At 54.3% G+C, this 140,526-nt stretch overlaps 2 protein-coding genes, 1 long non-coding RNA gene, 1 other non-coding gene and 1 pseudogene across 7 annotated transcripts; 2 read left to right on the forward strand and 3 right to left on the reverse strand.

Annotated features, from left to right (window-relative positions):
• Nucleotides 1-893: 893 nt before the first annotated feature.
• LOC132349857 (tigger transposable element-derived protein 1-like) lies at nt 894-13,802 on the reverse strand (annotated as a pseudogene).
• On the forward strand, nt 3,188-3,260 carry TRNAD-GUC (transfer RNA aspartic acid (anticodon GUC)). The gene has a single exon. It is a non-coding gene; the product is annotated as a tRNA-Asp (tRNA).
• Nucleotides 13,803-14,476: 674 nt separating the features above from the next.
• LMF1 (lipase maturation factor 1) lies at nt 14,477-96,303 on the reverse strand. 3 transcript variants are annotated; one of them, XM_059898807.1, is made up of 9 exons: nt 85,060-85,176; nt 50,304-50,452; nt 32,060-32,125; nt 29,090-29,257; nt 16,659-16,842; nt 16,219-16,372; nt 15,884-16,067; nt 15,087-15,199; nt 14,477-14,696 (listed from the first exon to the last, which is right to left on the reverse strand). In XM_059898807.1, exons 2-9 carry the CDS (start codon nt 50,313-50,315, stop codon nt 14,522-14,524), a joined length of 1,056 nt encoding a protein of 351 aa, XP_059754790.1. In that variant the 5' UTR covers nt 50,316-50,452; nt 85,060-85,176; the 3' UTR covers nt 14,477-14,521. The 3 variants fall into 3 exon arrangements, with proteins under 3 accessions (XP_059754790.1, XP_059754788.1, XP_059754789.1); XM_059898805.1 differs by lacking the exons at nt 14,477-14,696; nt 15,087-15,199; nt 15,884-16,067; nt 16,219-16,372 and adding an exon at nt 96,086-96,303 and having other exon boundaries at nt 16,665-16,842; nt 85,060-85,369; XM_059898806.1 differs by lacking the exons at nt 14,477-14,696; nt 15,087-15,199; nt 15,884-16,067; nt 16,219-16,372; nt 16,659-16,842 and adding exons at nt 18,491-18,621; nt 96,086-96,303 and having other exon boundaries at nt 85,060-85,369.
• Nucleotides 96,304-98,951: 2,648 nt separating this feature from the next.
• On the reverse strand, nt 98,952-107,744 carry LOC132349449 (uncharacterized). 2 transcript variants are annotated; one of them, XR_009497678.1, is made up of 4 exons: nt 107,419-107,744; nt 103,811-103,922; nt 101,311-101,448; nt 98,952-100,821 (listed from the first exon to the last, which is right to left on the reverse strand). It is a non-coding gene; the product is annotated as an uncharacterized LOC132349449 (long non-coding RNA). The 2 variants fall into 2 exon arrangements; XR_009497679.1 differs by lacking the exon at nt 103,811-103,922.
• Nucleotides 107,745-108,052: 308 nt separating this feature from the next.
• SOX8 (SRY-box transcription factor 8) lies at nt 108,053-113,082 on the forward strand. The gene is made up of 3 exons (XM_059897831.1): nt 108,053-108,635; nt 109,958-110,187; nt 110,895-113,082. The coding sequence occupies exons 1-3, from the start codon at nt 108,214-108,216 to the stop codon at nt 111,632-111,634; spliced, it is 1,392 nt and encodes a 463-aa protein (XP_059753814.1). The 5' UTR covers nt 108,053-108,213; the 3' UTR covers nt 111,635-113,082.
• The last annotated feature ends 27,444 nt before the right edge of the window (nt 113,083-140,526 follow it).

Below are 140,526 nucleotides of genomic sequence, written 5' to 3' on the forward strand. Positions count from 1 at the left end.
GGGACAGCCCAGCCGGCGGCTTGCTCGGCGCCAGCCCTGCAGCTGCACGACGGCCACAATGGACTGAGGGGCATTGATGGGGACACAGTTGGCCCCTGATAACTCGCTCGCTAATGGTGCTTCGTATTTTTTTCGTCTAGAAGAATTGTGTGAGTGTGAAGACCAGCGGGGAGATGGAGGCCACTTGATGAAGAGCCTTGAGCCCACCCCTTAAAGGAACAAGGCGCGTTTCTCCCTAGGCTCCGACAGCTGGCTCCTTCAGCTTCAGCCCCGGTTATTGAGATGCAAATGTGTGCCCGCGGGGAGCGCAGCTGCTGGCTGGCGCTGAGGCCCTCGCCCCAGGTGCAGCCCTACCGAGCCAGCGCCAGCGGGGGCAGTGACGCAGATGACCCTCCCAGGACAAATGGAACCGTGGACCCCGTGCAGGAGGAAAGGCAGGTAAGAGGCGTCATCTGGTTCTGCCGGCTTCACGTCACTGCTTTCCTGACTTTCAGCCCCAGAGCAAGGTGTCCTTGAAGGTAGACGTGGGCCAACCGGGCGCCGCCAGCTCTTATCTCGGGAGGCTTTGTGAACTTGCTCTGGTCCCTCAGGGTTCAAGTGTTGACTTTAGAAAAGAACCAAACCGCCCTGGGCGGGAGGGAGGACTGTCTGGGGCTTTTGAGTCTCACCCAGCAGGTTTACAAACTCAGGGAACAGAAAGCCCTTCCACGATGGGCAGCCAGCAAAGGGAAAGTGTGTTAGTCACAGCGCAAGACAAGATGCGCAGGAACTCCACCCGGAGTCAAGTGGGCACAGCACCTTCTTACGCGTGTCTATGAAAAGACAAACACCCAGCTCTGGGTTCATATAATAAATACAGTGTAAAGGGTCTGACACTCAACGATGAAAACAGATTTTTCTGTCAAAAACGTTTTAATTGTGGATTGGAACACATACAGAAGTCCACAAAATGTGAGCTCAGAAAATGTTCAGAGATTGAATGTCGGTGTCCCCCAATGTGACCACAACCCTCCACTTAGCACCGCTTGCCTGTGAGCGTCGTATTGTAAGTGAAGTCACGAGGCATGTATCCAAGTGCAGTAAAGTGTCCCGTCCTGTGAGTGCACGACCCCCGTCCACCTCTTCACTCCTGATGGGTGTTTGGTCTTTAGTGAACAGTGCTGCTGTGACCTGTAGTGCACGCTTCTGTTGTGGACGCCCCAGGCATGGCGCAGCTGGGTCCTGGGTGTGTACAGCGTCAACTTTTAATACATATCGCCAATCTATGCTTTTACCAGCATTTCCACTGCTCTGTGCCTTCATCAACACTTGGCATTGAAAGTCTTATTTTAGCCTGCCGTAATGATATTTCAGGGTTTCTTTGTTTTCTTTTCAAGACCAACTTGACTGAGGGACAAGTGGTATTGTGCCGGAGCTGGCTTGTACCGCCGCACGAGACTGACCATGCACACCCCTTCCCAGCTCTGTGCTGAGTCATGTGGTGGGAGTGTTTAGATCATGGAAATTAAAAAATACTACAAATCAGGGCTTTATGCAGAGAGTCAGTCATAATTTACATGAAACAAAATGCACCTATTTTAAGTGTACAGCTTGATGGTTTTTGACAAATGTGTACACTGAGGTACCTACCACACAATTAAGATATAGAACATTTCCAGCCCCCGCAGATATTCCCTTGTTCCACTTCCCAGGGACAGAGAACAGGTCAATGGTTAGCCGGGGCAGAGTTGGGGAGGGATTGACTGGGACTTTTTTCCTCCCTAGAGTCCTATATAAATGGAATCATATGGTGTATATTCTTTTGTTTCTGGGTTCGTTAGAGTCCTATATAAATGGAATCATATGGTATATATTCTTTTGTTTCTGGATTCGTTAGCTCAGCATGTTTTTGAGGTTCAAATGTGTAGCAATAATTTGATCTGTTTATTGCTAAGAATTATTTGCATGTTTACATGCATGTTTACAACACAATGGGTTCATCCACTCGCCTACTGATGGACCCCTGGGCTGCTCCCAGCTCTTTGGTTATTATGAATAAGTCTGCTAAGAACAGTGCTTAAAGGTCTCTGTGTTTTCATACCTAGGAGAGGAATGGCTGGGTCATATGGTAGTACATGTTTAATGTTTTCAAAATGCCAAACTGTTTTTCATGTGATTGTACCTTTTTATAGTCTTTCTTTCTTTGGTTGCGCTAGCTCCTTAGTTGCGGGACGTGGGCTCCTTAGTTGCAGCTCGCTGGCTCCTTAGTTGCGGCATGTGAACTCTTAGTTGCGGCACGCATGTGGGATCTAGCTCCCTGACCAGGGATTGAACCCGGCCCCCCTGCATTGGGAGCACGGAGTCTTATCCACTGAGCCACCAGGGAAGTCCCATACCTTTTTATATTCTGATCAGTAGTGTGCGTTTCCTCCTCCTCTATTTTCTGAAAGTTTGATAGAATGACATCATTTCTTCATTAAACGTTGATAGAACTTACCAATCAGGCCATCTCGGTCTGAAGTTTTCTTTGTGAGATTTTAAATTATGAATTCAATTTCTTTAATTGTGATAGGGCTGTTTGGGTTTTCTCTTTCTTTGTGAGTCACTTTTAGTAATGTGTCTATTTCATGGAATTCTTTTCACTTCAACTAGGATGTCAAGTCTATTAGAATAATGTTCACAATATTCTCTTATTGTCCTTTCAGTGTCTATAGGATCTGTAGTGATGTCCCCTTTTTCCTTCTTGATGTTGTAATTTGTGTTCTGTCTTCTTTTTGCTTGATCATTGTAGCTAGAAGTTTATCCCTTTTACTGATATTTTCAAAGAACCAAATTGGGTTTCACTGATTTTGTTGTCTAATGTTTTGGCCCTGAAAGGGTTCTAGTTTAATGGAAAGGCCTTTGTTGGGAGTCCCCATGTCATCAGGACAAGGTGCCTCTTCCCTGCAGCCTGCGGTGCACTGTTCTGGCTTTCAGCTTCTCTTCTTGCACTACATTATATATTTTTTGTGAGTTCAGAAACAAAATTTAATTATTTTTTTCCCCAGCATTTTTACATGGTTTCAGCCAAAGCGTTTTTGCAGTAGACTAGCTCACTGTGGTGAGATTTTTTAAAGGGACAACTTCTAGGTTAGAAAGAAGACAAGAGGTCATGAGAGAGATGGTGGGCCTCAACCTGGAAGCTAGCACAAGACAAGAAAGAGGGAATTCCTTGGTAGTCCAGTGGTTAGGACTCTGTGCTGTCACTGCTGAGGGCCCAGGTTCGATCCCTGGTCAGGGAACTAAAATCCTGCAAGCCATGTGGTGTGGCCGAATAAAAAACTCCCCCAAACCCCCCAAAAAACCAAAAAGGCAAAGAGCCTCGGGTGGGAAGAAGAGAAACAATACCATCCACTATTTGCACATAAACTACAGGCACAATTCGGAGATGCCATGGGTTTTGGTTCCAGAACATCGCAATAAAGCAAATCACATGATTTTTTGGTTTCCCAGAGCATATAAAAGTTACCTTTACACTATACTGTTGTCTATTAAGTGTGCAACAGCATTATGTCTAAAAGAGTAATGTACATACATACCTTAATTTAAAAATGCTAATCATCATCTGAGCCTTAGTGAGTTGTAGTCTTTTTCCTGGTGGAGAGTTTTGCCTTGATGTTGATATCTGCTAACTGATCAGGGTGGTGGTTACTGATGGTTGAGGTGGCTGTGACAATTTCTTAAAATAAGATAATGAAGTTCGCCACATTGATTGACTCTTCCTTTCATGAATGATTTCTCTGTAGCATGCAATGCTGTTTGATAGCATTGTATCCATAGTAGAACTTCTTTCAAAATTGGAGTCAATCCTCTCAAACCCTGCTGCTGCTTTATCAACTAAGTTCATGTAATATTTAAAATTCTTTGTTGCCATTTCAACAGTCTTCACAGCATCTTCACTGGAGTTGATTCCATCTCAAGAAACCACTTTATTGCTCATCCGTGAGAGGCAACTCCTCATTCATTAAAAGTTTTGTCATGAGATTGAAGCAACTCAGTTACATCTTTAGGCTCCACTTCTAATTCTAGTTCTCTTGCTATTTCTACCACATCTGCAATTACTTCCTCCACTGAAGTCTTGAACCCCTCAAAGTCATCCATGAGGGTTTGAGTCAACTTCTTCCAAACTCCTGTTAGTGTTGATAATTTGACCTCTTCCCATGAATCATAAAAGTTCATAATGGCATCCAGGATGGTGAATCCTTTTCAGAAGATTTTCAGTTGACATTGCCCAGATCCATCAGAGGAATCACTATATATGGCAGCTATAGCCTTATGATATGCACTTCTTAAATAATAAGACTTCAAAATCAAAAATTACTCTTTGATCCATGGGCTACAGAATGGATGCTGTGCTAGCAGACAGGGAAATAACATTAATCTCATTGTACACCTCCACCAGAGCTCTTGGGTGACCACGTGCATTGTCAATGAGTAGTGATATTTTGAATCTTTTTTTTTCTGAGCAGTAGGTGTCAACAGTGGGCTTATAATATTCAGTAAGCCATGTTGTAAACAGATGTGTCATCCAGGTTTTGTGGTTCCATTTATTGAGCATAGGAGAGTAGATTTAACATAATTCTTAAGGACTCTAGGATTTTCAGAATGGTAAATAAGCATTGGCTTCAACTTAAAGTCACCAGCTGCATTAGCCCCTAACAAGAGTCAGCTTGTCCTTTGATGCTTTGAAGCCAGGCACTGACTTCTCTCTAGCTGTGAAAGTCCTAGATGGCTTCTTGTTCCAATAGAAGGCTGTCTCGTCTACATTGAATATCTATTGTTTGGTGCAGCCACCTTCATTGATGATCTCAGCTAGATCTTTTGGATAACTTGCTGCAGCTTCTACATGAGCATTTGCTGCTTCACCTTGCACTTTTATTTTATGGAGACGGGTTCTTTCCTTCAGCCTCACGAACCAACCTCTGCCAGCTTCAGGCTTTTCTTCTGCAGCTTCCTTGTCTCTCTCAGCCTTCATAGAATTGAAGAGAGTTAGCCTTGTTCTGAATTAGATTTTGGTTTAAGGGAATGTTGTGGCTAGTTAGATCTTCAATCTAGACTAAAACTTTCTCCATATCAGCAATAAGGCTGTTTCACTTTATCATTCATGTGTTCACTGGAGTGGCACTTTTAATTTTCTTCAAGAACTTTTCCTTTGCATTCACAACTTGGCTGTTTGGTGCAACAGGGCTAGCTTTTGGATTACCTTGACTTTTGACATGCCTTTCTCACTAAATTTAATCATCTTCAGCTTTTGATTTAAAGTGAGAGACATGCAACTCTTCCTTTCACTTGAACACTTAGAGGCCACTGTAGGGTTATTAATTGGCTTAATTTCAATCTTGCTGTGTCTCAGGGAACAGGGAGGCCTGAGGAGAGGGAGACAGATGGGGGGAACAGCTGGTTGGTAGAGCAGTCAGAACACACACATTTATCCATTCAGTTCATGATCTTACATGGGTACAGTTCATGGTGCCCAAAACAATTACAATAGTGACATCAAAGATCACTGATCACATAGCACCATCACAAATGCAATATTTCAAACATTTTCATTATTTTTAAGAGAATTACTAAAATGTGACACAGAGACCTGAAGTTAGAAAATGCTGTTGAAAAATGGCGCCCACAGACTCGATGCAGGGTTGCTTCAATTTGTAAAAAACACTGATTTCTGTGAAGTGCAATAAAATGAGGTCTGCCTGTATTAGAACTAACAAGAAACTTCAGCTTGTTGTTGAGCAATGGGCCAGAGACAGTCAAGGCAGTTTTGAGAAGTTGGGGCTGAGACCGTGAGGTACCGGGATCGATGATAAAGCTGTAACAGGTGGACCATGCAGAACACCTAGACAGGTATGACCCCTAGAACAGTGAACCACACTGCCCAGAGGCAGGGTCAGCTGCTCTCCACCCAGTCAGGTCAGTCCTGGTGGATGAGGTGGTCGCACACCTGTGGGGAGAGGGGTCAGGACCCCCAGCTATGTCCCAAGGCCTTGCTAAGAAGCTGATCTGGGTGAGGGTGGGGCAGGCGGCCTCAGCAGAAAGCCCTCCAGACGTAGGTTTAAGAATCACCAACATCACATAGCCACGGCTGCCCTTTCAATTGCTCAGGTTTTCCTCGTCTAATTGGTAGTTCCATGTGTGACTGTCTTTCCAAGACCATCAGTTAAAAGAGTGCCCATGTGTCACATGCTGGCTGTGGAAGCCCACCTTCCATCCCACTGGCTAATCACAGCCTCATGTTTTGGCCTTAAGTGAATCCAGCCCTATGCGCTTAGCAAAAAAGGGATGAAGCACTTTATCTGTCTCACCGCCCCGCCCCCGCCCCCGACTGTTCTCACTAGATCTTGGCAGTGTGAGGTCTCCCAGCCCCCTGGGGCAGGGTCTCAGGACACTCAGAAGGCTTATTTTTAAAAATTGAGAAGAAATTGACATTAACCATTTTACAGTAAACAGTCAGTAGCATTTAATATATCAGTGTTGTGCAATTATCACCTCTATCTAGTTCCAAAATATTTTATCATCTGAAAAGGAAACCCTGTACCATTAGCAGTCACTCCCCATTCTCCCCTCCCCCCAGCCTCTGGCAACCACTAGTCAGCTATTTTTATAGATTTACCTGTTTTAGATATTTCTATAAATGGAATCATATTACAGGTGACCTTCTGTGTCTGGCTTATTTTACTGGGCATACTGTTTTCAAGATTTATCCACACTGTAGTGTGTGCTGATACTTTATTCCTTTTTGTGGCTGAATAGTATCCCCTTGTATGCTTTGTTTATCCATTCACCTGTTGGTGGACATTTGTGTTGTTTCCACCTTTTGGCTATTGTGAATAATGATGCTGTGAACATTGGCATACAAGTATCTGTTTGAGTCCCTGATTTCAGTTCTTTTGGATATATACCTAGAAGTAGAATTGCTGGTTCATATGGTAATTGACCCAATGTTTAACTTTTTGAGGAACTGCTAGACTTTTCCATAGCAGCTGCACCATTTTGTTACCAATTGCAATGTATGAAGTTTCCAATTTTTCTACATCCTTGCCAACACTTGTTTTTTTCCATTAAAAGAAATTATAGCCATCCTCATGGGTGTGAAGTGGTATCTCATTGTGTGCATTTTCATGTGCATTTCTATGATTAAGGATTTTGAGCATCTTTTCATGTGCTTGTTGGCCATTTGTATGTCTTCCTTGGAGAAATGTCCATTCAAATAATTTTGAATTGGGATGTTTGCCTTTTTGTTGCTTAGTTGTAAGAGTTATTTATATATTCTGGATACTAGAATCTTATGAGATACATGACTTGCAAATATTTTCTCTCATTCTGTGTGTCATCTTTTCACTCTATGGCATCTTTGTTTTTATTTTTTTAAATTGAAGTATAGTTGATTTACAATGCTGTGTTTCTGCTGTACAGCAAAGTGATTCATTTATACATATATATGTTCTTTTTTAATATTCTTTTCCATTATGGTTTATCTCAGGATATTGAAAATAGTTCCCTGTGCTATACAGTAGGACTTTATTGTTTATCCATTCTATATGTAATAGTTTGCATCTGCTAACCCCAAACTTGATAGTGTCTTTTATTTATTTATTTCTAAAACATCTTTATTGGAGTATAATTGCTTTACAATGGTGTGTTAGTTTCTGCTTTATAACAAAGTGAATCAGCTATACATATACATATATCCCCAGATCTCTTCCCTCTTGCGTCTCCTTCCCTCCCACCCTCCGTATCCCACCCCTCTAGGTGGTCACAAAGCACCGAGCTGATCTCCCTGTGCTATGAGGCTGCTTCCCACTAGCTATCTATTTTACATTTGGTAGTATATATAAGTCCATGCCACTCTCTTTGTCCCAGCTTACCCTTCCCCCTCCCTGTGTCCTCAAGTCCATTCTCTAGTAGGTCTGTGTCTTTATTACCGTCCTGCCCCTAGGTTCTTCATAACTTTTTTTTTTTTTAAGATTCCATATATATGTGGTAGCATAAGGTATTTGTTTTTCTCTTTCTGACTTACTTCACTCTGTATGACAGACTCTAGGTCCATCCACCTCACTACAAAAGCTCAATTTTGTTTCTTTTTATGGCTAATATTCCATTGTATATATGTACCACATCTTGATAGTGTCTTTAGATGCATAAAAGTTTTAAATTTGATGAAGTCCAATTTATCTTGGGTTATTGTTGCTCTTGCTTTTGGCATCATACCTCAGAATCCACTGCCAAATCCAAGGTCATGAAGAGTAACCATGTTTTCTTTCAAGAGTTGTAATAATGTTAGCTCTTACATTTAGGTATTTCATCCATTTTGAGTTAATTTTTGAATATGGTGTGAGGTAAGGGCCCAAGCTCACTCTTTAGCATGTAGATCCATTTTTCCCAGCATCAGTTGAAAAGACTATCCTTTTTCCATTGAATGGTCTTGGCACCCTTGTCAAAGGCCATTTGGCCATACACGCAAGGGTTTCTCTCTAGGCTCAGCATTCTATTCTGTTGGTCTGTGTGTCTATCCTTGTGCCATGACCAGTTTTGATTACTTTGTACTATTTTAAAATCAGAAGTGTGAGTCCATCAGCTTTATTCTTCTTTTTCAAGAGTATTTTCATTATTTAGGGCCTCTTACAATTCCATATGGATTTGAGGATTGGTCTTTATATTTTTATTAAAAAGGCCATTGGAATTTTGACAGAGATTTCATCAACTCTGTAGATACTTTGTTAGTATTGTCATCTTAACAATATTAAGTCATCAAATCCATGGATATGGATGCCTTTCACTGTATTTTTGTTTTCCTTGATTTCTTTCAGCAATGTTTTGTACTTTTCAGTGTACAAGTCATTTACCTCCTCGGTTAAATTTATTCTTGGCTATTTTATTCTTTTGGATGCTATTATAAGTGGTATTGTTTCCTTAGTTTCTTTTTCAGACTGTTCATTGCAGGTATAGAAACACATCTGATTTTTGTGTGTTGATCTTATACCCTGCAACTTTGCTGAATTAGTTTATTAGCTCCCGTAATATTTTTGTGGATTGCTGGAATTTTCTATATATAGGATTACATCATCTGTTAATATAGTTTTACTTCTTCCTCTCCAATTCAAAGCCTTTTAATTATTTTTCTTGACTAATTGCTCTGGCTAGACCTCCAGTACAGTGTTGAATAGCAGTGGTGAAAAGGGGCATCCTTGTCTTGGTCTTGACCATAGAGGGAAAGTTTTCAGTCTTTCACCATTGAGTATGATATTAGCTGTGGAGTTTTCATACATGCCTTTTATTACATTGAGGAAGTTCCCTTCTATTCCTAGTTTTCTGAGTGGTTTTTATCGTGAGAGTGCGTTGGATTTTTTTCACACATGATTTTTCTGCATCGAGATGATCATGTTTTTCTTTCTGCCCCTGTATTCTGTTAATGTGGTGTATTGCATTGATTTTCTTATGTTGAACCACTCTGGCATTCCTAGGATAAATACCACTTGGTCATGGCATATAATCCTCTTAATATGCTGATAGATTTGTTTTGCTAGTATTTTGTTGAGCATTTTTGTATCTCTATTCATGAAGGATACTGGTGTCTTTTCTTTGTCTGGCCTTGTAACTGGGGTAATACTGGCCTCCACAGGATGAGTTAGGAAGTGTTCCCTCCTCTTTTAAAATTTATTAAATTTTGGCTGTGTTGGGTCTTCGTTGCTGTGCATGGGCTTTCTCTAGTTGCGGTGAGCGGGGTCTACTCTTTGTTGCAGTGCACAGGCTTCTCATTGCAGTGGCTTCTCTTGTTGCGGAGCACAGGCTTCAGTAGTTGTGGCTTCTGGGCTCTGGAGCACAGGCTCAGTAGTTGTGGCGCATAGGCTTAGTTGCTCTGAGGCATGGGGATCTTCCTGGACCAGGGCTCAAACCTGTGTCCCCTGCATTGGCAGGTGGATTCTTAACTACTGCACCACCAGGGAAGTCCTACCTCCTTTTCTAATTCTTTGGAAAAAGTTTTGGAAGGATTGGTGTTAATTTTTCTTTAATTCTTGGGAGAATTCAGTAACAAAGCCATCTGATGCAGTACTTTTCTCTGCTGGAGGTTTTGATTACTGATTCAATCTCCTTACTTGCTATAGATCTCTTCAAATTTCCTACTTCTTCCTGAGTCACTTCTAGCATTTTGTGTGTCTTTAGGAATTTGTCCACTGTCTAGGTTACCTGATTTGTTGGCTACAATTGTTCATACTATTCTCTTGTAATCCTTTTTATGTCTGTAATGTTGGTAGTAATGTCCCCACTTTTTTGATTTTAGTTATTTGTATCTTCTTTTTGTCAGTCAAGCTACAGTTCTGTCAATTTTGCTGATTACTTTAGGAGCTTTAAAGGTCAGTTTGCTGACACGTGTGTTCCACCTTACCCAGTGGCTTTGGAACTGAATCCCTGGGGACAAAGGTCCATGGTATCCTCAGGCTGTGGGATACAGGGCAGGGATGGATCCAGGGGACAGGTTGTCATGATGCTAACTGAACTAGGGAACCCCTCAGCAGAGGAATGCAAGTAGCTGTCTCAAAATTGGAGGTATCCTTTCCACCAGAATTTGTTCACTTCTGAAAGGGGCGTTGATCCAGGGTGCTGGAGGCATGGGGGGGTGAGGGGTGCTGGGAGTGGCAAACATGGTGATAAAATTCAAGGTAAAAGACTGCCTCCCAAATCCATTCATTTGAACATTTAAATCCCCACCTCTATTATTTGATGTGTTAATAGGGCACCACAGTCTCTAGAATTCACAAAGCCCACAGTGGTCAACAGAGTCTGCGGGTGCAGCCACTTGTGTGTGTTGGGGGTCCTTAGCTGTGTTTCCTAGAAATCAGAAGGAGGGATAGAAAGAAATAAAGTCTGCAACTCGAGGAGATGACAGAAGGCAAACCTGAAAAAGGTGCAAGGAAATAACAAAGTATGTATGTGAAACAGAAAGTGGAAGAGGACAGTTGACTGAAGAAGCCAAAGCTGGAGCTGTGAGAAGACTGACGAGGAGACAAGAGAGAAGCCCTGGATGAACATCAGGAGGGAGAAGGGCCTCACTCCACGGTGGGGCCCAGAGGTTGTGGGGGACGCTGGGGACAATGGAGGAATGCAGCGAAGCACTCCACGACAGCTCAGGTTTTCTGTGTCTTCATGGGCCCGTTCTAATAACTGGTAACACGCTTGAACTCAACACGCATTGATGTGGAGATCTTCCCGCTCCCACAAAGCCACCAGGCTGGGAGTTTGCTGACCCTGTCCCTCCAGAGCTGGTGGCCTAAGAGCGCAAAGCGTCAGGCCATGCCCGTGCAGATGCAGAAGCCTAGGGAGAGGAGGGCTTGTGAACCCTGCCCAGGGACGCCCCATGGGAGGGCTCTGATCTGAACTAGGCTGCAAAGAGGGTGGGCTTGGCCTCAGCAGGCACCCAAGATGCACTGATCACCTCTGAGTGAAAACCTCTTGGTGAAGGGGAAGATGCCCAGACCCCCTCTGACAGAGGGAGGCTGGTACACACCCTCCTCGTGGGGACGGGACCTGCGCCCAAGCCCCTCGCCCTGTCCTGGAGCAAGAGGGAGACGGTGGGTCCTCCCTGAGACAGGCCCCTGGCTGAGCCTACAGCTTTGGATGGGCCGACAGCCAGGCTCAGTGGATCACCTGAGCTCAGCCACTGCCCTGTGACTGGAGTCCTGAGTCCCACGTCCCATCCTGGAGCAAGAGGGCTGAGCACAGGGCCCTCCAGTTGGAGAGCTGGTGGGGGTGGGGGGCTGGGCACACTCTGCAGCCTATGGGGTCCCGGCTGGGCCTGGGCGTTGCTGCCGTCACCAGACAGACCCCATTCAGACGTGTGACAGCCATGGGGGCAGAGTGCTCTGCAGGGGAGACACCCTCAGACTGGGTGGGGGTCTCAGCGAGGGCCAGCTTGTCAGGCAGTGGTTTCCAGGGGGCGTCAGCTCAAGAGAGCAGGTGGGAAGAACAGATCTGAAATTCCCAGTCCCTCGGGAAGTCAGGGTGCCCCAGTCATGCCCTGCTCACCCCTCTCCAGGGCAGCCCCTCCCGCGAGCAGGCTGCTCCTCCTGTGGTCTGAGAAGACTCCTGTTGCCCCTTCCCCAGGAGCCTCAGGCTGACTCCTAGTTTTAGAAGGTGAACGTAGAACCCTGGCACAGCGGCCTGAGCCTGACAGAAATTCAGTTTCCAACATGCATCTGAGCCTCTTGTTGAGTAAGGCGGACCCTCACCTGCAAGCACCCCCTGCTGCCAGGTGGACGATTCATGGGGACACAGCTGCCGGGAGGGGCGAGCCAAGGCCCAACCTTGTGTCCCTGCCCTGCACTCGCCGCCCCACCCCCGCCCCCGAAACAGCTGACTGTCCTGAAGCTAGACTGAGGCAGCATCAGGTGGAGCAGACGTAAGTGTTTGGGCCTTTCTCTTTCATCAGGTCAACAGTGTATCCAGCACTGGGGGGCCAGGATGAGCCCCCCGCCAGCCCGTGTGTGACCAGGAGCAGCCTGGAGTCCAGCAGAGGCAGAAGAGGGGGCCCTGAGAGAGGTGAGCACCATGAGCTACCAGTGCAAAGGCCCTGGGGCCCAACAAGGCTGGTGGGCATGCGGGATGGAGAGGATGCAGGGGAGTGGGCGGAGGTGATAGGCAGGGACCCCAGGTTCATGCTTAGTGAGGTGGGGGCCCTGGGAGGGCTCTGAGTGGAGGAGAGGTGCAGTCTGGCTGTCCTTGATGGGAGGGTGTGGTCTCAGGACAGGCTCTGAAGGTGGGGCTGGCACCCTTTCTGGCAGATGGGTGGGCCCTGGGGGACCAGAGCCTCTGGAGGGGTGTGCAGGTCTGGCGGAGTCCTTGGTTTGTTAGAGGGCCATGTGCCCACCCTGACCAGGGATCACCTGGGATATCCCCCGTGACATCCCCCGGGGTGAGAGGATGCTGCCCTGTCCCAGGAGGGGTGGGGCCACTTAGTTCCTGGTCCCCCCTTCGCCCCCCCTGGATGGGCTCAGGGCCTCCTGTGTCACTCCTGCCACCGGCTCCAGCCCCGGCCCTGCCCAGCCCACAGGTCTAAGCACAGCCTCCTATGCATGTCTGGGGGGCTGTCCCAGGAGCCTTGGGGGGCACAGCTGGACCAAGGCTCAGAGAGGAGCCCACACCAAGGAGTGCTGGGGGCCTCCCCTGCCTGAGCCCTGGGTGGCAGCGAGCCCAGAGTGTGGTGGGAAGGGCTGGCGGGGCAGGGACCCACCATGGCTCCTGGCAGGGAGGCCACCTGTGGTTCTGGGGCTGCAGGGCCACCCCGAGCCAAGACACAGCATCTCCTCAGGCCCCCTACCCACCCTGGGCCCCCCAGGGGCACCCCTGGTGCTCCTACCCATTGGCAGGGTCCCAAGGACAGCCCCCCGGTAAGGGCTGCCCATTCCGGCAGGCGGGTGGTAGTTTTACGCGGCTGCCGCAGGCAGACTTGCTGGCTCCAGGCTCCTTGTCTGAGGCCCTGTCTGTCCTGCGACAGACACAGGGCGCCTGTTTGCCTGCGAGCAGGAACACAGCCTCTCTTGTTGGCACCTGGGCTGGCCGGGCCCCCAGGCAGGCGGGGGGGGTGGGGGTGCTCCACACAGATCCACACTTGTGCCCACCTCAGCCTGGCCTCCTAGCCTGAACCACCTCGTTCCCGCCGGGACCCTCCACAGCGCGGCAGGCGCCCCGGATGGTGGGGGGCAGGTGGGTGTCCACTCACCGCTGACATCAGGCCGTAGAGGTTCTGGGCCACAGCCCAGTAGGGTTGCCAAGCAACACACCATTAATCCAGTTCAACCTACAGTGACTGGGCCTCAGAATCGCTGCCCTGGGGACCCCGGCGCCCAGGCTGGGGCTGACTGCTCTGCTGTCCCGTCCTCCCACCCTAGGTCAGGGAGCAGGAGGCTCCAGGTGTGAGACTGGGCAACGTGGTCACAAAGGAGGGGAGGAGGCGCCTCACTCAGGGCTGGGGGGGGGGGGGTGGCCCACCCAAGGAGGACAGAGGCCCTCTGTCCACATCTTCGGGTGCTGGTCACTGTGGAGAAGAGCACGTGTGGGCGCACATGGGTTCTGAGAGGGAGCCCTGACTACTTCCTCGCACAGGACCCTCCTGGACGTGGTGGGGACCCGCTTGGGGGAGCAGAGAGGAGAGGCAGGCTTTCCTCTTGGCTGCACAGGCAGGTGGTCCTGGGATAGACCAGAGCTGGGTGCAACATCGGGATGCTGGTGTCTGGGGGGTGGGCCTGGTGACAAGGGGCGTGATCTGGGTGGAGCAGGGCTGGGGGCTTTCTGGGGATTCCTCTGACGAACCCAGAGCCAAGAGACTTGGGAACCATGGGGACTGACTGTGGGGAGACAGGAAAGCGCAGACAACCACCCAGGACCCTGGCAGCCCCTCCTCTCTGGGTTGGCTTCCCTGGATGTCCTTGTGGAGACCCCACCCAGAGCAGCCAGCCCGCAGTCTTCCCACTTTATTTCTTGGGGCACAAGCCCTGGGCCACCTCTATTCGGGTTTGGGGTACGGCCACTCCCGTGACCTGAAGTAGCCCTTCAGGTCCTGGAAGCTGAGCGGGGGGAAGTAGGGGCCGAGCCTCTTCCGGATCCACCACTTGCCCTCAGCAGCGTGCGTGCCCCCGGGGCGGCTGAACTTGTACCTGTAGTGCTCTCCCCGGACCCACCTGCAGAGCGAGGGCAGCACAGTCAGCCTCCGCCCCCAAGACAGCCCTGGAGTCCTCAGAGGGAGAGGCCACCCAGGGGAAGCCAGAGAGCCCCAAGGAGTCCCCGGCACAACCAGGCCCCTGACCAGATGATGGCGGGGCGGGCGGGGCTCTGGAGCCGGGAGGACTGAGCGCTCAGAGCCAATCGGGCTGAGCCCTGCATCCTTTCACCAGGTGAGTGGTACCTGAGGTTCGCAGACCGTTGTGTCTGGGCATGTTTCCAGGAGGTGGGCCCAGCCCCCAGAGCAGACCCCTGCATTTGGGGAGAAGCCCTGAAAGGCAGCTGAGGCTGCAGTTGGCAGGGGTGGGGTGGGGTGGGGTGTGTGTTCCTTTCTGGGAGGGGAATCTTACCTGGGGGGTGCCCTGCCTGCGAAGGGGTTAAGGGCCAGCAGGGATAGGGCCTGGGCGTCGTTGGCCAGGAGCTTGCCCGCCAGGTGGATGATCCACTCGTTGTGCTCGTAGGTCTGGGGGTGAGAAGAGGACAGGGCGCAGATAGCTAGGTGCCTGCACCGCCACCGGGCCCTTGGAGAGCCCCGTGGATGTGTGCTTTCCACCCCCTCCCTCGTGACGGTCACCCGGCCTTCAGGCTGTTGTCCTGGGGGCATCTGACTCCAGTGTGGCTGGCGGCCAGCCTCTCTTGGGCGGGGGCTGCCCTGGGGGCCTATGCTGCAGTTCTTTTGTTTGGGACCACCTCCTTCCTGTTCTTGCAGGGCCCCCGGTCCTCCTTGCTCTCCTGGGCGCCGTCGCCACTGCTGTCTGCGGGGACCTGGATGGAGCGGGGCTGGGCCTGGCTATCCCAGTTCACCTGTCAGCTTTGTCACCTGCCGGGCCAGGGATTTCGGGCAAGTGACCGAGCCCCCCGGAGGCTATCTTCCTGGGCAAGGTGGGATGGCGACAGTGCTGCAGCCTCGCTCTGGCCTGAGCAAAGATTCTGTGGACACTGGCTGCCCCAGCGTTGGCCACGCATGCCTCGGCCCCTCTGGTGGAAGCGCTCTGAGAAGCTGGCTGTGAGGCCCAGCCCTGGGCACCCACAGATCCTTGTGCAAGGGCCGTGCTGGGAGCCTGGGAAGGTTCCCCACGGGCTGTGCCCCAGCACAGGATTCCCGGGCCTTGCCGTGTCAGCGGGGCCTCCCCACCGAGGGCCTCACCTGGAAGGCGGCGAACCACATAAGCCAGTCCAGGCGGTGGTGGTACGGGGAGATGAGGCATGGCCGCCGCCTCAGGTCACCGGGCTTGCACTTGAACTCGTAGTCCTCCCACTTGGCGTCTGGCGCGCTGGCATTGGGGCTGGCGGTGCCCTGCAGGATGACCTCTGTGCGCTCCTTGGTGATGCTGGGCATGGGGGAGACCAGTCAGGGCTGCACCTCCCCACCCTGACCCCACCCCCCAACCTGAGCAGACCAGGACGAGGCTGGGGGGCTGCAGGTCGGGGCTGGCCTCACCTGCATGTCTCCCCCCTGGGGCCATGGTGGCCCTGAGGTACCTGCCGAAGGCCCCATATGTGTTGACGATCCGGAGAGGGTTGAAGGAGCTGTTCATGACCTGCCGGGGGCTCAGCAAGTTGAGGACCACGGGGACGCTGAGCCAGGCGACCAGGACGCCCAGCGCCAGGTTGACCGTGTGCCGTGCCACGCTGCCTGCCGGGAGGGGGGATAGTGGGTGGGCTCCTGCCCCCAGGCCTGGCCTCTGTTCGGCCCCTTGGGCCCACAGAAGCTCCCTCTTAGGCCCCCCAGCTGAGGTCACCGGGCCTCCCTTCCTGAGGACCAGGACACACCGTCCATACCAAGCAGACAAGAGTGACCCTGACCAGGCATGGAGATGCTGCCTTGTCTCCCAGGCCACTGGTGTGGGCACAGGGCTGGGTGCCATCAATTCGAGACCACCCACGCTGCCCGGCCACATCCGCCTTCAGGTGTCACCCACCGCGTGTCCGTGGGGCCCTGGCCCCTCGAGCTTCCTCTTCCTGCATCCTCAGGACTTGGTCCTTGAGGCAGCCGGGCCCCGAGGGAAACAGGAAGCCCAGAGTGGCGTCATCGAAGCAGGCGAGGCTGGGCACGATGGTCAGCCAGTTCAGGAAGCTCAGATTCCCGCTGATGATGAGGACCATCTGGGGGTGGAGAGAGAGATCCCTCCAGCCACCGCATTTCACGTGCTCCACAGTGATGCATGGAGTCCACACCAGAGCCATGGGGGCTGGGGGTCCTGTCCTTCCCAGCAGCCTGTGCTGACCCCCAGGTGCCCGGAAGGCCGTGGCCCAGGCCCCACGCCCCCCCCAGGCCACTTGCCCGGCCTCCCTCAGACCAACCCCGCAATGTCTACATCCTAAATGATCTCAGAGGCAGACGCTACCCAGTGCCTCTGGTGAGGACCCCACCTGCCGACACTGTGATTCCAGCCTCTAACCCTGCTTGGAGGCCACTGGAGTTACACAACTGGGAGGTGACAAGTTTGTGTTTGTGGCAACCGTCACAGTGACTGTTAATCAACAGGCCCCAGGTAGCCCCAGGACTCCAGCTGACTGCTCAGTGGTCCACCCAGGTGTCGGGGCCAGGACCAGCCCCACGGCACCTGTGGTGTGTGTCCCTCACAGGGGTGGGGGGCGCTTAGGACAGGCATATAAGTTGTTTTAGTGACTTGAAAATGGCACCTTCTGCCTGATTTTGACCCTGTTGTCAAGGATGCGGGCAGGAGTAGGGAGTGGGTGGTCTTCACTTGAGGGGAGGAGAAGCTGCAGGGTTCACATCCCGCCCTCCCCACCAGGCGCCAGGCTCTCCTAGAGCAAAGGTGGAACAGAGCAGCCCCGCTTGCCCCCTAGGCAGACGCCTCTGATTGTGGAGCCCCAGGGACCCCAGTGCCAGCTGCACGCAGAGCTTCCTGTGGGCTGCACAAACGCGGGTGAGGAGATTCCAGGTGACCACAGTGGGAGGGCAGGCTGGAGGTTGCGGAGGGCAAGAGGCAGAGCCGAGGGCTTCTGGGGTGCAGCCCAGGACACCCCCATGCCTTCCTGAGTTGGAAGTCCTAGCAGAACCCGGAGCCAGTCCTCCGTCAGATGTACAACTGCCAGCTGCGGCCTTTTCATTACGCAGTTTTCAAAGAGGTGAAGTTACGTTTTTAGGAAGTCCAAGTTATCAATTTAAAAAAACTTTACAATTCTGCTTTTTGTGTCCCATCTAAGAAATCTTTTCCTCCTCCAAAGATGTAAAGATCTTCTAAAAGTTTTACAGGTCTGGCTATTACGTTTAGGTCTCGGATCCATTTCAAATTAGTTTTTTATGAAAGGTGTGATGTAAGGTTCACACCAGCCGGCTCTGCTCTGGTCCAGGCTCTGCCCCTGGCTGGGGAGGCGGGGGTAAGACTTGGGAGGGAGCAGGGCCTCTGGGATGACCAGGGTGTCGGGTGCTGGGAGGTGAGAGCACACGGGTCCACGGCGGACGTGTCTACAGGGAGACAAACTGCCTCAAGCACGTGCCTCAGAAAAGGCGAAACAAGACACCAGGAGCCACAGGTCAGCAAAGCAGAAGGAAATGGGGACCAGCACCACCAGCAAATAAACCCACAATGAAAATGGTGCAGTCGCCACAGTGACAAGAGAAATAAGGAGATTTTCAACTGTCCAACCAAATGGACACATTTCTGCAAAAAATAAGACCTGAACGAGCAGACAGCCCCCGAGTAGCAGAACGGCCATGTCCCTGTCCAGGTCACTCACGCGCATCTGCCGGGGCCCTGTGGGCCTCCCTGCACAGGAGCCGACGGGTCGGAGCCACGTGGGGGCATCGAGGAAGGACGTGAGACCAAAGGCCCAGGCCGGGGGCCCCATGGCCGGACGAGACTCAGCTGACACCCAGCTCCTCAATTTCTGATTTGTAGGTCTTGATCCTAGTGACTGGGGAGAATGTGAGGTCACAGATGCCGGCCTCAAAAGGGTCTGGAGAGAGAGGAGCTAGGCTTTCAATAGGTCAGTTTTATGGATCACGATAGGGTCTTACAGTGTGTGACGGGAGATGGTGTGGATTCACAGCTCTTCCTGGATTAATTTGGAAAACCAGTTTTCCTGGTTCTGAGCCCTAAAATAATTATTTCTTATTCTTCACTCACTGTCTAGGATGTTAACAAACCCCTGTGCCCAAAATGCACCCGCCCTGGGCTGGTGGTCTCTCCTGCAGCCCTGCCTGGCCTGTCGGGGTCCCTGGGCCTCTGGTCTCGAGCTGCTTTGGGCCGACTGGGCTTCGCCCTGGAGTTTGCTGAAAACTGCTGGCTCCTGACGGTCTGGGTTTGTGGTGCCGCCAGGCCCTCTTCCACTGCGGGGGACAGCGGGGGTCCCGTGGCCTGGGCCCAGCTCCCCCGTGGACAGCACTGGAGGGGCCCGACCTTCAATTCTCATCTCCCAGACCAGCGAGACCTCAGATGCTCCACTAGCTCCTCCACTGCGTCAGCAAGGGGCTTAAGGGGAACGGTCCCTGTGCCCCTCCTGACACCTCCTGACAAATGCGTTTTGCTTTGGGGTGGGCTGGTCAGCTGCATGGGGGGTCCCCTTTTCTCCATGGCTCAGCTGTGCAGCTAAGGCCACCAGGAGTGGTGATCAAGGGTGAGAACAGGCCGCTTCCCCGAGGGCCTGCCATCCTGGTGCAGCTGTCAGGGCCACACGGGTGACAAGAGCCCTCTACTGCCTAATTCTCGGATGAGACGGCGGCCAAAGCTGGGAGAAGCACCCGGCGCATGGCAGCCTCCAGCTAGAAGACACCTCCGCACCTAGCCTGGGGGCTCCTGCCTATGTCCCACGGCCCTAGGGAAGGCATGCGGGGAACAGCCCGCCTTGTTCGCCCATCACACCGCCCCTCAGGGCTGGTCCACACTCAAACCCGGCAGGCAACTGATGGGCAGCCGTGTCCTCTGCAGCCACCAGCCCAAGCCATCAGCACTCACCTCTCCACTGACAAACTGCTGGGAGACATGGCCACCATAACGCTGCAAAGCAGGGCAGCCGGGGGCTTCCTGGGGGGCCCACCTGCCCGAGTTCACCCCAGACGGCCTACTCACCAACCTCTCCAGGTGTAGCTGGTGCAGCGTACACCCTCGCTGAGGCACAGCCTCGCTTTGTGGCCACTAGGGGCTCCCGAGACCCCAGAGGCGTCCAGAGAAACCCAGACAAGACACTGCTAATTTGAAGGACCCCGATCAGTAAACGGCATCTATTCATGTACGCCCTCATGTGTAACACGCACAACGTTAAAACCCTAACAGGTGAAAAGCAGAATGAATGATGCTGAAGTCTGAATCAGTGATTTAGAAGATTGACTTGAGAAATTCTTCCAGAATGTGGTGCAGAAATGGGAGAACCTTTGAGGGCAACAATACAGATTCAGCAGAGTCAACGGCTACACAACTGACCTTCCCAGATGAGAATGATATAAAAATAGACTCGGCACTCTCGAGGTGGAAGGAGGCCTCGGCCTCGGGGGATGAGGGGTGCAGGACTAGTTACCGGAGCAGGACCTGGGCCCACACATGTTCTGGCCATTTCTTGTTTCCAAGGATGAGTCATAAGTAAAACAGTATAAGCATTTAGACTAAAAAATATAAAAAATGAGAAGGAAAGAAAAGTGAGGAAGGTGGCCCAAGGATGTGGGACCCTTGGAGTAGTCACCACTCACCTCCACGAACAAGAGAAGTAGGCGGGCAGCAGCGGGAACATAAAGGACAACCAGAATGGAGCCGCTGGGCCTGGCCCCAACTGAGAGCTGAGCACAAGGCCCGGTGTCACCCTAGGACCCACTGCCCTGACCAAGGACGAGGCCCAGGGACAACCTGCCAGGCGCCCATTTCCTCCTGCGTCTCCCCCTCCCAGGCATGCACTTCCTCTTGCTCCACTGAGCTGAGTTTCCCAAGACCCAACCTGCCCCCACCGCCGCCTCCTTTACCCTGGAGAAACAGGGCTACCCCTCGGGGCCCAGGTCCACGTCCGTCCTGCCTCATCGCTCAGTGGCCTCATGTTGACTTCAAGGCTAAAACTCCACCAGTGACTCCTGCTTCAGGCCAAGAGGGAGGTAGCGGTGCTGGACCCTCAAAACGACTGTCTGAGATGCAGGCCTAGGCACTGAGGGAGGGCAGGGCAGGGGGCAGAGCCTGAAGCCAGGGGAGCTCGAGGGGCTGGCTTGCCACATGCCACATGGGCGCAGCAGCCAGGAGCTGTGGGTCCTGCCTGGGTACCCGCGGCCGCTGAGCTCGCAGGGTGGGGACTCCGTGAGGACAGGGAAAGCACACGACCAAGGCTGTGCCATCGCTGAGCTCACGTGGGTCTAGAGGACCTTCCAGTCCTGCGAACCCGAGCCAGGCCGAGGCCCTGTCCTGTGGAACTAGGCTGGCCCTACAGGGAAGGCACATTCAGACCTGCCCAGGAGGCTCTGAAACTGATTTGCAAGTCAATTAGCTGCTGTCAGGAGAGAATCAACAACACCAGCGTCCAGCACCCAATCAAAAGTTAACAGACTCCAGGTTGGTAGTTACTAGCCTGCAAGGCAAGAGCAGAGACAAAACAGGCTGGGGGCAGAGTCAGAAACCAGAGACGGTCTGAAGCCAGTAGATAAGAATGTGAAAACAGCTACTGTCAAAAATTAAGGGGTTTAAAAGAAAACATAGTCATAAGTAAGAGAAATATGAAAATGCCAAAGAATAACCAGATGATAATTTGAGAGTTTAAAAGGTAATACAGGGACTTCCCTGGTGGTGCAGTGATTAAGAATCTGCCTGCCAATGCAGGGGACACAGGTTCGATCCCCGGTCTGGGAAGATCCCACATGCCACGGAGCAGCTAAGCCTGTGCGCCACAACTACTGAGCCTGCGCTCTAGAGCCCAAGAGCTACAACTACTGAAGCCTGCACACTCTAGGGCCCATATGCCACAACTACTGAGCCCACGTGCTGCAACTACTGAAGCCCGCACACCTAGAGCCCATGCTCCGCAACGAGAAGCCACTGCAATGAGAAGCCCGCGCACCGCAATGAAGAGTGGGCCCCGCTCGCTGCAACTAGAGAAAGCCCGTGCACAGCAACAAAGACCCAACGCAGCCAAAAAAAAAAAAAAAAAAAAAAGGTAATACAGTCAGTCCCCTACATATGAACCTTCAAGTTGTGAACTTTCAAAGATGCGAACATGTGTTCACATGTCCAATCACGTAAGTTAGTTCACGTGTCTGGCGTACATTGTCATGTGCGTGCATCCTCTACAAATGGTGTGCTTCTGTGTACTTTACAGTGCTGTATAGAGTACAGTATTACAGTAGCTTTATTTCAAGCCCAGGATGTCTGGAAGCAAGTGTAAAAGTGGTGATGTAGCTTGTACTGCTAAGAAGCACCAAGCGCCAAGAAAGGATGAAGAGAGACAAGAGGAAGAAAAAGTAACTGAAGAACCGAAGAGATTCACGGACGATGCAGAAAATGGCAAGGGGATTTTGTTTATTTGAGGAGGCACTGTTAGTTTTTGAGGCACAGGACCCGAATGTAGAATGGTACATGAAGGTTGCAGCAGCCGTTCAGAATGCAATCCAGTGCTACCGTGTCATCTATGATGAGAAAAAAAGAGCTACTACCCAGACATCACTTATCGTTTTTTCAAGAGGGTAGGTAGAATTGAATCCAGCCAGGAACCAGAACCTGTGCCATCAACGTCAGGCGAGAGTGAAACTGCAGCTTGCCCTCCATCTCCTATTGCTGACGATCCTTCGGCTCTACCACCTCCCACCTCCTCTCCCTCCTCCAGTCAGTAACTCTTCTTGCCTGTTCACTCGATGCCAGCCCCTGTGTGCCGGCTGTTGTACTGTACTACTGTACTTTTCAAGGTACTGTAAGATTAAAATTGTTTTATTTTTTGTTTGTTTTTTAAGTATTATTTGTGTGAAAAGTATTATAAAGCTATTACAGTACAGTATTATATAGCTGATTGTGGTAGTTGGGTACCTAGGCTAACTTTGTTGGACTTACAAATTGGACTTATGAACGTGCTCTTGAAACGGAACTTGTTCGTATGTAGGGGACTTACTGTATACAAAACAGATAATTTACTGGATAGGCTTTTGACAAAACTGACACTGTAAAGGAAAATGTCAGTGAATATGAGCTCAGAACAACAGGAACTTTGCAAAGTGAAGCACAGGGAGAAGCAAAGCTGAGCAGAGCCTGGGCAGCCCCTCAGGGCCTAGGGGACAGCACCCACTGGCCTGACAGACGTGTGATTTAAGCCCCAGGAAGGGAAGGGGGCAGACACAACATGAAGAAAATTCTCCTCATTGAAGAGAACTATAAATGCACAGGTCACAGAAGCCTAAGAAATCTCAAACAGGATAAACTCAAAGAAAGCCACACCTAAGGCACATCAAACCAAATTGTTGAAAAACTGAAAAAGGGAAAAATCGTAGAAGCAGTCAGAGGGGAAAAGTCGCAGACAGAGGAGCGGGGCTAAGGGTCCCGCAGACTCCCCAGCAGAGACGCTGCGGGCAGAGACCATGGACAGCTGAAGGGAAGACATCCACCAGCAGCCTCTGCTAAGAAATGTTAGAAAACCAAATGAAACATCCCTCAGGCAGAAGGAAAATGACCGGGATGCACACGCAGGAGGGCAGGGGGCTGGAAACTGTAAGCCCGTGGGCGATTGTTAAACACAGAAAACCAGCTGTTTAAATGAAGAGTCACACATCGTGGTTGTAGTTGTTGGAATGATGGCTGCAAAGATTTAACAGTGAGTGAGAACACGTAGTTGTGGCTGGGCACACACTCTCATGGAGGGAAGACCCCACACATGACCAGCAGGGACCCATGGGGGTCCTTTCCTTCCCTTGTTTCTGTTCCAAACCATAGTTACTTTCCATTCAAAATGAGTGCCATCGGGGGCACTCTTGGTGCCTCTGGACCCGTGAGGGCCACACCCCAGGGGTGCAGGTGCAAGGCCTCGGCCAGCATGGCTCCCACAGTGGTGACGCTGCACAGGCTTCCCCTGGCATTGGTTTGGGACCCTGTCGTCCTGCTGGCTGTAGTCCAAGCCCTCCTGCAGGGACAGACGCCCAGGCCACCCCTGGTGGACCACAATCCCGCCTACCCACCCACAGCGAACGGGGCAGCAGACCTGATGGGGCCACTGGGGGCCGAGGAAGAGCCCCAGGGGAGGGGCCCAGCGGCTCAGCACTGTCAGGGCTGGGACCTGCGCAGTCAGCTCGGGGACCTGTGCCTTCCTGAGAGGGCAGCGTCCCCACCTCTGTAAAGGAAAATGGAAAAAGCAGCACCCCGCACCCCCCCGCCCAACCCCGCTGAGTGTGAGCACCGGAGAGAGGCCATCACCCTGTAGCCCTGGGGCCACATGAGCGAGGACACGGCAGAGCCTGAGTCAACCTTCTGAGGTCGGGCGCGATGCTGTCCACTTGGCACAGTGACCTTGGCGGGCGGGGGCTTTGAGTTCTGCTTCCTGAGGAGGCTGTGCTGGTGCGGCCTCAGCCTTTTGCCCAGTGACCCCAGTGACCTTCAGCCCTGGCTGCAGACTCAGGTGCAGGAGCAGCGTGGGGCCAGCCCCAGGGAAGATCATTTCTCCAAACAGCTACAGGAGGGCCAGGCTCACGAGCTGCCCCCACTGCGGGTCAGCGTCTAGCCAGGCTGCCCTTGGCGCTGTCCTCTAGCTCCTGGCTCGGGCTCCCCCACTTTCGAGCTGAGGATGCATCCTCCTGGCACAGCCACCTGAGCGGCCCTGACCCCCTGCATGCGGCAGGAAGAGCTCACGTTGGGATGGGGCTGAGGCCACTGATGCCTGGTCCACACGCCATGACCTGGAATGTTCTGGCACAACAGGATTCTCAAGGCCCAGCAGTTCTATCCCGGTGAGAACTCAGGAGCCTTTGTCTGAAGGCCACCAAGTGGCTGTGGGGCCCTAATGACCTCTGAGTGATGCCCGGCTTCCCTACACCACCCTGGTCCACTGGGGCCCAAAGACACCCCTCCCCAGTCACTCCACCCTGAGACCAGCTAGGGGGCCCTGACTCAGAGACTAGGGTTCACCAGAGCAGTTTCGGAGATGGAACCCTGTTTCTAATAAAGCAGCAGGAGGCCTGAGGATTCATAATGCCGTCTTCGTGCCCTTGTCTGGCACACACTGGCTGTGACCCCACGGTGGGGGCCGGGTGGGAAGACGAGCTGGGAGGTGGGACCCCGGGCCCAGGAGACACCCCTGAAGCAAGGGGCTTGGTGTCTGGGACTCCCCTGTTAGGCTCTGGACTCCCACGGCCTACCAGAGGACATGTGTGCTTGCAGATGATGTTCTGCAGCCAGGAGCCCTGGGACAGTTATGCTGTGACCCCAGCTCCGGGTGGGTCACTCAGGGGCTGGTGGGGGCAGCTCTCTGCGCCCGAAGCCATAGTGATGTTCCCCACAGTGATGTCCCCTGGTCTGTGGCCGACGTTACAGAGATTAGAAAGAGCAGGACATGGTGGGAGGCTGGGGAGGAGTCTGGGATCTGAGACGCGTCTTTGCACTGACTAGGAGCCACTAGCCTGGTGAGTGCCCGCTCCACGCCAGGATGGGAGGTCCAGCCTGGCCCACAGCGGAAGCCAAGCACTGCCCCTCCAGCGTCTCTCCTTGGCATTAGAGTGGGGGTCTGAAGCGGGGGTGGTGCGCCTCTCCAAGTAGACAACAGGCTGCCTCTGGAGGCCTTGCAGAACCTTCCGGAACAGCTGTGCAAACTGAGCGTGGGAGGAGGTGCGTGTGTGCTCACATCCTCAACCCTCTCCCGGGGAACGAACGGAAACAAACAGAACCAGGGACCCTCGGGGTCGCGGGCGCGGAGACGGGAGCAACGTGCAAATCCAGGGGTGGCCAGCGCTGTGGCCTGCAGAGGGCCACGCGCCCCCATGAGACTGCCCTGCGCGCCCCACGCTGCCTGCGAGGCTGGACACGTGCAGCTGGGCCAGGGGGCCATTTGTCCTCTTTTCTCTGGACAGCTGAGGCCTGGCCCCTGGGGGGCATCAGACCAGGCCTCAGAGAAGAGCCACAGCCCTGGGCCATGTCCCACCTTGTCCTGGGCATGGTGTGGGTGGGGGAGAATGACGCTGGGGACACACCTGGACTGAGGCTCCCAAGGCCTTGGGGGACAGAAGGCGAGTGCATGGCCTGCCTTTGGGAATAACGTCCAGGGCCGCAGGTTGGCGGCAAGGCCATTCAAGGTCCCGTTCTGGCCCTCCCCCGCCCAGTGTCCCTGTGCCACCGCTGTCCACCCGGGCACCAGACCCAGAATCAGGTGGAGACCCAGCCATGTGGCCTGAGCTGCTGGGAGCCATCTTATACCTGAGTCCCCCCCGCTCGCCCCCGGTCTGCACAGTCCCCCATGGTGGAGGCGCCGGTGCCCCAGGCTGGGACACAGACTCAGCTGGGCTGCGTCCAGTTAGCGGGTCCTCGTCCTGAAGCACCACGAGACTCATGCCAAGTGAACAAACAAGGGCATTTTGAGGCTGCTGAGTCAAAGGTCAATGTAAATATCTTCCCAAATCCTATTTTCAAGTAGCTGAACCCTTTCACCTGCACAGTAAATCAAACTTCCTTCAAATGTGTTTTTTAAGTGATATGACAATTTGCTTTTCTTTACTGCTTGCCAAAGGTGGGCTTCAGATTATCTGGAGAGAAAGTGGTAGGTGGTCAGTACAGCCTGAGGGATGTCTGGAGGGTCCCTATAGGCCCAGTAGAGTTTACAGCCCTGAAAGGGTCCCAGTGGTCCCAGGCTTGTAAAAGTGGCTGAAGCAGCAACTAATTAACGCCCCACAGCCTTGAGAGTGATTCTTGGTCACCATGGTGACCACACAGCCTAAGCAGACCTGGATTCCTGCTGAGACTGTGTGCCAGGCAGGTCCTCCGAGTTGCCTCGGGGACTGGACCCATGTTCGCCATCAGCAGAGGAAGGTGGGAGCCTATGGCTGGGCATCCTTTGACAATGGAGGAAGGTCCAGCATGAGGCAGTGTCCACGCTCGTGGACACTCACAAGGATGCTTGAGCCTCTGTTTGGAGCCTTGTCCCACAGCTCAGGATGATGGAGCCACTGGGCTGAAGTGTGCACGGGGCAGGGACAGTGCAGAGCACTCCTGACCTCCTGGGGGTGTCCCTCACTGGAGACTGTTGGGAGCAAGGGTCACCCGCCAGCCAGGATTTTGCCCTCCAGCCAAGTCCGGATAGTTTACGGATAAACTGTGGTGCATCCAGACAGTGGAATATCATTCAGCAATAAAAAACGCGCTCTCAACCCACGGAAAGACACGAGGAACCTCAAATGCATATTACTAAGGAAAAAAGCCAGTCTGAAAAGGCTATATCCTGGATGATTCCAACTATATGACGTTCTGGAAAAGGCAAAACTATGGAGACAGTGAAAGGATCAGTGGTTGCCAGGGGTTAGGGGCGGGAGAAGGATGAATCCAGGGAGCACAGAGGATTTTTAGGGCAGTGAAATGAGTCTGTATGATACTATGATGGATACATGTCATTTTACATTTGTCCAAACCCATAGAATGCACAACACCAAGAGTGAACCCCAATGTAAGCTGTGGACTTTAGTTAACAATAAAGTATCAATATTGGTTCCTTAGTTCTAATAAATGTATCACACTAACTAATGCAAGATGTTCCTGATGGGGAAACTGTGGGCGGGGGGATATGGGAACTCTATACTCTCTGCTCAGTTTTTCTGTGAATCTAAAATTGTTCTTTAAAAGTCTATTAATTAAAAACAAAACAAAATACAACTTAAAATACTGGCAGCAAAAGCAGGTGAGCAGGTAGGGGGAGACAATCAAAGCATTTCGAGGCCACAGGGCCGTAAGGGCAGTGAGGACAGGGATTAAATTTAGACTTTCAGTTAGTTAAGTGTGTACTTGCCTGAAAGAAACAGAGTGTATAACTTGCTAATTAGGAAAGGGGGAATAATGGAACGAGAAAAACCTCAAAAGAAAGCTAAAAAGGGCAAAAAGAATACACAAAGATGTGGAAATAAAATAAAATACAAATGTACCAGCTGAGATACACGATACTTAAAGAGAATGAGCCTCGTTGGAAAAAGAATCCTGCTCTGTGCTGTCACAGAGGCAACACCGAAGAAAAGGACACAAATCCAGACTCCGCAAAACAGGAGATTACTATGACTTGATCCTTGGCCAACACATTTGAAAACAGATGAAATGGACAAATTCCCAGGAAAATGTCTGCCATTAAAATTGCCTCCAGGGACTTCTCTGGTGGTCCAGTGGGTATGACTCTGCGCTCCCAATGCATGGGGCCTGGGTTCGATCCCTGGTCGGGGAACTAGATCCTGCATGCATGCCGCAACTAAGTCTGCAAGCTGCAACTAAGAGTCCGCAAGCCGCAACTAAGAGTCTGCAAGCCGCAACTAAGAAGTCCGCGTGCCACAACTAAGAGTCCGCATGCCGCAACTAAGAGTCTGCAAGCCGCAACTAAGAAGTCCGCATGCCGCGACTTAGAAGCCTGCATGCTGCGACTTAGAAGCCTGCATGCCGCAACTAAAAGATCCCGCATGCTGCAACTAAGACCTGGTACAGCCAACATAAATAAATAAGTAAATATTAAACAAAACAAAACACAACTGCCTCCAGAAAAAAACAGACCCTGCCTGTCTGGCAGCCACGAAAGGGTTGTCAGCGGCCACAAAGACCACCCCCCCAGCCCGGGCCAGGCAGTGATGTAGGAGAACCAACTCTGTCTTGTCTACGAGGGTGAGAGTAAAACCTGGAGCAGAATCAGACAAGGCCAGTGTGGATGGAAAACCACAAACTTCACTCACTGACAACATGAAAAACCCAAACAAAATGGTAGCAAGTTATACCCACTAACATGTTACAGTATACACAGCCCGACTGAGTTGATTTATCCTAGGAAGGTAAAATTGGTTCCATTTTAGCAGTGGTAATGTAATTCACGCTAACAAATTAAGGGCAAAAAAGTGATCTTCTCACAACTGGTGGAGAAAAAACCATTTGCTAAACTTCAACACCCATTCATGACTAAAAATACCCCAAACAAAACCTACAGAACTTCCTAGTAAAGAAGAAACAAGAGAACTTGGTAGAAATGGCCACAATAAACAACCAACCAAGCAAGCCACAGGCGGCTCCCCCAGGTGTGGGACGCCCCACTCCTGCTGCTGCCGCACCCATCATCTGGGGCGGCACAGCACATGGGCCCCGGACACCGAGGAACAGAGAGATGGAGGCAAAACTAGCAGAGCAATGAGTATGCTGTAGGTCAAACTTCCATAAACGCGGTGAACAGGACGTGGACATTTCAGGTTTTCCTTGGGAACTGACAAGCGGCTGCTCACCTGGAACAGGATCTGTAGGGCCCCGTGGAGGATGCACATCTGCCGTCCGAGGAAGACGAAGAAGGGCACCACGAGCTCCAGGAAGTGGTTGCTGAGGGTCTCGAAGCGGTGGAACCACCATGGGGAGTGGTGCAGGAAGTAGGCCACGGGGTTGGGCACCGGCTGCGTCTGTGGGATGAAAGGAGGCCCATGAGCTGCGCCTGGAGGTGGGGACCTGCCCTCCCTGGCCCTGCTCTGTGGTGCCCGCTGGTGGCCTTTTGGGGAAGGGGGGTACATGGGGCCGCCCTGGCCGGGAGAGGCGCGGGGAAGACCGGCGGCGTGGCCCACCCTCCAGCAGCTCACACGTCACCAGGATGGGGAATGGTGGGGCCATGGGTCCCAACCTTCTCTATTAGCCTGGCTTCCTGTAATTCTGACACTGACCCCTTCAAGGGGACCCTGAGGGCCCTGGTAACGCAGGAGCTCAGATGCTGGGGAAGAGTCTGTGGTCAGAGCCCTGAGCAGCATGGGCACCGGCAAGCCCCCTGCGAGGGGACAGAGCACAGGCGCAGAGGCGGGACCATGGGACGCTCACACATGGTGGATTTCCTCTTGGAGGACAGTGGAGGCTGGGGGAGCAGGTCCCGGCCCCACGTGTGTGTTCCTGGGAACGGCCTCCACACGTGTGCGGGGTGGGAGGGCACAGCAGGTCCCTGAGGCCCACATGTTGACTCAGCCGTGGTGCTGGCCGCCTAGGGCCCAGCTGATGGGCCCTGCGCCTCCAACCACAGGCCCTGTCTTCCCCGCTCACGCGGCCGTCCATGCTCAAAAGGGCCAGCTGTGCTGACACTGTGTGGGGTTGGGGTGGCCCCGGTGTGGACAGCCAGCATCGGTGACGAGTACTGTGTGCAGGTGGCCCTCCACGCTGAGCTGGCTGGGGCGGGACACCAGGCCGCGGCAGCCCCAGACCCGGTGGACCCGCAGCACCCACCATAAGGCTAACTGTGCCTCTGCCGTCTGTGGAGAGTGAGTCCGTGAAGGGCGCCGTGTCTGCTGTGAGGACAGGGTCGCTCCTCTCCACTCGCACCCACATGGGTGTGGACACGTGGGCTGTCGTACTTGCTGGGCTGTAACCACCCTGAGCGTCTCCCTGTTATCTGGCTCTAAAGATGCTCAGGGTCACCTGAGCCCCTTCCTGCTCCAGCCCAGGGGCAGCCGCTTCTCCAGGAACCTGGTCCCTCTGGTTGGAGACGGGTGTTAGAAACCTGGTATGGGCATTGCTGTCTCCCTGCCCCGCATCCCTGCTGGCCTGGCTCATAAAACTGCGTTTAACTGTGTTCTCACTCTGTCTTGGCTGCAGAGGTTCCCACCTTGTGAATGTGGAGGGCGATCAGACAGAGAGAGGCAGCCCCTTTGGGGAAGGGTGTGCAGGGCTGGGGGGTGGGGGGCTCAGTGGGGGCGGGGCCCTGGGGAGACACGGGGTTGGGGGAGCAGAACTGTCGGGGCCCTTTCCGCTCAAAGGCCTGCGTTTCCTGACGCCAGATTCACCACATGACGGTTAATGCCTGAGTGGAATGAAACCACCACAGTCCTAAAACTGGAGATATTCTGGTGGTTAGCAGCAATTTCACTAACAACACAAAAAGGCAGCATCAAATCAGTTCCAAATGTTTCAGCTTTTTTAAACAAAAGAGCGTTTCCTGGATACGGTGTGTACACGCATGTATATGCGAGTGTACGTGGATGTGTGCACGTGAGAGCGAGGCTGCCAGAAGGCGCCGTGGCCCCTGGACAGGTGCGTGCTGTGGACGGGCCACACCGTGCGCAGCACTGGGAACGGTGATTGAGCACAGGAGCAGCCCCTCTGTCACATCTCAGGACCCAGCTCTGGAGGCGGCCCAGCCTCGGGCGGCAGAGGGATATGTGACCCTGCACGCTCTTCAGGGCTGAAGGCCCCACGTTACCTACAGCCACAGGCAGCTGGGGGGAGCGAGGCCTCGAGGGGAGCCCCCCTCACCCGCCCCCGACGTTGCCGCTCATCAACACAGGTTACGCCCACCAGACAGAGGGAAAGGGGAGCCAGGGATTCCCTGCACTGCCCCCCCGCCAGAGGCAGGCAGGAGCCCACTGCGTACACTGCATGCCAGCGCCCACCAGCCACTCCAGGTGGGAGGCGAGCCGGCTAGACCTTCCTTCTCTGTTCCCACCCCTTCACAGACCAGCCGAGGTTCCCCACCCACCGGGGGACCTTCTTCGCTCCCCGGGGGCTGAGAGGGCCTGGGTGGCAGCCAGCAGGGAACGCAGACTCAGAGCAGAAGCACTCCCGAAGGATCTCCTGTTCGTCCCCCTGCCCCGCACCGACCCCCAGTGCTGGAGACGCCCAGGTGGGAGAGCCAGGCACCAGTGGGTTGGGACCCCGGTGGCCAGGGATGGGTGGGGTCTCCTGCCCATGAGACCTTTGGCCCTTGTTTTGCCCCTCCTGGGATTTCTGCTGGGCTGAGTCCCCAGACCTCCACCCTGGGACCCAGAAGTGGCTGACACAGGCAAGTGGATGAGGCAGGCACGGGGCAGGGCTCCCTGGCACGGTCACTGGCGTGACGGGGCGGCTGAGGCAGTTGTCGGGGTGCAGCGTTGGCCTCCTCGCTCCGGCTCCCAGCGGGTTCAGGACACAGGCAGGAGAGAAGCATCTGCAAGGGGCCCTCCCTCCCGCAGGGCCTCTCCAGGAGCCCAAGTGGGATCCCAGTAGGGAAGAGACTGCTGCCCGCTGTCCCGGGGAAGGAAACGAGGAAGAAGACATCCTGCTTGACAGGTGGCGCCCCAGACCCAGCAGGAACGCAGGGCCCCACGTGAGGAAAACAGGTAGTGACAGGCACGCGGGGCAAATGCAGATGAGCTGACACTACGAAGCCAAACACCCTCAGGGTGATTCACAGGGAAACGATCCCAGCCTGCACCTGTGCCCCCACATCGCTGCACGGCCGCGCCGCTCACCTCGTAGTGGAAGTCCATGCAGGTGAGGTCCCGCCAGCACTGGTCCCCCCGGATCTTGATCAGGCCCTGCCGAGGAGACAGAGAGGAATGTGAGCCACCTCCGGATGGACCTGCGGGAGTGGCAGACCTCATGTGATGCCTGAAGCGACATGAAAGGGAAAATCTGAACAAAGTCCAGGAAAGACATGTTTAGGGTTTCTGAGGACTAAAAGTAGCAAACACAGGGAAAAAGAAACGCTTTTTTTTAAAAAAAATTAATTAATTAATTGATTGATTAATTTATTTATTTTTGGCTGTGTTGGGTCTTCGTTGCTGCGCGCGGGCTTTTTCTAGTTGCGGAGAGCAGGGGCTACTCTTCATTGTGGTGCGCGGGCTTCTCATTGCAGCGGCTTCTCTTCTTGCGGAGAACAGGCTCTAGGCGTGCAGGCTTCAGTAGTTGTGGCATGTGGGCTCAGTAGCTGTGGCTTGTGGGCTCTAGAGCACAGGCTCAGTAGCTGTGGTGCACGGGCTTAGTTGCTCTGTGGCATGTGGGATCTTCCTGGACCAGGGCTCGAACCCGTGTCCCCCTGCGTTGGCAGGCGGATTCTTAACCACTGAGCCACCAGGGAAATCCCACTCTTTCCTTTTTATAAAGTCAGTTCCTCCTGTGTTTCTTTAAAACTCAGTTTTTAGACTCTGAGCATCACCATAGTAATGCACCTGTGAGGCTTTAGAAAAGGGCAAATTCGCAAAGCACACGAGCACAACCTGACTTAGATGCCAAGGAAGACGTGGGAGGGACAATGTCCCAACTGCTAAGGTGACGATGATTCAGGAGCTCTGGTGGCCTCGGTGAGAATATCCGCCCACCACAGCAGGCGGGAGACCCCATGCTTAGGCCACAGTACAAGGGAGAACCCAGTACTCAGGCCACAGCACATAGGAGACCCCAGTGCTCAGACCACAGCACATGGGAGACCCCGGTGCTCAGGCTCAGGAGGGGCTCCAGGGAACTCCCGTGCTGCCCAGTCTGCTGGGAAAGTGGCTGCGGAGAGAGGGCCTCCACCGTGCAGCCTGTGAGCGAGCTTGTCTGCAGCCCTGCCAGTCTCCCTGCCGGGCAGCGGCCAGCATGGCCAGTCCACAGTGGCCAGGAGGACAGTCAGCTCACTGCCTGCTGCACTCCCCCGTTCACTTGCCCTTGGGAATCACAGCTCCACGCGATCCCTTCACGGTCAGAAGCAAACTGCTCACCAACGGGAGTAAAACCGTTGCTGGATGCACAGATTCAGCCCTAACGTCTGTCTCACATGACAGGTGGACTGGAAGGTGAGAAACTGTATCGCCAAGAAAGCAGCCTGGATGGCGGCCTGGCTCTCTTGGCTGGTGGTCTCTGCAGCTGCAGCTGCTTGGGGGCAAGTCCCCTCAGCCCATCCTCGCACCTGCCCAGCCTGTCCCGGGCACCCTTCCTCACTGGAGCCAACCCACCATGGACTTCAATCACGTCTGCAAAACAGCCTGGCAGTCACGTCGAACTGGGGTTTGGTTGAATACCTGGGGTGGCAGCGCAGCCAGACTCGCACATAAAACTGACCTTCCCATAGGGGAAGAACTTCGGGGCAGTTGAGGGCTCTGAGCCAGGGGTAGGACAGTGTGAGTCAACATGTGCTCTGATGGCCACGCTGCCAGCAAGGCAGGATGGCTGCCCAGGGTGTAAGACGTGTCCCACCCTGGACTTGCCTGGACCGTGGAGCCCACAGGATGGACCGAGGGGGCAGCTGACACCTGGCCCGGGCCCCTGTGGGCGGCACAGACGCAGCGACACCCGAAGGAGCAGGGACAAGAAACAACAGGGAAGCTAGAGCCCACGTGGCGGACATGCCGGCAGCTTCCACAGTGAGACCGAGTGACCGTGTCCTGGCCGAGCACATGGGCCAGGCATGAGCTAGCTGTGCAGCCCAGCAGAGAGTTTACAAATATGTCCCACGGAGGCCACAATTCTCAGCTGTCCTGGGCGCCATCCACACCCGGTGGCTGTTCCGCACCCACCTCTCCGGGGCCTGGCGCCCTGCAGTGGGGCCAACCCCACGTCAGGGGAGCTCGTGTAGTGGACGTGGAGCCGCGCTCCGAGGACCCGCCTGCTCTGTCTACAGACTCACAGAACTAGTCACCTTGAGAAGCGGTTAGTCAAGTCTCTAGAAACTGGGTATGCTTAGATCACAGAAGTGCCGGAGACAACTTCCAGTGTGAACTCTGCCATACACGGTCGCATCTGTACAGAAACAGCACTTCAGAAAGCCTATCGTGTCCTGCCGGCGTGGATGAACCGCTGGTTTCTGTGGCAACGTGCCTGCTCGTTCGGCAGGAAAACACAGCCACTGTCACACTTCACTCCCCGTGAGTGCAGGCTCTGCTCCCTACATCCCTTGGAATCCGAGAGGCACTCTTTGGAGATTCAAACCAGGCAAAGAAGAAAAAAAACAAAATAATTAAAATGTCATTCAAATTCTAAGCTGGTATGAGACACTTAAAAATCTGAAACATTCTTTTGGGAGTGGAGGATAATTATATTCCTCCCCATCTATTGATTTCTCTCTACAATGCAGATGTCAGATTTTCCACGGATTTTTTTTTCTTCCAGAGTAAGTGTCAAAGGAACAAAGCCTTCTTTGAGCCTTTTTCAGCCCAAAATTAATTCCAAAAAAATGGCACAGACAGACCAGTAACACACCGAGTGACCTCCAGCTGTCCATACAACCTCTGCTCTCCCTGGGGAAAGGGTGAGTGCCAGGATGCTGGAATATTCTGGGGCGACCGAGGAGACCTCAGGCCTTATGGGCAGCGGGTGGGGCAGGCGCCCGGGGGGATGCACAGGGGCTCCTCTCTAAAGCTCATGGGTCCAAGAACATGCTCCTTAAAATCTCCCATTTGGAAATGGGAAAAAGCAAGGCCTTTTGCCACAGAAAGAACATCAATTTCTGTGATGCTGCACAAGTCCCATCACACCTAACTGGGTGGGGGGCTCCCAGGCCTGCAGCCGGGGGAGGGGAGACGGCCCTCGGGTCCGAGCCAGCACAGAGAGCTCCCTCGGCAGTGCCCCCATTTTGCACGTACACTGCACCCCATTCTCTCACCATCAGAGTCTCTGTCTCTCTGGAAATCCTTTTCTCCATCTGCAGACACGGGCGATCAGTCCTACACCTGCTCCTTTCCCCCAAAGGAGAAGCATCCTCAACCTGGGTTTGCAGGTAGGGGAAGAGGGGCCGTTCCCTCCCTGGAGCAGGCCTGCTGGTCTGGGATGTGCTCACAGCCATGAGGGGTGGGGGTCGGGACGCCTTGGTTCTGCTCAGACCCGGCAGCACTCTGCATCTCCCCTGGGAGCTGAGCTGGACCCACGGGACCCATGTGCTCTGTGAGCAGGTGGACGACCGCAGCGTGTGAGGCTCATGGCTTAGCGCCCAGATCTCACCTGAGTGCGCACAGGCTGGCCTGGGGTCTCTCAGGACTGACCTGTCTCCACATCTGAAGGGGCCCCAGACTACACAGGGTTGCCACCTAGCCCCTTCTCTCCAGGTCTGGGGCAGTGTCTGCACCTTCAGACTCCAGGGTATGATTAGATGGAAATCCACCCTCTGAATTCACCAGTGCAGTGCATCTATGCAGATGGCAGGCACCGCATCAGCTATGGGGGAACCTCTGAGCCGAATGTGCAGGGAGGGAGAGAAATCGTGGATGCTGTTGGTGGGGGGTCTTGTTGTGCCCCCTCCCCAAACCCCGAGAGCTTGTGAAAACTGCCCAGACCTGCAGGGGCCGTGGAGCGGGTGGAGGGGACAGTTTCGGGTCCTCACAGCTATTGCAGGCCTGGGTATGACCGTCCTCCCGCCGAGGCTGGTCAGAGACAAGTGGCCAAGAGACAGCACAAAGAGGGCGCTGAGCCGCTGGGCAGGGGGCAGCCGTGAGGGGTGTGCAGCTGGGCAGAGGTCAGAGCCCGTGGACGGCGCTCCCCAGAGGTTCCCAGGATGCCTCCACCAGCGGCACCATGGGAAGGAGGACAGAGCAGCCCACACTAATGCAATAAAGCAAATTAGAATAACTGCTCTCATTTTGGAGTGGTGATCCCAGGACCCGGCAGGCTTGTCAAGGAAGTGGCAGCGATACCCGCTTGACTTGGTCTTGGGGGTGAGTCACATTCCAATGTTTATTTCATTACGTTAATAAGATTTTACTGTAGGAACTGACTTCCAGAGAGGCCCCGACCTGAAGGCTCTTTCCTACCGAGCTCCTGCTCTTATTTGCTAACGGGTCTGGTGTCTCGTCTCACTCGCTCACCTTTCAGCACTGCTGCTGCCACCGTGGGGCCGGAGCATCTCTGGGACCCCACACGGCAACACGGAAACTGCTTCAGATGACCTGCTTCACCCACTCAGAGCAGTCCTGGGCCTCCAGGGAAAGCACGCAGACCCAAGTGCAGACTCGCTGGGTTCCAGGAATCCTCCTTCCCCAGCCAGCGAGGGAAGTGGGAGCTGTGGGCCCAGCGCAGACGCTACAGCAGCGACGGTGTTGCTCGGAGGCGGACACAGAGGGCCGTCACCACACCTGGACTCGCTGCCAGCAAGCTCAGGCAGAAATGTGTGCCATCTGGACGGAAAGGGGTGTGGCTCACTCTCGACGGCGGGCTCTAGGGCGAGGCCCAAGGGCTGCGGTGAGCTGTGACCCCCTAATCTCCAAGGTCTGTGGCTTTAATGGGGTTGCATCTCACAGGGATCCTTGCGTGAAAAAGCAAACTCACATGGCCTCTTAAGTGAAAGGGTTGAGCTACAATTCACATGAAACAGAACGCACACAGATGAAATGTCCAGTTCAATGTGTCTGACAATTGTACACAATCAGGAATCCACCCAAAACAGGACACAGGTTTCCATCCCACAGAACATTCTTCATGACCACTTTCCAGGCAATTCCACATGCACTGGCCAGGAGGCCGCCTCCGCCTCCGCCTGCCCCCGGGGTTTCACACTTGTAGGGGCTGGTGGCCCGTGGCCCTGGGCTCAGGCTGGCTGTGCTCCTCCAGGGACTTCGGGTCTGTCTGCATCACTGCCCCGGGGGGTTGGTTCCCTCTCCCAGCTGAGCGCTGTCCCTTGTGTGGATGCACCACAGGCTGCCCATCCGTCGATGGACACTGGGCTGGTGCCCAGGTCTGCGGTCATGACGAGCAGGGCTGCTGTAGACACGTGTGGACAGGTTTCCTTTCCTGGCAGCGGAAGGCGGGCTCACAGGCGGGGCCATGTCTTGCCTTGTAGGAAACTGGCCTATGGCTGCTGAGCAAGGCTGCACCACCGCACCCCCTACGAGCCAAGTGACGCTCCCACCAGGAATCCCATGGCCCGCAGACCCTCCGACCTGGGGCGCTGATAGTGCTTTACACCCAGCCCCTCCTGGGTGCAAAATGCCGCCCCACAGTTTTCACGTCCTCATCACCGTTCCCATCCCTTCGAGGGTGAAGTATGTTCAGGTCCTGCACCCACCTTCCTACTGTGATCTGCAGGTTCCGAATGTTAGATTTCAGCTGGACTTGTACACTGCAGGTGTTTCCCAGGCAGGGCTTGCCTATTCATTTTCGTAATGGTGTATTTTGAAGATGCAGAAATTTAATATCAGTGAAGTATAATTTATCAATATTTTTCTTTAATGGTTAGTGCTTTTTGTGCCCTGTCCAAGAAATCTCTGTCTACCCCAAGGTAACTGTCTATGCTATCTTCAAAAAATTTTATGATTCTACCTTTTAGGTGTGTTAAAAAAAATTATTTTTTCTTGCCCCACTGATTTGGCTTATTGCCTTGGTTGAAAATCAATCAACTGCATCTGTGTGGGTCTGTTTCTGGGAGATATTCTTTTATGTTTTCTTCTAAGAACTTTTTGGTTTTGCTTTTATGTTTAGGTCCATGATTTACTTCATTTTACTTTACCAATTTACTTTGGTATAGATGAAAATTTACCAATTTACCAAAATTTACCAATTTACTTCATTTACATCTATACCAATTTACTTCGGTATAGGTGAAAGAGCACTCAAAGCTCATTTTATTCTTCTATACAGATTTCCAATTATTTTAGCACTATTTGTAAAAAATGACTTTCATTTTCCCATTGACTTGACTTGGTACCTTGGTTGAATATCAGTTGACAGCAGAGGTGTGGGTCTATCTCTGGACTCTCTTCTCTTCCACTGATCTATTTTTCCAGTTTAGATCAATACCATACTTCAGTTGTTTTTTTTTAATACTTATTTGGTTGCACTGGGTCTTAGTTGTGGCAGGTGGGCTCCTTAGTTGTGGCTCACCAGCTCCTTGGTTGCGGCACACAGGCTCCTTAGTTGTGGCATGTGGGATCTAGTTCCCTGACCAGGGATTGAACCAGGGCCCCCTGCATTGGGAGCACGGAGTTTTATCCACTGGACCACCAGGGAAGTCCCCATACTTCAGTTTTAAATTAAGCTCTAAAATCAGGAAGTATAAGTCCTCCAACTTTGTTCTTTTTCAAATTTCTTTTTATTTCTATGTAAATTTTAGAATCAACATGTCATTTTCCCCAAAAAGCCCGCTGGGAATTTGACAGGAATTACCTTGAGTCTACATATAAATCTGGGTGAAAAAAAGACATCTTTATTTATTTATTTATTTATGGCTGTGTTGGGTCTTTGTTGCTGTGCATGGGCTTTCTCTAGCTGTGGCGAGCGGGGGCTACTCTTCGTTGCTGCGCAGGCTCTAGGCACGCGGGCTTCAGTAGTTGTGGCTCGCGGGCTCTAGAGAGCAGGCTCAGTAGTTGTGGCATGCGGGCTTAGTTGCTCTGCAGCATGTGGGATCTTCCCGGAACAGGGCTCGAACCCATGTCCCCTGCATTGGCAGGCGGATTCTTAACCACTGTGCCACCAGGGAAGTCCCCTCTAATGACTTTGTAATACTATATGATGTACAGTTTATTTTTCACATTGACCTTGTATCCTGCAACCCTGCTAAATTAATGTATTCACTTTAGTAGTTGCTTTTTAAGATTCCACTGGGTTTTGTACATGTACAATCATGTCTGTGAGTAAGTTTCATTTCTTTTTTGGGAATCTTTATGGCTTTTTCTTCTTTTATTGCACTAGGACTTCCAATATAGTGTTGATGAGCAGCAGCAAAAACAGACAACAGGCCTGTTTCTAATCACAAATGAATGCTCTCGTTCTATCACCACTGAGGAAGCCTCGTCTAACACGCCCTTGAGTGGGTACTGCATTGTATCGTGTACTTTTTACATCTGTTGAGGAGAAAAAATCGTTCTTCAGTTTTATTTTGTTGTATAGTGAATTGCATTAATTGATTTTCAAATATTAAACCAATCTTGCATTCCTGAGATAACCATGCCTCTTTTATTGCTGAGTTTGATTTGCCAATATTTTGCTAAGGGTTTCTATGTCTTTGTTCGTGAGGGACACTGGTTTCTGTTTTCCTTTTTGTCTTGTCCTCATCAGGTTTTGGTATCACTCTTATGCTGGTCACAGAAAACAATTTGGGAAGTGTTCCTGCCTCTGCTATTTTCCAAGAGTTTGTGTAGGATTGCTATTATTTCCTCTTTAAATGTTTGATTTCACTGGTGTTTCAAATGTTTTATTTCAAATGTTTGATTTCACTGGGCCTACACTTTCTTTCTGGAATGGTTTTTGATTACAGATTCAATTTATTTACCAGATATGGAGCCCTTTCGATTTCCTGTTTCCTTCTGTCTCAGTTTTGGTAAGCTGCACTTGTCAAGGAATTTGTCCATTTCACCTATGTTGTCAAATTTATTGGCCCGAAGCTTTCATAATATTCCAGGTGACCTTACGGCAGGATCTCAGACAAAACTGCCAGTTATGTGAAGACAGTGTTTTCTCATGGTATCCCTCAATCACAGCATGGCTGTGGCTCCTGGCCCTGCTGAATTCTGACCCCGAAATGGTAGGTCCTGTGGGCTTCTATTTTCTCCATCTTAGCTATGGCTTTTTTTTGGTGTTAACAAGACAGGGACGGTCTGCACACAAGGAGCATCGGGGCCCCATGGGGTGTGCAGCAGGTGTGAGCACAGAGCTGTGGGCAGCACAGGTGGTTAGCAACCGAGCCCCTTCTGATTAGCGAGAAGGGACTTGAGGCCGCTGTCTGCAGCCTGCAGGTTACATGGCAGTTGCCCAGGTACGGACAGGAAAGCACATCCTCGTGCCGCCTCTGAGGGCCCAGAGGCTCGTCTTCATGCCCAGATTCTCCAGAGCCTCCTTTTATGTTGCATCTCCTCCATTTCACATAAAAATGACCTGCTCCAGGGAATTCCCTGGTGGTCCAGTGGTTAGGACTTGGCGCTTTCACTGCTGAGGGCCTGGGTTCAGTCCCTGGTTGGGGAGCTAAAATCCCACAAGCTGTGCGGCGCAGCCAAAAAAAAAAAAAAAGAAATGAAAATGATCTGCCCCAGCCATAGCAAAGATGCAAATCTCAATGAAAACTGCTGATTTTAGCTGCAATTCTGCTCAATGAAAATTTAGAGTATTAAGTTTTCTTTTTTTTAACATCTTTATTGGAGTATAATTGCTTTACTATGGTGTGTTAGTTTCTGCTCTATAACAAAGTGAATCAGCTATACATATACATATATCCCCATATCTCCTCCCTCTTGCGTCTCCCTCCCACCCTCCCTATCCCACCTCTCTAGGTGGTCACAAAGTACAGAGCTGATCTCCCTGTGCTATGCGGCTGCTTCCCACTAGCTATCTATTTTACATTTGGTAGTGTATATATGTCCATGCCACTCTCTCACTTCGTCCCAGCTTACCCTTCCCCCTCCCCGTGTCCTCAAGTCCATTCTCTACGTCTGTGTCTTTATTCCTGTCCTGCCCCTAGGTTCTTCAGAACCATTTTTTTTTTCTTTAGATTCCATATATGTGTGTTAGCATACGGTATTTGTTTTTCTCTTTCTGACTTACTTCACTCTGTATGACAGACTCTAGGTCCATCCACCTCACTACAAATAACTCAATTTCGTTTCTTTTTATGGCTGAGTAATATTCTGTTGTATATATGTGCCACATCTTCTTTATCCATTCATCTGTGGATGGATGCTTAGGTTGCTTCCATGTCCTGGCTACTGTAAATAGAGCTGCAATGAACATTGTGGTACATGACTCTTTTTGAATTATGGTTTTCTCAGGGTATATGCCCAGTAGCGGGGTTGCTGGGTCGTATGGTAGTTCTATTTTTAGTTTTTTAAGGAACGTCCATACTGTTCTCCATAGTGGCTGTATCAATTTACATTCCCACCAACAGTGCAAGAGGGTTCCCTTTTCTCCACACCCTCTCCAGCATTCATTGTTTGTAGATTTTTTGATGATGGCCATTCTGACTGGCGTGAGGTGATACCTCATTGTAGTTCTGATTTGCATTTCTCTAATGATTAGTGATGTTGAGCATCCTTTCATGTGTTTGTTAGCAATCTGTATATCTTCTTTGGAGAAATGTCTATTTAGGTCTTCTGCCCATTTTTGGATTCGGTTTTTTTTTTTTATATTGAGCTGCGTGAGCTGCTTGTAAATTTTGGAGGTTAATCCTTTGTCTGTTGCTTCATTTGCCAATATTTTCCCCCATTCTGAGGGTTGTCTTTTCGTCTTGTTTATGGTTTCCTTTGCTGTGCAAAAGCTTTTAAGTTTCATTAGGTCCCATTTGTTTACTTTTGTTTTTATTTCCATTTCTCTAGGAGGTGGGTCAAAAAGGATCTTGCTGTGATTTATGTCATAAAGTGTTCCACCTATGTTTTCCTCTAAGAGTTTTATAGTGTCTGGCCTTACATGTAGGTCTTTAATCCATTTTGAGTTTATTTTTGTGTATGGTGTTAGGGAGTGTTCTAATTTCATTCTTTTACATGTAGCTGTCCCGTTTTCCCAGCACCACTTACTGAAGAGGCTATCTTTTCTCAACTGTATATTCTTGCCTCTTTTGTCAAAAATATGGAGACCATATGTGCGTGGGTTTATCTCTGGGCTTTCTATCCTGTTCCATTCATCTATATTTCTGTTTTTGTGCCAGTACCATACTGTCTTGATTACTGCAGCTTTGTAGTATAGTCTGAAGTCAGGGAGCCTGATTCCTCCAGCTCCGTTTTTCTTTCTCAAGATTGCTTTGGCTACTTGGGGTCTTTTGTGTTTCCATACAAATTGTGAAAGTTGTTGTTCTGGTTCTGTGAAAAATGCCATTGGTAGTTTGATACGGATTGCATTGAATCTGTAGATTGCTTTGGGTAGTATAGTCATTTTCACAGTGTTGATTTTTCCAATCCAAGAACGTGGTATATCTCTCCATCTGTTTGTATCATCTTTAATTTCTTTCATCAGTGTCTTACAATTTTCTGCATACAGGTCTTTTGTCTCCTTAGGTAGGTTTATTCCTAGGTATTTTATTCTTTTTGTTGCAATGGTAAATGGGAGTGTTTCCTTAATTTCTCTTTCAGATTTTTCATCATTAGTGTATAGGAATGCAAGAGATTTCTGTGCATTAATTTTGTATCCTGTTACTTTACCATATTCATTGATTAGCTCTAGTAGTTTTCTGGTAGCATCTTTAGGATTCTCTATGTATAGTATCATGTCGTCTTAGGGAATTAAGTTCTTAACTCAAAATGTGAAGCAATAAAATAAAAACAATTTAGTATCAGGAGAAAAGTAGTAAAAGACATTGGAAGAACTGCAGAGAGAATATACAGGAAAATAAAAGCCACGCTAACAACTTAGTTAATGCAAGGGAAAGCAGCCGTCCAGGAGACAGTTACCCCCACCACCCCCAGACATCCAGCAGCAGGACGGGTTCCCCCCCCCCCCAAGACATCCAGTAGCAGGACAGCCTTCCCTACCCACCTAGACATCCAGCAGCCAGACAGGTTCCCCCACTCCAGACATCCAGCAGCAGGATGGGTTCCTCCCGCTGCCAGACATCTAACAGCAGGACAGGTTCCTACTTCCCTTGTTTGATGACTCTGAATGTCCAGGCACCGCCTCTTCTCACTGCCACTCTCCCCGTGGGCCCAGGACACCCCTGTGAGGCAGCCCTCACACCAAGCAAGGCTCCTATGGGAAGAGGGAGATGCCAGCCACTGCCACCTGACGGCCACGTGCACACACCCCCGGGGGGCCAGGCTGAAGGGAGGGAGGTGCAGAAAAGAGAGAGGTTTCGTTCTTCGACTTCCTGGGGGTCAGACTGACCCAGGTGGTATCCCCTTGGCGTTGTCCAGGTCTGAGAACTCCCAGTAGCACGGATACTGGCTCAGTTCCCAGAATGTCAGTCATCAAGTGAGCACAGTTCTCGGGCCCAGCATGGGCTGGAACCATTGAGGACGCCCGTGTGGAACATCCCCGCCCACTCCCCATGGAGGAAGCACAGGGACCAGGAGCCAAGGACTCTGGCTTCCATGACAGGTGTTTAACATGCCCTGGCTGAAAACTTTGGCCAGTATGAACTCAGCTACAAAAACAGATTGAGATAAAAGTGAAAACTTTTTTTTTTAAATAGTTGTTTGTCTACTTACTTATTTTTTGGCTTGTTGGGTCTTCATTGCTGTGCGCGGGCTTTCTCTAGTTGCGGCGAGCGGGGGCTACTCTTCATTGCAGTGCAAGGGCTTCTCATTGCGGTGGCTTCTCTTGTTGTGGAGCACGGGCTCTCTAGGCGCGCGGGCTTCAGTAGTTGTGGCTCTGGGGCTCTAGAGTGCAGGCTCACTAGTTGTGGCGCAGGGGCTTAGTTGCTCTGCGGCATGTGGGATCTTCCCAGACCAGGGCTCGAACCCGTGTCCCCTGCATTGGCAGGTGGATTCTTAACCAGTGCACCACCAGGGAAGTCCAAAAGTGAAAACTTTTATCTTTAAAGCATAATTAAAGGGCTTAACCACAGTGACTTGGACACCTACACCAGCTACCACTTCCTGCAGGTGAGAGAGTCTCCACTCTTTGCTCTGAGGACGGAAAGGGAAGGAGTGCATCTGGGCCTGGTCCGCCCTCTCCTGTGAGGAACTGGCAGCTCCTTGCTGCTTCGGTCTGGCCCCAGGATGCCAACGCACAGAATAGCCGCACAGCTGTGAAGCCCCAGCGTGGGACGGCCTGAATTCCAGTTCCAATCACACCAATGTGGGGTGGCCACCCTGCCCCCTGGCCCGTGTGGCGACAGTTTGGGGCCGTCAAGTCACCTCTGTATCAGCGGGAATGAATAACGAGAACTTACGCCGCACAGGCCAGGCCCGCAGTTGGCTCGGGCAACAGGTAGGAAGCAGCATCTGAGAGCCTGTCTCGAGCTGCAGTGCCTGGCAGGGCTGATGGTCTTTCCAGGGCTTGAAGGCATGTTGTGTCAGCTGGTGCTCAGCCTAGGAAAACCCGGCTCGGTGGGGTGTGCACAACTCTGCTCTTTGTGGGCCCGACTGACCACCTCCCGAGGCTCCCCTTACGGTGACCTCTTGTTAGGTTGCAGGAAATTACTTATGTCCTGTCTTGAAGCTGCGGCTGAGGGGCTTGTGTGGATGTGCATGCCTGTGGACCCTCACCCCATCGCCCCGAGGGTTCCTGCACGCCCATCAATCCCCACCCCACATCCCAGATGTGACAGAGCCTCTGGGTCTGCGGTCGCCTGCTGGCTCCGCCGATTCCAGAACCTTCATAAGGACTCATGCGGGACCCCTTCCTGGCTACTGCTCTCAGCCACACGATGACTGTGGGCTTGGCACTGGGTCCCTGTCCGGCTGGGTGGTTTGCCTTTGGGGGATTTGGGCCAGGCTGCCCCCACCCTCCTGCTGGTGGACTGTGGTTGGTTTCCAGTTCTTGGTGCGTGTGGATAATGCTGCCGCGAGTGTTTGTGTAAAAGGCCTCTGTGACCACGTTTCCACTTCTCCTGGGTTACATATTGAGTAGAAACTCTGGGGGACAGGGTGGGCGTGGGGTCAACTCAGTAAGTAAATGCCAAACTGCCTCAAGCGGCTGCACTGTTTTACACGCCCACAGGCACGCAGGGAGTCCCTCTTGCTCGCGCCCCTCAACATTCATATGTTGAGGCCCTGACCCCCAGTGCGGCTGCATCTGGACCAAGGGAGTCACACAGGGTCAAGGAGGTCATGTGGGGGTGGGGCTGACCCAACAGGTGAGGACACAGTGTGAGGGTGGCATCTGAAAGCCAGGGAGAGTCCTCACCGGGAACAGAATCGGCTGCAACACCGACCCCGGACTTCCAGCCTCTAGAACTGTGAGAAAATGTGGTTTAAGCCACCTGGGCTGTGGTGTTTTGTTATGGCAACTTGAGTGAGCCAGTATTTGGTTTGGTCAGCCGCTAAGTTCTGTCCTCGTGGGCGGGTGGGACCTCAGCGTCCATCCATGTGTGTTTCATGCAAGTGCTGGGACGGCCACGCGCATGCCTGCCGAGACCTCTCCCTTTTTCAGAGTGAACTGTCTGTTAGTGACATGCATGAGTTCTTCACATACTCCACACGGAGGTTCTGCCAGGTGTGTGTTGTGAGTGCTCCCCGCAACCTGTGGCTTGCCGTTTTTCCATGGTGTCTTTTGAAGAATCCAAGATTTTCATCGCTTTGACGTACAGTTTACCCATTTTTTTCTTTTATGGTTAATGGTTTCTATGCTGTAAGCAATCTTTGCCTCTCCGAGACTGTGAACGTTCTAAGTTATCTGTGAGGAGTGTCTCGGTTTTACGTTTGCGTCCACCTCGAACTGACTGTCATGTGTGGTGTGGTGGGGGGTGGGGTCCGTGTGCCCGTGTGGATACCCAGCACCGGCGGGGGAGACACTTTTCTTTCTCAGCTGAACTGACTTGCTGTCTTGTCCAGAGGTCACTTGACCGTGACTTCAGTGTGGGACTATTTCCAGACTGACCCACCCCGTCGATACGGCTCTTGGCCTCTCACCTCCCCTGGCGCCTGGAGGGCCACATCCTCTGGGAAGGCCTGAACCCACAAGCAGTGTGATGCTGACAACTTTACTCTCATTCAAGACTAGGTCCTGGGCATTTCCATGCACACCTAAGACTTGGTTCGTGATTTTCTAAAAAGAAAACCCTTCTAGGATTATGTTTGGGGCTGCATGAAATCTATCGACCAGTTTGGGGACAACTGACCCTTGGCTGGTAACGAGCCTTCTGACCACAAACGTGGAAGATCTACTTGCCCAAGTCTCCTCTCAGTGACGTTTGGTGGTTTTCAGAGCACAAGTGTCACACTTCTGTGAAAACTTCCTAAGTATTTTATGGTTGTGGATGTTAGGGGTATATTTTAAACTTTCATTTTTTTGACAGTTTTTGCCAGGTCATGGAAATACTGGCTCTGAGTCCTGCACGCTGGTCGACTTCACTCCCTAGTTCTATGGCCCTTGTGATCTTCCACATACGAGATGAACAGAGATAATTTTACTTCCTCTGTTCCAATCTTCAGGGCCTTCACCACTTTTTCTTGCTTTAATGCACAAGCTAAGATCTTCAACACACTGTTGACTAGCCATGAGGAGGTTGGCCACCACTGCCCTGTTCCCAGTCTTAGAGGAAAAATGTTCAGTCTTTCACCATTTAGTATGATGTTAGCTGTAGGTAATTTGTATAGTTATCTTTTATCAGGTTGAAGAAGTTTCCTTCTATTTCTAGTTTGCTGAGAATTTTTTTTGTTAATTGTGAATAAGTGTTTAACATTGTCTAATGCTTTTTCTACCTAGAATGAGATGAACATATCATTTGATCTCTTTCTTCCTTATATCTGGTAACTTGGTGAATTACATCTATTTATTCATGTCCTACCAGCCTGGCATTCTGGGGAAAATCCCACGTGGACTTAACACCTTTACGTACCCTGGATTCATTTGCTAATAATTCCTTGATAATTTTTGTTTGTGCTCTTGAAGAACAGTATTCTGTAACTTCCCTTTTTTGAAATGTCCTTGTCTTCACTGGCCTCAGGAGAGTGAGCTGGGAAGGGTCCCCTCTCCCGTTTTCTGAATGAGTGTGTGTAGATTTGTTATCACTTCTTCCTTAAATATTTGATAAATCTCATCAGTGGAGTCATCTGGGCCTGGAGTTTTCTGTGGGAGGTACCTTTTGTATGTTTTTTTTTTTTATAATTACTGTTTATTTATGTATTTTTGAATTTTTTTTTTTTGGCTGTGTTGTGTCTTCATTTCTGTGAGAGGGCTTTCTCTAGTTGCGGCAAGCAGGGGCCACTCTTCATCGCGGTGCGCGGGCCTCTCACTATCACGGCCTCTCTTGTTGCGGAGCACAGGCTCCAGACGCGCAGGCTCAGTAGTTGTGGCTCACGGGCCTAGTTGCTCCGCAGCATGTGGGATCTTCCCAGACCAGGGCTCGAACCCGTGTCCCCTGCATTAGCAGGCAGACTCTCAACCACTGCGCCACCAGGGAAGCCCACCTTTTGTATGTTTAATGACTCAGTTTATAAAATGATTCAGCTGCGTTGACCCTCGTGTCAGTGTCAGAAACCTACCTACCTCTATGTCCTCTAACTGCTCACTTCACGTGCATTAAGTTGCCCATACTACTTCTTTTTAACCTTTTATTTTGAAGAAAATCTTAGATTTCAGAAAAGCTGTAAAAATGACAAGGAGACCCTGTACACGTGTCACTACTACTTCAACCCTACTTGGGCTTCACCAGTTTCCCACTAACGTCCTGGCTGACGGCTCCTTAGGCTTTAACTAAGGTATGACTTGGATACTTGAGATGCTGGTCAGAAGCTGTGCAGAACGTCCCGCAGTTGGGGCATGTCTGATGCTTCCTCATGGGTTAGATCAGAGGATGCATTTTGGACAGAAGTGATGCTTTGTCTTTGGAGCTGCATCCTCTGCACAGATTCCTCCCCTCTGTGCCCTGGCCGCTGCCTCCAGCAGGAAGCCCTCTGGCCATCACTGCCTCCCCGCGGAAAGGACCCCGGCCTCCCTGAAGAGCCAGGCAGTCAAGGGCTCAGTCAGCTCGAGAGTTTCCCTCTGGACCCCGGCCCACCTGGCTGTCGTTGGGTGTGAAAACAGTTGTGTCACCATGTGTCCAGTTTCCAGCTGCTTCCAGAGAAGGGTAGCCTGGTGCCACCTCTCCAGACACCTGAGGATGGAGTGGCCGCACCGACTGCACCCTGGGCACCTGGGGGGCCTGGGCCATCAGTGGGCAGAGAGGTTTCCTTCCTTCTGCTCGGGCACCCCCACCCACACGACCTGGGGTCCCCTCTGAGGCTGAGCTCTGAAAGGACCAATCTGTCCTCTGGGGCATGTGAAGCATGGCCAGACTACAGAACCACAAGCAGGTCTGAGCGTCCGGGACAGTCGCCAGTTCTGATCGAGCAGCAGACAATCGGGGCCGGGCTCATCCCGGGCAGCGTCTGCTCAGTTCCTACGGACTGGACAACTTGCTGCCATCACTTCTTTTTATCAAGTCAACTCTGTCGTTCTGCTTTCCTACGAAGGGAGGTTAATAATATCCAACGTACAGACGGAATCAAGTAATTACACCTTTTAGTGCACCTGATAATTTTTTATCCAGCTGGTGCTAACAGTCAATCAAAATGCCATAAAAGGTGCTTTACAACATGCTAATGACTCGCCGCCCCTGTGAGGCATCGTGGGAGTTTATGCAGCCGCGAACTGTGCTCAGAGCAACCTGACAGCTCTGCCACCCAGGGCTCTGCAGCTGAAGCTACCGTCCCAGGAGGGTCCTGATAAAGTCCTTAGAAACAATGCATATGTTTTTATGCTTTTTAAAGACAGCTGAGAGAGAATCTACAATTGAGTCCTAGACGGACAAGGAACAGCAGCCTTGAAGCTAAAAACACCTGTGCGATGGTGAGACAGCTCACGGTTTCGTGTTTCATCAAAGGGACCTATGAATACCACGCTCATCTTTCTAATTAAATGGAAAAATGAGTTTAGGGAAAGCATCACACTTTGCCGTGGAATCTGGACCCACATAATCACCCAACACGGTGTTTCCAAGTGTCTGTAGCTGCTCGTACCCTGCTGGGTTGGGAACCTTGCCAACCACCCCAGCCTGTCTCCCACCCCCCTGCCACAGAGCTCATCCCTCTGCACCCAGCTGCCTGCAGTGCCCCCAGAGCCTGGCCAGATGGCGCAGACGTGGCAGCTACCTGAACCACCACGGCGTGACGGCCAACAACCTGGGAGTCCAGGAGGGGAGCCTGTGGGAGTGAGAACCCATGGTCCTAGAGGGGACACCGGTCCTGCTTGAGGACCGGCCCGTCCCCCTCGACAGCAGATGCCGTCACTTGCTAGTTCAGTCTGCCCAGCAGACTGTGGCACCAGCCAGGACGTGGGGCGACGGGGGCTTCAAATACAGAGAGCCGCAGAGGGCAAGATGGCGCCGTGCTGCCCGGGGGACGAGGCCCCCCCTCACGTAAGAAGCCCATGAGTAAACCGAACATTTGACAAGGAAGGGGCAGCATGGCACAGTGGAGGACAGCGACTTTGCAGGAGGACCAGTGCTGGCCCCCACCCCCCTGCAGGCTTGTATTTTCCCCCACGAGGAACGACTTAGAGCAAACAGACACTAGACTGTCTGGACGATGTGAAAGAAATGGGTATTTTACATTTTAGTGTAACAAGCAGGGCAGAGGTGGAAGGGAAAGTACACGAAGTCGCCTAGACCTCTGCCTGGTGAACCACCTCACTCCTGATTTTAAGTTTCTGAAAACTCGAAGGTGTAATTAGAACTGAGACGTGCACTTTCCATGGCTGCATGGCAGGTGGGCGTCAAGGTGCCTGGTCCCAGGGCGCAGCAGGAGGGCGTGAGGGGGAGAGGACGTGGCAGGAAAGCGGGACAGCTGAGCACCACCTCAACCACACAGGGAGGCGTCGGCAGAAGGGGCTCCACCGGCAGAGAGACAGGAGGGCGCGAGGCCGGGGTCACAGACGATGTCGTGTGACCCGCTAACACGTTTCCCGACATTTCAGATGCTTCATACACACCAGGAGGGCTGGGGGGGAAGGGGTGACCAGGGGGCCCTCTCCTGAGTGTCCCAGTGGAACAACTCAAGTCCTGGCTGTTTCCCACAGAAAATGGCCAGGCCAGAGGGGCCAGTGGAGCATCGAGTGCTCAGAAACAGGCCTCGGATATCATGGAAAGTGGTGGAAGGGGCATGGCTGGCCTGGCTGGCGGGAAGGCAGCAAGGCAGCCACTCGTTTTTAGTACGTTTCCTTCCAGGTATAACAAATAAAAGTTCTACTTACCGCTCCGAGCATGATTCTGAAAATCAGCCACCGATAGCCCCACAGGACAATCCGGGACGTGGGGGTCCCCCTGGGCAATGGAGACAGAGTCCAGAGAGGGCACAGGAAAATCCCCAGGAAGCCCGTCTCCAGAAGCTGGGACTCCCATCCTGAAATGAGGGCAGCAGAACACAAAGGACGAGTGAGCAGCAGTGGACACTTTCCGAGGAAGCAACTGCACCAAACCCGGCTTAACCCAGACGGTCCTTCAAACAGGACAAAGAGCAACCGAGCCACAGCACCCGGCTGAGCCTAGCAGCTCAGGCCGTGGCTCCTGCCCTTCGCAGGGCGCCCACAGACACGGCGCAGCCCCTGAGGAGTCACCAGGGTGGACACGGGCACCGAGCAGGCTGGACGACCCGGACGTGAGTTGCTGAGCACAGAGCAGACTGTGGTCCCATCTGCCCAGGTGAGGGAGGGAGCCAGGGGAGTAGCAAGTACAGGCCCTGAGTGGCTCAGCCCGGCACCGCTGGATGGGGTCATCAGTCATTCTTCCTGCTGGGGAGCCCATGTGAGAAATGCAGGTATGAGCAGCACACCTGAGTTCTCGCTCCTACTGTGGAGACGGCCCCTCACACTGCGTCCCCGGGACACCCGGAACGTGGAGCTGGTCTCGGGCTGCAACAAAGGAGCCTGTGCTGCACTTTGTGGGCTGCACGACTTCCCTTTCACCCCACGCTGACGAACCTCAAAAACATTCTGCTGCATCAGAGACGCTTCAGACAAGGGCAAACACTCTACAGTTCCACTAATGTAGGTTCCAGAACAAGCTGCCCCCATGCAGGTGAGAGAAATTAGAACCTGGCTGCCTGGGGGGCTGCGCCCTGGGGGTGGGAGTGCTGGTCATGGTGGTGCACTGGCCAAGACTTACCAAAAGCACCTTAAGGTCTGTGCATTTCAATGTTTGTAAACTGCTTTCTCAAAAAAACAGACAAACCTAAATGAATTTTGAACCCCACTCTGAGACACACTGAACGTTAAGATGAGGTGTGAACAGACGTGTGATGATGCCAGTAGAGCCAAGGACCAGCCACGGCAGAATGTAGGTGGTGGGTTTGCAGGTTTTCACTGTACAACTGTTTGAAACTTTCTATGGCTTGAAATTTTTCATAGTAAAATGTGGAGGGAGAAATCCCACTGATTCTCATATGCTCTGGATTTCTGAAACTCAGTTCCACATCGGTTCTTCTCTGGAAGACAAACAGGTGAGTCTGCCCAAAGGCAGCAGTGCCAACACCGGGGCGGCACCGACGGGTGGGCCGTCACTGCCTGGGGTCTCTGTGGGCTCACTGCATCGGCTGAGCCACCTGTGCTGGGGGATCTGGGGCCACCAGCGTGCGCCCTGCACCATCTGGAGATGATTCCAGAAGCAGAAAGAAGCCTGGACAGTGTTGGGGAGGAGCGCCCGGGGGAGGGAGCCGAGTGAGGTGGGCGACTGGAGCCCAGAGCGCCACCAGGCTGTGGCCAGGCCACAACCAATGGAGACGGTGGGCCTGTCGGCACAGCTGTCACCGACGGGAGAGGAAGGCAGAGCACAGGGCGCTCTGGCCAAGGCCGAGATGGGGACATCGGTGCCACCCTCCTCTGGGGACCCAGTGTGTGGGATGCCCACATGGGCTGAGCCGGCCTCCAGGGCACACACCCGGCTTCCCCCAGATGCCTCAAGGGAAGAAAGCAGGAAGCCCTCGTGCTCGTCTGCTCTACGAGGTTCCAGACACTGAGCGTCGCTCATTTTGGGTCCAGGTCTCGTCCTTCTGCTCATGGACATGGATGACCTTTGCTTCACAATGTGCTTCAAACCCCCTTCTTGTCTCAACAGGAAGAAGCGGACTCTGTTCCTTATGTGACACCTCTGGTTTTATCTTGAGAAGTCGTTTTCATTAAGCTTGGACTCCTTCCACATGGGGGCATTTTAAAACGTGTGGTTTTATGACGGCAGAACATGGAGTGATGACACGGCTCTGGGAGGACTTATCTGCAGATGCTTCAGATCTGAGAAGGGACCTCAAAGGCCACTTGTCCCCACCCCCTCCTCAATGCGGCCCCGCGAGCAGGGCAGGCAGACATGGTGTTCCAGGCTGAGCTGGGCAGGCCCCAGAGGAAGCAAGGCTGGAACAGCCCACGTACCCGCCCAGGAGTGGGGACCCGGCCTTGCTCGCGCTCCCTGGAAGCCCCTCAGCAGCTTGCAGACCTCACGTGGGCGGGCAGAGCAGTCCCCAGAGCCCGGGTCTGCCTTCTCTGTCACCTCGCTCTGCACAGACGCGACGAACGGAATTTTAATGTGCAGTTTGAGTGACACCAATCAAAGCGAAATGCAAATGGCAGAGCCCAGAGACCCTCCTAAGTGCCAGGAAGCAGGTGACGGGGACCCGCTATCACCCTAGGGACGTACGTGTCACCTGGCCCTCCTGCCTCCTCCTGAACTCGGAACCTCCCTCATCCTGCCGGGTGCGTGGGGCCACCCCCGCCCCCCATCTCGGCATAGCCATTTTCCAAGCTGAAGCTGAGGCTGCCTGCTCGCTGGCCGCCCCTCCGACCATTAGCGCTCGCCAGCACCGCTAGGAGGAGAGGGTGGCCTGCACCCACCTGCTCCGCTTCCTTTGCTGGGGTCCCGCCGGCAGTCAGCAGCTGCGCTGCTGGCACAAGGAACACCACTGTTCTCCGCGGCCCCAGAAAGACAAGCCCTCCTCCCAGATGTGCACCCCAGCCTATGCGCAGACCCCTCAGGAGGGCAAGGCGACAGCCCCTTCACGGGGGCCTGGAAGGTTTCGCCCACGGCATGGGACATCCCACCAGTGGCTTTGGGGTGACGGTGAGCAAGTGACCAGGGGAGTCTCCGTGGGCTGCACCACCTGCTGCTAGAACTTTCACCTCGGCGGCTACTGGTTGGTTTCCAGGAATGCGGCCCAGCGTCCAGCCACGTTTGGGAGGCGTCCTCGTGAGACTGAGGGTCGGCACCCACCCTCCATGCTGGGTGAGGTGCGGCGGGGGTGGCCTTCCCAAGGAGCCGCTTGCCCACTGTCTCTGGGGACGGCTCCGACAGGGACTTGCAGGGTCGTCCAGCCCTGTCCTGACCAGAGCTCAGGGCCGGCTGCAGTCGGTGGCCTCCAGGTCTGAGAGCAGACACAGCCCCTTGCCTTGCAGGCTCTGGGCAGTCTGGGCGCCTGTGGGCTGGACTGGCTGCAGCCGAGCAGACTCAAGTGGTCCGAGGAAGTGGATGCTCTCCATGCTCCCCTCCTCCCGACCTGTGCTTCCGAATCACCTAGCCCGTGTCTACCGGAGCTGCACACGAGTCTGAGGAAGGCCTACAACATGCTGAATTCGGCCCCTCAGTCTCCCGGCCCGACCTGTGACCCGTGGGTCCCTCACTCCTTCGCCACATGGTGCACCGGCTCCCCAAACAGCTCCGATGTGGATGTGGTGCTGACTTCTGGCTCTGTCCCCGTGGGCCTGTGAAGAGCGAAGACGCTCTTCTATCGAAGACTGGATAATCCACCACTGGACAGCCTGGCATGGGCCTGGTGATGCAGAACACACGGCCACCGCAGAGTGGGCATGGCACTCCAGGATGGACGAGGATGGGGCCGGGCGGCTCCTCGTGGGGGATTCTTGCTGACAGTCAAGGGGGCTCAGAGGGGGCTCACCAGGCACTGTGGTCACCCAGAGTCAAGGTCAGGATGGCACAGGCTAAGCCACCAACCAGAAAGGAAATGTGACCTAAAGCAAGGTTTCAGTGGCAGAGGCCACCCGATGGCTCTGAAAGCAACTGAGGCCTCACACCCTCCTCGAAACTATTACAGTTACTTAGGGTAATTAAATGTCGCAGGCATGGATCCTTCAAAGATGACAGCACCATCCATGTTATGAGTAGGAAACCCATTAGCTTCATGGTTAAAAGCGGGAGAAGGGGAAAGCGCTTCCCTCCTGACGGGCTGTCACTCCTGCCTGAGCCGCCCACCCTGGGAGCACTCAGAGCTGTAAGTCACTCCCAGTCTTCACGGGCACAGCAGCCCGTTCTGCAGCTACTGACGGCAAAGAACGGCTGTTTTTACACCTTGGGGACAGTTCTGGGGCCACCCTGTCCCCCCAGGTGCCGATGTTCGCTCTGCCACAGAGCCCCACACCTCCTACAAGTGCAGTCAGAGCCCGCTGTGATGGGCAGGTGGGGTTCAGAGGCCAAAGCACGAGACATAGGGTGATGGGCCAGCTGGGAGAGTGCCTGGTCCACTGTCCTTGGCCCCATCTGGTGGGAGGATGTCACTTTGGCACTGGCGGGGATAGTTCTGGGTCTCGCCCACAGCCCTACTGGGGGCCTCGCGATAGGCACAGTGGCTCCTGGGTGGGGGGTGGCCCAGGCAGAGACCACGGTCGGAAAGGTGGCAGGACAAGGTGGGCAGCCCCGACTCCATTTGCTGTGACACTGGCTGCTGCTCGCCACATGCCCTGGGCCCCCTCGCCGACCTCAGGCAGCAGGAGAGGTGCTCAGACTCTGGGGCTAATAAGCTAGAGGGCCGCCTGGGCCTGTGTCCAGAACACGGGGCCTGGGTCACGGGACACGTCCAGCTGGCGTGGTCCAGGAGCACAGCCTGCGGACCCCGCTCCTCCCTGCGTCTTTGACTCTGGTGACTTCCGTGCTCAACGCCTGCAAAGTACGAGTTTCACAGAAGTGGGCGACCTTGGAATGGCCTGAGCAGCAGGTGGAGAAAAAGCCCCTCTTCTCAGCAGAGCGTCAGAGGCGGGCCAGGGGTCCAGGCCGCCCGGGGCTGAACTCCTGTGTTCTCCTCCACATTTCTGATCTGCAAAGCCATGCTTGAGAGTTTTTATCACGGCCACTTGGCATGTGTGACGCAGACTCCACTGGAGGAATTTGGCGTTTTGAGGGCAGAGTGCCAGCCAGGTGCAGGCGGAGGAGCTCCTGGGTTGCATGGGCTCTCGCAGGCCAGCTGGAGCCCCGACGCCCACCAGAGCGGAGCCACGGGGTATTGAGCAAAGGGCAGGCCTCGCTGTGTGGTGTCGGGCCTTGGGGAGTGGGGGCTGCACGGCAGCCGGGAAATCAGGGGGGAGGTCCCGCTGACACTGTTCCTGAACCGTCTGTCCGCCCGTCACCCAGAAGGGACTAGGGAGAGCTGCATGCTGCTGGTGACTGCTGCAAACACTGCCATCCAGACCAGCACGCCCTGCCCAATGACTGGCTAACACACTTTCCTCTTTTGTTGGGACACGATATAAAATGAGATCAGGTAAAAAACACAAGGGAGGCTACAACAAAACTTGAAAGAAAACTCTCGCTGGTGTTTAGAAACAGCCGCCCACTGTCCAGCACGTCACGGGGAACATGCGTTATCTGTCTGTTCCCCACCTGGACGGGGCGCCTGATGATTGCGTGCACCTGTCCAGCGAGGTCAAGAGCCCAGCCTGCTCACACCTTACATCCACCTCACACCCCCTCCTGCAGTCACCACGGTGCAAGGGGCCTTGCCCAGGTCCACCAACCCCTTCCGGCCATAAGAACCACCTGGCAGAGCTGCCCTTGCCCTAAGGGGACAGACTGGGGCCTGTCCTCAGGGCCCAGGAGGTACTAATGCTGTCCTGCCCCAGAGGTGCAGCCACGCTCCTGCTCACCTCCCCAACCTCAGCCCCACTCGTGCCGGGCCTTGTCTAGAGCCTCCCGTGCCCCCTACCAGGACCCGCTCAGAGCCACGTCTGCCCAGGAATCCTCCAGAACCGGCGTGAGCTGGCAGGTCTCTTGGGACAGGAGCCCCGTCTGTCCGGCTTCCTGGACACTTCTCACATATTTGAGGATTTAAGCCAGAGATCAGATGGTAAATGGAACACGTCTTCTAGCAAGAAGACGTTTTTGAAAGACCTGGTTAAATGCTTCACGCTTTAAGTAAAATCATTTTATTTTATTTTATTTTTTTATTTTTTATTTTTTTTAATAGTAATTTTTTTTTTTAATTTATTTATTTTTTTTATATTTTTATTTTTGGCTGTGTTGGGTCTTCGTTTCTGTGTGAGGGCTTCCTCTAGTTGCGGCAAGTGGGGGTCACTCTTCATTGCGGTGCGCGGGCCTCTTCACTATCGTGGCCTCTCTTGTTGCGGAGCACAGGCTCCAGACGTGCAGGCTCAGTAGTTGTGGCTCACGGGCCCAGCCGCTCCGCGGCATGTGGGATCCTCCCAGACCAGGGCTCGAACCCGTGTCCCCCGCACCGGCGGGCAGATTCTCAACCACTGCGCCACCAGGGAAGTCCCAGTAAAATCATTTTAAATTGCATGCTCTCAATTAGGAAGCGCTTAGCAAATTGCCAGTCTGTGTTTTACGGATGTCCTTGGGCGCTGCAGAGAACGGGAAGTGACCTGTGTGACCCGCACAGCGACCCTCCTCCCACTGCACTTTGTCACGGTGCTGGTTCATACTCGGTTGCTGTGGCAACCAGACTTCAGAGCCCCAGGTGTCCCCTGCTGCTCAGATCCACACAGGTGTCACCAGCTAGCCTGAAAACAAAATCCATAGTAATGATCTTAGCTGGCTTTACTGGTTTGGGATAAACATGAGAATGCTTCCTGTCAACGGAAATGAGACTTGGCAACAGAGATTTTTCAGGATTAACATATTCCAAATATTTAATATATATCTGGCTGAAGGGCACAATGCCTTACCATTTCTTTGTCTTTGTTTCCTGTGCATGAAAATTAGCTGATGGGACTTCCCTGGTGGTCCAGTGGTAAAGAATCCACCTTACAATGCAGGGGACGTGGGTTCGATCCCTGGTCAGGGAACTAAGATCCCACATGCCACGGGGCAACTAAGCCCGCGCGCTGAGCTTGTGTACCTCAGAGCCTGCATACTGCAAACTACTGAGCTTGTGTACCTCAGAGCCTGCAATGCTGCAAACTACAGAGCCCATGCACCCTGGAGCCTGTGCGCCACAACTAGAGAGAGAAAACCTGCACGCCACGACTAGAGAAGAGGAAAAAAACCCCGCATGCCACAACTAGAGAAGAGAAAACCTGCACGCCACAACTAGAGAGAAGCCCGCGCACCACAACGAAGAGACTGCACGCTGCAATGAAAGATCCCGCATGCCACAACAAAGATCCTGTGTGCTACAACTAAGACCCAACGCAGCCAAAAATAAATAAATAATAAATAAATCTTAAAAAAAAAAAACAAGAAAAGAAAGTTAGCTGAAGCTCGTCTCAAAGTGCCTTGAGACCCCTCACGAGATGCCGGGCAGTGCTGTCTTGGGGTTGCTCAAGATGAGGGGAGGTTCTGACCTGCCTTCTGCCTGTGCAGCCCAGGCCCACTAGCCATGTGGGGCTGCTGAGCTTGAAACGCGGCTGGCAGTGGTCGGGCAGACCTGCTCTCTGTCAGCCCAGGAGGCACGTGTGTCCACAGGTCCTGCACGGAGTGGCCACGCCCACCCAGCACCACAGCAGGGCGAGCTCCTGTCCCCCACCCCTGTGCCACGTAAGTGGGGTAACCCTCATCCACATAATCCTGGAGGATGACCCACTCACCCACAGCCCTCAAGAGCTTCCCCACACTGGTGGACACGGTTCCTGGCGTCCTCCTTGCTGCCCATGGGCAGGCCCTGTCACCTGAGGGAGGAGAGGCCAGTGTGTCCACGCTCGTCAGAAATAACAGGGAGGGTCAGCTCCTCTGGAAAGGAGGGAATCACATACACTTCTCCACCTGGCAGGCGCCCACGGTAGAGGTCAGGGCAGAGGTCGGGCCATCCCCAAGGCCTCTGCCCCACGTGGACACCGTCTCCGCTGGGGCCATGGCACGGGACACACCAGCCTTCTTCCTGCCCTCCCCATACCTCTACTTGTCCATGCCTCTTGGATGCTCGCTGTCTCTGGCCCTCCGTGAGGTCAGCGTGACGGGCAGCTCCTGGGCCCAGAGGCCGGGATGGCTGAGGGCAAGGCGCCTCACAGACCCTCTCTGTGAGGGCACGTACACCCACGGAATGAGGAGGGGAGGGAGGGCGTCTCGGCCACAGAACCAGGACCCAGTGGGCTCCGCCAGCTGCCACAATCTTGCTCAGGGGTCATTTGCAAGGGAGCCTGGTGGTGGTTCAGGGACTCGGGGAGGGGCAGTGATAGCTTCTGGCATCATGTCCTCGATGCCATTAGAAGAGATTTCCTTTCTTCTAGAAGGATCAGTGTACGGCAGAAGGTCAGGTTTCAGCTAAGTCAGCTGATGCAAGTCATCATGGGAAAACACCATGGGTGACCCACAGAGAGACCCACAGGGAGAGAATGAAGCTGACCAGGGCCCCCCTGACTGCCTCACCTGTTCCTCTGCTCTGCTCAGGGGTCTCCTCCCTTGCTGGCGGCCCAGGCCCGTCAAGTCCCTGCCCCCAGTGCCCATCCCTATGGCCCTTTGGTCAGGTCTCTGCTCAGATACACCTTCCCTGGATGTAACATTTACACCTGGGCCTCAGTCCATCACGGCACTGCCTAGCCTGCAACACTCACCCCACCACACGCTGCTCATCTCAATTATTTCCATTCTCCACTCATTCTGCACCCAGAACACAAGCTCCAAGCAGACAAAGTAAAGCATCCATAGTAACAATTCTCAAGAACATTAATGAAAATATGATCGATCATAAGACATAAACAGATGAGAGAACTTGGAAGAGAAACAGAACTATAAAAAAAGAACAAACGTTCTAGAACTGAAAAATAAAATATCTGAAATTAAAATTTTACTAGATGAGCTTAATAGCAGATTGGATGACAGAATAAAAAGGTGGTGAACATGAAGGGAGCTCAATCAAAGTTATTCAATCTGAGGCAGAGACTTAAAAAATTGAATAACAAAAGAACAGACTTTCAGGAACTGGTCGGACAACATCTAAAGCTCTAACATACATGTAATTGGAATCTTAGGAGAGAAATGGGGCATAAAAAACTTTGAAAAAATACTGGCAAAAATTAGCTAAGTTTGGTAAAAGACATAAATTACAGACTCAAAAACCTCAGGGAATCATAAGCAGGATAATGCCACATGCAGGCACATCATAGTCAAACTGCTGCAAACCAAAGACAAAACCTCCAAAGCAGTCAGAGAAAAGAAAGACATTATGTTCGGAGAACTGACAAGAGGAACAGCAGCCGAGTTCTCGTCAGCAACAATGGAGATGAGAAGACAGTGAACTGAGTGCAGAGTCTTGCACCTGACGGAACTGTCTGTTCTGAGATTAGAGCCAAGAATCCAGAAGCTTTTCAGACAGCAAGAGACTCAAACTGCTTGCATGAGGACAATGTTGAGCATAATTAAAGATTTAAAGGGGAAATAAAGCAGTGTAGGTGTGGAGGGAGGAATCACTACCCCCACCAGGGGATCTATCAGGCTGTCCGTCCAAGCAAGGAGAGACGGAAAGCCATGCATCATCACACACTATGCTCAGAAGGCACTCAGTAAAAACAGGCCGTTCTCTCTAGGACATAAATCAAAGAGGTAAGATTGTGACTTAAGTGCCTTACATTAATAACAATAAACAGAAAAAATACTACCCATCCTTATAAAAAACATTATAGCCTATAAATGAGAAAGCAGGTGAAACTTCTCTATTAACTAAGATATGCTTTCATTTCAGGCATTTTAATTTCACTTGCCAGATACGCAGAATCCTCCAGCTGTCATTCACAAAGCTAACCACGCCCTTCCCCACCGGCCACTGAAACCAAGGATCTCTTGTGTGGAAAGGACAGGGCATGAGGGTTTTGAGGAGAGATATTAACTGAGCAGGTCCTTTGGAAAGTTAGGCGAGGAGCTTGGCATGAAGCAAACCTTCCCTCCTCATGAGGAGCATCAGGTGCAAACAGACAAAAAGTCCTGTAAGTTCTCACATGGACTCAATCTTAGAACAGAATAGATTCAGTCTTTTTCTTAAATGGGAGCGGTGACTAGTTGGGGGCATGAGGGAACTTTCTGGGGTGATGGTAATTTTCTATGTCTTGATGGGAGTCTAGATTACACAGGTGTATGCATTTGTCAAAACCAACAACGTCCACTTATGATCTGCACATTTCATTGTGTGTGAATTCTTCATCAAGGCAAAACCCTGAACGTGCGCTGAGCTCTTGTTAACGACCTGCCCACTGAGTCTTTAGTATTTAGGGGCAGGATACTGACAACTGACATTTACTCTGGATTGCATCAAAATACATGAAGGGTTGGTGGTGGATAGAAAGATGAACACATGAGCTACCACAACAACAACAACAAAAACTAGTAAAATATAAACTGTAGAATCTAGGTGGTCCATAGATGGGTTTTTTTACTATACAATTCAACTTTTTTTGTATGCTTGAAATTTTTCATAAATGATTTTAAGTCTATTCAACACTGCAGTGGAGTTCTTAGACACTGCAAAAATAAGAAAAAGAAATAAAAGTTTAAGGTCTGAAGTAGAAAAAAATATGATTGCCTATATAGAAACAAAAAAACAAAAAAAATGAGAATCTACAGGAAACGAGCTCAACTACTGAGTGGTGGTAACAGAGTGACCGGAAATGACATTAAAAGGAATTCTCTGCCGGACTTCCCTAGTAGCGCAGTGGTTAAGAATCCGCCTGCCGATGCAGGGGACACGGATTCAATCCCTGGTCCGGGAAGATCCCACATGCCGCGGAGCAGCTAAGCCCATGCACCACAACTACTGAGCCTGCGCTCCAGACACCGTGTGCCTAGAGCCTGTGCTCCGCAACAGGAGAAGCCACTGCAAAAAGAAGCCCATGCACTGCAACAAAGAGTAGCCCCCGTTCGCGGCAACTAGAGAAAGCCCGCATGCAGCAACGACGACCCAACGCAGCCAAAAGAAAAAAAAAAGGGAATCCTCTGGGGTGCTTGGGAATCAAGTTCTTCTGAAAATGAAGTAAAGGAAAGGGTGAAGGGTTTATTCTGACATCCCCAGAGAAACTGCATTTAGAGCAACCAAAGAGTTGATGAGGGAAAGTTACTTTGATTAAAAAAAATCCCCAATAACAAATGCAAACAGAACAACAGAATTAGAACATCGCCAGCTTGCAGGCCCTAGCGGATGAGTCCAGGCAATGAACACCGAGGCTGCTAGGGCCCAGCAGTGCAGCTGGTGGAGAACTTTCTAATGACAGATCAGGCTGGGAAGGCCTGACCTCAGCAATCTCACCACTGCAGAGAGAGATGGGAAAGGCAGGCTGTGCCTCCTGATTGGCAGCAACAGAAAGTCCCAGCACCCAAGAAGCATCTTTGCCAGAAGCAAAGCTGACTGGTGCGGCCTGGAGCTCTCCTACCAGCTCACAGTGAGGGCGGGGGGCCTGGCACTCCCAGAGCGAGAAACACCTTGTCCGGGAGCATAAAGGAGGAGCTTCTAGAGAGGTGATAAGGGCACATCAGTGAAATGTGTCAGATCCCTATTTGGACAGAATGTAGAAAGGGCATTATTTAGGAGACAACCAGGAACATTGGAATGCTGACTACATATTTGATAGAACTTGTCCTAAGCTTTCAGGTGTGATGCTGGTATTGTAGTAACATTGTTTTAAAAGACCTCATCTCTCAGAGGTGTACGACGAAGTATTTCTAAAGGCAATAACGCAACGTCTACGGTTTACTTTAAATAGCAGAGTGGAAGGGGTCACCCGCACATGGAAGACAGGTGCGTCTTGGGCACTGAAGCGTCTGAGACGCTTGCCGGGGCTCACAAGGCCACTCTGTTTACTTTCAGATTTGTTTGATGTTTTTCATATTCAAAAATTAAAGAGGGGCTTCCCTGGTGGCGCAGTGGTTGAGAATCTGCCTGCCAATGCAGGGGACACGGGTTCGAGCCCTGGTCTGGGAAGATCCCACATGCCGCGGAGCAACTGGGTCCGTGAGCCACAACTACTGAGCCTGCACGTCTGGAGCCTGTGCTCCGCAACAAGAGAGGCCGCGACAGTGAGAGGCCCGCACGCCGCGATGAAGAGTGGCCCCCACTCGCCGCAACTAGAGAAAGCGCTCACACAGAAACGAAGACCCAACACAGCCAAAAATAATAAATAAATAAATAAAAATTAAAAAAAAAAATTAAAGAAACGTTTAAAACTGATCACTGGCATTCTCTCTGAGTGCAAGCAAATTGCAAAATGTTTTATATATATATATGGGCTGTGTCGGGTCTTTGTTGCTGCATGCGGGCTTCCTCTAGTTTCAGCAAGCAGGGGCTACTCTTTGTAGCGGTGCGTGGGCTCCTCACTGCAGTGGCTTCTCTTGTTGTGGAGCATGGGCTCTAGGCACGTGGGCTTCAGTAGTTGCAGTGTGCAGGCACTAGGGGGCAGGGGCTTCAGTTGTTGTGGCACGTGGGCTCAGTAGTTGTGGCTCGTGGGCTCTAGAGCACAGGCTCAGTAGTTGTGGTGCATGGCTTAGTTGCTCCACAGCATGCGGGATCTTCCCGGACCAGGGATTGAACCCGAGTCCCCTGCATTGGCAGGCGGACTCTTAACCACTGTGCCACCAGGAAAGTCCCTGAAATGCTATTTTTACACTGCCATTTGTTCTAGAAGCCAAACTTACAGTGAGTATGGGAATAAGTCTTTAAAACTCCCAGCAGAATGAGCACTCACTTTACAGAACAGCTGCAAGTCATCATCTTGGGAGCTGCAGTAGTGAGTCTGATCAAACTATTCAGGTGTAACTCTAAAAACAAAACTTTTTTCCAGAACAAAACAGGAGGTGTGTTTTTCAGAGTGACTGATTTCCCCAAGGAGGCTAAGAGCTAGAGGCTGAAATGGGATTGATGGAGCTTCTTTGAATGTGTTCCCTCCCACTCCGAGGTTGTCCAATTGCAGCCCGAGGTGGGAATAAGGTGGAAGCAGAGCCACGTGCCCTGCACGCAGAACTGCTCATGCCCTGGGCTCTTTCCACACAGAGCGAGGCCTTATGAGGGCCTGAGGGAAGAAAAGTAGGACCCAGGATTCTGTGCAGACAGCCACGTTCTCTAAGAAAACTGTAGGGCTTTGCTCTAGTTCAGTGTTCAGGAAAGAAAGAAGGGGCACCCACCCAAGGCCTCCTGTTCCCAAACCAGAGAGCTGGCCACGCCCCATCCACAGCGCACCTGCTGGCTACCTGCAAATCCCCTGACATTTCCCAGCTGTTATTTTCATTGGAATTATGACAAAATTGCTGATATTGGCACAATCCAAAAGGGGAAAAAAGGAAGAGAGCTGTCCGGTTACTGAAGATGAGCCAAATGTTCAATGGTGTCAACTGTCCCAAATCTGGGTCCTGGACCAAGTGGTGGTGGCGGGGGCAAGGTTTCACCAGTGAAAACCGCGTAACAGTGTTTAAGCCGAAAGGCTGACGCTTACCTCACTGTCCTGCGTAAACGGACCAGGGTGAGACCCACTCTCTCCATCCTGGAACAGCGCTTTTCACCAAATTAAAGCCTGGGACGCGCTGACGTAGTAAGACCTTCACGTGAGCCTCTCAACTAAACCACACACGCACGCTTGGAACGCAGGAAGAAGGGGCCCGGACCACGGAGAGTCCAGAAGGTCCGAGGCCTGGAGAGGTCCGCTGCGTGACGAGAATCGGGTTTTGTTTCCTGTGTCACTGCTTTCATCCCTCAAGCCTCCTGCCTTTCTTGAGGCAGATCAAACAGCTCTTCCTCAGATGAAAGGAGATTTCTTGCCATCAAAAAATACAAAACCCAAGACACAGCACAAAGGCGACGGGTAGAAGGATATTGAACTAGCCAGGCCCCGATGAAGCGCCAAGTGCCTGGCGAGGGCCCAGTGACAGCCCTGCCCCACGTTCTGCAGACCCACCCAAGCACTCGGCACAGCAGATGAAGAGGTCAGGTCAGAAGCTCTTTGCACCCACGCTCCTCCTCCTGCTCAGCCTCCACACCCGCAGCTGGGTGTCCTTGAAGCTCAGACCTCGAGACCGTCACGTCCCACCCTGCCTGCTCGACACCACCTCACAGATGGGCCCTCCTTTAAGGACTGTCTCCATGACCATCTGTGGGATCCAGGCATCCCCGGCCAGTGCCTCCTGCTGGGCAGCGGTGCAGAGAGCAGGTCAACCTCGGGCCTGGCCAGAGACAGGTCCCTACTTGGTGGCTTGACCCCCTGCTACACCCCCAGCCCCAAAGACCTCCACCCTCCCAAATCGCAACAGGCTGGGTCCCTGCCCCCAACCCAGACGGGGCCTGAACCTTGCCTGCAACCCACATCTGCCTAGCTGAGACCTCATCCCAGGGAAGGAATCGCCTTCCCACAAGGCAAGTCCCACGGCCTCAGTAAGCCCAGGGCTTTTAGAAGCCTGTTGTGAACACAGGCTCCACGTGCCCTGGCCCATCTCACGTCCCTTCACCTTTGATTTCCTTTATTAAAACTAACTTATTAAAACTAACGTATTTATCCTTAATTGAAAGCAAAAATATTAAGTGAAGATAATCGGAACCAGAGAGAAGAAGGAAGTGACCTGCTCACCCAGAGGTAAATCTGGTTAACCCCTTAGTCATGGATTTCAAAACAGATCTGCTAGATTTTTTTAGAGGCAAAATGGAATACAGGACACACTGCTTAACACGTCATAAACACGGCTTCACTCGTTAAACAGCACTGTGGTCACTGAATTCTATCATGCAGTAACCCAGAGCAGAGATGCACATTACTTAACCAGCTCCCCACCTGAGCCTCTGACACACCTCCGTTTCCATCCCCAACACAGTAAGGAGCCCTGTCCCAGCCTTCCCGCACCTTCCCAGTCCTGCAGTAGGAACCCTGAGGGGAGCAGGCCGCCGGCAGGCGCGTGACTGCGCTCCAGGGAGGTCGCAGCAATTCACCTGCCCCGTGGTACCCAGCCCCCAACACCCAACCTGTCCAGTCTTGAGAAAACACCAGACAAGCCCATTTTGTCTGCAGTCCAGCTGTGGTGGCCAGTGCTGGGTCAGGAAGATATCTATGGGGGGCTGGGCGAAGCGCCCCCTGGGCTCTGAACCGACTTGGAAGCTACGTCAAGATCTTTTTCAAGGTGCTGTTGACACATTTCACCAGGACAAGCTGCCTGAAGAGGACAGACTCAGGGACTCTGCCTCAGACCACCCGGGACCAGCGCGTGGCCGTGGCCGCCGCCCATCCTGCCGCTGCCTGGGCCCGGGCCGAGGAGAGCAGAGCCAGGCAGCCCATGGCCCTCGCTGTGCGGTTGCCGTTGCTGGGGGGGGGAACTGACTGCGGAGGTTCTGCTCAGCGCTCTCCCGGGTCCGCGCCAAGGCCCAGAGCATGGGCTGATGCCAGAGGAGGCCCCACGAGCCTCACTACCCGCGATCGCCCAGACACCAGGGCGCACACGCACTTGTTTCACAGACAATCAAAGGAAACAAGGACTCGGGTTTCTCAATGTGCGTGTGCACCACCAGCATGGTCTCCTGAGTGGGTGCCCGGAGCAGGCATGAGGCTTCCCTCCAGGGGGCTGACCGCCTGCCCGCCCCCGTGCCAGGTCGGGGGACCCGGAGTTCCCATCCCACACGCAGGCTCCGAGCCGTGATCAAGTTCCTCTCGGGACCAGGTCTGTACACTGTGGGGAGGGGCACCAGTGCACAAGGAAGATCCACGTCAGGAGTGGCAGGGATTTGGGCCGGGGAAGGACAAGGCCGGGGCGGCAGCTGGAGGAGCCCCCGGGGATGTGCAGGATGCCGGCGGCAGGGGAGCATGCGGCTGCAGGGGCCATGTCCCATAGCAGGAACAGCCCGTACGGAGGCCCATAAGGGTCAGTGGATATCACACGAATTCTACCCCTGAATCCTGTTTGTATGTCAGTCTTCTAAATGCTCAAACGACAGGCATTGAGGCTGCAAACGAATGGAAAACCCTGTCAAACGGACATCAATCTGAGATTAGCCAACATGTCCGTAATAAGTACAGGATCCTGCTTTAAAAGAGGTATAACATTCTTGGTAAGAGGAGGACACAGCCATCAAGAAGAGATTTGTCTGATGCACTTGGGAGCCATTAATGGTACTAAAGCTGCATCGGTGTCTGTCTCCATTCAATGAACCCACACGGACAAGAGCTGCTATTGTAACAGCAACAAAGCATGGTTTCCTCGTTTAAAATTTCTGTTTTAAAATATCAAAGCATTTACAAAAGAAACTGGCACACAGCTGCTGCTCCAGAGCTAACCTAACAATGCCTCTCCCTGTTACTGTGCTGCCAAAGGTCAGGCTTGCCGACGCTGTGTTCCTCCCGCACCCGACAATGGGGCGTTGCAGCCAGGAAGCTCCAGGGACACACACCAGACTCTGGAGGTTCCAGGCCAGCCAGTGGCTGTGATGGTGTCCAGTGAGACCAAGAGCTCTTCTCTGGCTCCTCAGTGCTTTTCAGGATTCAGGACACACAGGTGTTTACCTGGCAAGGAAGCAGCACTGGGGCAAGATGAATAAAATCAGCCTGTTCACCTTGCCTCAGACAGGTGACTATTAATGCTGGAGAAGTAAAGAGAAGGACCCATCTCGCCAGATGCTTTTAGCTGTTTTATATAAATGTGATCAAGAAAAGGGCTTAAAAATGATCCTCCCTGAGAATACTGCTCCAGAACACAACGGGGAGGAAGGCAGTGGAGACATGGATGCATCTATGGCCTTACCCCCAGCACAACAAGCCACCTACCCTGTGAACCATAAGGATCCCAGAGATGGGGAGAGGGACCAGTCAGTCAGTGGTACCTAATCTGGCAGAGTTAACCTGCCCACCATCTCCAAATCCAAGGCCTCAAAAGCATGCACTCCAGGTGGTAACAGCACCCAAAGAGAAATCTCTATGGAGGGGAAGAAGGCACTGATAGATTATCTAATGTGTCTGATTCAGTAAAAAAAAAAAAACAAACAGTTATCGGGAGGGGTTAAGCAGTTGTGCTGTTGAATTTGGAACAAACTGCTGAATGAAACATGATCAGAGATGAAAAACAAAGCAAACCAAAAAAAGAAGAGGCAACTAAGGAATTCCCTGGCGGTCCAGTGGTTAGGATTCCATGCTTTCACTGCCCGGGTTTAATCCCTGGTCGGGGAACTGAGATCCCGTAAGCCGTGTGGCATGGCCAAAAAAAAAAAAAGCAAGGAAAAAATGTTTAAAAAAAAACAAAAACGAAGAGGCAACTATTAACTCCAGGAAAAACAAAGAGTTATTAGGGAATTCCCTGGTGGTCCAGTGGTTACGGCTCTGTGCTTCCACTGCAGGGGGCCCAGGTTTGATCCCTGGTTGGGGAACTAAGATCCCGTAAGCTGCATGGCTCCCCCAAAAACAGATATTAGAGGGACTTCCCTGCTGGCGCAGTGGTTAAGAATCCACCTGCCAGTGCAGGCGACATGGGTTCGAGCCCTGGTCCAGGAAGATCCCACATGTTGTGGAGCAACTAAGCCCGTGCACCACAACCACTGAGCCTGCGCTCTAGAGCCTGCGGGCCACAACTACTGAGCCCACGTGCCACAACTACTGAAGCCCGTGTGCCTACAGCCTGTGCTCTGCAACTAGAGAAAAGTCTGCATGCAGCAACGAAGACCCAACGCAGCCAAAAAAAAAAAAGTTATTAGAAAAAAATCATTATACGTCACTATCAGCTCAGCAATCAATAATATTACATAGTTGCAATAATGTAAAGACTGAATATTAATTTAATAAAAATTACATTTGTGACAGCTGAACTGAGATAGAGGAAGAGCATTGGAAGTGTGAGAGAGCAATAACAGGAAGTACACGGATAATGTCTAGAGGTGATACAGTAAGAATAATCTATATAAACATGTTAGTCAGAACTGCTTGAGGAGATGAAGGAGTTACCCTGAGAACAGGATGGGGTGAGTGCAGGTAAAAGAAGGGAAGCTGTTTTTGTTAGAAGCTGTGTAATACAACTTGAATTTCTAATCTACTCTCATGTCTAACTTAAAAAAAATAATAATTAAAAGAACAATCGGGCTTCCCTGCTGGCACAGTGGTTAAGAATCCGCCTGCCAATGCAGGGGACACGGGTTCGAGCCCTGGTCCAGGAAGATCCCACATGCCGCAGAACAACTAAGCCCGTGTGCCACAACTACTGAGCCTGTGCTCTAGAGCCCGTGAGCCACAACTACTGAAGCCCGCGCGCCTAGAGCCCGTGCTCTGCAACAAGAGAAGCCACCACGGTGAGAAGCCTACGAACTGCAACAGAGAGTAGCCCCCGCTCGCCGCAACTAGAGAAAGCCAGTACACAGCAATGAAGACCCAATGCAGCCAAAAATAAATAAATAAAATAAATTAAAAAAAAAAAAAAAAAAGAACAATCTTTAGGCCATGTTATCTGGCCGTAGTGTAATAAAATCAGAAATTGACCAACAAAAGATAACCTATAAAACCTTAAGCATTTGACACTCTTCTCTAAACGGCACTTGGGACAAAGAGGCAGCAGCATCTGAAGGTTATAAAACTACACTACCTGCCACTGTCGGGGACACTGGGGTCAGCTGCCAGGGTGGCCAGGGACACATTCAGAGGGGAGTGATCACCCCTCTCCATACTTTCATTTGCAGGTAAGAAGAATGGACAATTAATGAGTTAATCAACTCAAGATCTTAGAAAATATTAAACCCCTTCCTCCCAGAAGGAGGAAGCAACCTGTAAAAAGTAAAATTTAATGAGCCAGAACACATTTTTTAAAAATCTGATAAATAAAGCCAGTTCTTTGAAAGGACCCATATGGCTACTGTGATGTGGGGGGAGGGAGGAGCCAAACACGCACTTGGCATCACAGGAGAGTCGAGGCAGCACCATGGCTGGGGGAGTGGTGAGGCCAGGGCATGAGCAGGAGGGCGGCTGGCCAGCAGGCAGACCCTGGGCTGCAGGACTAACAGCAAGTCTCTGGAAAATGGGTGGTAATGAACCTGCCTTCAATGGCCAGGGTGCTGGCACCCAGGAGCCTCCACAGTCAACTGCGATGCTGTCATTATTAATTATACTGTGAACTGAAAAGGCAATGCTAGTCCAACATCTACACAATTTAATAAAAATAAAAGGTTATTTAGAAGATTCCAGACAAAACACCCCCAAAAGGATTCAGGACTGGAAATATGAATCACAGCCACAAAATGCTTCTTTGGTATTCTAGAATTCTGCACATTCTGTTTTAGAAGCAGAAACGGGTAACTAGATGGGAAAAATTTAGAACAAGCAAAGTGTTAATAATCATGTGAACAAGAAAAAAGTCTTTAAAATATATTTTCTTTTAGGTTCCACTAAGTAATTTTCACTGGATATTACCAAGTGAAAAAAAGAGAAGGGCAGAAATGCATATACCACGGCACGCCTGGTCTGTGCTTGTGTGCAGATCCGAGCGGGCTCCAGGGTAAGGAAGGCATGATCAGGTAGGTGGTTACCGTGGGGATGGCACCTTCAGTCTCCCCCGGCTCCAGCCCCTCACCTGCTGCTCCTTCCCCTCCAGCAATGGACAGTGACCTCTGGGCAGCACGTCTCCTGCACTGCATTCCCCATGACCGGGAGGGGGATGGAGAGGAAAGAGCAAGGCCACACCGGCCCACACCAAGGAGGAGACTCAGACCAAAGGGGGCAGGCGGGCGCCGAGAGCCCCCAGCGGGGAGGGTCACCAGGGGCCACTCACAGTGAGAATACTAATGGCGCCTGTTTCTCTCACTTTGGAAATGACCACCTCTGCTGGGTCACATGGCGGCCCTGAGAGTCACCTGACCCAGGCTCTCTGTCCTTTCTAAGAAGAACACAAGACATGAGATCAAGACCGACACTGCCTAGCAGAGCTCACATTCCAGGGGGCAGGTTGGAGGGTCGGGAAGGGGTCAGCAGGGACAGGCTCCCCGGAAGGGTCTGCAGCCTGGTGAGCTCACAGGACGGGGCGGCTGCGGCTGCCTCTGATGACGGGAATAATTTAATCACAAGAAACTGCTTTATTGGACATGGGGCTGGGGGGAGAACTAGATGAACCATGAATTAAAGTGGAGGATATGAGAACCAGGCAAAGCTTGGAGCCGGGGCCGGTGAGGGTCTGGAAATGGTTTGGTGGCCCTGCTGTGGCCAAGGCAGCTCTGAGCCATGAGGCTGGCTAATCGCTTCCTGCAGGCAGGCTCCACTCCAGCACCAATGGGTTTTAATAAAAACTTCCAATTGGGCCAGTAACCCCTTCATTAAGCTGTTTTCAAAGCATGAATTTAAGAGAGGTAAAGGTCACAGGGAGCATTTAATTTGCAACAGCTGGCAGGAGGTGCGGCTGTGACAGGGGACGTGGGGTCTGGGGGTCCAGGCCGCGTAAACATCTGACCTGCCCTCGACCTGCCTGGAAACAGACTTAACACACAGGAGTGAGGGTGGCCCACTCGGCCAGAGCACGGCACCAAGGTATGGCGGCAGGTGACAGACCTAAACACAGCCTGTCTGCTCACGTCCCGCCCGCAGCCCAGGCTCTCCACGCCCCGCACAGGAGGCGTGGCCCCACTGCACAGCAGCTCAGCTGCCAGACACCTACCTGCCCAGGATGCTGCTCGCCTGCCCCGCCTCCCCGGCCTCACCCGCACGGGCCACCGCAGCCTAGGCGTGTTTATTTTAAACGCTGCGACCCACTCCGTGCACCTGCCGAGAGGACCTGGTGTGCTCCCGGCTCACATGGCACAATCCGAGTGGTCAGCCCTCACCGTCTCTGTTGTGGTCCTGTTCCCTGACCCTGCAGTTTGAGGCGGGACCCCAACACTTGCCCAGTCCCAAGGAAGACTGTGCACTAGCTGACACTTAGTTTTCACGTTAGGCTAAATCAAAAATTCATCCACTGAGCTTCTCAATAAAACCAAGGATCCCTAAATGTCCAATTCTTAGCCTGACGGGCCTGCAGTAAAACAGTGAACACTTATCCTCAAAAGGAACATCCTGGGCATGGAGCCTTTCGGAATCCTTCCTTAAAATTCCCTCTTCCCCCTCCCTCCCAACCAGAGTTGAGAAATAGGGAAATATGTCCCTTAAGAGAAAACTCCTAAGGAGTGAATCAAACGTACTTATGTTGTGCCTGTCGGGACAGCAAGGCTCCTGACAGATGAATCTCAGTGCTGAAAAGTGGAGACAGGGATGGAGGTGCCTGGAGGTCACCTGCCGGGAGGTCATCCCCTCGAGGTCACCTGCCAGGAGGTCACCACCTGGAGGTCACCTGCCAGGAGGTCATCACCCGAAGGTCCTCACCTGGAGGTCACCTGGAGGCACCATCTGCACATACTGAGGTCCCTCAAGATAAAATTAAGTCAAAGAAGTTACAAAACACTCCCAAGGCCTCAGGAGCCATGAAAGAAGGAGTGAGGCCTCAGGAAAGCACCAGCATCCCCATGTCTGTCTGTCTGTCTGTCTGCCTGGGCGTGAGGACCCTGGGAGATGGCCAAGAGCCGGAGCCGAGGAGACCCCGACCTGGGCTTGGCCAGCGTGCATCACCCGTCCTCCAGTGGGTTGCCCTGTCCCTCTGGCGCTCTTGCCTGCCCAGGCCTGGGAGGGGCCTGCCTCTGAGCGTGGACTCTGCAGAAGCACTTGGAGGGAATCACAGGTCGGCCCGGAGAAAACGACTGAGGTGACCCTTCACTCACCCTGACCTGAGCACATGCGGGCAGAGGGGAATCCCTTCCTGGAGCCTACCTCCCTATGGCCCCGCCTAGAGCCCCACAGGACTCAGCCTTGGGCCAAGAGCAGCCTCGTCCTGGGGGAGAAGACCAGAAAGCCCTTCCCGGAAGCCGCAGCTAAGCCGGGCCTGCCAGATTCCTGCATGGTTTTCAAATACACAGGGACCAGCATGAAGTTTGAAAAAGGCTCCCAGCCCCAACCTCGCAAATATCAAAAAGCACACTTCCTGCAGGGGAGCAGGAAACAGGCCACACTTACAGGGCACAGAATTTTAGACCTATTTTTTAAAGTAAAAGTTGCAACACTAGTGGCCTCCAAAGTGCACAGCAGAGTGCATGGTGATGGGCACCACGGTCTTCTGTGTTCACACGGCCTCTCCTCACCCAGAGTCCCCTCCGAACAGAACTGAAAACAAATGCTATGCGCTGCTTTGCCTCTTGTTGATGTAATAACTGTGAGACAGTCAAGGAATCCCGCCTCCAGCCCCTGGTCTAGGCCACAAGCTCCAAGTCACCCATCATACTTGTCACAGGAGACCCTGCACAGCTGGTAAGGGAATGACCTTTAAGGAATGAAGCGCGAAGACAGTGACCTCTGATACAGGGGGCATGCGCCTCAGAAGCCAGGCGGAGACAGTGAGGGGGGCAGCCCTGGACCCCGACTGCCTACCGTGCATGGAGGGAGAGGTCAGCGTGGGAGCAGGAGGGGTGGGAGGGCACTGGGCTCCCATCCCACCCAACATGGATCTTGGTGCCCCGGGGAGCCCCTGCTTCTGCTCCCTGAGCCCAGGAGGACGCTTAAGACGCGTCAACCGACAAACCCGCTATGTCCCCAGGGCCGCCCAGAGGCCTCGGGGTTGAGACCAGCCGCACGCTCAGCCCACCTGACCACTCCCGGCCACGTGCCCAGAGCCCTGCGCCTCTGCCGGCTCGGGAGCCTCTGGGGTGGCGCTGCCCACAGAGCACGGGTGGGACCTGAACTCTCCCTGCAGAGAACCAAGCAAAACCCGAGCCTGTGGGGCACCCAGGAAACTTGCGCTGCGTGGGGTGTCCCCGGGGACGCCTGGGAGTGGAGAGCAGGCCTGCAGGACACTGCAGTCCTCATGCCACAAGCCCCTCCGTCACCAGAAGGGTACAACCAATGACAATGTCCTGGGACACCCCGCTGGGTGCCCATCACCAGTATGAAAACAGATGTCAGCACATGAGGGCATGACAGATGGAGGCATGACAGTGGCATTAGTCCCCCATCTGGTGGAAGGCCGTGGTTGAGGATGCAGGTCAAGGGCAAATGGGTTAACAGAAAGAGACGGTGCAACCACAGAGAACGAGAGACGCCAGCACGAGAAGCCAGGACACGTGCAAAGATACATACCCTAGATTACCTCTAACATGGTAGGCTATCCTAAGTGTCTGCCACTTACCAAATGAATACCTGAAAGACAGAAGGGGAAGAATGTATTAATTTAGAACGGCTTTACCAAAAACTTCTAATTTAAGCATCATTTTACCCCACTAAAGAAAGATTAACACACTGTCTCCAAACAGAACGGGGACAAGTTACAGAGGTCACATTACTGAGGTACAAGGAAAAAGTGAGGGGAGACATGCACTCAGGTGACAGAGTAGAGGGGAAGCTGAGGGGATACCTGCCCTCAGGTGACTGAGTGGAGGAGACCTGTACTTGGGTGTCTGAGTGGAGGTGAAGGTTAGGGGAAAAGCCACCTCAGGTGTAAGAGTAGAGGTGAAGCTAAGGGGTGACCTGTCCTGAGGAGTCTGAGTGGAGATGAAGCTGAGGGGAGACCTGGTCTCAGATGTTTGAGTGACATGAAGGTGCAGGGAGACCTGCCCTCAGGTGTCTGAGTGAAGGTGAAGGTGAGGGGAGACCTGACCTTAGGTTTCTGAGTGGAGATGAAGGTGAGAAGAGACCTGTCCTGAGGTATCTGAGTGGATATGAAGGTGAGCGGAGACCTGCCATCAGGTGACCCAGTGGAGAGAAAGCTAAGGGGAGATACACCCTCAGGTTTCCAGTCTGAGGTGAAGGTGATGGAGACCTTCCCTCTAAGGTCTAAATGGAGGTAAAGGTGAGGGGAGACCCTCCCACAGGTGTCTGAGTGGATGTGAAAATGAGGGTAGACCTGTGCAGAGGTGTACGAGTGGAGGTGAAGCTGAGGGAAGACCTGTCCTCAGGTCCCTGAGTGGAGGTAAAGCTGAGGGGAGACCTGCATTCAGGTGTATGAGTGGAGATAAATGTCAGGGGAGACCTGTCCTAGGTCTCTTAGTAAAGATGAGGTGAGGGGAGACCTGCACTCAGGTGTCTGAGTGGAAGTGAAGCTAAAGTGGAGACCTGTCCTGAGGTGTCTGTGTAGAGGTGAAGAAGAGGGGAGATATGCACTGAGGTTTCTGAGTGGAGGTGAAGCTGAGGGGGCACCTGCTCTCAGGCATCTGAATGGAGATAAAAATGAGGGGAGACCAGCCATCAGCTCTCTGAGTGGAGGTGAAGCTGAAGGGAGTCCTGCCCTCAAGTGTCTGAGTAAAGATGAAGTTGAGGGGAGATATGCTCTGAGGTGTCTGAGTGGAGGTGAAGCTGAGGGGAGACCTGTCCTAGTTTACTGAACTTGGGGTGCATGCCTTAGGTACCCAGGTAACTGTCATTGACAGGAGTGTTTCCTATTTGCCCCACTGTACAATCACACTATAGGGCCACGCCCACAACAGGGTATCAATAAACTTGTTTGGAAAAGTAAATGTAATACTGTTCACCCTTGAACAATTTGGCATTTAGGCGGGCTATTACTTCTGCAGTGGAGTTTTTTTTTAGATCGGCCCTCTCACTGCAGGTTGAGTGGTTTTCTCATAGGTTTTAGTGAGAAACCTGGGTAGAAGTGGACTCAACGCAATTCTGACCCACGTATTCAGAGGTCAACTGTACTTGGTTTTACTGCAGTAAATAATTTCCTTCAAACATCATGAAAATGTCCTACCCTAGAATCTTTAATTTCAAAGGACATCCCATTATCACGAGCACAGGTTATTAGAAAAGCAACCCTAAATGGAGGATGTGTCAGACATGCCTTCCCTGTGGAACCTGAGGGAGTTGGGGGTCTTCGCCCACAAGGGCTTCCAGGACGCATTCCCGGGAAGCACAAACATGTGTATGGACCCCGGGTCATGGAAAGGAACCCCACAATGTAACACAAGTGGCCCTGGCTGGGATCGCAGTGGCTCCAGAACACATTCCTCACACCTGTGAATCCTCTGCCCGTCACTCTGCCCAAGTTAACACAACACCCACCAGGAGGACCCCAGAATACAAAGGACACAACTGTCTCTAACTGACTCTGCAAGTGATCATGAGGAGTGAAAGGAGCAAGGCAGCAGTCCCAGCTACGCTGTGGATGAGCCATGCAGCGCCTCCTCGGTGACGGCAGCTGCACACGGAGGCCGCGTGGGGTGACTCCATCCGTGTGAAGCAGCCGGAGCAGGCATGTCGGCACAGACAGGAAGCAAGAGCGGGTGCCAGGGGGTGAGGACGCAGGCCCAGGCTGATGAAATGTTTTAGAGGCAGATGGTGATTGTTCTTGCACGTGTTAAATGATTACATTTTATGGTTTGTAAATAAAGATGTTAAAAAAAAAAAAAGTTGTCTGATTAAGGAGGTGTGAGTGAAACGATACAAAGTCTGAGATTTGCTGGAAGCCCCCAGTGAGGGGAGGGAAGGGCAGGGTGTGGGGGCGCGAGGAGGGCCCCCTGACTGCCTGTTTCCCACACGAAGCAATTTCCCACCTGAGAAGGCAGGACACAGACCCTGCAGGCCAGGCAATAAAGAACACAGTGAGGCCAGGGCCCTTCCTCACTGAGTAAGGGCGTTTTAACAATCCCACCCAGAGAGATGCTGGCTTCCTACAGGGAAAGCTGCACGGAGGAGCGAGGACAGAACGAGCATAGAACATGGGCCTGAGCGCTCTGTGTTACTCCCTCTGCTTCTGAGCAGGATTCTGAGTTTCCATAATAAAAACCTATGAACAGCCAGTGCACACACTGGCTAATGCGAGAAATAAGTTTACCCAGTAAATTATCCCAATAAATAACCTTGGTGAGCAGAGAAAAGGGAAGGGGCTGACTTTTAAAACCTCACAAACAATGGATGTTTTACATTTTCATCAGAACCAACTGGAAGAGACTGAAAGCTAACAGGACAGAGGTGGCCTGGCCCAGCTCCCGCCCACAGCCTGGCCACCAGAACCGTGTCCCCGTGGACACCGGCGACGGGCTTGTGGCATCACTGCTGTCACATTTGCTGAGGGCATTTGGAAATGCGTTCTCTCGTAACTTCACCTGTTTTGAATTTTAAATTTCAAGGCTGCTTGATATAAGATTTTAAAATATAGGCAGTTATATCTAATTACATGAAAAGTTAAAAAGTATTCATTAGACTTTTACAGCTTTTATTATATTTTTAACAGCTGGAACTTATTTTAGAAGCGATGGCCGTCCACGGAACTACTTTGGGGGATGGTCTATTGTTTTGTTCTTTAAAGAAACTCAAGTCCTCCCTGGTCTAAGAGTTCCAGATTTTGCTCCCAAATGGTCTGTATTAACGCCTTACCTCCAACTGTCTGTTAGTGACAGGCCCTCCCCCGCTCAGAGGTGGCCCACAGGCCACCGACCACTCATCTCCACGAGAAGGAAGCCAGAGAACCAAGAAGGGAGGGGTGTGTGTGTCGGGCCTCCTCGCGCCCATGTCTGCAGCCCTCGGCCTTGAGCCACCCCAGCGACCTCTATGCGAGGCTCCTGTTTTACAGAAATCCTCTGATTAGAAAACTAAAGCAGTTCCAAGCGATTTTTCACTTTGTAAGAAGGCATCATGGATAAATATTCTTATTTTTTAAATTTTTAAAAAAGATTTATTTATTTAATTTATTTATTTTTGGCCGTGTTGGGTCTTTGTTGCTGTGCACGGGCTTTTCTCCAGTTGCAGTGAGCGGGGGCTACTCTTCGTTGCGGTGCACGGGCTTCTCTTGTTGCAGAGCACGGGCTCTAGGTGCCCAGGCTTCAGGAGTTGTGGCTCGCGGGCTCTGGAGCGCAGGCTCAGTAGTTGTGGCGCACGGGCTTAGCTGTTCCGTGGCATGTGGGATCTTCCCGGACCAGGGCTCGAACCCGTGTCCCCTGCAGTGGCAGGTAGATTCTTAACCACTGTGCCACCAGGGAAGCCCTGGATAAATATTTTAGATTGCTCTCCCCTGGCTGTGGAGGGGCAGCTGTGAATCTGTAGAATTCTCCCACTTTCTTGCCTGGCACAGAGTGCTTCTCGAAGGCCCACTCGGGAAGCAGGTGTATGGGAATTCATGATAAAGCATGTTCTTCCAAGCTGTGCCCATGAGTGCCACGTGGAGACGGCTGAACAGAAGCAGGGCAGGACAGAAAGGCCAGAGGGGGTGAAGCGGTGGCCCGACCGATGCAGCCAATGGGTGACTGCCCCCCGCCCCGAGTCCAGGAACACGGTCTGTCCTGGGACCCGCCACGTCTTGGCACCGTCTGAGAGAGCAGAGAAGGCCCGTGTCAGTGTCCGATGACCGTGGGCAGCGGTGAGCCACTACTTCGACAAGGACATGGGGTTTCCCCAGGGGACAGGGCCCTGCCGCACGGCCACACGGCGGAAACGGCACCATGCTGCTGCCCGGACCTCGCAAAACCGTAGCAGGAATTCATTTCTACACATCAAATCTATCTACACCCTTAAAAGCACCTGGGGCTACGGGCAGGGGCAGCCGTGGACATCAACTGCGTTTAAGGCCAAAATAAAGTTTTCATCCTCAACAGTCCGAAGGCGGCCGCTATGCAGGGGTCCCCCCCACACCTCTGCAGCCCTCGGGCATCTGCTGCCGGCACTCTTTGAACTTGATACTCTGTCCCTTCTGCCAGAGGAAAGTGCCAAGGCGGCTTCCTCTGCAGGAAGGGACCTCCGGAGCCCCCAACCTCGCTCCAAGTTTCTAGAGATAATCCTTTCTTCTTTGTGGGGGCCGGGAAGGTGGGAAGAGGAAAGGACGGCCACACGGCCATCCTTAAGAGCAACAAAGAAGCCCTTTAGGATTCCTGCCAAAGCAAAGCACGGATAACAGAACCAGAAATCCAACTTTTGGGGAAAGTTGATAGTAACTGAAGAAACTGAAGAAGGGACTACTCGGGCTTCCGATGTCATTTGAGCAGGACAGCACTGGGCCGGTCCGTCTTCCGTGAGGTCACTCACATTTCACGCAACAACAGTCACTGAGCTCTGGCTCTGTCTCTCTTCAGTGTCACTGACCCCAAGATGTTTCAACGCCTAGAGCAAGAGGACGGGCACCCAGGGCACCAATAAACATGCTCCAGCCCACGGCGACTTGGCCAATGACTGAGTAAACACGGGGATGCCAGAGAGACCTGTGGGGAAGAGCCCATGTCACCGTGTGTGTGCCCCCCTCAAGGAGGGGCTGACACCACCACCCCCTCCGTATGTGGACTGTGCTGTGATGACCTCCAATGAGGACAAGGTGGAGACTTGGGACAGTGGAGATGCCTGATAGGCATGACCCCGGCCAGAGGTCAGGGCAACGTTAGCAGACAGGTCATGCTGAGGGCAGAGACTCCTGATCCGATGTGTCGACAACAGCACTTTACCTCTGGTCTTCCTCTCAAACCCATCACCACGTCAACAATGAGAAAAACATCAAACAAATCCCGCCGGAGGGACATTCTACAAAACCCCTGACCAGTCCTCCTCAACAGCGTCCAGGCGTCCAGAACAGGGGCGTCTGAGCCACAGTTCCAGCCCAGGGGGGCCCAAGGAGATGCGGCAACCAGATGTCTGTGGGGCCTGGATGGGGTCCCGGGATGGGAAGAACTGAGAAGAGGTGAATGAACAACAGTGTCAACACTGGCTTGTTAAGTGTGACAAATGCACCGTCTAATGTAGAGGATAATAACGGGAAACTGGGAGTGGGGCACACAGGAACTCCGCACTGCTTCTGCAGTAATTCAGTAGGTCTCAAACTCTTCTAAAAACGAAGTCTGTGAAATTAAGAAAAGTCGAGGTAGCTGGGCAGCAACAACATCTGCACCTGTCAGGAGAGCTGCCTCCAACCCCGCAAACAGAACGCATAGAACAGCCGTCACCTCGAGACCAGCCCAGCTCCCCTCCTGTGAGTGCAACACCCGGGGGCTCTGGCAACGGCCAAAGGAGGTGAACTCAAGTTCTGGCCAGAACAGGACAGACTCGCCCTGCACCTGATGTGCCTGGCCCAAAGCTCCTTGTTGCAGACCCAGCGCCTGGCCAACCCCCACCCTGTCCTGCCCGCCAGAGCTGCGCCCTCTGCCAGCAAGGCCTCCTCTATGAAACCCAGACATGGAACCAAGCGTGTCACGGAGCTGGCCTTGGCTGTCTGCCCTTCGGGGACGACTATGACTCCTGCTGTCACCCAGTCCCCAGGCACCATTAAATCAGAACCTACTCCCGCCACGCTTGATCGAGACTCTGGGGGGCAGTGTGTGATCCCAAAGCCATGCGGCGCGGCCACACCTGTGTCCTTGGAAACTCTGGGCCCCCTGGGCCGGCCCTGCACCTCTCCTGAGGGACCTGCTGGCCTGGTGGGCTTCTTACTGCCCGCTCTCGGTGGCAGCACTGTCCTCAGGGAGGCCCCCAAATGTCCAGCCCCCGGGCGCCAAGCCTCTGCCTCGCTTCCTGTCTTGAAGAACCGTCTGGCGTCGTCTCCTTCCCATGTCCGGAAGACACGACAGGTGTCAGGAAGGTGCGCCCCTGCTGCCTGCTGCACCCTCTCTCAGAGCCTCTCAACCAACCCAGACAGAACAGAACCACAGCCTAAGGAAACGCCACGACGGCAGTGCATCCGCTCCTCCTTCTCCTCCCTCCGGCCAGCGAAGTCCAAGGACTCCCTCACCCACCCCATAGCTCCGACCCGCCTGGCCCGCTTTGTGAGTCTGTGGCACCTTGACCCTACGGGGTCCCCTCCTTCGGGCCGTGGGAGTCGTTCCCATTCCCTGAAAGGAGCCTGACAGCAGCCCTGGTCTAGAGGCAACAGTGCCCAGCTTCCAAGGCCTGAAAACCCAAAACCATGCCTGCCCTGCTCTTCAAGACGAGGTGGGGCAGGTGGGGAGGGCGGTTGTGGTCCTCCCCTTAGATCTGCCCACATGTGAAAGTACCGCCTTCTAACTGCCGGGCCTGGAACAGCAGAAACCCAGAGGAAGCTGGCACATGTGTCCCTGACAAACCACAGGGCGTGTGAGGGGCAGAGCTGACAGCCACCATGGACTCAGGGCCACACTGGTGCTGGCAGCAGAGGAAGGTTCCGGAGATACCTTGCAGGTGAAATCAGGAGGATGTGGAGGTTGATGAAACACGGGGGAAGCAGGAAGAGTCACGAACAAGTCCCAGGTCTCCCCATGGTCCCACCTGGGGGACAGGCCGAGTGTGGACGTGCTGATTTGTGGAGCTGGGGACACAGCTAAGGCAACAACACAGCCCGGGTGTCTATGGGGTCAGGGTTGGGTCTCAGCATGGCCATGGCTGGCCCCAAGCCTACCCATGCACTGCGCCGCCTCCAGGGTGCAGCTCCAGGAGAGGACCCCAGAGAGCCGGACCCTCACCCAGGGGCAGACCACCCCAGCTGGCCCTGTCTCGGTTCCCTTGTTCCTGCTGCAAGGTGGGAACACTATGATCCTGCTCTCCCTCCTGCCACCACTAGACAAGCAGTTGATAACACCAGTCTTTTCTGGCTCCTCTGAAAGCATCGCTTCCCAAGTCTGAGGACCTGGGTCATCACCCTACAAAGCACCAACTGCATGACTAACGCCACTCTCCCCAAAACGAAGATCTTTGACCACTGCCGCCATGAAGTGGATTCATCAGGTTCCTGCTAGCCTCACCGCGCATGTACTAGGACCATGTCAGGAGGGCGGGAGAAGGGCGGGCACGGTCCCAGGATCCCAGGACAAGCAGGCTGTCTGGAAGGCTGCCTGACTCCGCCCAAGACATCGACGTGGGGCCCCACCAGCTTCGCTTGGCAGCAACGCTGCATCCCAGGTCTGCTGAGAACGTTCATTTCCAACGCTGGGGCTTCATCACAGATGCCAGTTGGGGTCAGCAGGAGCAGAGGGGACACCCACTTAAGAGAAGGGAGTGAGCAAGGCTTCAAGTGAAGCAGCAGCCATAGTGCACACAAGCCAGGCTGGGCAGGCGCCGAGCCACCACCACGGGACCCCAGGGCAGGGGCCTCGGTGCCGGCCAAGATGTGCCCCGTGCACCTGCCTGGTGCCTCCTCGCCCCATGGGGGCTTCCTGTCCCCACTGCAGGCCACTAAGCTGGATGACACTTGAAAGACATCCAATCAACAGTGTCCATTATCTGAGGATCTCACCCCAAAGAGATATCCTTTTCCCTCAACTTAGAATAAATGGGACGTGAAAAAACAGAGTGTGTCTAACTCTCATGCTGGGGCATCAAGAAAAGGAAAGCCCAATTTCCACTTAAGGGGGCCTCACTCTCCCAGTAAGTTTCCAGCATCACTCTGACAACCTGGAAACTATCATCCATCAGGGAGCCCCGAGTCAAGGTGACCTGAGACACCTTCCAGATCGAGCGGCCTGCCCAGCCTCGCCTGGGGCCCCACACGTGGGCCACAGCAAGCAGCCTGCAGTTCAGCTGAGAACACAGACGTTTGGCATCAAGAACGCGGTAAATAATCCACTGGTCTCCACTGACAGGTTTTTTTTTGTTTGTTTTACATTTTTCACCTAAAACATCTCCTGTCATTTTTTAAAAAAATAAATTTATTTATTTTATTTATTTTATCTTTGGCTGTGTTGGGTCTGTGTTGCTGCGGATGGGCTTTCTCTAGTTGCAGTGAGTTGGGGCTACTCTTCATTGCAGTGCACGGGCTTCTCATTGCAGTGGCTTCTCTTGTAGTGGAGCACAGGCTCTAGGTACGCGGGCTTCAGTAGTTGTGGCTCATGGGCTCTAGAGTGCGGGCTCAGTAGTTGTGGCGCATGGGCTTAACTGCTCCGCGGCATGTGGGATCTTCTCAGACCAGGGCTCAAACCTATGTCCCCTGCATTGGCAGGTGGATTCTTAACCACTGCGCCACCAGGGAAGCCCTCATGTGTCATTTCTGAGAAAACAGTTTTATTTTATTTTCCTTGAGTGAGCTTAAATTAATTCAAATCACATTTTTAAACACATCCAAGTGGAAGGGAGCAGAACATCTTTTCCACTGAAAAAATACAAGACTATTTTTGGCCATGTGTACTCAGACCAGTTTTCAAAAATCTTCCTGACCAACACATTCTAGATGTGACTAGAAATTACTGTTTAAAATTGACAGTGGAGGAGCTTCCCTGGTGGCGTGGTGGTTAAGATTCTGCATGCCAATGCAGGGGACACGGGTTCGAGCCCTGGTCTGGGAAGATCCCACATGCTGCTGAGCAACTAAGCCTGTGTACCACAACTATTGAGCCTGCGCTCTAGAGCACACGAGCACAACTACTGAAGCCCGCATGCCTAGAGTTCGTGCTCCGAAACAAGAGAAGCCACTTCAGTGAGAAGCCCATGCACCACAACGATGAGTAGCCCACACTCGCCGCAACTAAAGAAAGCTCATGCACAGCAACAAATACCCAACACAGCCAAAAATAAAATAAACAAATTTATTAAAAAACAAAACAAAACAAAACTGACAGTGGAGGGACTTCCCTAGTGGCGCGGTGGTTAAGAATCTGTCTGCTGACACATGGTACACAGGTTCAGTCCCTGGTCTGGGAAGATTCCACATGCCGCAGAGCAACTAAGCCCATGCGCCATAACTACTGAGCCTGCGCTCTAGAGCCCGTGAGCCACAACTACAGAGCCCGTGTGCCACAACTACTGAAGCCCGTGCACCCTAGAGCCCACGTGCCGCAACTACTGAACCCACATGCTGCAACTACTGAAGCCCGCATGCCTAAAGCCCATGCTCTGCAACAAGAGAAGCCACTGCAATGAGAAGCCTGTGCACTGCAACGAAGAGTAGCCCCTGCTCGCCACCACTAGAGAAAGCCCACAAGCAGCAACGAAGACCCAACGCAACCAAAAATAAATAAAAAGAAAAACCCAAACTGACAGTGGATACGATTTTCCCGGTTGCTGGGCGAGGTTCAGTACGTCCCGAGCCCCGTGTTACAGACAGGTGCGTCCTCTGAGCAGGACACTGGAGCCGGGCATTGTGCTCCCAATCTCTGTAACTTCAGCTGTTAAAACGGGACAAACATACCCAGAATTCTCCCTCCTCTGACATGCGCTAAATCACACGTGCCAAGAAACAGCAGCCTTTTAGACATCACAGACAACCCCAGCTAGAGTCCTCTTGTGCTGTAAACATCCACTGACCAGAGAGACTAGAGGTGGGCAGTGAATGCCTGTGGCCGCCGAGGCGGTCAGACAGCCCGTGGTGGCAGCACCCGTGAATCCCAGGTGGGGAGGAGCAGACAGGAATGAAGGACGCTTCCCGAGCCTCACAGCTGCCTGATGGGCACGAGGCACATTCCACCTACCGGGAGCCAGCCCCTATTTCCACCCTCACTGCTTGGGCCTTCAGAAAAGAAAATGCCATAAATCAGATGTAAATATCATTTGTCTAGGAACCCACACAGTTTCTTTATGGAACTGGACACAGGATGCACCACCACAGTACGATGTTGCCACCCACTTGGTGACCCCTGCAAAACCTGGTAACCGACGCCCATGGCTGTTTCTTCTGATCCATGCAGCTCACACCACAATACCAGGGCACTGAAGTTTCCCAAAGTCTCTGAATAAATTCTGGCTCTGACTACCAGGGTGCTGGCTGGTCAACAGTTCAACATCAACATGAAGGCCCCAGGAGCAGGGAGGGGAGCCAGGGTGACTGAGACGTCAGCCTTCTTTTCCGTAGACTGGACAGGGAGAGGTGCCTTCAGCTCACACACTGAGTGTCACTCACACTTGCTCGGGGACCAGGGCCAGACGACAGGAGCTGGGAGGGGACCTCTGATCGCTCATGAGCTGAGTGAGTGACACTGAAGGAGTCTGGTGTCTGGGTTAAAACCCATTCATGTCATGGTCCAGGACCTAGCCAGCCCCTTTGACCTGGGCCAGCAGCCAAGAATGTCAGGCCACCGAATGAACCTTTCCTCCCAGAAAACAAAGGCTCCGGTGGGAACATGGCAGGAGGAGCCCCAGAGGTGCTTAACCTCCTGCTCCTCTACACAGACACCACCCCTCCTCCACTTCCTGCTCATCCACGCAGACACCACCCCCTTGTCTACTTCCTCCATGTCTACACAGACACCCGCCCCGACCCCACAGAGCTTTCTCTCAAGGCTTCACCTTCTCTTACAGAGTCCTCTGTGCTTCCTCTAGTAGGTGATTCTTCCCCAGGGCCAGAGCCCAGAACTTGAAGAAGAATGGCACCCCCTCCTCCACTGTCAAACATGGCACAGTACTTCACGGCCCTCAATTTTCCTCCAACCCTATCCAAGCCACACGCTGCACTGATGCCCCCGTCCGTGTTTCCATGTGACTCTCCCTCCATGGAGTCCAACGCTGCCTCTGACCTGTCCGGCACTGGAGCCTATTCCCCCCAGCAGGGCTGGCCTGAACTGTGACCGCTGGCACCAGTTCCTCTCGAACAAGGAAGGAGCAGGTGGGAGCAGGAGCAGAGGAGTAAGCCTCCAAATCAAGCCCCACCACCAGAGTGCTCCCAGCAGCCCACCCAGCAGCTTCCACCTCCATCTCATGGCCCCCCAGCACAAGAGGCTGGCAATGCTATCTCAGGTGTGGCCATGACACTTCCAACAGAATCGCAATTACACCCAAATAAGGAAGCGCCTGGATTTTGGTTGAATGCGACCAGCAGTGTCTACCACAGCCTAATTAAAAGGGTGATATTTTCCAAATTAACATAAGAAGGAAGCTCACTTGCTTGCTCCTGTTGCCAGGAGGCCTCGTTGGGCTCTGAGGGGTAACACCCTTAGAACCCTGAGTTACCACGCGCCTGCATTATAGGTGCCCCGTCCTTCCCTCTTACCAGATCTGCCCCACGTTGACCAGGGATGTGTAGAGGACCCAGAGAGCAGCCATGAGAACCATATTGGCACAGCCGGAGACCAGGATGAAAGAGGAGATGCCCAGCCCGAGGAGAGCCAGCGCATCCAGGTTGAAGTCCATGTGAGACCAGTCCAGCAGCCAGAGGACGGTGGGGGCATAGCTCACGGTCTCCCAGCTGACTTGCCCACGGAAGTGCTGCTGCACACTCCTCAGGTACACTCTGCAGGGCAGCAGTCCCCTGTCTCCAATCAGCTGCTTGTTCTGATGGAAGGCCACCAAGAATGCCACAACTGGAAGGAAAAGAAGACAAAAGGAACATGAACAGGACTACAGCCCTCTGTAGATACTTTTCAGACGTGCAGGGCCTCGGCTAGGCAAGAAGATGAGGCAGAGTCTAACCAGTGGTTTGGAATCAAAGCGTGGACTCAAGGGGTCTGAGCATTTCACAAAATCTTGGGGGAGATATTAGAAGATCCAACCTGGAGACGTCACAGTGTATGTGTATATGTACACATAGCTATGTGTGTTGTATCTACTTATACACAATGTATACGTGTATATAAAATAGACACACATTTATATAAAATATGTGCCTGATTACATAAAATGGTTAACTATCCCAGAATGAACTTTGCTTAAAGAAAATTTACAGTAAAACACTCATGTTAGAAAAATAGAAAGGCCTCAAATCTAAACTTCTACTTTAAGAAATCAGAAAAAAGAGTAAATTATATATAAAACAAGCATCAGAAAAGACTTTTTTTAAAAAAATTATTTATTTATTTATAGCTGTGTTGGGTCTTTGTTTCTGTGCGAGGGCTTTCTCTAGTTGCGGCGAGCGAGGGCCACTCTTCATTGCGGTGCGCGGGCCTCTCACTGTCGCGGCCTCTCTTGTTGCGGAGCACAGGCTCCAGACGCGCAGGCTCAGTAGTTGTGGGTCACGGGCCCAGCTGCTCCGCGGCATGTGGGATCTTCCCAGACCAGGGCTCGAACCCGTGTCCCCTGCATTGGCAGGCAGATTCTCAACCACTGCGCCACCAGGGAAGCCCAGAAAAGACATTTTTAAAAAGAGGTGAAATCAGTGAAATTGAGAACAGGGGAAAAAAATAGAGAAAATCAATAAAACCAAAAGTTGGTTCTTCAATAAAATCAATATAATTGTTAGAACTCTAGTCAGACTAACCAAGCAAAGGAAAGAAGACACCAATATCAGGGATCAAAAAAAGAACACTGCTACAGATCCCACAGGTGTAAAAAGATAATACAGAAATACTATACATCTCTCTAAGATCTTAAGTTTGACAACTTAGATGAAATAGGCGAATTAGTTGAAAGACGCAAACTACCAAAACTCACAAAAGAAGAAATAAAGATAATACATCACAACCAGCTAACTTCATCTCAGAAATGCAAGGCTGGTTCAACCCTCAAAAAACTATCCATGGGGACTTCCCTGGTGGTCCAATGGCTAACTGCGCTCCCAATGCAGGGGGCCTGGGTTCTGTCCCTGGTCGGGGAACTAGGTCCCACATGCTGCAACTAAGAGTTCACACGCCTCAACTAAAGATCCTGCATACCGCAACTAAAAGATCCCGCATGCCACAACTAAAAGATTCTGCATGCCGCAACTAAATATCCCGCACGCAGCAAGGAACATCCCAAGTGCCACAACTAAGACCCAGGAAGCCAAATAAATAAATAAATAAATAATTTAAAAAAAAGAACAATCAATGTGATCACCATACTAACAAACTAAATCAGAAAACCATAAGATAGTATCAACAGACCCACAAAAAAGTACATGAAATAATTCATCCATTCATGGTAAAAAAAAACTTCCAGCAAATTAGGAATAGAAGGGTACTTCATCAGTCTATAAAACGTAACTATGAAAAACCTACAGCCAAGATCGTACTTAAAGATTAATGACTGAATATTTTCCCCTGAATATTTGGAACAAAGCAAGACTATCTCTTCTCTTATTACTCATATTCAACACTGTACAGGAAATCCTAGTTAGTGCAATAAGGCAAGTATAAGAAATAAAGGTATATAGGTTAGAAAGGAAGAAATGAAACTATCTCTATTAATAGACTGCCTATGTAGAAAATCCCAAAGAATCGACAAAAAAGAAAGAAGAAAAAAAAAAAAGCCCTCATAGCACTAATAAGTGAGTTTAAGAAGGTCACAGAATACAAGACCAATATACAAAAGTCAATTATATTCCTATATATCAGCAATGAACAACTGTAAGCTGAATGTTTAAATATTACAATAGCCACCAAAAAAAGTGCCTAGATAAAAAACTAACAAGATATACGCAGAATCCGTACGTGGGAAACTACAAAACATGATGAGAGAAATCAAAGAAGATCGAAATAAATGGAAAGATTCATTGTGTTCATGAATTGGAAGAAGAGTCAGCATTATTAAGATGTCAGTTCTCCCCAGTTTGATCTATAGATTCAATGCAATCTAAATCAAAACATCCAGTAAGCTTTTCCATAGATATTGACAAGCTGATTCTAAAATGTATATGTAAGAGCAAAGGAACTAGGATAGCCAAAATAATTCCGATAACGAACAAAGTTAGAGGACTCATTTTACCCAATTTCAAGACTTACTACAAAGCTACAGTAATCAAGACAGTGTGGTATTAGCAAAAGTACAGACACATAAATCAATGGGAGACTAGAGAGCCCAGAAGTAGACCTACACAAAGACAGTCAACTGATTTCTGACAAGGGTGCAAAGACAATTACAGAGAAAGACAGTATTTTCAACAAGCGGTGCTGGGAACAACTAGGCGTCATATGCAAAAAAATGAACCTTGACACATAACTCACACTTTGTACAAAAATTTATTCAAAAAGGACCAGAGACCTAAATGTAAAACATAAAAGTATGGAACTTCTAAAATAAAATATAGAAGAAAATCTATGTGACTTGGGTTTGGCAATGAGTTTTTAGATACAACACCCAAAGCATGATCCATGAAAGAAAAAACTGATAAATTCTACTTTATCAAATGAAAAACTTTTGCTCTGTAAAAGACATTTTTAAGAGAATGAAAAGACAAGCCATAGACTGGGAAAAATACCTGCAAATCACATATCTGATAAAGGACTTGAATCCAGAATAAAGTACCATTAAAACTCAACAACAAGAAAACAAACAACCCAGTTTTTTAAAGGGCAAAAGATCTGAACAGATACTGAAAGTCATCTGCTTCATACAAAGAAGACACACAGATGGCAAATAAGCACATAAAAGATGCTTAATATCATTTGTTAGTGGGGAAACGCCAATTAAAACCGCAATGCAGGGGCTTCCCTGGTGGTGCTGTGGTTAAGAATCTGCCTGCCAATGCAGGGGACATGGGTGCGTGCCCTGGTCCGGGAAGATCCCACATGCCGCAGAGCAACTAAGCCCGGGAGCCACAACTACTGAGCCTGCGCTCTAGAGCCCGCGAGCCACAACTACTGAAGCCCACGTGCCTGGAGCCTGTGGTGCTCTGCACCAAGAGAAGCCACCGCAATGAGAAGCCTGTGTACCCCAACGAAGAGTAGCCCCCGCTCACCGCAACTAGAGAAAGCCCAGGTGCAGCAACAAAGACCCAACGTAGTCAAAAATAAATAAATAAATAAAAAATTTTTTAAACTTTAAAAAAAAACAACGCAATGCAGTATCACCACACACCTATCATAACAGACAAAATCCAAAACACTGAAAATACCGAATGCTCCAGAGGATTCAGAAAAAGAGGAACTCTCATTCATTGCTGGTGGGATGCAAACTGGTACGGTCACTCTGGAGGACAGTTTGGCAGTTTCTTATAAAGTTAAACATAGATTTACCATATGACCCAGCAATTACACTCTTACGTGTTCACCCAAGTGAACTGAAAACTTACATTTACACAAAAGCCTGCATGCAAATGTTTACAGGAGCTTTGTTCATAATTGCTAAAACTGGAAACAGCATAGATGTCCCTCAGAGCCTGAATGGATAAAAACTGTGGTGCGTTCATAAAATGGTATGATATTCAGAGAGAATATCAACGGAATGTTGATTCACTCAACAGCATGGAAAGACCTCAAGTACATTTTACTAAGTAAAGGAACCCAGACCCAAAGGCTACACACTGTAGGATTCCATTCATCTGACACACTGGAAAAGACAAAACCATGGGGCAGAACACAGACCAGAGCATGCCAGGGGCTGCAGGGGGAAGCCGATTACGTGCACAGGGGAATTTTCAAGAGATGTAACTATTCTGGTACAGTACTAGAGTGATGGATAACTATGCATTTGTCAAAACCCATAATTGTACATCATAAAAAATGAACTTTAATGTATATAAACTATCAAAACAACCCAGCCAGGAGGTCAGGGGATGCCAGGATGGAATGCAGACTGTGACAAATGAATCAAACTCATCACAAATGTATAACTTGTTCACACTGAATGCAAGGAAAGAGGGAGGGCTGGCCTAAGAAACTTTGGAAATTGTTCTGAGTAAAAACTAAGGACAAAGACAAAAGTAACTGTATAGAAACACCGGAGTCTAATTGGGGGTAGGCGAACAATTCTAAGACTGCTTTGCATGTGCATTGGGGTTTAGCAAATAAACCATGGGGGATGGTGGGGCAAGATTTCTCACTAGTGGAGAAGGAGGTTCCAGATAAGCAAGAAGGGAAGGCCAACACACACCCCACGTATTGGATGAGAATCGGAGATGCCAATGAGAATTCATGTTTACCCTAATATACATTCAAATGGATATGCAGAGAAATGACCATATGTGAGTGAGCACACCCACATATGTAACACAGCTCTGTTTGCTAAGAGTCTGGAAGCAGTGACACCCCAGTAGCAATGGGCACTCTCAGCACAGCACCCAGATCTGGGTTCCTAACACCACTCTCCAATAAAAGGAACGAGGGCTCCTGGAGAAATGGCTGGTTTTAGGGCTGGGAAATGAAAGGAGCCTGCAGCATCCTGTAGTACCACAAAGTAAGGAAGCTCTCGAAAAATAAAGAATGGAGGCATGTCACAGGGATACGGGAGACAACTGGGAAGAACCACCACTGACCAGAGCCGGACAATTTGATACCACGAGTAACACTGCTGGACCACAACCCACAGTGTAAACAAATATGACAATTGCCAAATAAATTCCTTACAGAGGAGATCCAAATAACATGTGGAGATGCCCCCTCGGGGGGTCCCTGGAGCATGGACTGGACCCCATGACTGGGTTCCAGAGGACAGAGAACAGACGGAAAAAGGAGAACCTGACAGAGGAGACACCTGGCAGACACACCTCAACCAGGTGATCCAGGTCAGTATCACCCGTGATGTGAAGGGCACCTCTCCTCTGTGGGATTCTCCCCAAACCCAGAACCTGTCCAGTCACGAGAAGACACCAGACAAGCCCAATTTGAGGGACATTCTACCAAACACATGACCAGACTTGCTCAAAACTGTCAAGGTCATGAAGAGCCAGGGAAGTCCAGAGACTGCTGCAGACCAGAGGGGACAGAGGAGCCATGACGGCTATCGCAGCGCGGGGACACCGGATGGGAAGGGGTGCTGGTGGAAAACCAATAAGGTCTGGAGCTTGGTTAATAGTTTTGTTTTGTTTTTAAAGGCAAATGTTTCTTGAATACTACGTGCGGCTCACTGCAACTGCAGGAAGAAAATTGAGACCTGATCCCCCCATGACAGCAGATGTCCAGGATGTCATGAATAAAGACAGAGCACCGGACACCAGAGGGTCAGCAGGGAGGGCTCCCCTGGTCTTCTCCTCACACCCCTCCTGCTGCCTCCATCACTGGGCAAAAGCTGCCCAAGTCCACATGCCACCGACTTTCCTGGTAACGTGGAGGCCACCCCCACAGTGGTGCCCACCCAGCCCTGTCTGTGTGTGTGTGCACATCCACACACACGCACCCAGGTGGAGCCTGTCTCTCCCGACTCAGACTACATGGGGACCTAATTAGCAATGGCTGAACAGCTGGACATCTTCCCTCCCCACAACCACAGTCCAATGCCATGAAAAAAAAACAAGATTTGGTCTCACTAGTTAAAAAGTAAATCTACCAACAACACGTTAAAAGGATCATACACCCTGATCAAGTGGGATTCATCTCAGGGATGCAAGGATTCTTCAATATATGCAAATCAATCAATGTGATACACCATATTAACAAATTGAAGAATAAAAACCATATGATCATCTCAACAGATGTAGAAAGAACTTTTGACAAAGTTCAACACCCATTTACGATATTTTCAATTTTTAATTTAAAAAAATTTAAAGTTTTAAATTGTGGTAAAATACACAAAGCATAAAACATACCATCTTAACTAAAAAAAAAAAAAAAAAGTAAATCTAAGGCAAGCATCATAGGAAACTTCCTACCTTACAGGAAAAAATGAAAATAGAATGGATTTAAATTTCAGAAGAAAAAAACCTATTCATTTTCATGCCTGTTATAGAAATGGCTAAATAAAGAAAAACATTTTCAAAAAATCATAGGATCTCAAAGCTAAACCAAACAACCAACCTTAGAAAGGCTCAGTCAGCCCCCACCCCGCTCTAGGAGTCAGCCCTCTGCCCAGCTCTAGGAAGGAAGGCGACACCCCCCCACAGCTCTAGGAAAGGAGGAGACAGCCCCTGCCCAGCTCTAGGAAAGAAGGAGACACCCCCTCCCCCCCAGCTCTAGGAAGGAAGGAGACAGGGCCCAGGCATGACACTCTCAGCTGCTCCCTGGTGGGGTAACCCACAGACTGACCTAGGAGAGGTTTCCAGGTCACCTAATATGCATTATCAAGGATGTCTGCAAATATTTTCTTTAAAAAATCAAAAAGAAAAAATTTATTTTTCTCTCCCCTTCAGATAAAGTGCTATAAAATTAAAACAGAACCATCTCCGAAATGTCACTCTCCGATGGGTGGTTTTATGGGCTGTGGCTAAATTCTGGGCCTTAGAAAAATAACCTCCAGTACTTTTTCTTTAAAGGCGTGTGCTGTAGAGAGCTCAGAGGTAGGGCAGGTTTGTTCCTTAAACAAACTGGAAGCATTTTACAGAGAAGCTTGTGAAACCAAGCAGAGCATTTCATTAGCAATCGAGGGGCCTGGAGGGAAGAACTAACTTCCCATGAATCTTGGAAGCGCTGAAAGCTCAGAACAACAGAAAATGAAGCAAGATTCGAGTGCTCTTTTGGTTCCATTTTCTTCCTCAAAATTTCCAAAGAACACCTAAGAGTTCAGCAAATGCAGGTGTGTGTGGTTCTGCTGGGCTGCGCCAGTGCTGGGCCTGGGCGCTGACTGGCCTCAAGGCTAAGCTACCAGACCCCAGGTGAGACCTCTTGACCGTGAGTGAGACAAGCTGCCGCTGTTAGAGGGTGCAGTTTAGGTTCACCTCAGACGCTCCAACAGTGACTGGCAGCTGGGAGGAAAGACCTAATAAACTCCACTACACGTAACGTAAACAAGGAAAGACACAAGCATGACACTGCACAGCAAATCTGAACCAAAAGGATAGTACCGTAAACTGGCAAAGCCAGGAATCAGAGTTGGGCTGAAACTAGCTGTGAGATCTTTTTGAAGTAGGATTTTAAAAGATATATTATCCTGGGGACTCCAAAGTACCGTATGAAACTGGGGAGATAAATAATTTTGCTGATGTGTCAAAAAGTCCTCCATTCGCTCCAGTGCTCGCAGTTCCTTCTGGAGAGCACCATGGCAGTCACCTACACACGGTTACTCAGACGGTCCTGGCCATCACGGCGGTGGGTCCCATATGAGGGCACAATTCCTGGGGCCTGGGAGGAGCTCACCTTCTCCATCAGATCCTTGTTTAGCTTCAGGCTCTGGTCTGAGCTGGGAGTCTCAGTGCGTTGGTGGTCCCCAACGGGGTACATCTGGGACCCACTGGGGTGTCTGGACAGACATGGGCCTGGAGTCAGCAGACTAGGCAGGGCCAGAGAAGCTTGTCCAAAACTAGGGCAGGAGTCTTAAGTCTGAGTGAGCTCACCTGGGCCCTGAGAAGGAACGAGGAAGGGAGCTCAGAGCCACGCCATCACATAACAAGGACCCGGGCCAGGATGGCAAGGCAGCAGACTCGAAAAGCTCCCAGAGAGGAAAAAAGGTCCCTGTGGTATTGTCATATCATAAGAAATATTTATTTGGTCTTCGTCCAGGTTCCTGGCACAAAGCTCCTAAAACCCCGGGGATTTCCTGAGTGATGGGGTGAGAGGAGCATCTGTTATTCATAATAAGCCCCTTTCAACCTTACCTGGGTTTATACCAATGAGGTGATTCTTGGAGGATGGGGGCTGGTTGCCAGAGGAAATTTCAGCCCCACTCCTGACCTCTGACCTCCCGGGACGGGGAGGGGCTGGAGACGCAGCTGATCTCCAACAGCCAGGGATTTAATCAGTCCTGCCTGTGTAATGGAGCCTCCACACAAACCCCAAATGGAGGGGTTCAGGGAGGTGCTGGGAGGGTGGCTCCCGGGGAGGGCGTGAGGGTCTACACCCCTTCCCACACCTTCCCTGGGCATCTCTCCCATCTGGCTGTTCCCGAGTCATGTCCTTTATGATAAACCAGTAACATAAGCAAAGTGTTCCCCTGAGTTCTGTGAGCCGTTCTGGCAAGTTATGGAACCTGAGGAGGGGGTCGTGGGAACCCCAATTTACATATGGTTGGTCAGAAGCACAGGTGACGGCCTGGACTTCTCATTGGCGTCTGCGGGGGGCGGGGCGGGTGTCTCGTGGGACTGAGCCCTCAGCCTGTGGGGACGCCGGGCAGTTAGGGTCAGAACGAACTGACTTGCAGGACACTCAGGTGGTGTCTGGACAATCAGACGATTACTCGGTGTCAGAAAAAACCCACATCTGGTGTCAGAAGCATGTGAGCAGAAGAAATAAAAGTGCTTCCCTTTAGTCACCTGCAAAAGAGCGGGAGTCAGACTATGTAAAGACCCCTTGACACCACAAAGTTCTGAGGAAAACTGCTCTGAGAGCCACAGACCCAGGCAAGTGGACAATTTCTATGTATGCAAGGAAGGACACAGAAAGTTCACCTTCTCTGTATCCTTTCTTGGAAAGTTGTTTTGGGATATGCTCCAGTAAAGAGAGAGAATAAACCCCAAAACAAGACACGAGATCTGAGGAATTACAACTCAGAGAGAACAAGGGGCCTCTCGGGTGGGCAGTCTCTGACCTGAGTGTCACACCCAGGGCCTGGGGTGCTGAGCCGGGGAGGGGGGAGGACACAGTTGGAAAAGTATCCTGTGGTGGCACAGAGCAATGATAAAGACTGCAAAACGTCAAGGAAATTTTATGGAGCAGGAGCTGATCCTAGAAGACAGAGGACAGAGGTATTAAACACCGTCCCTGGCTGCAAGGAGCTCCCAGGGAGTCGCACAGACAGGTAGACTAATGACACTAAGAACTCTGTTAGATGTGAAGAGAGTGAAGGAAGCATAGGCTAGGGGTCCATTATTCAGCCTCGTGGTGGGGTCAGCAGTCCATGAGGGCAACTGTAACACTCAACATCAAGTGAAAGCTGTGGACAGCCTGTGGCATTGTGGGAAATTCCTGGGACTTAAGGGACTCTGAGGTAGCTCACAGTCCCCAGGAGATCTGGAACCCTCCAGAAAGAAATCAGTACAGGGCGACTGCCTACTTGCCGGAGCCATCTCAGCCAGGGACCCTCGTCCCTGAAGATGGTAAACTGGTTCCTTCGTGCGGCTGAAAAACACTGACTCTACCCCAAATAGCGAGAAAAGATGGGGGGGCAGGGAATGCATTTGCCAAAGCAAATAATTCTGTGCTCAGCACCGGCCTTAAAATATCTTCTTGACCCACTGGTTCAAAACGGTTTCTTTCTTAACCGAACTGAGAACCCCTGTGGAGATCAAAGGCAGCCCCGCACACTGGAAAGCCGAGCTGAGTTTTTTATAAGCTGTGCTCTCTGCGAGTGAAGCCACCGGGGTTTTTCACTGTCATGGCGCCGGTTTAAGGGTCTGTTAAAGTCTCGCAGATTAACTTTGTCTTGACTCCATCTTTTGCTAAATGACAGCTCAAACGTTTAGAATGACTAATCCCGTGGAGAATAAAGCAATACTGGCAATAAGTATTTTCTATAGTAACTTAGAGCGCACGAGAGTCGTAAGTGAATCCCCCAGCGCCGCACACCAAGCCTCACCGCGCGCTGGGCCCTGGTCCCCGCGGCGCCCCGCTCGGTGTTTGATGACGGTCGCTGTGCAAAGCGCGGCATTTCCACCCCCTTGGAACGCATGTTCTGAAGACGCAGAAATGACGCCGGGACGGCCGGTGCCCGCGACGTGCAATCCCGGCCGGCCCTCCGGGTACCAGCGCCCTCCGGAACCCTCTAGAAGGGGGACTGCCCACTGGCCCCAGGCCATCTCAGCCGGGGCTGTGCCCCATCCCCACTGGCCCCCGCACTGCCACGTTTGTCTGAGAAGCCCAGTTTGGCTTCAGGCACCGCTGCTCGGCTCAGGGCGTTTGCGCCCCTCCAGGCGTGGGGACCGGGGTGGAGGGGGTGTGCACTCCGCGCGCGCGCGGAGGGGGGGCGTCCGGGTGTCCAGCGGTGTTCTGGGGGGCGGCCTGGGGCGAGGGGAGGGAGAGAGGGAGGCTGGGGCAGACCGCGCGGTTCTCCGCCTGGTCAAACCTGGCTCGCACAGAACTCCGCAGGTGAGGCCGCACCTGCTGCTCAGGCCTCAAAGCTGCGGAGCCGCGGGGAGGGCGGCGGGGCCGCAGCTCGTGGAACCTGCAGGCGGCAAAGCGGAGTCACCGCCTCACGAGCTCCTGGTCAGTGCGGGGTCGGCGTGGGGGCCCCCCAGACCTCCAGGACGGAGGGGCGCGCAGGGCCAAGGCTCGACCGCGAACCCGCTTGGGGGTGGGCCTGAGGGTGGGGGGCAGGGCGCGAGCGGAGGGGCCACACTGGGGCGCCTGGCCCCGCGGACTCACAGTAAACGAAAGCGAGGGCCTTCAGGAGCACGATCCTGGTCAGCCAGAAGGTGCCCGCGCGGAGGCGGGCTGGGCAGCCCGCGGGGTCGCGCCCTGGCCCTGGCGGAGATTCAGGCGCCAGGCCCGCGGCCCCGGCCTTCCGCCTCCTCAAGGGTTCCTCCGGCGCCGCCATCGCCGGGCCGTCGGAGCGCATGCGCGAGGAGCGCCGCGCGCTGAAATGCCCCCACCCACGCCGAGAGACCCCGCCCACACTTGGAGGTCCGACCAACTCCGGCCAGCCACGCCCATGCGCGGGGGGCGAGGACCCGTCCTGATACCGCGCGCGCTCCCCGCAGGTCGCTCGGGGCGCTGCAGCCGTGAGAGTAAGGGGGTGGGTTCGTGGAGAACGGCGCGACGCCCCACCTGGAGCGGGCTTGACCCACTCACTCATTCATTCACTCGCTCATTCATTCATTGAATTAGCCAAAGTTGCAGAGGCCCCCAGTGCACTCCCCTACCTAGGCGCCTACCCTCCTGGACCCTCACACTGGAGAGGGACGGGTGGCACTTCAGAAGCAGAAATGCAATGTGAAAGAGATTATTGGAAAGCACGTATCAGACCACAGGCCTTCTCCGCGTCCAGGGTGGCTGAGATGTGGGCAGCCAAGGACCCTGGAGGGTACTGCGCTCCTGCTGCACACCCTGGCTGTGTGTGGACTCGCATTCCTGCAGAGGAAAGGCCAGAGCAGCAGCTTCACCCCAGGGCTCCAGGCTGCCACTGCCTGAATGGGGTGTGTGGACCAGTACCTCACAGGTGTCCCCTCCCAACTCCCCATCTCTGCTGTCTGAGGAGGGTGCTGGGGTGATGATCACACAGCTAGTGAGGGACAGTGCAGGCAGCGGCTGGGCCCTAAAATTCAGACCCTCCAGCTTTCTTCCCCTTTACCCCCCACCAACCCCACAACATCTCTGCACAGGACAGCAAAGTCCCCTTAGATGGTCAGCGCTCCTATTGGCCCTCAAGACTGGACCTCCAGCTGCAGGGGAGAGTGGTGGGCTGAGGATTCAGAGTAGGGAAGAGCTTACTGACCAATGACCCAAGCATAACCCCAGTGAGGATACAAGCAACTCTACATTCTGAGGATACAGGAGAGGTGTCTCTAAGCAGGTGGAATGATAGGCATTCCTCAGAGGAAGGAAGAGCTGTGTGAGAGAGTGGAACTTAGGGGTTACTGGGTAAACTGTGGGGCACTTGGAAGGAAATGATTGAGGTAGGTGTGGTTTTTTCTTATTCATTTGTTAGAGCTCTTTACATATTAAAGATCCTCTTTTTTTTTAATATTGCTTGGGATTTTATCTACTTTAAAATATCTTTCCATTTCAAAGTGGAAGTAGATCAACATTCTCATTTTATAGTTTAAAAGAAAAAAACGTAAAAGTCCATGAGGTATAGTTTTCATTTTAACTATACCATTTTCATTTGTGTTGGCCACTGAGAATTCAAAGGTAAATATGAAATAGTTTTGATCCTGAAAGAATTCACAGTCTAGCAGGGGAGAGACAACCACTGAGTCATACAATGTGAAATGCACCACACACAAGCCCAGACAAGTGCGTGGTGAATTTTGTTAAGAAAGATCTTCTTCTTTTCTGTATATTGCAAATGTTCTGGGTTTTTTGTTTGTTTGTTTGTTTTTACGTCTTGTTCCTAGTCTTTGGTATGTAAATTATCAATAGTTATGTGGTCAAATGATCAGTTTTTCTGGCATGTTTAATTATATCTTCACCTGTAGTGTGAGCCCCATGAGGGCAGAGGTTGCCTCTGGGCATAGGCTCTCCCAAATTAGGCTTGACCAGGAACTTCTGGAACCACCCCCCTCCAGCCCCCAGCTGCCGCCCCACCCTCCCATTGTTGGGGTAATAGCATTTACATGTATCTTATAGTGTGATTTTTTTTAAAAGCTCCCTTTTCTTGTCCATGAAAAACCCTCCCTCGGACCCCATCTCTAAGACCTATAAGAGATTTTCAACGGAGGGTGCAAGCATCTTCTGTAGGCTGGAGAGCCCCTAGCAGGAAGTGTGTGCCCGAGGGCTCAAGCCTTGGGGAGACCTGGCCGTACCCTGCTTCTGGGTCCTTCCACAGGAACCCACAACCCACACCTACCCCCCATACCTGCTGTTGTCCGGGTGCCACGTTCGGGATGAGCCCACACAGCCACTTGGGAAGAGTGGGGAGAGTCCAGGGCCCCCAGCCCAAGCCTGCCTGAGCTTCCCTGGGTCCCCGCCTGGATGTGGGAGCTGCACAGGGGACGGAGGCAAGGAAGGATGGCTCTGCTGTCAGGTGTGACCCCGGGTGCTGCTTTTCAGGTGGGGACAGTTTTCACAAAGGGCCCTTTGTCCTCAGCTTCCCCTGGCTGGGGCTGCATTGTTCACCCCTGAGAAGGGCACAATGGGACATTGTGCAGAGCAGAAAGGGGCCCCTTGTCCAGCCTCCAACTCGATGGGCTCTGGGCTCCCTCCCTGGGTTAGCACAGGGTGGGCGAGGCCATCAGAGGGTCCACCGGGAGCTCATGTTCTCATGTCTCCTCCAGGGTCCTCCTTTGAGCTGACTGCAGAGGTCCAGTCCATCTGAGGGTCTAGAACCTTCACGGGAATGAACCCCATCGAGCAGGGCTTGGCCATGGAAAGGCTGGCCAGTGGCTCAGTTCGTGCCTGTTTCAGCCTGAATTTAATCAAAAGTGCACTGGTGTATTGTTCAGTCATAAAAAAGAGTCATATTGATACATTCTACAACATAGATGAACCTTGAAAACATATTCAGTGAGTGAAGCCAGACAGACACACAAAGCCACATATTGTACAATTCCATTTATATGAAACATCCAGAATAAGCAAATCCACAGAGACAGAAATTAGATCAGTGGTTCCCAGGGGCTGGGGGAGGGGGATGAGGAGTGACTGCTAACAGGGACAGGGTTTCCTTGTGGGGTGATGAAGATATTGTAGAACTAAATAGAGGTGATGCTTGCACAACATGGTGAATGTACTAAATGCTACTGAATTGTACACCTAAAAATACTTAATTTTATGCTATGTGAATTTCACCAAAATTAAAAAAAAAAAAAATCTGCTCTGGTCCTTGTTTCAGAATCACCTAAAAAGGCATTGCTTTTACCTGTTGGAATAAGTCATGTCGTTTATACTTACAACTTCATTTAAACTTGTATCTTCATCTATGCTAGAGAGCAACTAACAGTTTTATTTATTTTTTTTATTTTTTAATTTTTAAAAATTTATTTATTTTATTTATTTATTTTTGGCTGCATTGGGTCTTCATTGCTGCATGTGGGCTTTCTCTAGTTGCGGCGAGCGGGGGCCACTCTTCATTGCGGTGCGCAGGCTTCTCATTGTGGTGTCTTCTCTTGTTGCAGAGCATGTGCTCTAGGCTCACCGGCTTCAGTAGTTGTGGCACATGGGCTCAGTAGTTATGGCTTGTGGGCTCTAGAGCGCAGGCTCAGTAGTTGTGGCGCACGGGCTTAGCTGCTCCACGGCATGTGGGATCTTCCCGGGCCAGGGCTCGAACCCGTGTCCCCTGCATTGGCAGGCGGATTCCCAACCACCGCACCACCAGGGAAGCCCAACTAACAGTTTTAAAATAATATTTAGACATGGGTACATCTTGTGCCCCACGAAGATGCCCCACTCTAAAACAAACCTCTTCTGCAAACCCCAAGCCGGAGGGCTGGGGCCTGGTGCTGGGTCGGGGCACCGAGATGCTTTCCTCTCGCCCCACCGCTCAGTGCCTGCATGCTGGGGTCTCTACGAAGCAGCTGTTCACCAACACCAGGAGCCTGGGGAAGGCTCCTGAACCTACATGTTCAAGCAAAAAACTATATGAAAACAAGCCAAGACACGGGAGAGGCCAGAGGTGCTGAGAGGAGGCCTGACCCCTCCGGGCTGGTTTCAAGAGACCTGGAGCTGAGCCCCACCTGGACAGAGCCAGAAAGGGCCAAGAAGGGGAGGGGAGGGGAGAAAGGGGTCTCCCCTGAGAGGAGCTATCAGCTCAAGATGGGCTAGTGTCCCAGGAACCCCTAGGTGGGCCCGCCTGCAGCTCCCCCAGCACGGCCCTGGAGCCGAGGCGCACAAGCTCACAGCTGGCGGCACTCCCAGCAGCTGCGGGACGGCTTCAGAGGAAGGAGCCCCGTGTCAGCACCTCGTCCAGCTGTCCCCGGGCACACGGGCCTGGCAGCCCCCACCGCATCAGGGTGATTGTCCCTGACGTGCCTTTGCAGCTGTCTCTGGCACCCACAGGAACCCAGCTTGGGCCCAAATCTAATCGTGCACCCTTCATTTACCCCAATTTTTCATGTCTTGACATCTGTTGATGGGGAGGGCAGGACCTGCTGGTGCTAACATCTGTCACTTTCTTCTGGAGGGGTGGTCAGTTTGGGCCGGCCCCACCCTGACTGTCCAGCGGCCAAAACCCCCTGGTGAGGCTGGCAGGTGTGGGAGGGGGTGGGTGAGCAGGTGCTGGCCATTTGCTGGTTGTTCTGGAACCATGACTCATGGACGGCTGTTCTGCTTGGCTCGCCCGTCTCCTGTCCCTGCACCTCGGTTCCAGGCCACGAGCACTCCTACCCCTGCTCCCCAGAAGGAGATGTGACCCTGTGTGGACCTGCAAGCTGGTGAGCCATGACTGCCAGGCAGAGTGGAAAGCAAATGATCCCAGTGCAGTGACATTCTCTGGTTGTAGAGCCCTATGGGGGAAAAGAGTGTACAGTTATGTTTTTCTCATGGAAGCATATTCTGAACTGGAAGAAGTCTTGAAAACTGCTGAGGTCACAATCAGGAGGCCTGTAGGTGAATTCGGCCCACAGAACTGTATCATTTACCAATCACCACGATAATGCCACGTAAGAAACAGCCTCAAAGCCACAAGTTGTTGTGTCGCTGGGCAGTGCTTCCCATCCAGCCTGGCTCAGGTATGCCTCTGCAGTCAGCTGAGGTCTGGGTAGCAGCAGGGCCCTGGCTGGCCATTAGGGCCTCTCTCCGGCCACCCACAGGCCGCATCACTCCTTACAGCCTCGCCCTCAACAGCTTCCACATTCCCCTCCCTGCCTGGCTCCTGAAGGCACCTGCATCCAAGACCCCTGATTTGGTCCAAACCTGGGGGGTGCTGAGGGCTGGGCTGGGGGAGCTTGTGCCCAATGCCATCCATCACCAGGTCTTACCTTCTTAAGACTCACCCGTGATTAAAGCAGACGATTCATTTCTGGAAAGAGAGGGCAGCATTGCTGTTACGGGTTCTCCTGTAGGACACCCAGTGGGCCTGACAGTGGGAGATGTGCTCAGAACTCTGCCAGCTTCGCATGATGGTGAGGTCACTGAGAAAATGCAGGACACATCAGGTGTTGTCTACGGCACACCCAGAATCCTATGGACATCAACTCACGCAGGTCTGGTGGGGCCCCCGGGACAGACAAGTACTCCAGACCCTCTGCTGCCCAGAGTAACCCCGTAACTTGCCCAAAGCTAGAGGCCACAGAGAACGGCATCAGAACCCGTGACCTGGAGACGCCCTCCTTTCTAGAACTCCAGCACCTTCTCGGGGGAGCCCCACAACTCCCTCCTGCCCCTTTCCACAGCCCAAGGGCAGGGGGCAGGGGCAGGGACCACCGTGCAGCCCCAGTTCACAAACCAGCTGGGAAACCTCCTTCCACACTTTATTGGAACGCTTTGCCGGCATAAGCTTCTACAGGGCAGAGGCCCTGTGAACGTCACCCACTGTCCCAGCACCAACACAGGTCTGGCCTGGAAGCCCCAAAAGTGTTTTCAGAATGAGCTACAGAATACAGAACGCTTACTTCCCCCAACCCGATCTAGTCTAATGGACCTGCACAGCGGCCATGGGGGGCTCTCCATCTCATCGTGGTCACAGGGAATGTTGAAAGCTGCCAGAAATTGCTTCTAACCGCTCGGGTTAATTCATTACCGTACTTCCAGATAACGCGCAGGGGTCACATGATCAAGAGCTTTCAGAGCTGGCTCATCCAGGCCACTCCGGCACCCACCTCCACACAGCCAGCTCAGGGCCCCTCTGTCCAAGGGAATGGAGAGGGAGAAGCAGGCCCCCAGCCATCAGGAGGCTCTAATATACCTGCCCCCGGGGTGCCAGCTACCTCCTCTGATGACCTGCCAGGCTCCTGCTTGCACCTGGCCAAGGAGCCCGTTCCTTCTCAAACCAACACCAGGTGACTGGGTGGGAATCACCAGTTTGAGTGGCAAAGTTGGCCCATATCTTGAAGTCCTCAGGTCCTGGGGCTCGGGAGCAGGTGGCTGACTGTCCTGTTCTACACACGCCATGTCCCAAGAGGAAGGAGACGTTGGGGTTTGCAGCCGAGGAGGCTGGGTTTGCTCTTGCCAGCGGCTGCCCCTCCAGCTCCCCGTGCCAGGCCCAGAGGGACCAAGGGACCCACGAAGAGAAGACCAGGAGTTTCCTGCACCTCTGCCCCAGCCCATCGCCCCCAGAGGCAAAGCTTTGCCACACCCATGTCTGAGCTCCTGCAGGCTGGCTCTCACCTCACTGCAGAAGAACCCCAATGTGCCCGCCTGAGAGCATCTTAATTAAACCTCCTACTCTGTGTTCAGAAAAACAAGTACCTGGGAGACCTGGGTGGAAATCTTTTGACAGTGTGTGTTTTAACTTGCCTTTGACACTAGTGGGTCTCTAGAAACTTCCACTGTGGTAGAGGCAGCCAGGTCCCTGCCGGCCGGAGCCCCTTATTCGGAAAGGGATTTTCTCTGTGACGTGTCTACTTCCAGCCATGTTGGCCCGCCCCAGTCACACTTTGAGGGGTTCAACTTGGACAAGAGGCCTCATTTAATCTGAAAGCCAAGATTGGAAGGACAAGCATAGCTCTTGGCAGCCTGTTTGGGCTCAGAAAGCTGATTTTCTGAAGTGAGAATCAGCTTCAACGTCCTGGGTCCCCTCCTGCAGGGGGGCTGAGAAAGTCTCTCCCGGCCCCATCGCTGGGGTCCAGGGGGCGAAGGCCCAGAATGAGAGTGGGGTCTGGGAGTTCAGGAGACTGAAGAAGACCCAACATGAGGGTGGAGTCCAGGGCCCAGGGGAGTGAGGGCCCAGCATGGGGCTGGGGGTCCAGGGACCCAGGAGTCTGGTAGCACGCAGAGCCCTTCTGCAGGGACAAGGAATGGAATTTACTGGCTGACGGGGGAGCCAGAGGAAGGCACACCCCGATGCCGAAATGCTAACGCCTCAGCACTCAGTTGCTCTGTGGAAGACGCTGCTGGTGCCTGGCCTGGACCCCTTGGTTCTCCCTGTACCCCCGGGACCCTGCCTGGAGACATTTTTGGCTGCAGAATCACCCTCTTCCCGCAGTCAAAGAGACCTAATGGCTGCTGGTGGAGTCAGCTCCAAGCCCACTGGCAGGAGAGAGATGGATGGGCACAGCCGGAGGCTCGGGGACCACTACCAGGAGGGGGTGAGTGGAGGCCAGAGCAGAGACCACAGCTGTTCCGACACATCTGTGCACACACATCTCACTGGGCAGACAATGTGCTTTGGGGTCCTTGGGTTAAGCACTGCCCCCTCCCCAGAGAAGAACAGCCACAGCAGGGGGTCCCACCGGCAGTCAGCAGTCACCCCCAGGCAGTATGGGTTTACTTATCAGGAGGCCTTAGAGCTGATGAAAAGGTGCAGAGGGACAGCCTTGAGCAGGTTCTCCCTACCTGGAGGCGGGGAGGCATCCTGAGGAGGTGTCCACTGGAAGCGGTGACAGGGCTCAGGAGCAAGCTGCATGGGACCAGCACCTGCCACGGGTTGGCCCCCAACACCCTGGCCCTGCGGGCAGAGAGGGGAGGAATCCGGGCGTGATCTTCCAGTGTCCTCTGCACAGGACAAGGAACAGCTACGGCCAGCTCCCGACGGGATATTAGCCCAACCAAGGAGCCGGCTTCCACCCAAACCAGAGCTTCCACACCAGCTGGCAACTATGTTGGGGAGGGGAGTTTCAGCAAAAGGTTTGGCCCAGAGCCCCGAGAGTCTGTTACCGGGGGATGCTGGACCCCTGGCACCCTTGGGAGCCCCCTCTCTTCTCTCTCTGGAGACCTGGTGGGCCAGGACGAGGCTGCCTTTATGGGGCCTCTGCTCAGAGCTGTCCCTTCATCTTTGGCCTGGAAGTTTGGTTCTGCAGACCGGCCAGTAATTAAAAGTACCAATTAATCCCCGAGGTTGAGCCGGGGTTCCCAGGATGTGATGCCAACTGCCTCAGGCTGGCTTGCCAAGAGGCCCAGGCCAGGGCTGCGGACACACAGGGGACACATCGGCCTGGGGCTCATGGGCCCACATGACCTGCTCCCAAGGCCTTTCTCTTAAAGACTGTACCAACTACAGACATGGCCGCCCTGACTGTCTGAGAGAAGAGCCAGGCAGGGGATGGGCAGAGGATGGGCAGGTGTCCTTCTCCGTGGTGATCTGGCCCTCAGCAGCCCCTTCACACGGACTTCCCGAGCCGGCCTAGAAGCCAACAAGTGGATGGGCTGGGGGGTGTCTCTGCACCTGGAAGAGGTTTCCCTGGAGCTCTCCAGCCCTCCACTGGCCAGGTCTCATAGGCACGGGGGGTGCCTGGCAGCCCACACCTCCTTCTTTGCAGGTCCCCTTGGAGCCTCTGCCAGGGGTGTGGGTCTAGAAACCTTGACTACATCAGCTTTCCCACGTCCCAGGCTGATAGTCCCGGGGAAGGTACCTGGTCCAAACTTGGCCAATCAGATCATCTCCCTGAAACTGCAGAGCCCACAGATGAAGGTAGAGGCATGTGGACTGGGGTGGGTGGGGACAGAAAGGAAGAGCTCAGAGAAGAGGGGAGCCAGGGGTGGACTGAGAGCCGCCCCTCAGCCTCACTCTGTTCTCAGATAACCTGTGCTCTTTGCTGCCACAGAGCCTTTGCACATGCTCCCCCCCGCCCCCCGCCATGCTCTTTCCTCTCTCTTCGATTGGTCAGAAGTGTCAGGCCCCAACTTGTCACCTCCTCAAAGCCGCCTTCCTGGACCACCCCACCACCACCACCCCCTGCTGCCCATGGTGAATGTCTCAGCCTCTTGGTGTGTTCACTTTTGGCCCCCTCCTCAAACGCCAGCATCTTCTAGGCTAGGATGGTGTAGTGTGGTTCTGTGCTGTGTTGCCCAGAAAAGCCCCGGCACACAGTGGGCACTTCATCAGTACTGGTAAGCACAGGAGCTAACTGTGGCCACCACCTCCTCTGAAGGCTACGTCCTGGTGTCCACTCAGGGGCTGCCTAGCAGATGAGGATATGAATCGAGGTCAGCACTAATGGGTGGGGCCGGATAGCACATGGCAAATTTTACAGCCTTCAAGACCACGAGGGAGCTTTGGGGCACTTCTGGGTGCCACCCTCCGTGTCAGCAGCCAGCCTGAGCCAAGCCCTGGCAGGGATCTGCCTGCCCATCCCCTGGGAATGGTGGCCTGCACATATATGACAGAAGCTGCCCACCAGGACGCCATCAGTCCCTGGGGTGGTCACTGCAGCCCGGTAGAGCTGAAGGTGGGGCCTAGGACCGCACATGTGACCTGGATCTGGCACTGGACTCTCCTAGCTCAGCCTCTTTTCCTCCAAGGGTCCCAGCGATTACCTGACTGTGTCCTAGGGGACATAGCTGTGTGGTGCCCCACCATGGGTCAGTGGGGAGCGGGGAGAGGCTGCCCTGCCCAGTGTACCCAATGCAACCTGTGCTCCATTTTCCCTGGCAAAGCAGAGCTCTTCATGGAAACGCAGACCTGGTGCCCAACGGCACGCCCAGTGCAGGGAGGGGTGGGATCTGATCCCCAGGACAGGGTTGGAGTCAGGACAGTTTGGGCCAGGTCTGTCATCCTTGCCTCCTTCCCCCCACTTTAATCCTGAATTTATTTGCATGGGTCCCTATGGGCCAGGAAGTCCGGTGGATGCCCCTAGGGAAGCCCTCACTTGGGCCTCCCTGGTGTCCTCCGACTGCAGGGTGGGACTCCAAGAGGAGGGCAGGACCTCCGAAGAGAAGCCACCGCAGACCAGCGGGAAGGATGTTCCTGGCAAGTGACCTTGCAAAGGCAGGCAGATGACAGGAGGGGAGGCAAGGGAACAGGCCACTCTGGAGGCCAGCTCTCCCGCTGGTATCAGGGCGTCCTCCCAGCACACTGTTTCGCCTTACAGCAAGGCTCCTCATGGTGCTTTCCTGGAAGATTGGAGGTTGGGTTCCCTGACCTGGGCCAGGGGGGTAGCCCTTCCATCACCCGAAGGTGGTGGGGAACAGGGCAGCCTGGGCGCTGGCCCCTGCCTCTTAGGCCCTGTGCCAGCTGTTCCAGATGCAAGGCTGCGGGGGTCCCGGGCATCCCCGGCATCCCCCAGAACCCCACTCGACGTCTGGCAGAAACTGGCTCCAAGGCCTAACCAAGGAGTTCACAGCCCAGGCGATGGCGCACTCAGTTGCAAACTGGCTGGAGCCCTGTCTCACGTGTGGGGGCGGGGTGAGGGCAGGAGGCTCTCCCTGCGAGGTCAGAGCCTTGGTGGCAGCCCCTGGGTTGGTAAAAGCACGTAGGGGAGACTCTTCAGCTTTGGTGTTTTCTGCTAACAGACCCGCCCCTTCTACTCCTTAGGCTGCCGTGGCCACTCGCCCGGGAATCCATGACTCGGCAGGAGGTGCGTGGTTGGGGAACTGGGCGCCCTAGACTAGGGTCACCCGGGTCACAAGGTCGGAGACGCGCGTGTTCCGAGTTGGCTGTCTTGGGTGGTGGGGGAGTCTGGCGAAGTTCTGGGCGGCCGGGCCGTCGCCTCTCGGCGGGTTTGGCGAAAGAATCCGAGCCGCCCTCCGGGACCGCCGGGCCCACGGCCAACTCGCGGGGGCGGCCTCGGGCGGGGACTCGGAGCCGCGGCCCGGCGCTTGCCTCCGGGGAAATGTCCCCTCTCCGACCCCGCCGCCCCCAACAGGGCGGCACACCCCGCCCCCTTCTCTCCTTGGCTGGCGCGCCCACCTCCTCCACTCCAGGCGCCCGGAGCGGCCTCCGCCTCCGCCAGACCACCCAGGACCGCCCCGCCGGACGGCCTCGGTGCCCCCAACCCCCGGGTCACGCCCGGAAGGCCCTGGGCCCCCGCGTCCGGCCACGCCATCCGCCGGGCCGCCCTAGGGACTCAACAGCTAGGGTCAGCCCAGGCCCCGCCCAGCGCTCCCGCCCCCTTCGGCTGCCGCGGCTCCTGCGGCAGCGCCCCCGCCGCACTTTGCACGCCCGGACGGGATCGGGGTCCTGGGATCGCCCAGCTCCGAGCCGTGGCCCCTGGGCGCGCCGTTACCTGGACGTGCGCGGCGTGCAGACTGGCGCGCGGGAGGCTCCTGCACGTCGCGCCGGCCCTGCGGGCGGGGAGCCGATCCCCCGCCCTGGGCCGCAGGCTGGCAGCAGTTGACCCCGGCGCCTCTGGGCTGTGGGCAAGACATCGGGGCTCAACGCAAGCTGTGGGGGAGGCTCTTGAGGACCCGCCTCCTTGCGCAGCGGGAGGCCGAGGCTGGGTAATGGGACCGGGGCCCGGACGCACAGGAGCAGCTATGAGCCAGCAGAGGGAGCGCAGCGGAGAACCCCAGCAGGCAAAGGGCACCCCGGAGCGCCCACCTCTACCCGTCTCTGCCCCGTTTTTCCTTCCCGCCACTCCTGGAAGGGGGGCCCGCGGCGTGCTACACAGCCCGGGATCCGGTCCTCGGCTGCCGGGCGCGCCGGCCCCACGTGGTGCGGCGCCAGGCGGGGTGGGAGGGGGCGCAGGGGGAACTGCGGCGCTTTCTTTAAGGTGGGGGGAGGGGGCGGGGGGCGGCCAAGCTCCGCCCCCGGTGGCAGTGGGTTGCGCGCCGGCCAATGGGGAGCCGGGCGGGGGGAGGAGCCTTGTGGCCGCCGCTTAAAGAAACTTGTTGCGGTGTAGCCCAGCGGGGACTGAGCTCCGGCGGCGGCGGCGGCGGCAGCAAGAGGGCTGGGGTTGGGAGGCTGCGGGACGCGGGTCGGGCCACCGCGCGACAACTTCGGGTCCCAGAGAGGCTGCAGCGCAGCCGGGCATCGGACTCGGTGCACCTCCCTGGTGCGCGCTTCTCCGCGCGCGGCCCCGATGCTGGACATGAGCGAGATCCGCGCCCAGCCGCCCTGCAGCCCATCTGGCACTGCTAGCTCCATGTCGCACGTGGAGGACTCGGACTCGGACGCGCCGCCGTCGCCTGCCGGTTCCGAGGGTCTGGGCCGTGCGGCGGGCGCGGGGGGCGGCGGCCGGGGCGACGCAGCCGAGGCGGCGGACGAGCGCTTTCCCGCCTGCATCCGCGACGCCGTGTCGCAGGTGCTCAAGGGCTACGACTGGAGCCTGGTGCCCATGCCGGTGCGAGGCGGCGGCGGCGGTGCGCTCAAGGCCAAGCCGCACGTGAAGCGGCCCATGAACGCCTTCATGGTGTGGGCGCAAGCAGCGCGCCGCAAGCTGGCGGATCAGTACCCGCACCTGCACAACGCCGAACTGAGCAAGACGCTGGGCAAGCTGTGGCGGTGAGTGCACTGTCCCCAGGCCGGGGCGGGGAGCGGGTCCTGGGGTGCGTGGAGCTGGGCGGTGGCGCAGCGCCCGGCCTCGGCCCTGCTCCCAGTGGCTGTTCCCAGGGCGAGTCGTAGTGGAAAAACCCGATCTGGCCAGACGGATGGGACGCGGGGTACAGGACGGCCTGGGCACGCAGAGGGCAGCAGGAGCAGTGTGCAGCCCCTAGCACATTCCCTGAGCCCAGAAACAGCCTTCTCTAGGCAGTGAATGGCAGGCCGAGTTGGGGACGCCAGCTGTGAGTGGCCGCAGAGCCTGGAGGCTTGTCCCTCCCAGAGGAAAGTGGCCTCTTTCTGGAAGCAGGACACAACTCTCTGGAGGTGCCCTCTCCTTGGAAAGGACTCCCCGACCACCCTGTGGAGGGAGTCCAGAAGGCAGATGGAATGGTGTGTGTTTGCCCCACCGGCACCTTCCCCACAGCTTCTCCCAATGCTCTGCCACCTCTGCACCCTCACCAGGGAAGGAGGGGGATGGAGGGGGTGTTGAGCACTGGTGTGCACTTTGGTGTGATGAGGCTGGCCATTTTGCAGAAAGTAGGACGGCAAGCAGTGGGCAGCAGTGACAGGGTTGCTGCTTGGGACAGCCCATCCCCACCAAACGCTCTCTGCTGGGGTTTAAAGTGAATGGCTCTGGGTCCAGGGCGCTGGTCTCCTTTCCTGCTCCTCACCTCATGAGTGGGCACTCAAAGCTTGTGTTTATGTCTTCTGTGCTCCGGCCTCTGTCCAGTCGGGGTGCTATGGACCCATGGCAGCCCCGTGCCTCTGTATCCCTAGACCCTGTCCTGCAGGCAGACATGAGCTTCTGGAAGGGTATCGGGGGCCGGTGTGTGTTCTGTGCCTCAGCGAGGACCACTGGGTTTTGCCAGTGTTTCTGGAAGTCTGGGAAGCCCAGCTGCCCACAGAGTCCCGGCTTGGTTCCCGGAAGCCTGCCTTTGTCCACAGTGTATTCTCAGCTGGGTCCTAGCCTCTTCACCCACCTGCCTTAGAAAGTCCCAAAGGGAGGGGACAGGTTCAGGGAGGGGGGAAGTCAGAGGAGGAAGATGGAAGCCGGAAGGTTTGGGTCTTATTCTGGCTTGTTCCTCTGACCTCACCTAATGCCCTCACCTCCGGCTTGATCCCTCCTGTCCTCAGAGAAGGGGAGCACCTGCCTGGTGCCCACCAGGTCGCGGGCATGCACTCGGGCTTCCCTGGTCCTCCCCAGTGCCTCACCTGATGCGCGGGCCAACCCCTGGGGTGGTGCCGGCCCCCTCGTCATCCTGCTCCTGCCCTTTGCCCTGCAGCTTGCTGAGTGAGAGTGAGAAGCGCCCCTTCGTGGAGGAGGCAGAGAGGCTGCGGGTCCAGCACAAGAAGGACCACCCAGATTACAAGTACCAGCCGCGCCGGAGGAAGAGCGTGAAGACTGGCCAGAGCGACTCAGACTCAGGCGCCGAGCTGGGCCACCACCCGGGCGGTGCCGTCTACAAGACTGACGCCGGCCTCGGTGACGCACACCACCACGGTGACCACACAGGTGGGCTCCTGGGGGTGGGAGCAGGGGCTCACTCTCGGGGCAGGCGCCTTCAAGAGAACCAAACCTTCCCCGGGTACCCGGGAAAAGGCCCCATAGCCCCAAAAGGCAGCTGTTTCTGATGCCCACGGGGGACTGCTTAGTCCCCTCTGAGACTGAGGGCCTGATAGCTTGCCCTGGTCCAGCGCCCTGTGACCTGGGTGTTTTCTGTCCTTCCCGAAGGCGTTTCTGCTCCGCTGGCCTTTTTGCTGCTTCTGACCTAGGATTCACTCATGCCACCGGCCTGGTGGTTAGCAGCCCAGTTTCAGGATTAGACTGACCCGGGTGGAATCCCGGCCAGCTGAGCAGTCTTAGTCACGCTGGCTACAGCCACGGGCCTGGGGAGACAGGTTTTGTGTGGACTGTGTTGTTGCCGTGGGCGAGGGGCTGGGCACTTCCTCTCCTCCCCACCCCTCCAGCTTGCTCTTCACCATGGGGCCTCCCTGGCCCCAGGTCTTCCCCTAGAACAGCGCTTAACGGAATTTCCTCGGCCGAGGAGTGAGGTCTAGTTCTGGCTTTGCTGGAATTTCTGGGAAATGTACAGGAACAAAAAGCCGTTGATTCCTACCTGCGGCAGTTAGCGGGGCTGGTTTTCCTCCTGTGTGCACGTCACCAGCCTGGCTGCCCCCTACAGAAGGGGCATTCATCCCTGAAATGTGCTCTGTCCCCAGGGCAGACCCATGGGCCGCCCACCCCCCCCACCACCCCCAAGACTGACCTGCACCACGGGGGCAAGCAGGAGCTGAAGCTGGAAGGCCGCCGCCTGGTGGACAGCGGGCGCCAGAACATCGACTTCAGCAACGTGGACATCTCTGAGCTGAGCAGTGAGGTCATCGGAAACATGGACACCTTTGACGTCCACGAGTTCGACCAGTACCTGCCCCTCAACGGCCACTCAGCCCTGCCCACAGAGACGGGCCAGCCCGCGGCCGCCAGCTCCTACGGAGGCACCTCCTACTCACACTCCGGGGCGGGTGGCATCGGGGCGTCCCCCGTGTGGGCCCACAAGGGAGCCCCGTCGGCCTCTGCGTCGCCCACTGAGGCAGGGCCCCCGAGGCCGCACATCAAGACGGAGCAGCTGAGCCCCGGCCACTACAGCGACCAGTCGCACGGCTCTCCGGGGCACACCGACTACAGCTCCTACAGCGCTCAGGCCAGTGTCACCACGGCCGCCTCCGCCGCGGCCGCCAGCTCCTTCACCAGCTCACAGTGCGACTACACCGACCTGCAGGCCCCCAACTACTACGGCCCTTACCCCGGCTACCCATCTGGCCTCTACCAGTACCCCTACTTCCACTCGCCCCGCCGACCCTACGCCTCGCCCCTGCTCGGTGGCCTCTCCGTGCCGCCTGCCCACAGCCCCCCCAGTAACTGGGAGCAGCCCGTGTACACCACCCTGACCAGACCCTGAGGGTGCAGCCGCGTGGACGGGCTGCGGCCGAGGACAACCTTGATCTCGGCAAAGATAGACCTCCGAGGGCTTCCAGAAGGTGTGTGACGTGGGGAGGAGCCGCGGCTCCGTCAAGTGCCTGCTGAGGTCCGCGGGAAGCCAGGCTTTGTAAACGAGTCCCCTCTGCTTCCAGACTTCCAAACTCCCGTCCATGGACAAAGCCCTCCTTCCCTTCTCTCTCTCTTTTTGCGGGGACTGCGACTCTGACGGACAGTCACTGGGTCCCTCTTCTGAGCAGACGCCAGCGTCTGGGTTTTGCATCTCAGTGTCTGCAAAGCAGCAGCCACAGCACAAAGGACAAAAGGAGGGAAGAAGTGTGGGGTCCCCAGGCCACCCGTGTTCCGAGGTCCTGGCCAGCCTCGGCGCTGAGAACTCCCCAGGACCAATGGATGACGTTCCTGAGGCCGGTAATCACCCGTCACCCACAGCCTGGCGGGGATGTGTCCGTGGGAGCACCTCTCGGGACCAGCCCTTTAGACCTGAGGTGTTCCTTGTAGTTAGGGTTCTTCCGAGCAAGGTTTGGCTGTGATTAACACTTCTCTCTTTTTATTTTATTTTTTAAATTTTTATTTTTGAAGCTTCAATGTGTTTGATTTGTTTTGAAAGCTGTTAAAATGTATTTATGTTCTGTATTATTTTATCTTTAATTAATGAAGTAATCTGTGCAGAGAGCAGAATTTAAGACAAAACGGAAGCCGCAGAGCTGAGGGTGAAGGCCGGGGGTGGAGGCAGATGGGGTGGGGCCCTTGCTCCAGGCATTTGGGAGCCTGGCTGTTTGGGAGGCATCAGGCAGAGCCCCAGCTCCAGGCCCCCTGGAGGTGGCCGGAACCCCGAGGCAGGAGAAGGGATTTGTCTTGTGGTGTCTCTGATCAGCTTGGGGTGCCCCTGGCACCCGGCATTAAGAAGGTTTAGAAGGCAGGGTCGCTGAATTTCATTCCTGCTCACAACCGTGCCAAGTGGTGGAGGCGGGAATTTCCTGGGACGTGGTGGCTCCAGAAATGCATTAATCTCGGGTCTTAGGAACCAGGCGCCACCTACAAGCTGTGAAACTAAAACCTCCACTAAGCGCTTTTAGATTCTTAGTTTTAGAAGAATAATACCTGATTTCCCTGTCCTGCTTCCGCTGTGTGCTGAGCGATGATAACCGCCTACTTCATGGAAAATTGTGCCTTTAAAACTTTGTAAATTTAAGTACATCTGAGATGTTGCTTCTTTTTACTTTTTCTACTTTTTCCTACCATTTTCTAGAAAAAAATTTTTTGTTTTGCATATCTCTTCCTGGGGGTGGGGGCAGGGAACTACAGCAAACTCATTTTTATGCAATCTATTTTTCGGTGTCAAGTTTGGACTTTCGCTGTCACTTACCTGCTGTGTTTCGCTACTTTCTGACCAAGCAATGCTAACTTTTGTACAGATCAATTTGATAAAATTAAAAAATGCTTTTTATCTACGTGGGCTGCATTTTGTGTGTTGCTTTCCATAAGCGTGGGGGCTGTGGGTCTCCGAGACCATGGGGATCCTGTTTTGAAGGGGCTTGGCCAAGGCAGGAGTGGGCTCTGTGAGGGTTAACCCCAGGCTCCCCGGGGGGAGGGGCCGGCTGGCCAGACCACCCTCCCTCTTGGGTGCTGCATCTGAATTTGAAAAGGATAGATCTCAGAAGCCTCCAGGAAGCCGGGGATGCATCTTCCTCCTGGTGTGTGTTGCGGGGCGGGGGAACCTCCCCAGTGGGCAAAATGGGTCCAGATGGGCCAGATTTGGGCCGTGCTTTCCTCCCAGGCGAATCCCAGAGCTGGTTTCTGGGTGGCTGACGACATTTTTCGGGCACTGGCTCAGAGCCAGGCTGGGAGCTGGATAAAAGCCGCCCTGCAGGCCCCGGGCAGGACTGTCTGGTTGGCAGAAAGGGTTTCTAGGAAGAAACGGTTGTGGGAGCGACAGCAAGCGAGGGGCAGCCTCACTTCCCGGCTGGGCCTCCCCAGCACACGGGCCTAGGGGCACCCACCTCTGAGCTGTGCAGATGCATCTGGGGGTGAGAGGAAGATTATGCTTCTCAAGAGAACCCAGATACGCAAGGCAGCTGCCTATGCAATTTTAATGGGGTGGCCTGGGTATGGGGCCACGCACCCATCCCCTCGCCTGCCCAGCCGCTCGCGTGGCTGCAATCCAGGGCGCGTCCCTCACCCCGCACTGGGGAGCCACATCCAGGGCCTGCCAAGAGCAGCGTTTGGGAAGAGCTGCCCGGATTTATGAGGGTTCGTGAGACCAGTGTGTGCCAAGCTTCCCCAGTGAGGCGGGTCTGGGGTGGGGGGATGTAGACATCCAGGCTCACGGAGGCCCGCGGCCTTCACAGCCGGCCGCCTGCGAGGAGCCAACCCAGCCTGCCCTGCATCCAGCGAAGGGCTGTCCGGGTCCATATGGCCCTCTAAGCCCTCGCATTGACACCCCAAACCAAGGAAAGCCTCCAGCGTCCAGCTTGCTGACGGAGCAAGGCCTCCCCTTTGCTGTTCTGGGATCGCTCAGGCCTTGCCAGGTTCCCGAGGGCTGGAGGCTCTGCCAGCTTTGTTTGGAGTTGGAGGGGCTCCTGCGTATTAACTCCCCAGGTCCCGGTCTTTTCCCGCTGACCCACCCTGTGTGACAGCCCCCATGGCCCCGGGTTCTGGGCAAGGTTCCCATGGGTTTCCTACATCTGAGCTCGTGACGCTCCAGGGAGAGGAAGGACAGCCACATGGTCCTGGTGCAACCACACCCTGCCTGGCCGAGGGCATGGAGACCCAGTGCCCTGCACCTTGTCCCTGCCCCTCCAGGGCCCCCTCCCCTCTTTGGGGCCTGGGCTGGTGGCTTCCCCGCTGGGAGCATTCTCAGGCAGGCATCGCAGGCCGAGCCCACAGCCAAGGACCCTAGAAGTGATGGGGACTGTCTCCCCAGATGCTGGGTCCCTCAGTGACACTCTGAGAAGGCAGCTGGGACGGCCCCCCGGGGGGTCAGGGCTGCTGAGAGGGTTCCCTGGGCTACCCTGATCCTCAGGCTGGTGAAAGATTTTTGAGGAGAGCCCAGCTGACAAGGTTACTCCCAAGGTCGGCCTCGCCCCGCCTCGCCCCAAGTCTAAGAGAGCGTCTGCTCAAGCTGGTCCGGAGTCCTGTTCTCATTTAGACTGTTCCATTGGCCCATCCCAGGGCCAGGCTGGCAGGAAAAGTTCCTCATTTTTCATTTCCTCATGCAGAACAGAGAGCGTTGCCTCTGATCTCAGATGAACAGAGTGCCCTGTTCAGGGAGAAAGGGGAAATGGCATTTATGATCTAGCCCTGCTCTGATGGGTTGGAAAGGCCCCTTCTGGTTCACAATCACTCTTCCTGGGATGATATTGGCTTTCAGAAGTGGATTTTCTGTTTGAATGGGAGTTCATAGCCAGTGTAGCTGTCAGCTTCGGGGAAGGCCCGTGTCCTCTGAGCAGCTGCCTGGGAGAGGCCCAAAGGCCCTCTCACCCGGCTGATCCCGAGGGTCAGATTCAGGACCCACCCAGCCTGCTGCAACTTTGGGCCACATTTAGGGGGACAGCACTCAGGATGGGCATCACAGACTTAGAGTCCTGGCCTGGTATGGAACCCATTCATTCCTCCCCAGTGTGTAGCTGGGGTCTCCAGCCCAGCCCAGGACAGAGGGTCTCTGTGGACGCCATCTCTGGCTGACCAGGTTTGCAGGGGCTGCGGTCCATGGCATCAGGTGGGGCTTGGGGGATGTGTTTCCAGGTAGTGACTCGATGGCCACCAGACACTAGGCAAGCCCTCACACCCTGTGTGGACGGCCTCCTTGGACACATTCCAAAAGGCTTCGTGGAAAACCTGTGCTGACCAGGACCTAGTCTGGAGGCCACAAAGCCCGTGATGCTAAATCCCCCAGTCTCACCCCAGAGACAGTATAGACCCCAAGACAGGGGAGATGGGCTGCTCCGCCAGGCACTGGGGGTAAGGAATCATTCTCGAGGAAGGAGACTTGTAGCCGCACTCTGCCCCCAAACTTGGGCCCCCTGGCCCGGGCACTTCTCCTCCAGGAGGGAGCAGATGTACAGATGTCCCCAAGGATGGGGCTGCAGGAGGCTTCCAAGGGGAAAAGTCAGGGAGGGAAGGAGCAAAAGAGGGAGATGCACATGGGGCTCCAGCCCCCCCTTCATGTGAGGAACGTCCTGGAGCAGAGAGTGGGGCCAAGGACTGGCCCTGAGAGCCCAGCACTGCGCACCCCTGGCTGCGTGCCTGGGCAACCAGGCTGTGAGGGGTGTCCTGTCTTCTGCTTCTTCGGGCTGGCTTTGGGGTACCTGGCCTCCCTCTGGGAGGGAGGAAAGATGGAAAAGACCCCCTGACATATTGGGGGGACTCAGTGAGATTAGGATCTGCCCGCGATGGAGCATTTGCACAGATGCCTGAGAGAACTCTTGGTGCTATTATTACCACCTTCAATCACATGATGCTGCTTCTTGCTCATCTGCAGAATAAGGTGGATTTGCCGGTAAGAAAATTAAGTAAAAGTGAAATGGGCAGAGAATGTGCATTCAAAGGCCAGGGGCCTGGGATGCCCCCTTCCCAGCCTCCGCCTCTGGGACCCCTCCCGCTTCACCGAGGTGTCCTCCAAGCTTCCCTGCAGTAAGGCAGACTGGGCCGGTGGATAGAAGCTCTGTCACTTGCCTGTCAACCCCTCTGTGCCTCAGTTTCCCCCCACGACCATGGGGTGCTGATGGTCTCACCGAGGTGCCTTGAGGATTTACTTGGTGAGCCTGAGACCAGCACTTGGACACACGGGATGGGAACCTTCCTGCCCCATCCTGCTGGCAGACTTGTCCCCGGACCCCTGGGGTCTTCCCTCCCCTCATCTCCCCCAGCCTCATAGTGACTTCCTCAGCTCAGCCCCAGAATGGCCAGCGGTGGAGGCCTGCACAGCCTTCCTGCCTCCCCTGCCCAGGCTGGGCTGTCCCCAGCAGGGTCCTGTGCACAGCGGATACCTCGCTCCCGCCCCCCCAAGCTCTCCATAGCCCCTGCCGTCCGTCCCCAGGGGGCTGGGGCCAGAATGCAGGGCTCGGTCTGCTGAGGCTGCTGCTGGGCCTTTCCAAGAGGTCCCTAACCGGGTCAGGTCAGCCCTGCTCGCCGGCTCCCTGTGCCAGGGTGCCACCTGCAGGACCCCGCAAAGGGTTAAGGTGCTGGAGGCCTGGCGGGAGTGCAGGCGGCCGAGCAGAGCAGCCGGGCTGGTGCAGGGCCAAGAGCGCCAGCGAAGGCGCTGCATTTTAATGAATCATTATTGCCGGGGAGGCCTTTGTCTTGCTTTATCCGGTGCACAATAAAAGAATTAATTAGACAGAAAATGGCAGGGCAAGGAACTGACAAGTCATTAAGGGCTGCTGAATGACCGATGAGATGCACGCCGGGGTGGATTTCGGCTCCGGAATGATAATGGCCGGACGGGTGCTTTGTATGCGCTACCAGCCGGCCTCTGGGCAGCATTGTGGGCGCTGCTGTTGTGGCGGGCAGGACGGGCCAGTGCCGGCCTGACTCTCCAGGGGCCAAGCGGGCAGTGGGAATCGGCTGACAAAATCGATGTATTAATTTTTGTGTGCAGACACAGTGTAAATATTTGGATACAGAGGGGACTTTGGCGGGTGGGCATCCTGGCCCCTGGACTCTACTTCCTGGGCTCAGGGGACAGAGGCCGGCAGTGGGGGTGCTCCCTGCATTGTGAGAAGCAGAAGGCAGGGACGGGGAGGGGGGGTGAGGAGAGAGACTGAGAGGAGAGGAAAGAGGAGACAGGTGAGGTGAGGCGGGGAGAAAAAAAGAGAGAAGAGGGGAAGAGGAGTGGGGGAGGGCAGAGGGAACCTGGAAGACCCAGAAGAAACTCTTCCGAGAGCCAGGCTCCGCCATCCTTTGCTGCTGCTGTCATGGTTATTTAGACGTCACCAGGAAAAAAAGTGCCACCCACAGATCTAGCTCTTCCACCCAGAAAAATTGAGCCTGTGACTTAGGAGTGCATCGCGGGGGAGGATCAGCCGGCTCCTCCCTGCGACCCCCTGGGGGGCTGGATTTGGAAACTGCCTGGAGGAGCCGGTGCCTGGCTCCCTGGTTTCCTGCTCCTTCACGGCATGTCTTGTGCCCCCTGGGTGTCATCTCGGGGGTGGAAGGGAGGGGGCTGAAATGCCAGACAAGTTGGGAGAGGGGTCCCCCTGCCGTGGGGCGATGGGGATGTGGGAGAATAAGCAGGGTGTGTGACCAGGCAGTCAATGCCCCTTCCCGGGCTGGATGTTAAGGGACAGGTGACACCACCACTGGGACACTTGGACCAGCTCCAGATCCCGGCTGATGGAGGATGAGGGGCTGCTCTGTCCAGAGGACAGCCCCTCGTGCAGGCAGAGGGCAAGTACTGGGCGTCCCTGGGTGGGGGAAGCTCCATCAAGCCAGGGCTGCATGGCGCAGAGGCCACATCCATTTCCAGATAACAAGTGTCCCATCGGTGGCAGGGCGTCTGGACACCACTGGGAAACATTGTTGATGCTTCTGTACCCTGTACCCCCGATGGTTGTGTGTGCGTCCCCTCTCACACACAAGTATGGGACTAAGGCGGGCCTGGACACTCTGGGCATCACCCCCAAAGGGGGGGCCTCCCCTTCCTTCTCCCCAGTTTCCTGGGGTCACATGGGTCTTCTGAGGAGCTTGTTCACTAAAGGGAGAGGGAGGGGTGGGATGAAGGTGGCCAGAGGGCCTGGATGACCGACCCTAGCTCTAGAAACCTGAGTCTTCTACATTTTTCCAAACAGGAAGGGGGTTATCAAGGCAGGGTCATGGTGCCTGGCGTCTGGTAGGCCTCTCTGGCTTCTGAGGTCCCTCGGTAAGATGGGAAGGATGGTGTGTACCTCCCCAGGAACGGTGTTCAGAAGCATGGGAGATGAGTCCTTAGCACAGGATTTGGTTAGGAGCAGCCACTAAATACACATCACCCAAAGTTGTCATTGAGCTGGAGTTAAGACTCACACCTCAGCAAGGAGTCGGCCTGCTTGCTGGACACGGCCAACATGCTCCCCATCCATCCCTCCATCCATCCAATGACCATCAGACACCAAGTACCGGGCTTTAAAGGAGAAGGAGACTAACCTAGCCCTGCCCCCCTCTCAGTGCAGCAAGAAAGGGTCACACAGGACAAGTGAAGGGGACTGTAGGAACCTACACAGGGGCCAGCCTCCTCTGCGGGTTGTCATGGAGGCGTCTCCCTGAGATGTTTCCACCGAGTCTTTTTTTTTTAATATTTATTTATTTATTTGGTTACGCCGGGTCTTAGTTGCGGCAGGTGGGCTCCTTAGTTGCAGCTCGCAGGCTCCTTAGTTGAGGCACATGGACTCCTCAGTTGTGGCATGCAAACTCCTAGTTGCTGCATGCTTGTGGGACCTAGTTCCTTGACCAGGATCGAACCTGGGCCCCCTGCATTGGGAGCTCGGAGTCCTAACTACTGCACCACCCGGTAAATCTCCTCCACAGGGTCTTGCCTCTGAGCAGGGATCTGTGACCTCAGCCTTGCCTAGTACAGATCCTGGTAAATGGCATCATCCTTCGCTCCTTCACTCAGCCTCAGGAGCCCATCTGGGCAGCCCTGGCTGGCTCTTTTCTCACTGGACCTGAGTGGGCAGCAGCACTGAGAAGACACAGGGGCAGACCTGAGCCATGCCCAAGGCAGGCAGAGTGTCTGGGCCAGGACCCAGGTGCAGGCCCCCACAACTCTGGGTCCATACTCACCCCAATTTCTCCAGACATTTCCAGCTTTGGCACTGACTGTCATGTATCCTGGGAGGCCCTCTGTCCCTGGAGAACCAGGACGGTGGTCACCCAATAAACAGGTGTGGGAGGTCCCACACTGCCCACGCCTCTCTGTGGAAAACACACACTTTGGGTTGTGGGTGGGGGCAGTGTTGGGGCGGCAACCCCATCCCAGCATGGGCAGTGTGCCCCTGGGTGGCCTTACGAGCTCAACAGGGTCAGGACTGTGGCTGTGCTTGAGCCTCATCCATGACATAGGCTGTTCTGGACACAGACCAGATGCTCAGGGAGTATTTGCTGACTGTGAATCCGTGAATGAACAGAGGAAGATGAGGTGAGTCTCAGTTCTTCCAAAGCCTCAAGCCGGACGAAGGCCCAGTGGTCACAGAAGGGCAGGGCAGCAGCATGGCAGGATGCCCGGGGACTCACTGTTTTCTCTTTCAATATGTCTCAGATAGTGACAATATTTGTACAGGAGTGGCAGGGAGTGAAAAGGGGTGGCTGACAGGGCACAAAGGAGGCCTTGGGAGCCCCGGGCACTCTGGTTGGCAGTCTGGTGGTCCATGCACGGTGAGTTGTTGTGAGGGGGGTGCTAAGCACACAACATGGGGAGGGCTGGTCTGCTCTGAGCTATTTAATCTAGAACCGTGAGTAACATTGATGATAGAGACCTTGAATTATCAAGAAACAGCTGAAGCGTGTGTGAACTCCCTTCTCCAGAAGGGGTGGCATCTGCCAGAAAGGCCAAAATTAAGAGGAGGGAAAACACCAAGTGCTGGAAAGGATGTGGGGAACCAGGGCCTCATCTCTCCAGACGGCTTTAGTCCTGTCTGCAGGTGACACATAGGTGCCCTGCAACCCCACAGTCCCGCTCCTGGGGTGTGCACACCCAGCCAAAAGCTCTTGTGCTCACAAGACTAGAAGGTTCTCTGTAGGCTGCAAACTGGGAGCCTCCCAAGTGCCCTTTGAGTAAGTAAGTGAATTATGATCTTTACACACATTGGGGTCCAGCACGGCTGGGAGAAGGAGCCAGGCATCGCGGAGCCTCCCAAGGCATGGATCACCATGAGATTCCATTCACCCGGGAGATTCCATTCACATCCAGGATAAGGGCTTTTGTGTTTTGTTTTGTTGTTGTTTTTTAAGGTAGGGCAGTGAGAAAAACATGTAGGAGGATTTCTTCCAAAATCAACCCAAAGTTCTGCTGATCACTCTATGGAAGGTGGGGTCTCTGGAACTTTTCTCCCCAGAGTCAGGGGACCCATGTCCGCACGTTTCCACATTGTGGAATGTTCCACTCTATTCAGCAGACAGAAAGAAAATATCCTGAAACAGGTAAGTGATGGTGAAGACAACGATGGTAAAAGGGAGTCCAGAGCGCCTTTCTCCTGCTGAGGGTGAGGAGGGCAAGGCGGGCGGGAGCCCCTCACAGCTGCCCAGGTTCCCGGAGAGGAACGTCTTGGGGGGTGGGGAGCGTGGTCCTGTTAAAAGAGGAAACCTACATGCTCTGTGAGGACCTGGGGAGGCATCTATTCGTAAGGGGTTGGGGGGGCAGGCGGGTGTGCAGAAGAGAGTAGGGGTCATGAGGACAGCGGCGACTGTACAGTGTGCGCTGGGCACTGGGCTGGCCTGTGCTCAGCCAGTGTGATCTCAGCAAAGGCCTGAAGGATCTGTGATTCTCCCGTGGTCACTCTGCTGGCCGGGGCCCCAGGCCAAGCCCTGGGCAGAAGAGCAAATTGGGGCAAGGCCCCAGTGGCAGGACGCGCCAGGATCTGCTGCCCTAAAGAGGGACACCCTACACCTGTCTGCCCTCTGAGCCGTGTGGGCTTCCTCGCTGGGAAGGGAAAGGGCCTTCACTCTGTCAGCTGGATGGAAGGGGCTTGTGGGCTCAGACGCTCCTCCTGGGTTCTGCCTCGGCGGGTCATGCTGGAGGTGCCCCTGCCCCATCAGCCCCCAAGCTGGCCTGCCAGGGGACCCGAATGCTCTGGCATCACCCACAGAGGGAAGCATTCTTGGGTGTCCTAGTTAGAGGACGATCTAAGGCTGAGAGAAGGTCTGGACCCCTCTGGACACCCCAGGAGGGCGGCCAGCACATTTGGATGTTCAGGCTGGCCCTGAGGCCAGGGAGGCCCCGCAGGCACCCTTGGGAGCTGGCTTGAGTGGTGGGTGGGGGTCGGGTGCACACTGGGGGCTGCTGGACGCGGAGCCTGGCTGGCCCAGCCCTGCCTCCGTGACCGCCAGGCCCAGAGGGAGCGGCAGGGACAGAAGGCAACCTGAGCAGGAAGCGCTGGCTGGAGTGTTTCCTTCCATGAAACACCAGCCCCAGCCCCACCCACCCGCCGCCGGGCAGATGGATGTCACAGGCCAGGCTGAGCGGGGGTTTTCATCGCCTCGGGAATGCCCGCAGTGTGGATGGAGCAGGCGCTGTCGTGGAGGAAGACAGAGCTGGAGCTTTGGGGAGGTGGGTGTCCTGCTCCCAGCTGGCAGGAAAGTCGTTTTCTTGCAAAGCAGGGATGCAGCCAGCTCGGTGCCTTTGGAAAGGAGACAAACTACATCTTGATTGTGATGGGTTGATGGGGTCGCGAGCCCTCGCCCCCGCCTGCCTCCCGCTCCGCACACCCGGGTGTGAGATTGGCGGGGCTGACTCCCCTCACGCGGGCTCCCTGTCACCTGTTCCTCCCATTTGCGAGCTAATTCCGCAGGGTCTGTGGGCGGCAGCGGGCGCGGCAGATCCGGAGTGTGGGCGAGGCTGTTACAAAACAGCCCCAGCGCAGGCTCATTTGCATGAAGCCCCGGAGAGGCCCCACCCAAATCCTCCTTGATACTGAGCCCCTGGAGCTCCAGTCTGCAAAATGCCCTCCCACCCCCGCCACCCAGATGGGTGCTGGGACCCCAGCAAGAGGCCGCTTCATGGTCCCTGCTGGTTCCCCTGGGCTGGGCATATCGGGAAGGCTCAGACTCGGTTTACCCATCTGGGAAATGGGCACCCAAGTCCACCTGCCTGGGCACCTCAGAGCGGCGAGGGAACCAATGGGGAAAGAGAGGAGCAGCTTCCCCCATGGGCAGCCAGGAGGTCAGCTTGAGTGAGCAGAGGCTTGAGCCCCACGGAGCCTGAGCAATGGACTAAATTGGGAGATTCCTATGCAGCCATGGGGTGGATAAGCCAGAGCCATGAGTGCTGGGGCCAGGCTGCGAGGCTGGGTGGTCCCTGGGGAGGAGGCCCACGAAACGGAGACACGCGTGCCCAGCTGCCCCAGAGACCTTGCCCTTGGGTCCTCGGGGGTGCACACAGACTCCGGGAGCTCTGGAGCAGGCAGGGGGCAGCCTGGGGGAGGTGTGTGGGTGGGGGCTCCCAACAGCGGTAGGAAACAATTAACCAGGTATAGCGCCTGGCTCCTGGGTGGGTGTCAAGCGGGGATGCAAATAGCCTGGCCTGGTGAGTACTCCAAGGAGCCACCCCTGGGTGGGGGCTGCAGGGGAGGTGGAGGAGATGGGCAGGGAGGGAGGGTTCAACGAGGGGAGCCGGGCTGCCTTGCCAGAATGTCCCTGCACCAGACTTAAAGAGAGAGAGATGGGGGAAGAAGGAGAGGCCGGAACGGGCATTGCCGCTTCCCAGGAGACTTGATGGGAACTGAGTGGGTTACCTGTTTGCTTCCACTGTCGGGAGGAAGGGGAAGGTGCACCAGCCAGACCGTCCTACAAGTTGCTGCCATAAGGGGACATCTCCCCTCCTGGGAGAAGTGGGGAGTGGTGCCCTCAGCCCTAAACGTGCCTGCCCTGCCTCTCCCTTGCTGGCCCCGTCACCCTCGGCCCAGATGCCTCCTCCTCCGAGAAGCCTTCTGCACTACCCCACACAGTGAGCCTATCTGATTATTTCCCCAGTAGCCCAGGTCACTGTCAGCTGTCATCGCGACAGGTGGGACTCCTGCCCACACACCATGAGCCCCGAGAAGGCAGCGGCGGGCCCACTGTGGTCACTGCTGACCCCAGCGCCTCATGTCAGGCACATGAGCTGACCATCAGGGGTGGACAGGGGCTCCGGAGGCAGAGTCTGGGTGGGTGGGGGGCGCTCGGGTACCTCCCAGTCCCATCCCCCGGCTGAGCCCTGGAACTTGCCGACCCCCTTCATGATACCGCTCAGACTCCCTGCCCGGCGGGGGTCTCCCCGCTCTGCTGATGGGGAACTGGGGTCTCCGTGTTACAAGGCATCAGAGACTGGTAAGGCCTCTTGAGTTGCTCTCTAGCTGATGTGGGGTACAGGGAAGTGAGTAGAACCCCAGGGACCCCTGGGAGCAGGAGGGCCTTTTCCCCATGACCTCAGCCCCAGGAGGCCAACGGGTTTCCCCCAAAGTGCTCCTGTGGACTTCCAAGAGTCTGGCCTGGGAGAGGAAGCAGGAGCCCTCCACAGACCCTCTCCATGGACTCTGGGTGGCCGGACCCTCCCTGCTGCCTACGGGCTTGGGATCCTCCAGCCAGAGGTGGACACAACCAACACCTCTGACCTCAGACAAGAATGGGCATGGGCGCTTGGGAGGACCTCGCCTCTGTCCACGTGCCCAGCTCATGTGGTTGCCCTGGCAACCTTCTTGCGCAGAGGAGCTCACTACCTAGCTGGACAGTCCCAGGTAGGAGGAAGCAGCTGTGAACCCAGGCTTGGTCGGGATGTCCTGGAAGCCCCATGGGGTCAGCTCTTTCCCTGCCCAAGTTTCTTAGTGACCTTGAGAAGTGACCAGTCAGAGCTCAGATGCTGGCTTTGTCTGAGGTGAGGCCGGAGGGAGCAGCACCCTAGGACAGGAGCCCCAGGCCCCGGGGAGAGGCCACCTGTCCGCAAGCTCCTGCTCAGTGACGTGCTGTGTCTGGCTGAGAATCGGAGAGACTCGTGCTTGGGCCACGTGGGCTGAGTTTGGGGGCCTGGCTGCCCCAGAAAATCAAAACCACATTTTCTCTCCTGGAGCTTCCCAGAGTGTTTTCAACCAGACTCGGAAAACTCATCTGGACAGATGCCGTTTCCACCCAGGAGGATTGGATTTTCCTCGGAATGCCAGCAGGAAAGTCAGCTGGAAGCTGAGCTCAGGAGAGTGGAGAGGGAAGGTCTGGACCCTGGGCGGGCTGGGGGGCTTGGCCTCCCGCTCTGCCCATGGCCATGCAGCCTGAGATATGCTTCTTAGCCTGTCTGGGCACTGCTCCTCACGTGGGGGCTCTGCGGTGATCAGGTGACAGAACACAGGTGGCCCCTTTACACCAGCCTCAGAGCCTGCTTCTGGAATGATGGGGGCTGCCCTTTGGTGGGGACGGCAGACGTGAGTGACCTCTGTGAACAGGGAATTAGTGTCTCTGCACAGAGGGGCAGCTGGTACGGCCCTGGGGCCCTGATATGCCACACCGGGGCTGATTAAAATGAGTGAAATCCAGGCACTTCCCTGGTGGTCCAGTGGTTAAGACTCTGCACTTCCACTGCAGGGGGCACAGGTTCGATCCCTGGTCAGGAAAAACTAAGATCCCGTATGTCGTGCAGTGCGGCCAAAAAAAAAAAAAAAGCTCACTTAAAAAAAAAATTAGTGAAATCCAACCTGTCCTCGGAGAGCCTGTCCCCAGGATAAACTGCTGCAAAGCCGACACCTGATGTGTGGTGGCCGGCTATGTGGGCTGGGACCAAATGTGGAGGCTTGGCAGTGCTTGCTCCCGTGGTCCTGGGACAACGGGTGACAAGGGCCAGGCCAAGGGATAAACAAGTGTGGTCCATCCACATTCGGAGTATCACTCAGCCATGAAAAGAAATGAAGCACGGACACTTGCTACAACACGGATGCACCTTGAAAACATGATGCTTAGTGAGAGAAGCCAGACACAGAAGGCCACATAGTGTGTAACTCCATGTATGCAAAACGTCCAGAACAGGCAAATCCACAGAGACAGAAAATGGATCAGTGGTCACCAGGAGCTGGGGGAGGGGCATGGGGAGTGACTGATGGGGCCGGGGTTTCCTTCTGGGTGGTAGAAAAGTTCTGGAACTCCATAGAAGTGGTGGCTGCACCGCATTGAGAATGTACATTTAAAATGGTTAATTTTATGTTATGTGAATCTCAACTCAATAAATTAAAATAGAAAGATTCATGGCAGCCAAGATGACCCAGGTTTGGGGGTGACTCATCCAGACCATTTGTATTGTGGTCATTTAAAGACAAATCCGAACTTTTCCAAAAACTGAAAGACCAAAGTGAGGTCGCTCGGGCCGGGGAGGGCGGAGGCACACTGGCTGAGCAGGGGCCTCACCGGCCAGGTGGCTGGGTTTCCTCCTAGGCAGGAGGGGACTGAAGCTCAGGTGCCATGCCATGCAAGCAGTGGATGCAGGCTTGGCCCTCCCAGGTCAGGGAGTGGCTTTGAGTTTGGAGAAATGAAAGTCCTTGTCAGGGCTGGGCCCAGCAGGAGGCGCGGGGGGCCTGGGCCAGGCCGGGGGTGTGGGCCCAGGAGCCCGGACAGCCTTTGGCCTTCCTGGGAGAAGCCGGCATGGAGAAGACACTGCAGAGGTGCAGGAGGGGATGTGGTCCCCCTGGGGGTGTGGACGGGGCCTGCCCAGAGCCGAGGACTGTGGCTCAGAGTGAGGAGCTGGTGCTCCTCGTCCGGGCCCCACAGGTTGCGTGCACACATACCCTGTACTCGTCCACGCGGTCCCGTGGGGCCCAGGGGCTCACCCTCCTCCCCAAGTCACCCACCACTCTCTGAGGAAGGGGTGGGCCCCAAGGAGATTTTCCAGGCTTCATGGAAAGTGCTGCCCATGGCTGGAGTCAGGGGTGGGCCCCTCACACCGCCCAGCTGGGCTAGAACCCCAGACATGCCCCAGAAGGGGCTGGAGTGGCCGCTGGTCACCCAGGGTCCCACTTACCCCCCTCCCCAGACAGCACACGAGGCAAACTCCCCACTGAAAATCCACCTACATACTGTCCCCTCTCATTATTTGTTAGCTATCAGGCCCCATTAACGGTCAGGCAGAAGGCTGGTGCATCTCCATGAGGAGCAGGAAGGCCTTGGTCCCCCAGGAAGTGCTGGCCCCAGGCAGTGGCCCCTGGTGCCCCCAGAGGCCGTGGCATCTCAGGAGGCCGTGCTCCTCCGTGGCCAGGCCCCACCTTTGCTGGGGCGGGCGTGTGGGGGCCGGGCCCGTGTGTCAGGGGTACGCACAGGCAGCAACCTTCCTGGGGGAGGTGGGGAGGAGAAACTTTCCAGGGCACCAGTCGCTCAGGCCCATCTGGGTGCTGCCTCTGGCAGGAGCTGTGTGCCCTCTGCCCACCTTTGCACCTGGATGTGATTTCCCAATCTGTGGTGTCGTTGGTGGTAATGACAGTGGCCATGGAAAGGAAACCTTCTCCTCCAGCGCCAGTCAAAGCGCTGACACACGTGACCTCCAGGTGGGGACTCTGGTTGTACCCACTTTATAGATGGGGATACTGAGGCTCAGGGAGGTGCTGCGCCTAGCGTAGGTGTGGCTTCAGGACTCCTGGGGGCTGTTCAGAGTGAGCTACAAGTCATCTCCAGCCTCTCCACCAATGCTGTGGTCCTGCATGTCCCCTGGGGTTCCCATGGCAGAGGCCTGGGATCCCTGGACAGCGAGTGTGTCCCCATATCCACACCCCACCCCTGGGCCTGGGAATGGGGGGATCACGGTGCCCCTGTCTGTGGGGCTGAAGGGGGATGATGCACCTACAAAGCTCTGAGCGTCTGGGCAGTGATTTTTATTTTCACCATCACCCCAGGGCGATTGTCAGAGACTGAAGCTCTCATGCGCAGAATGTGTCCCTCAAGTTCCTGTGTTGAAGCCCCAGCCCCAGTTCCTCAGGATGTGACTGTATTTGGAGAGGGGGTCTTTACAGACGTGGTGAAGGTAAAATGGGGTTGTTAGGATGGGCCCTAATCAACGTGCCTGGTGTCCTTAGGAGATCAGGACACAGACGCGCACAGGGGAGACCATGGAGGACACAGGGAGAAGGCGGTCGTGTGCACGCCAAGGACACAGGCCTCCAGAGGACTCAGCCCTGCCCACACCCTGATCTCCACGTCCAGCACCGGGACTGGGAGGAGACACATTCCTGCTATTGAGTCCCCCTGTCAGTGGGGCTCTGTTCTGACCACCTGAGCAGACAAAAGCCACTGAAATACTTGCAGGTCAAGTGCAGTGTGACTTAGGCAGCTGTGTCCACATCCTGGGAGAGGTTCCAGAAGCTTCTGTGATCTTGTCTACCCATCAGGGTTCCACGCTACCTGTGCAAGTCCCCCTTTGCAGGAAGCACAGCCTGGACACACACAGTGCCCAGTCTCGCACTGGCCCTCCCCCAAACCAAACCTTGGCATCAGTGCTCTGAGGAGAAGCCGCCCTGGAATGTTCCGCCCTGGCTCCACGCCTGCCGGGCCTCGTGGCAGGCACAACGGTGAGGTTCACACTCCTGGTAAGTTTGATACCAAGTTTTCAAGGTTTCTTTCCCCTCCAGAAGCCATTAACGAACTTTTCATGAAAAAAAAAAAAACCCTGTTATTTTTCCCAATGTAAATGTGGGGCCCAGGGTGGTTTCCAACTTTCCACAAACATTTCAGGGGCCCGGGGAGCACGGCAGGCATGACTGACTCTGCAAGCCCCCTGCGGGCCACCGGGCCCCCCACTCCCACCGGGCTGGGTCAATATTGATGCAGAGCAGAGGTGGCACCCGCCGCGCCTCCAGGGTGGAGGGAGCCTGCAGGGTGACTGTGGGGATGCTGCCTGAGGCCCCAGGGCCTGAGCTGGACAGAGCCCTCAGGCTGGGCAGAGAAGGGGACTGTGGGCAGAGATGGGGCTGAGGGGAGAGATGGGGGCTGTGAGCTGGGAGGGGGCTGCAGCACCTGCATGGGCACCCCCCATTTCACATAGGTCGATTCCTTTTCTTTGCAAAACCAAGTGGGGGAGAATTTTCCTAACTTATTTCAATTAAGACTCAGATGATGAAACTTCAATTTCAGGAGGGCGTTCGGGCAGTGAAAGTGTCCCCATTTCCCTGAGTGCCCTGCTGATCCCAGACCCTGTAGCAGCCCCTGGGGGCTGATGGCCATGGAGGGACAGTCTCTCCATGGGATGGTCATCGGGCCTTAATCGCGCTTTGGGGCCGAAAAGTCAGAGTCTCACAAAACCCAGGGCCATGAGGTGATGAGCTGGGCCTCTCTTGGTGAGGGGCTGTGTCTCCAGTGTGGTCGTGTGTGTCGGATCAAGTTCCCACCTTCCTGGTCTGCCCATCACCTCCTTCCAAATCCTTGCCATTGGCAGGAAGAAGCAGCTCTGCCCTGCGGCTGCAGACCCAGGCCCATGGAGCACGCTGTGTGTGAGCAAGCAGGGAGATGGGGCGTTCCTGGAGATGCCCAGCCCACTCTCTGGGGTTCCCCAGCCTCTCCTTGCTTACGACCAGAGCCGGGGGGCTCACCCTCTGTGAAGGCCACCCGCATGTGCTGCTCGAGGGGCAGCAAAGCTTCTTGGGACCCTCCTTCTTCCTTCATCCCTTCCTCCTGGGAGTGTTACAAAACTCCCCGCTCCCCATGGCCTGTCCCACCATGTCAGGGCAGACCAGGGCTGGGGGCAGTATCTTCATGGTCCTGTCCAGCAGCAGGCAGCCTGGCTAGAGAGCGAAGTTGGCCGTGAATGGATGAATGAATGAACGAATGAACTTATGATTAAATGGTTTGCTGCAGAGACCCGTGAGGCTTCAGAACCTTTTCTGAGAGAGGAGCCAGCCGGGGAGTGAGCCCACCCCTGCAGCAGCTCCTATTGGCGGGTTTTCTCCAGCCTCCCAAGTGGACTTGCCAAGCGTCATAAAAATACCTCAGTGCTCTAGGCCGCCCAGTGTCACACTTATTGTTGGGGGAGGGGGGTGATAGGTTAAACAAATTCCACCTCAGAATTTACTGTGCCTGCTCGTTTTTTGCCTCAGAGCAGGGACCGTATTTCATGCAGAAATACCTCCCTAAGTGTCCAAGGGGGAGGGGCCCAGCTCACAGAAGGCAGCTTCCAGATTTTTATATGAACAAAGGTAGCTGTATAAACTCTCCAAAAACAAGTCCTTTACAGAAAGCCGTTTGTGAAACTTGCTTTCCAGTAACCGGTACATAGTGGGTAGAATGGGAACTGCAGCATGAAACGGGCAGAAGCAATTTCATTTTCTGGGTTCTGTGCATATTTGAATTTTTGGAAAACATGGTGGGGACGAAGGGGAGGTGGCAGTGGGGGGGTCCATGTTCAGCTCTGCCCCGTGTGCTGAACCCCCTTGTCGGGAACAGGGGTGCTGGTGCTCACAGCACATGATGTATGGGGCTTCTGTTAGGTTTGGGGTCGCTCTGCAGGGAGCAGGCACATGCGTTGTGAAGGGCTTGGCATGTAGAGTGGCATTTTGGATTCAGGACAAGAACCCCCTCCCTGCACCCAGCCAGGTGCCCGTGAGGGCTGGGGTCTTGGTACCACCAGTGTGAACTCACCCTGGCCCCAGTGGGCGTAGACTCAGACAGTCTTTGGTCTCATCCCCTGTGGCATGGCATTGGGGCCAGTCTCAGCGTCTGACCCTCCCACTGTGGCCACAGCCCGGGAGCTGGTCACTCCTGCCGCCATCCACAGGGAAACCGTCACCCACGGTTGTCCCGGCCCCTTGGACCTCAGCGGTGGGCCCTTAGCTCAATCACCTGGCAATGTGGGGGCTTTGAGACCTGGCCCAGAGCAGGATGGTGTGGTGTGGGGTGGGGGGTGGTGTGGACCCCAAGGGAGTGTGAGGATGGCGGTGGAACTCTGATTTCCCCCTTCCAGGTGGGGAAGTGGCTCAGTGCCCAGGGGGCAGAAGGCTGGCTTGGGACCTGGAAGAAGAGGCCCAGTGGCTGCAGCACAGTGGTCTCCCTGCAGTGGAGGTTGGGAGAGCAGAATCCTTGGGGGCCACCCTGCCCTGAGATGGCTGGTGGCCTGATGGTGGGCATGAGTCACCACGGCATGCAGGGCCAGGGCGCCTGGGCAGGGAGGGCCCAGTGGGCGGGGGCCATGCCCCTGTCTGGCCAGACGGGTCGTGTCTTCACCAGGCGCCTGAAATAGCCCTAGAGGCGTCCAGCAGGGGAGGAGAGCGCGGATGCCCAGCAGGATGAATGTGCCCGGAGCTTCGGGCGGCTCTGCCAGGCCAGGTAACCAGAGCCTGGCCTGGGACACCCCTCTGGCCCTGTGCAAACAGCAGGGGGTGGCTGGCCGGCCCCACTCCTCCCCATGAGGCTCCACGTCTTCCTCCCACCCCTGCGGGCTCTGCCAGGCCCTGGCAGGGAACCTGGCCAGCTTCTGCCGGACTTCCTGTAACTCCCTACTGCCCCCTTCCCCGGGGCCCTGGGATCCTTGAGGCCCTGCAGCTCCCCAAAGGCCCAAGGGTCTCCCAGGCCCCCCGACTTGGGCCTGCAGACTCTCGGCAGGGACCTCCAGCCTGGCTCCCGCAGACCCCATCACCCAGGGCTCCCGTGTCCACCCACGGCTGGGACCTCATGGCTGGCGTCCTGCCCTTGCCCCCGACCCAGCCCGCCCGAGGGAAGGCAGGACCTCGTTGCTCACAGACTGTCCTTCAGGGTGGGACCATGGGGCCGGTGGGCTCTTGATCCCCATGGGAGAAGGGGCAGAGATGAGGTGCCTGTGTCAGTGTCCTGGGCATGGGAACCACCCCCCACAAACTGGGCGGCTTAGAAGAGCAGCAAACACTGTCTGTAGGTTCTGGAGGCCAGAGCTTGAGGTCAGAGCCCCTCACCCCAGTGTGACTCCCTCCTCCCTCTGTCTGTCCTCTCTGCTTAGAAGGGCACGTGTCAGACCATTAACTCTCACCCTAATCCAGGACCACCTCTTCTGACTTAATTACATCTGTGAGGACTCTATTTCCAAATAAGGTCTCATTCTGAGGTTCCGACGGATGTGAATTTTTGGGATGCTACCCCAGATGCCCAGAGAGGTGGGGGAGCCCCCAGATCCAGGCCAACTCCTGTGGTGGGGGCTGCTCTGGGGGGCACAGGGGCCTGTGGATGGGAGGGAACCCCCAGGCGCTGAGGGGAATGAGCTGGTTGGAGGTGGGTGCCCAAGGAGCTGCCAGACAGGGAAAGAGGCGTCCAGGGACCTGCCTCCTGGGGGACTGGGGGGTCTGGGAGGCGGGGCAGCTGGTGGGTCCCAATAGACCACGCAGAAAGGCAACCCCAGAGCCCATTCTGAGGTGTGATTTGGCCTGTGATTTTAATAGAGGAAGGGGGGTAGTTGAGAACAGAGCCTCCCTGGGGATGAGGGTGGGAGGTCACAGGTCCTGTCGGGGATGGGAGGCTGGCGGGCGGCACAGAGGCATTCTGGGGCCGAGGCTGAACACAGAGGCTGGTCTGTGGGCTGAACGCACAGTAGGTGTTCAGACAATGTCCACGGAAAGGGCTTTGCAGAAACAGGACTGAAATGCCATCTTGATGCTGGCAGAGGGAGACTCAAGGCCGCTGTCTGAGCCTCCGTCCTCCTAGCACACCCTGCAGGTTATGTGCCTACTGCTGGGACATTAAGGACCCGGCCTGGGGGGCACCCACAGAGGGACAGGCGGGCACAGCATTCACCAAGCTGGTCTCCTCGTCCATCAGGAGGGAGGAACGTGGGGGCTGCACAGGTGGGGGCCCTGGCCTGGCTGCAGGGCACCTGGCTGGCCCGCCTGTTCCAGGCCCGACCGGGCTGCCTTGGCCAGCAGCTGCTTCAGGCACAGCTGTTGGCCGGCAAGGCCTGGCCCGAGTCATGCTTCTTTAGGCAACCTCCGCCCCATCCTGCGCCCCATCCTGTGCCCAGGTCCAGCCTCCCTGGGGTGGGGTGGGCGGGGGCATCCGGCATCTCGAGTGTGAGGCCATAAATAAGGCCGGGTGCAGAGGGACCTCGGAGGACTTCCTGCTGTAAATTTGAGGTGCTGAGTGCTGGACTGTGGTATTAACCCCGAATTTAAAACCTGCCTGTTGACAAGCAGGGCAGCCTGAGCCACGACACGGAAACCAGAGGGCCTTCGGCAGTGCCGCGGCTGGACGGGGCTCCAGGCATGTGGGGGCGAGTGTGCAGCCGCGGTGGTTGCCATGACACTGCTAGGCCGAGGCTGCTTCTGCTCGGGGTGACCAGCTATGCGTCCATGTGGCCCATCCACGGGCAGGAGACCCTCACCTCCACAGGAGGAGAAACGCAGAAAGGTGAGGCAGGTGTTCTCCGCGTGAGCGTCTTGCAGCCAGCATTTCCCCTCAGTGATCTCCGGGTATCGAGGGAGATGGCCTGAGCCCAGCGTGTCCGGAGACAAGGGTTCCAGGAGGACATGATTCCAGGAATGCTGGGGAGCAATCAGGTTAGCGCCATGGGCACCGGGCTCTGTCCCGTGGGCAGGACTGGGCATGGCCCGGAGTTGCCCTACCCTGGCAGACGTTAAGAAGACATGGGGAGAGGACGGCTGTGTTAGGACGGAGGCAGAGGCTGGGGCACGTGGTCAGGAGCCCAGGACGGCCCGGGGCCACCAGGAGCTGGACGAGGCAGGAAGGATCCTCCCCTGGAGCCTCAGGAAGAATTCAACCCTGTTGACACATTGATTTTCGACCTGGCCTCCAGAGCTGTGAGAGATTACGTTCCTGTTGTTTTAACCCATTTGTGGTCCTGGGTTCCTGGACCCTTGTCTGCACTGGTTTCCTGCAGCCTCCTGGTTGCCGGCAATCTGTGGTGTTCCTGGCTAGTGGCCGCATCCCTTTGGTCTCTCCGTCCATCACCGGCTACCTGACTGTCCCACATGGTAGAGGAGGCTTCCGCAGGGGTTGACTCTGTCCTGATTCTGACGGACCACAACCCCCTGGGGAGGAGAGAGAAGCTGGTGAATGGAGAGAGCAGGAGTGTGGTGCCCGGCGGGCCCGGGGAGCTGGAAGAAACCATCTCCATGATTGACCAGCCGGGTGTCCATGAGGCCAGGGACACGGCTCCTTCCCCCTCCGGCCAGTGGCCTCACCCTCCTCCCCCCGTGGGTCAGGAAACCCCAGGGCTTGTCCTGCCCCTGCCCCTGGCCCAGTCTCAGCGGGGATCACAACTCCTGGGCCTCAGGGATGACGCACTTCTCTCTGCTTAAAGATACTCAACTGGTGGGTAGTGTGGAGCTGGGTGCATAGTAGGTGCTGAAAGACACCTGTTAACCCAATTTATCTCCCCGATACCTGTTCAGATGTGCGCGCACTCAAGGAGGTTGTTGTCAACACTGTTTGCCTTGCTGGACCCATGGCCACCTGTGCCGCTAGTGACCTACTTTTCTTCAAAATAAATCCACTTGAGCTTCAAGCCTGTTTGAAAAGAGGTTTCCTGAGGCAGGTCTGTGATGCTGGTGGAGTTCTCTTTCCGGTCCACACACACTGGAAGAAGCACAGACCTGCCGGCAAGAAGGATTCTCACCCAAGGCACATGAATCCTCAGTGTGGGGCCCATTGGGGGGCGATGGGGGAGCCACACCCTTCAGCTCACTGACACCCAGGAGCCCCACACAGGAAGGCGGGGCTGGGGCTGGGGGAGGGGGAGGTCCAGGGCAGCCCTGCCCAGAGCACGGTGGGGGCCACGCTGGGAGGGACAGAGGAGCTGGCTAAATCGGGTGGAAAATCAGTCTTCAGGGCTCCCCGGTGGTCACCGTGTCCCCAGGAAGGCGTGGATTACCCCGGCTCTGCCAGGCAGTGTCTGTCTGTATTTCCCAAGGTGATTCAATAGCCGAACAGCTGCTCTGGAATCCATACTTTTGGGAAGGCAGCCCAGGGTCACTGCAGAGCGCTGGGAGGGGCTGCCCTGGGTCCTGGGACGCCTGCGCTCAGGCCACCGTTCTGGTCCTGGCTGTTTGGCCTTGGGGTGTCCCACCGATGCTGCCCAGTCTTGGGAACAGGCTGCGCTGGGTCCCACCTCCCTGCCTTTGTCCGCGCCATTGTCCTGCCCGACAGTCCCTCCCCACAGTCACAGAGTGGGGGTTGGGGGGTGGGGGGGTGGGCATCTGAGGTGGGAAGGGCTGAGGGACCTGCTCAGCTCCACCCCAGGCCCAGGGCCCGGCTCCAACAGTGTCCAGGGAGGACAGATGGCCGTGGCCCACAGGGATCCTGGGGCTGGGCTGGGCTCTTCATGGCTCCCAAAGCTCACAGGAGCACCCCACAAGGTAGATGCACACGTACAGACGTGCACACATGTGCACACACTGCCGTGCTCGTACACACACAGGGACGTGCACGCGGACATGTGTGGTGCTCATACACATGCAGGTTTCAGGCACAGGTTCATACATGTCCTCTTTGCCCCCTCATCTGCCTGTGAAGCAGGTGCCGGGGTCTTCCTGCTCGAAAGCCCCACCTCCCCTGGACCCCTAGTGGCTCCTTGTGGGCTGTTCCAACCTCCACTGGCTCCAGTGCAGTCCCGGCTGTGCTGGGGACACAGAGCTGCAGGAGGAGCTGGCCGGGTGCTTGGGGAGTGGAGGCTGGTGGGGCCGAGCCTGGCCCAGGGCAGCGGTCTAGCTCTAACTGGAGTCCTAGTGGCCGGGGGCAGGGGGAGCTGCTGCTGGCCAGGAGCCCCTTACTCCACCTGCATCTGACAGGTGTTTAGGGAGACTCTACTGTGTGCTGGGCTCTGAGCAGCTGTGCCAAGAGGCGGGGCCCTGGGTCTGGGGTGAAGCTCTGTCTCTGAGCACCTGTGAGGTCCTAGGCGCCGTGACCCCGGAGGACCCTGGGGTGAGCAAGATGGGCAAGGGCTGCAGGGATGGCCAGTGGCTGGCTTGAGGGACCCCATCCACACTGCAGGGCCCCCAAGGGAGCTCCTTCTCACTTGATGAGGTGTGGGCTCTGGAGACCCACCCGGGCTGCACTTCTTGGAGGGGGATGCAGTGGCCCAAGGGCGGAGATGGGCCAGGGGCTTGGGGTTCCTCCAGGCCTGACAGTTCTCATGGGCTACCATTCCCAGCTCTGGGAGAGGTGGGGGCTGAGGTCCAGACGCCCCACCCCAGTGGCAGCCTGAGCTCCAGTGGGTGTCTATTCCCCTCCTGGCCCCTCCCCAGGTCTGTCCACAGAATAGGATGGGTGAGCTGTCCCTTTAGGGTGGGGGTCTGGGTGTGGGCTTCAGAGCTGGTGGCCCCTGGCCCTCTGAGCCTCAGTCTCCCCGTCTGAGCAGTGGGGTGGCACAGAGCACTGTACATGCTGTCCAAGTTTAGGGACAGTGTTTGGGGGTGGCACAACCCCACCAGTCTCAGCGACGGAGACGGCGCTCTGGACAGCTGGCGGCCGCTCCCACTGGGAGGCTGCTCTCGGCCAGGGCTCTGGGCTGTGTGTATTGGGGCTGGGCCCACTCTCTGTGGCTGCGTCTGCTCAGAGCAGCTGGACAGGCCGGCCGCTTGGGCCGGGGTTGGCAGAGGACAGAGGCCTCCAGGGCCTGGGGTGGGACGGGGGGCACATAGCCCTGTCAGGGTCCCTCAGGCCTCCCATGAGCTCCAGGTCCCCCAAGGCTGCCCCAGGCCTTAGGCCACGAGGACAGGCACATTCAGAGCTCTGGTTGCCCATCAAAGTGAGCTGTCCTTCATCGAGGTGGAGCTCACAGGGCGGGGCCTTTCGTGGCATCAGATGTGCAGCGGTCTGTCACAGGTGTGGCCGTACTGTGTTCCTTCTCGTCCTTCTGGGGAACTCTCTGTGGCACTAGACCAGCATTCAGTCAAAAGCCTCTGTGGCTGGTTAGCTGGATCCACCTGGTGGCACAGGGCTCTGGGCCTCGTTCCTGGAACCCCCTGTTCCGGGGTGGGTAGGGACAGGGGCGTACTGGTGTCCTGTGGCTACTGTAACAAATCACACAAACTCAGTGCCTTAAGACAGTGACATTTTATTCTCTCACAGTCTGGTGGTCAGGAGTCCCACGCGGGCTGAAATCACGGTGTCTGCTGGGCCGGCTCCTCAGAGGCTCCAGGGCAGGATCGTCTCCTGCATTTTCCAGCTTCTGGAGGCGCCACGTCCCTGGCTCAGCCCCCTCCTCCATGTTCACTCACATCTCCTTGGCCTCCTCGTCCACTTCTGAAGACCCCTGGGATGACACTGGGCCCACCCAGATAACCCAGGGTAATCCCATCTCAGGTCAGCTGGTGGGCAAATTCGTAACACGGCCCCGGGCCCCACGTGGCAGGACCCCAGGGACCCCACTCTCTGTGCTCTCTGTTCCCAGTGCAGCCCATCGGGCCTTGGAACCCCTCGGAACCACCACCCCTTCCCCCAACCAGGCCCTGCAGAGCTGCCCCCACACCCAGAACCTGCACCCAGGCCAACAGTGTTGTCGGGTGCGGTCCACTCCCCAGCACACACATTTCAGCCTCACACGAGTCGTGTTGATGATGGAATTCTGTTGGGGATGTTAAGGGTTGAATTGTGACCCTCTAAAATTCCTGTGTTGAAGTGCTGACCCCCAGTAGTTCCAAGGGGGACCTCATTTGGAAACAGAGTCATTGCAACTATAGTTAGTTAAGGTAAGATGTGGTCATTCCCGAGTGGGGTGGACCCTAACCCAATGGGACTGGAATCCTTCAGAGAAGGTGTGGACACAGCGCACTCAGAGAGAGTGCCTGTGAAGACTGGCAACTCGTTGCCCGGAGCCCAGGAACCGCCAGCAGCTGGATAGAGGCCGGGACAGATCCTGCAGTGCCCCAGGGGGAGCCCCCTGCACTCCTGTCCGCCCCAGGGGCCCTTTTTGGAACTCTGACATCAGAGGCAGGGCCCGACCACCTGTCTAAACTCCAGGCAGGGTCACTGCAGGGCCGGGCGCCCCCTCTTCCCGGGGTCCAGTACAGGGAAGTGAGGCGCAGGCAGCGACATGGTTCTCTTTGGCAAAGGGCCTCAGGATTTGCGGGGGTTGAGACTCCCAGCCCCCGAGCTGAACTCTGCAGGAGACCTGAGCCTGGCACATCGCTCCCAGGACTGCAACGCCGGGCATTTGAGAATCGGGCAGAGCCCAGTGCGGAGGGTCCCAGGAAAGAGCAAGCCAGGCACAGGCTGCAGGGACCCCCGGGCCTCCCCCTCTGTTGGGGCCCCAGCCAGGTCTTCTGAGGGGCCGCTGGCCGTGGGAACTGTGGTCTTGTGGCGCCCGCTCCCCCCCTCAATGTCGCCCCAGGGAAAAGTGGTAAAGAGGAAGACACCACCGAGACCACAAGCCTGGAACCCCCAGGGCCTGGGGCCTTGGAGAGACAGGCATGTCTGGAGCGTTGCTCAAATCCACGGGCGTGCGTGCTTCTGTGTGCACATCCGGGGGGGCCAGGCCGACAACCTCGGGAAGCAGGGTCTCCCTGCCCAGGGACCAAGACACTCCCAGATGCCCTCAGGAATGGGCCCTTTCATAAAATCCCCAAGGCTTCAAACATTCTTTAAACTTTAGTCATGGTGGTGGCCAGGATCCGCCTCTCTGGCCAGCATCCTTCTGTGATGAGCCCTGGATGTGCTCCCCGGGGCTGCCCCCAATCCTGCCCTCTGTCTGCAAGGGACACCTGGCTGGTCCTGGTGTGTGTTACCCTGTGGGGGTGAACCCCCCCACACCCCGTCTTCAAGAACAGGTTACAGAACCTCCTTTGGAAAGGCCATGTGTGGCCGCTCTTGCTGGTGGTGACTGCTCACATCTCTGTGGACACAAACGGGCAGGTGGGGAGGCAGTGGGGAGTGAAGAGTGCCTGGGTGCCTATCTGGTCTCTGTCATTTGCCAGTTGGTGACCTTGGCCTTGCCTCGGTGCTCTCATCTGTAAAGCCAGCCTCCTGCCTGTTTCTGCTGGGGATGAACTTGGCTGACAGGTGAGAAGTTCCTGGAATGTGATCACGGAGGCAAAGGGCATCATTGTGAGTGCATTTCCATCTTTGCTCTGCCTACTGGGAAGCTCCAAGCAGAGAGTGTGACCCACCTCAACTGCCTTGGGGGCTCTGGGCACCTTCTGGACTTCTTGGTTTCTTTTGGTACTTCTTCTTCCTTTCTTCACTCATTATTCATTTTTTAATAATCACTTTTCTTAGATTACTTAACCTGCAGTAATATTTGCCATTTCATTATTATTTTTTGAAATATTTATTTATTTGTTTGTTTGGCTGCTCCGGGTCTTAGTTGTGGCCGGTGGGCTCCTTAGTTGCGGCAAGCAGGCTTCTTAGCTGTGGCATGTGAACTCTAGTTGTGTCATGCATGTGGGATCTAGTTTCCTGACCAGGGATCAAACCCAGGCCCCCTGCATCAGGAGTGCAGAGTCTTATCCGCTGCACCACCAGGGAAGTCCCAAGATTTGCCATTTTAAAGTGTAGGATTCAATTGTTCTTAGGATACTCACTACAGATACTGGAGTTGGGCAACCAGGATCACAATCCGTTTCGGAACCCCCTAAAGGAAACCCCATACCCCTCGGCCATCCCTCCCTCAGCCCCCATCCCTAGACAACCACTAATCTACTTTCTGCCCCAGTGGATTTGCCTGTTCTGGACATTTCATAAAGGGACAATCGTACAGTGTGTGTCTTTCTGTATCTGGCTTATTTTACTGAGCGTGATGTTTTTGAGGTTCATCCGTGTTGTAGTGTGCGTCAGTACTTCCTTTTTATGGCTGAATCGTATTCCGTTGTGTGGATAGACCACATTATGCTCATCCATTCCTCTGTTGGACATTTGGGTTGTTTCCACTTTTGGCTGCTGTGAATCATGCTATGAACATTTGTGCACAAGTCCTTGTGTGGACATATGTTTTCAATTACCTCAGGTGACTACCTGGAAGTGGAATTGCTGGATCTCATGGTAATCCTGTGTTTAACCTTTGGAGGAAGTGCTGTACTATTTTCCCTGGTGGCTGCACCATTTCCATTCCCACCAGCAGTGCACAAGCTTCCACGACCACATCCTCCCCAACACTCGTCATTTTCTGGGGTTTGTTTGTTTTGTTTTTTGATCCTGGCCATCCTTGTGGGTGTGAGGTGGTATCTCATAGTGGTTTTAGTTTGCATTTCCCAGATGAGTGATGATGTTGAGCATCTTTTCATGTACTAACTGGCCATTTGTGTATCTCTTTTGGAGAAATGTCTATGCAAATCCTTTACCCAGGACTTCCCCGGTGGTGCAGTGGTTAAGAATCCACCTGCCAATGCAGGGGACATGGGTTCGAGCCCTGGTCCAGGAGGATCCCACATGCCGCAGAGCAACTAAGCCTGTGCGCCATAATTACTGAGCCTGCGCTCTAGAGCCCGTGAGCCACAACTACTGAGTCCGCGTGCCACAACTACTGAAGCCCACACTCCTAGAGCCCGTGCTCTGCAGCAAGAGAAGCCACCGCAATGAGAAGCCCACACACTGCAACAAAGAGTAGCCCTCACTCGCCGCAACTAGAGAAAGCCTGCATGCAGCAGTGAAGACCCAACGCAGCCATTAAAAAAAAAAAATCCTTTACCCATTTTTTAAAGTAGGTGATCTGTCTTCTTATTGCTGAGTTGTTCGAGCTTTCTCTATATTCTAGACACTACTCCTTTATCAGATACATGACTTGCAAACATCTCCCGATCTGTAGGTTGTCTTTTCCTTTTCCTGATGGTGCCTTTGCAGCACAAAAGTTTTTAATTTGGTGAAGTCATTTATCTATTTTTTTCTTCTGTAGCCTGCAGTATCTTTCTTGGTTTTTTATCCGAAGGTAATGGACACATTTTGCAAGGTGCTCAAGTGCTTCGTGGGTCCTTCCCTGAGGGTGGTGGGGACGGCGGGCTTGGCGTTGGGTACACGTTGTGGTTGTTGGCGGAGCCCGGGGAGGCTGAGGCAATCAGGTAAGGCTTCCTGGTGGAAGAGGCTGGTCCTTCATGCTGCAGTGTTGGGACCCAGCCTCTTCAGCCTGGTAGGGCTCCCTGGTGCGGAAGTGGGACACCAAACCCTCCTCCACGTGTGGGGCTGTCTTCCTCTCCTCCACCTGCCTGCCTTCCGAGCCCCACCTTTCTGAGCCCAGCCCTCGAACGGTGAGCAGAGGACTCGGGGCTGGAAGCACACAGGGTAATTAATTCTGACTTACAGAAGCTGTATTAAATTGGATAGAAA

This window comes from Balaenoptera ricei, chromosome 15, assembly GCF_028023285.1.
Source record: "Balaenoptera ricei isolate mBalRic1 chromosome 15, mBalRic1.hap2, whole genome shotgun sequence".
NCBI classification, from domain to species: Eukaryota; Metazoa; Chordata; class Mammalia; order Artiodactyla; family Balaenopteridae; genus Balaenoptera; species Balaenoptera ricei.

Bases quoted from the DNA above. Each gene is read 5' to 3' on its own strand.
- LMF1 (XM_059898807.1), bottom strand. The intron at 16,843-29,089 runs GTGAGCAGCCGC...CTCCACCCCCAG, and splicing joins CCCTACAGATCCTGTTCCAG to ATGGTCCTCATCATCAGCGG. The intron at 15,200-15,883 runs GTGAGGCCCTCG...TCTCACCCCCAG, and splicing joins TGTGGTTCGCCGCCTTCCAG to ACCTACGAGCACAACGAGTG.
- SOX8 (XM_059897831.1), top strand. From the start codon at position 108,214: ATGCTGGACATGAGCGAGATCCGCGCCCAGCCGCCCTGCAGCCCATCT. The intron at 108,636-109,957 runs GTGAGTGCACTG...TTTGCCCTGCAG, and splicing joins ACGCTGGGCAAGCTGTGGCG to CTTGCTGAGTGAGAGTGAGA. The intron at 110,188-110,894 runs GTGGGCTCCTGG...CTCTGTCCCCAG, and splicing joins CCACCACGGTGACCACACAG to GGCAGACCCATGGGCCGCCC.